The sequence below is a fragment of the Clarias gariepinus genome, chromosome 8, assembly GCF_024256425.1.
Source record: "Clarias gariepinus isolate MV-2021 ecotype Netherlands chromosome 8, CGAR_prim_01v2, whole genome shotgun sequence".
Classification (NCBI taxonomy): Eukaryota; Metazoa; Chordata; class Actinopteri; order Siluriformes; family Clariidae; genus Clarias; species Clarias gariepinus.
The window spans coordinates 28,149,660-28,293,838 of NC_071107.1; the positions used below are offsets into that span (position 1 = coordinate 28,149,660).

The 144,179-nt window shown below is 37.9% G+C and overlaps 4 protein-coding genes and 2 long non-coding RNA genes across 9 annotated transcripts in view; 3 read left to right on the forward strand and 3 right to left on the reverse strand.

The window, feature by feature from the left end:
• Positions 1-5,109, forward strand: part of tmem87b (transmembrane protein 87B) — a 20,324-nt gene extending 15,215 nt beyond the window's left edge. Inside the window, exons 16-20 of the mRNA XM_053502491.1 lie at positions 309-382; positions 464-534; positions 1,729-1,781; positions 3,603-3,633; positions 3,735-5,109. Coding sequence (XP_053358466.1) covers positions 309-382; positions 464-534; positions 1,729-1,781; positions 3,603-3,633; positions 3,735-3,776 — 271 coding nt within the window. The 3' untranslated portion in view covers positions 3,777-5,109. The remainder of the gene's footprint in view (positions 1-308; positions 383-463; positions 535-1,728; positions 1,782-3,602; positions 3,634-3,734) is intronic.
• A 2,253-nt stretch (positions 5,110-7,362) lies between these two features.
• mertka (c-mer proto-oncogene tyrosine kinase a) lies at positions 7,363-31,660 on the reverse strand. Its single transcript, XM_053502203.1, has 19 exons — positions 30,541-31,660; positions 28,832-29,111; positions 28,503-28,603; positions 28,248-28,418; positions 23,799-23,885; positions 23,588-23,703; positions 23,168-23,351; positions 21,469-21,614; positions 18,477-18,612; positions 16,885-17,032; positions 15,709-15,797; positions 13,187-13,282; positions 12,973-13,053; positions 12,500-12,592; positions 11,725-11,843; positions 11,237-11,346; positions 9,403-9,562; positions 9,111-9,247; positions 7,363-8,926 (listed from the first exon to the last, which is right to left on the reverse strand). The coding sequence occupies exons 1-19, from the start codon at positions 30,605-30,607 to the stop codon at positions 8,476-8,478; spliced, it is 2,772 nt and encodes a 923-aa protein (XP_053358178.1). The 5' UTR covers positions 30,608-31,660; the 3' UTR covers positions 7,363-8,475.
• A 4,289-nt stretch (positions 31,661-35,949) lies between these two features.
• On the reverse strand, positions 35,950-54,345 carry lhcgr (luteinizing hormone/choriogonadotropin receptor). Its single transcript, XM_053502179.1, has 11 exons — positions 54,003-54,345; positions 46,720-46,791; positions 45,154-45,228; positions 44,802-44,876; positions 42,785-42,859; positions 41,293-41,370; positions 40,204-40,272; positions 40,032-40,106; positions 39,672-39,857; positions 39,187-39,252; positions 35,950-38,496 (listed from the first exon to the last, which is right to left on the reverse strand). Exons 1-11 carry the CDS (start codon positions 54,290-54,292, stop codon positions 37,290-37,292), a joined length of 2,268 nt encoding a protein of 755 aa, XP_053358154.1. The 5' UTR covers positions 54,293-54,345; the 3' UTR covers positions 35,950-37,289.
• Positions 54,346-102,569: 48,224 nt separating this feature from the next.
• Positions 102,570-117,051, forward strand: bcl2l11 (BCL2 like 11). Of its 2 annotated transcripts, XM_053502229.1 has the most exons (5): positions 102,570-102,913; positions 104,403-104,746; positions 106,550-106,683; positions 107,556-107,583; positions 113,930-114,027. In XM_053502229.1, exons 1-4 carry the CDS (start codon positions 102,906-102,908, stop codon positions 107,562-107,564), a joined length of 495 nt encoding a protein of 164 aa, XP_053358204.1. In that variant the 5' UTR covers positions 102,570-102,905; the 3' UTR covers positions 107,565-107,583; positions 113,930-114,027. The 2 variants fall into 2 exon arrangements, with proteins under 2 accessions (XP_053358204.1, XP_053358203.1); XM_053502228.1 differs by lacking the exon at positions 107,556-107,583 and having other exon boundaries at positions 113,930-117,051.
• Positions 117,052-119,882: 2,831 nt separating this feature from the next.
• On the reverse strand, positions 119,883-126,929 carry LOC128529263 (uncharacterized). Of its 3 annotated transcripts, none has more exons than XR_008361036.1 (3): positions 125,616-126,929; positions 122,731-122,831; positions 119,883-120,511 (listed from the first exon to the last, which is right to left on the reverse strand). It is a non-coding gene; the product is annotated as an uncharacterized LOC128529263 (long non-coding RNA). The 3 variants fall into 3 exon arrangements; XR_008361037.1 differs by lacking the exon at positions 122,731-122,831 and adding an exon at positions 124,339-124,402; XR_008361035.1 differs by having other exon boundaries at positions 119,883-122,831.
• Positions 122,845-127,107, forward strand: LOC128529264 (uncharacterized). Its single transcript, XR_008361038.1, has 2 exons — positions 122,845-124,062; positions 126,929-127,107. It is a non-coding gene; the product is annotated as an uncharacterized LOC128529264 (long non-coding RNA).
• The last annotated feature ends 17,072 nt before the right edge of the window (positions 127,108-144,179 follow it).

Below are 144,179 nucleotides of genomic sequence, written 5' to 3' on the forward strand. Positions count from 1 at the left end.
AATTCCCAAAAACTTTAATAGACTGGAGCCATGTTGTGAAGAAAAGTGGGCCAAAATTACTCCACAATAATGTGAGGGACCAATTTAAAAAAGTAAAGACAGTGAAAAAATTATATGTTGCTGTTCGTCTGAGGTTGTATTTGTATGATACTGAGACCTGCTACAATCAGATGAATAATATGTTTTTACACAAAAAAGATACAGAAATAAAAAAAGGGGTACTAAATTTTACACATGACTGCAGAACTTAACCTTTTTTTTTTTAATCTTGAAAGTAAATCTGTTTCCTCGCCTATCCAATGCTATAGATATGCCTTCACACCTTTAATTGATGATTCAGATGATGAAGAGATTGAAGAGTTCTTGGTTTCTGCAAATATTGGTGAGCAATATTCTGCCCTTAAATATATCCATCAAGACTTCCACTATGTGAATATTCATCCGTGTCTTTCTTTTTTTCTAGCTGATGGGATAAAACTGAGAGCTGCTAAGCCTGAGACTAATGGAACAACAAAACCTCCTGCTTCCAGTGTGGTTAGTGTTAGCTTAAAATAAATCATCATGCAAAATGATTGGCAGCCATGGTAAAAATGGATTTGTAAAGAACTTGTATACAGTGAAACCTCAGATTGCAAGTAACACGGTTTGCGAATGTTTCGCAAAAAAAATAACGATTTTTAAAAAGTTTTGACTGGGAAAACGAACAAGTCTTGGTTTACGAGTACCGAATATTATTTATCACGCATGAGCTTCTTGTTTTGACGCCGAGCGTCACGGGATCACAACTAAGCCAACGGTTTTTCTCTCTCTTGCACTGCGGAATTGTGGGTAGTCATCTTCCCTGATGGGTCTTAGTGCGCGTCTCTTACTGGTATAATCAACATCCGTGCACGCGTGTACTGTTTACTATAACACTGTGACTACAGCGTGTGTGTGCATCATTGGACACCGTTCCACACACAGACCCCTCCTACTTTCGCGTTTTTATTGTTTTATTTTTACTTTACAGCAGTGATTCCGTTAGTTTGTCGCTCAATCTAGTCTGTTATTAGAGAGACTTCTTGTTTATTTTTCTGATAAAACAGTGTTTTCGTGGTGTGTGTAAAGAGCGTAGGAAGGGTAACAGTGTAAGACAAGAAGGGGAGCTTATTTTAGATTCACACACACGCCTGCGAGCACAAACAAAAACACTAATCTGTCAGGAGTCATTTTTACTTTTTTTTTAAGGTAATGTGCAGGTCAATTTGTTTTATTTTTACTTAATATTTTATGTTAATTATTTTTATTTTTGTATTTTTTTGGGGGGCTGTGGAACAAATAATTTGAGTTTCCATTATTTTTTATGGGAAAATTAAATTTGGTTTACGAGTGTTTTATATGAGTCCGCTTCTGGAATGAATTATGCTCGTAATCCAAGGTTCCACTCTATTTAGAAACGGTCTCCAATTCTTTACCTTGCATCTTATTAAGGAAATATAATAGAAACCTCAGCACTGTTATTTTAGGCAAAGGGAAGATGTACAACATAGTAAATGCAGAAGTCCTAATTATTCTGACACAGGCATGTTTAGTTTTTTTTTTAAATTAAATTCTAGAATTAATTTAATGCAATAATTTTTTTTTAGTTTATTAAGTACATCTACTTCATTGGAGTGCTAGTAATTTTGTACTGTATTTTAAAATGAGTAGCATGCAAGCTGACTAGGCATTTGTTTATTTTTGTATTAGGATGAAGACTTGAAGTGGGTAGAAGACAACATTCCTTCCTCCTTAACAGATGTGTAAGTATCTTATTTAAAAATGCTTCTTTATTAAAATCTGTGCTTATTACACAATAGTGAGTAAAACTTTGTTTTATTTTGCATTACTCTAGCTTACAAGGTGTCCAGATTTATTGGTTGCTGTTTAAGGTTTCACTTTTAAGGTTTTCATTAGATTCCTATATAATATAATATGATATGATATGATATGATATGATATGATATAATATAAATTACCCTCATTATTATACAAATCATTTATTTAAATGTTTTATTAGATTTTTTTCCCCATATGTTTATAATATACCATAAACTTTCTCATTATGAATTTACAGTCTCTCTTGCTGTGTAGAAACAGGAGCTAAGGAACATAAGGAAGATGTTAGACATCATACATTTTTTAGAACACAAAATATTTTTGCTGATGGGAATACACTGATCAGCCATAGCATTAAAATACATGCCAGGTGCTATATTGTTTATGCCCCATTGTGCTGCTAAAACAGCTCTGAGAACATTGCTTAAAGCATCACACTGTCTGTGCCAGTTTGCCTCCTTTTCATAGTGCATCCTGGTGCCATCACTTTCCCCAGGTATGCAACACAGGCAGATATTCTCATGATGTAAAGGAAAACACGATTTAACAGACCAGGCCACTTTCTTATTGGTCTTTGGCCCAGTTCTGATGCCCATTGTTGGTGCTTTCAGCAGTAGACAAATGCAAACATTGGCACTCCAACTGGTCTGTGGCTAAACAGCCTCGTACACGGTAAACTGCATTGTGTGTTCTGACTTCTTTCTGCCATAGCCAGCATTAACTCTTTCAGCAGTAATTTCAGAATTTTTTTCCCCCCGATTTTCTTCATAATTTAGTCATTTCCAATTCCCACCGTCCCAGTAGCCACATTAATGCTACTATTATGAGTCAGGAAGGGTCAAAGACTCTCACGTATTTCCTCTGTGTTTGACTGCATCTTTTTCGAATGCTCGCTTATGCACTGTTGGGGGCGGCGTATCTCACTCTGAGGACAGTACTATCCACTACTTCCATTTGCGTAAGCTAACAGAAGTCCATGATTGGCAGTAGAGCCGTGATTGATGTGAGAGCGCTAGGTGCCTCCTATCTCACCTCGCTGAGAGAGCTTCGGCCAGTCATCGTTTTCTTTCCCTCTCTCTCTCTTTCTCTCCGGCTGCGAAAGGCTATAGCATCATCCGGAAATCGAACTCTGGATGAGGTAATCATTACTCCTCATGCCAGTTCACCAGTTGTGCACCAGTTGTGCCAGGGCCGTCTTCATGGAACTGTTCCCAGTCGCATACCAAGCAGACAACACGCTGCATCCATGCAATGATATTTGATTTGGAATAGATTTTTTTTAAATCGACCTATGTTTACAGGCTCAAAAGTAATTGAGATAGTTGACCAATAAGCAGTTTCATAGTGAGGTGTAAAGTTATTTCATGCCAAATTATGTTTATATAATTATAACATAATTATATATCATTATATAATATGCAATTGTACATTATATAACATATTTAATTATGATTATAATTATAGTTAATTCCTAGTGTTGAATGTGCATTTGGTATCTGTTCATGAAAACTTCAGTGGTTTACGGTACAGATGGATACCCAGATCACCTAAATCTAGACCTAGAGCCAATCCAGTACATTTTCTAAACCCCTTAAAGTAAAGTGGAAAGGCTACACTCACATCTTGTTTGCTTCAATTAAAAAAATCGATTGAGATGGTGTACAGAGGTAAAAAGGTAAATTATTGGTCCAATTACTTATGGAGCCCTGCATGCTTTCATCATATATATTTTTCTTGTGTTTCAGTGCTCTGCCTGTGCTTCTCGACTCGGATGAGGTTTGTTAAATCAAACATAAAATGTTCATTTTATTTAGGTATTTTAAAATGATTTATTCAACGACAATTGAACATTCTGTTCAATATGGTTCACTTTTCAGGAAATCATGACTACAAAATATGAGATGTCAAAAATGCAGTGAAAGCACAAAATAAAGCCCACCTTCCGAGGCCAGAAGTGGCGCTGGTACCGATACTAGATCCTTACCTGTAAGACAAGGACGAAAAACAGACAAGAGACAGAGACTGGTGAAGAGTTGGATGGTAGATCTGAAGAGAAGTGGAACTATAATTTTAGTCACAGGAATGTCCTGGCCCACCTAACAACAGTCCAACAACAGTTCTGTATTCATGACATTTATTTCCAGGATGAAAGATTATGGCATCCCCAACACACACACACACACACAAAGTACAAAAAATGATTTACACATTTTTAAAAATCATTCCATTCACCAGATAAGTCACCCAACCCATGAATTAAATAAGAAATATATTTAAGGGATTGAATGTTGCTTTTGGTGTTTGTTTTTTTTCCTCCCCACTCTTTCTTTTTCGTAAAAAAAAAAATATATATATATATCTTAAATACATGATGTTGAATGACCAAAGACAGTTTGTTTAGTCTTAATTAGAGGAAAACAATTCTGGAATTCTCGTCAGGCATCATCTTGATATTCTTGGTATTTATATTTCATGGTGTTGAATCATTTTGCTTCTGAAAATGCAGTGTGGGAGCAGAATATTCTGCTTTGTGAGTAAGTACAGTATACCAATGTTTTACTAAATGGCTGGATAATGATCAAAATAAAATGCAAATATATAAACCCCAATTGGGGTTAACTACTGAACACTAAGCTGGACTACTTTAGCAGGAAGCAAAATGTGCATCTGGCATTAAAGAGCAATATGTCATTAATATTCCTCCATTACTTTTTGCACTTTAAAAAAAAAAAAATACATTTGGGGATTTATTTTTCCCTCTCCGTTATTTCTCCGTTTCTTTTTTAATCACATGTTTAAGAAATATTATTAATGAACAGTTGATTTAGTCATAGAAATAGTTGGTCTCGAAGAATCGCAATTTTTCCCATTTTCTTAAAACTTTTTTTTCCTGAGAAAAGCACAGCAGTGATACCAAGACAACAGTTATGCATTAAAAAAAATTTTGAATCTATTGTAGCCGAACTGTTATTGTCAATCCTGTTTAATTTTGCATTTAAGTGATTTTTATTTGACACGAATGCAGTGGTTAGACTGATTCTGTGCAATATTTTGGTCTTTTCTACTACTTTTTCCTAGAGAGTGTCCTTTTTTTTCCTTCATTTTTTTTCAACCTTGCAGTGGAATATTGTACAAGATCCTTTCTTTTCAGATTTGTTTAATTTTGTCCGTTATGTAAATTTTTTATCATGCATGTTTTCTAGTTTATGATGTTTGCTTCAAATGTAAATAAAGAGTCTTTATTTATGGGTCTTCTTTTGTACTGTTACTTGTTCTAAATGTACCAGTATAGGGTCAACACATTTGTCATCATGAATAGATTTTATATTATTTATTTAAATAATTATGCAGTTTACATATTAGATTAGAGTTTTAGATTATTTAAATTTTTATCATATGTATCTATGGTATACTAAAGTATAATAACAAGCATTTCATAAGTGAAACAAGCATTTTAAAGGCTTTTATTCACAATTACATTAAGTTTCTGCAAAGAGTCAATGTTTGCAGTGTTGCCCCTATTTTTTTAAGACCTCTGCAATTTACCCTGGCATGCTGTCAATCAACTTCTGGGCCACATCCTGACTGATGGCAGCCCAAGCTTGCATAATCAATGCTAGGTATCAGAATTTGTGTTTTTATTTGTCCACCCGCATCTTGAGAATTGACCACAAATTTTTAATAGGATAAAGGTCTGGGGAGTTTCCTGGCCATGGACCCAAAATTTCAATGTATTGTTCCCTAAACCACTTAGTTGTGACTTTTCCCCATCATGCTAAAAAAGGCATTGTTTGTCATCAAACTGTTGGATGGTTGGCAGAAGTTGTTCTCGGGGGATGTTTTTGTACCATTTTTTATTCATAGCTTTGTTCTTATGTAAAATTGGGATTTTCTTGGGCACCCTGAGTCCTTCTTTACAATCGAACATCTTTCCTTCAGATTCTTGATGATTTGCTAAAGAATTAGGTGCAATTTGAGTGGAAGCTTCAAAAGGAGGATGGAGCTTAAAGTCATCACTCCTTCTGTGTTAACCATGTGTGATGACTTTAAGCTATATCAACCATGGTTAACACAGGAGGAGTGATGACTTTAAGCTCCATCCTCCTTTTGAAGCTTCCACTCTATTATTCTAGCTCACAACACCCCAGGGGCTACGACCCTAAGGCACCATATTCTATATCCTCACACAATTTGGCACCTTTCTCATGCCACCCTAGCATTTTATCCAGGCTTGGGACCGGCACTGTATCCTGCAGCTGGGGTTTGTGCATTGGGTGGGAATTGACTTCAGGCCTTTCGCATGACAGGGGAGAACCCTACCACTGAGCCACCAGTGTCCAATTATTATAGTATATACAGTAGCAATAGTAATATTATAGTATAACTATACAGTAAATATTGTGTTACATGTAAACTTACCTATTTATTGCCATTTAGGAACTTACAGACATACTGGAGTTATTGGCTTTGCAACATTGATACTGTGCAACATAGGCTATACTGCTTTTTATACAGGGTCGTGGGGGGGCCTTGACCCTATCCCAGGAGACTTAGGGCACATACCGGGGTACACCCTAGATGGGAAACCAATCCATCGCAGGGCACAAACACAGCAATTTGGGATTACAAATAAGCCTAATCTGCATTTGGGATGTGAGAGGAGAACATGCAAGAACATACAAACCTGAGGCAGAAATCAAACCTGTACCTGGTGGTGCAAGATCAGTAAAATAACATGCCATGGTCATGTGTGACATTTCACAAAATGTTTTTATCCCCCCCCCCCCAATTTTCTCCCTAATTTAGTCGTGGCCAATATCTCCCCGTCACTAGGGGGCCCCCTATGGCAAGCTGTGTTAACATTTAATGGCAAGTCTGGATATTTATTACAGATATCCGTAATTCAGTTCTTCCTAGGCAAAATGAAAATTTCAGATATCCACAATGGCATTCCTCCTATCAACAACGACCTTTCCAGATATCCACAACGTCGTTCTTCCTAGGACGAATGATGTCACTTTTCCCATTTATGTCTATGGAGCTTCCCTTTACAGATATCTTTAACTCAGTTGTAGATATCCACATGGTAAAATGTGGATATCTACAGTACAAGTAAATTATGACTATCCATAATTCCTGTTAGAGATATCTACAATTTAATTCTGACTAGTCACAATTCCAATTCAAGTTATCATCAACTCATGGCTACAAGACCCAAAAAAATCTTACTTTGTGTCCATGAATAAAATGAGTACTTCGCTTTAAATGAGTCTTCCTCCCAAATACAGTATATACAATATATACCATCCTCATCCACTAGCTTGCTGAGAAGCATGAACTAAAAGCTTTTAACAATACTTACACTTGTGTTTATAAAATTAAGAGTTTTATTAAAACAAAGGACTTGACCCAGTAAAAGAAGTCTATTTAGTTATTTTCATGTCATGAGCACAGGAAATTTTGATAAAATTAAATATTTGATTCTGTTGGGGGAGTGAGTTGGACAAACTAAACGTTTTTTTTTTCTTCTAAATGTTTAATAACAAGCAAAAATATTTATATTTACAATTAATTTCATAAACACCTGTTATACATAAAACATATATTTTTTTTAAACTTCTGGACTATTCACATTCATCACATTTTAAAATGTTTGTACATAGATTCTGCTAAAAGTACACTGTTGGAAAACATTGCATTATCTATGCATTTGAAATCACAGTGAATCATTCAAACCCTTTAATATCAGGCTGATAGACCTGCTCTGTGCAAAAATATAAAAAGATATAGAAAGTCACTTTTTTGAGTTTTGTTTTCCTTTTGCTGGGTAGAATGTTGATTATTGTCTACATTAGCTTGATGTACACATGGATTTCTGTTAATCAGCTCTGGCCCCTTCGGGCATGACTGCAAGACCCAGAGTGTGCTGTTGGTTCTGGCACTGGGATGTTAGCGGCAGATCCTTTGAGTGCTGTGGGTTGCAGGGTGGGGAATCCATGATTTGTTTGTCTGGTGCATTCCATGGGTTCTCAATTGGGTTGAGATCTGGCGAATTCAGAAGCTCAATCAACAACCCAGGATTTTTGGCTGCTAAGCCCCATATGCTGCAGGCTGTGACGCCACATACGCGGCAGGGAGTGTTTAGATGCCTTTCTCTTATAGTCACTTTGACTTTTTCAGCAGTTCATGCTACATTAGCTTTATGTGATCAGACTGGACAGGCTGGTCTTCGTCCAAACATGGGATAGATGAGCTCTGGGTGCCCATGATCCTGTCACCAGCTTGCTGGCATATCACTGATAATCAATATTATTCAATTAATTAAAAAAGGGTAGCTTAGTGGTTAAAGTTTTGGACTACTAATCGGGAGGTCTCAGGTTCATACCCCAGCACCACCAAGTTGTCATTGTTGGGGCCTTGGACAAGGCCCTTAACCCTCAACTGTTCGGAGGTATAATGAAACAAAAATGTAACTCTCTCTGGATAATGGCTTCTGCCAAAAATTTATATTTCAACACTTGGAAAGTTTGTAGGGGAATATATCACAAGAGAAAAACCTTTTTTTTTTTTTTTTTCACAGACAAAATAAAAGCAGCTGTTAAATTTGTAGTTTGCAGTTTATAGTAAATGTGTTGTCTCACTAGACACTTGATGTAGTTCTGTCACATCACCCGTGGAGTCAATAGTGTCCTGTTCCAAGTTCACTGCATCCAAAAGTGGAGCGTCCACAGCGCTGCTCTGTCCCACTGCACTAGAGTTCTCTGAGGGAACCACTATAACGTAACGTTCATCCTCATCTGCGGCTGAGCTCTCATGGACGTCCACGGTCACTATGGATGTGTCAATGGTCTGGCGGCTGCAGGACGGTGAGGAGGTGAGGACAGGGCCCTCTGATGGCATCTGTGCCAGCTGTTCCTCGTCTTCCTCCTCGGACACAGTGGTATTAATGTAAATGATGCCCCTCCTATCAGAAAGCTTGTCTACCAGCTTCTCCAGCATCTCCTTCACCTTAGTGAAATCAGGCCGCTCCACAGGGTCGGCATGCCAGCAGCTTAACATGATGCTATACCTGCAAAACACAGAAAGTGCCAATTATATTGTAGTGACGTGTAATGTTCTTTATTCTTTACATGGATATGATTGCAATACAATGCCAATGCATCTAAATATAATTCATACATTTTGACAAAAAAAGATGATGTTCCTGTTAACAACTTACTGGTATATTTTTATAAAGAAACGAAAACACTCACAGTTCATCCAAGCATTCATTTGGCTGCTTCAACCTGTGGCCTTCCAACAGGTAGTCATAAATCTCGTGATTCTGTACACCAGGGTATGGATTCATGCCTCGAGTAGCTATTTCCCACATGGTTACACCAAATGCCCACTAAGAGAAATACAGAAATGATTTTAAATAACAGATATGTAATTACTATCAGTATTCCTGATGTGCTTTAAATGTCAGTGTGTTATTTATTCTGAGACACTAAGGTAACTAGCAATTCCTTCTTAAACTAAAGCCAATGTGCAGCCTCTTCTTACCACATCACTTTTTACAGTGAAGACCCGGTCTGCCAGACTCTCCACAGCAATCCACTTCACTGGCATCTTGGCTATCCTGCCCTGCCTGTAATAATCTCCACTGTAAATCTTCTTTGAGAGGCCAAAGTCTGCCACACACACGGTCATGTCATCTCGTAACCTAGGAAGACATACAGGAATGAGAGAACAAAACAATACATAAGGCTTTAAAGTGAGCTAAAAGTAATTATAGTTAATGATAAAACAGTTGCTCAAACAACTTAAATTAATAGCAAACACTAAGTACAGATGGTACTTGGTAATAACAGACAGTGGGATTCAACACGTATACATTATATTCTATTCAATAAATTAATTATTAGCTTTATTACAAACAATTTTACACATGCACATCTATGCAGTTACCCCAATAAGTCAATCATGTGGCAGCAATGCAATGCAAAAAGTTGACTTTTTGCAAAAAACAGAAAGTGTAGGGCTTGGATTGTGGCACAGATGTTGTACCAGAAAAGCCCTAGGACCCTAAACTATGATGGTTAGACCCCTGAACAAGGCCCTAAACCCTCTCTGCTCCAGGAGTGCCATATGATGGCAAACCCTTTGCCCTGACCCAAGAGCTGGGAAATGCAAAGAATTTCATTGTCCTGTAATGCAGATGTGACAAACACAGGCTTCTTCTAGAGCTTACACTGAATGGAATGAAGGATAAAAAACACAGAGTAAATATCAATGCTATGGTGATCAGCAGCAAATAGCCAGATTTAGTCAAGCTGCAAGGACGTAACTCAAATCACCTCCTACAATCACGGTGAGCAGAAAAGTATATAAACATTCGGGTAGAACAGCAGAGTTCTGTCAGTCAAAAACAACAATCAAGAGCTGTGACGGTCAAAAAAACTAGTCTTGTTCTTGTCTTCACTTGAATTCTCACGAAAACCTCAGAATCCCGTTCTTGGCTGAAAGTGGAATGTAATGTAGTCTTCTACCACTGTAGCTAATCCACCTCAAGGTTCAGTGTGTTCTACAGTAGGTGCTTTTCTGTTCACCATGACTGTAAAGAGTGACTATATATAATTATCTATATAGTTACTATAAACTTTCTGTCAGCTTAGACCAGTCTAGTTATTTTCCTCTAATCTCTCTGTAATTCACCCTGCAGACCCTTTACTAACATGATGGTTTTTGTTAATCATGCCATTATGTGTAAACTCTACACATTATGTGTGAAAATCCCATGAGATCAAGCAGTTTCTCAAGGACCTAAACCAGCCTATCTGCCACCACCAACCATGCCACGACAGTTGTGATGTGAAAAGGTCATAAAAATGACACATTTTTTTTCCCATTTCGATGTACAATATCAAATATATGAAATAAACCTAAAGCTCTTTAACCTGTGTCTACATGATTATATGCATTGTGCTGCTGCCACATTATTTGTTCACTAGATAACTACAGGTGTGCAGGTATTCCTAATAAAGTGTACAATTAGTGTAGGTTAAGTTTGAGTTAAGTCTTTATTTGTGACATATGCATTACTGTACAGTTCTTTCTTCTCATATCCCAGCGTAACTGGGGTCAGAGGTCATGGTCAGCCATGATACAGCGCCCCTGGACCAGACAGGCTTAAGGGCCTTGCTCAAGGGCCCAACAACGGCAACCAGGAGCTGGGGCTGAGGTACCGCTGCCCATTTATGTTTTAATGTCATTTAAAGGTTACCATGAAAAGCTAATATTAAAGCATAATTTATAATCTTCTTTTTTTGCACTTTCCCCAGAGTAAATACAAGATAAGATACATCTCTATAAAAATAAACAAATAAAAAATATTTACATGCAATTCCGTGCTGCAAGGTCTCTATGGAGGAAATTTCTGCTGCTGAGGTATTCCATTCCCGAAGCAATGTCAATCATAAACCTCAGAAGTGTTTGCGTTGGAAGATACTAGGATAGAAACAGTGTGCAAATTATATCATATAATACATATGTACATTTGTCTGCATCACACGTTTTTGTTACTATTTTCCACCGTCATAATTATTAATGAGAATTCCTGTAATGTCAGCACCCATAAGTAAGCTTTGCCTCTTTCTATTTATTCATTTATTTATTTATTTACTTAAATCCAGCCTAATATCACCTAAAAGAGTGGGGGAAAATATAGTCCTATCCTTTTAGGGTCAGTTAGACACAGAATCTGCCCCCCTCCACCCATTAATTAGTTTTTATTTAAAAATAAACATTTTATGATTAAGGCCTGAACCTCCAAAAAACAAAATTGAATTGAAATGCAGAAAAAAAGAAAAACTAATGGCAGCTTACCGAGGTACTTTCCTCAAACCGGGAACGTAGAAGGAAGCTATGCAGGTCTCCATACCTCATGAAGGGGAGGATGACCATCGGCCTGGGAAAGACCCCTGGTCCAACATCCAGACATACACCTGCATGAATAGTTTAAAAAGAAAGCTGGAATGAGTATGTTCTAAGCATGATGCCCGTTCTAAACTGTTGCACAGAGCCCTGACCTTAACCTCCCCGAAGACGCAAAGTGCAGCTGCGTTTGTTTGCTTGCATGCTGAGGCAAAGTTCTTGCAAAATTTCAGTTCTTAAGGCAAAAACTCATATGCTGAGGTACCAGTGTAATTTCAATCTCCTTAGTTGTTTTCTTTTCTTGATGCAAAAACATAATATCATCCTTTTAAACACATTAACATTTCATTCACAACCAGGGGATACGCCTTCTGACGTGGCTGTTTAGGACAAAACGTTACTCACTCCATCAGTTAGGGGTAACTAACTATCAGCTGAAACATATTAATCACTGCAGTAATTATCCAGTGAAAGGCTCTTAGTTACTTTTTTATTTAAACATACACTACTGCTTTTTTGACCAGGCCAAAAATATATGTATATATATATATTTATTTATTCATTTAAAAGTTTAACACTGCTAAAAAAGGTTTAGTTCACAGGTAAATACAAACACTGAACACAGTTAAAGAAAGCTAATAATAAAAAGTATTGTTTTTTTTTTATTGTTTTTTAAAGTTTTTCAGATGTAAAAAATATTATATTATATATAAACTAGGCATCTTACCTAGTAGCCGAATTACATTTGGGTGGTTGAAGTCCTTCATACAGGCAGCTTCGTTCAGAAACTCCTCTATCTCCCTCTGAGAGAAATTATCCACTAGGAAAAAAGTGGATAAAAGAAAAAATATTCTCTTACATATTTCTACCTTTAATCCAACACACTATTGGCAATAGTGAGATTCCTGTATTATTAAAAAAAAATTCTCACATACACAGTCATACACAATACAGTACGATATGTGTAGAGAAGCAAAGTCCATGTATACCAACAGACCAACAATAGTGATCTCTGAGTAAGTGATACACCCTGGACACTCATTTACACATAGGGGCAATTTATCTTAACCAATTCTCTAACTGGTATGTTTTAGGAAACCTCATGTAAATGGGCAAGAACAAGCAGTAACAAGCTTAGGATCGAGTCTGGGGGCCCTGAAGATATAAGATGGCAAATGGGTGGCACTATGGTGCACTTACATTTCATTGTCTTTACAGCAACTTTTTCTTTCGTTCCATCAGGCCATTTCAAGTGGCCCTCCATTACGGAACCAAACTCTCCTAAGAAAAGAAACAGGTCGGTGTTAGAGCTTTAAAAGCGGGACATCTGGACACCATGTAAACACATTTATGAAGAACGTGCTTCCATTATCTATGAAACACTGCTTGAAATTAGCAGTGGACTGGTTCTAACCTTCTCCGAGAACTTTTCCAATGGTGAGGAGGTTTCTCAAAATCATCACGTCCTGAAGTTTGGTCTGAAGTTCTTCACAGACTCCCAAGTTGGTGACTAGATGGGCAAAGCATATCGAGGTTAAAACTAAAATGGCAATGCAGCATTATAAGCACCTGTATTAATCACATTGTTGATTATTGTAAATAGGCCACTTTTGCACTCCTGGTTAGGTGCTAATGCTGCATTTCGTTGGCTTTGTACATGTACTTTCCACAACTATAATAAATTTTAATCATTTTTAAAAGTGTGTCTAACAAAACTAGCTCACATACAGTGGTTACTCACGCGGAATGTCTATGACTGCCACGCACTCTGTCGCGGCAAACGGCAACAGCCAAAATAAATCAGTCGCAATTCAAAGTAATTTGTGAAATGACCGCCAGGTGGCGCAAAGGGACATTTTGCAAACGGCTGCAATTAATTTTGTTTAGACAGACTCTATGTTTCTATCTGTCTATTGTTATTGTTATTATTAAAGAAAACAGCACAAACAACAGCTCAAGGGCTTGTAAAAACTTTCACTTAAAAAATGCAGTGTTTAATCAAGTATATGTCGCCTCTCTTTATGAAACGATATGAGCTCGTGTCGGCTCATATCTGGAGCATTTTAATCAAAGGGGAAAAGTAAAAGTGTTTACAAACAACATAGCACAATGCATGTGTGTGAATGGCCGAAATGTGGTTGGGAATAAGGCTTTTAGTGAATGTAAAATGTTCGCGTGAACCAGCGGCGCGTGCGTGCGCTCTTTCCCTTTGCCGAGTTTGGTCAGATGAAGTCACCCGCGCGCCGATATGAGAGATTTATAAGAGATTTCTCTTTCCCAGAAATACAACAAACACACATTTATACGTGTTAAATAAGCGCTGTCTTTGCGGCGCTGTGCGAAACGCACGCCGATGTGAGCCGCCTTCCTATCTCAGTCATAATATACAAATATGTTTTAGCTGTGTAGTGGACCGCGCGCGCACAACCTCTCGCGGGCGAGCCTCTGAATACACCGTTTTAACGGGGGTGGGGATTAGAAACACCGCACCGGCAGAACTAGACTGCTAGAATGCGTCGAAGAAAACAGCAAGGAAACTGACTGGCCATTTTAATAATTCATTGATAAGTTGGTGTCTTTTCGTTTCGGCTGCAAGTGGATGCGCTGTAGTAATCCACGTTTCATACGAATTACATAAGCTGATATTTTTCCATTAGTTTATATAAAAGCAGACATTTTGCTTTCTGTAAGTATATATTTTTCACGTCTGTGAGGCGAGTATACACGGAGTTTCGGTTTATTTTCTGATGCGCTCAAGTTCACAGAAACTGATGCAGAATAGCGCTGAATCCGTGTTTGCTTTCATTATTTTACAACATCATAAGGATTTGTCGTCACTGTGCGTGCACTTAAATAAAAGTAAAGTCTTATAAAGGCTATGTAACTTATATAGGTTTATTATATAGTTTTTGCCTATTAATCTGACAACACCTGTGACTCACCCTTGTTTTCTGATACACACAGCCAGAGTTTTTTTGCTACGCGATTGTTACACATGATAAAATATAAAGGCTCACTGTTTAATGTGTTAAATATAGGGGTTTCTTAGTTCCATCTAATTTAAGCAAAGTAAATGATAAGTTCTAAATTTGTACTGTAATTTTAGTACAGTACAGAATAAATTCGTTTAATGTTTCACTTGTATTTTATAAGGTTTTTGCCGGCGGTGATACAGCGCAACGGGGGTGCTGGGATGTGAAAATGTAAATAATAAATTTATTTTTTTTAATTATTAAAGAAATTTATGATGATCATAACAGCCTACTGCATTTAATTCTTATAATACCGCAAAAACACATCGACATCTGCTGACGCAGTAGCACGGCCTGACAATGTTTTAATTTTTATGGTAATTTATTTTCGTTTATTTCAGTTAATACATCTACTACAAATTTAAAGAACACAAAATATAAGATGACGAAAAACATACATGCGTAGCTTTTATAATTACACATGATAAAATCTAAAGGCTCACTGTGTTAACGTTTACTTTGCTTAAATTCGATCCTAATAAGATTTAATTTAATTTAATTCTACATTTGTACTGTAATTTTAATACTGTGATTATGAATTCATGTAACAACGTTTCACTTGATTTTATCCGCTACTATGTGCAGCTCTAACGGCGCGCGGCTCATTAATCCTTGAGAGAATGAACTGATGCCCGAGGCGCCAGGCTATAGTTGTATAGCGCCACTCAGCGGTAGAAGCCAGCAAACGCACAAACCCAAATGTCGCCACCGCGGGTCGTGGCGGTAAAAGCAGAATACCGCGTGAGTAACATCATCATACCATGTGAGTAACAGTATATACTGACTATATTTTCTTTTTTGATTGCACTGCACACTCTGAGACTACTGAATCTAAGACAATCTCCCCAAATAATTTCACACTTATTAACCATTAGGGAAACAGAACTGATACTGTTTAACTTACGCGTTACTTCTATTGCAGATCGATTGTACGACCTCTGAGCTTTGTATTCAACGATTGGCGAAAGTTTCCCTCCGGATCCAAGCAACATCCTATAGGGAGAGCCAAATGCACACATGGGACTTGGTTAGAAAGCAACGACAACTAAAAAGAAAAACATTTGAATAAATGTCATGAACGTCCTGGCTTTTTAAATGTAAAGCATAATTAATCAGGTGGCAAAATAATAAAATCATTGTCGCTATAAGTATGACACACATTCTTATAAGAATCTGGTAGTGAGTCAGATGGTCCAAAGAGCCTGCCAGAGAATGATGGGGGGAGTGTGTGTTTTCATGCTTGCTCTTGACACACAGGGGACTGGAGATCCTCAGTACGCACATACTACAGAGCTTTTATAACTTGTATTTCAGGGGAGAAAATAAAAAGACTAATGGGGACTACAGGATAGTATAATGAGCAAACAAGCTCTGAAAATGAAAACAGATGCATAGTTTTCAAAAACTATGACTTGAACAATATGATCTTTGCAAAAGCCACAAGACCCTCATTTCTTCATATTTCTATTCCAAAGAGCCAAACAGGTACTTTTTTGTACTTTTAGTCTTAGTGAATAGTTATCCAGACTTCATGAAGGACTTTCTGGCTCTCGTTTTTAGTCCAGTCACTATACCTGAGCAATTTCATACTTTTTTTTTTTTTTTTTTACATTTAAGCCACACAAGAACCTATAAATTATTTAAAAACAAAACAAAAACTGAAGGCTTGATCCAGTAAGAAACAGGTGCAGACGATCAGGCTGGTGATTAGTATACTGCTGATGCCGAATGCTTAATGGTTAAATTTGAACCTCTAGGAACTTTGCAGCCTGTCACAGTAAAACATTCGTTCCATCTAATTAAATTTAATACGATAAAATGAGGGGTGGTTTAAGACTTTTGCACAGTACTGTACCTACCAGAATAGCAGTTATGGAGAAAAATAAAAGTATGTATATTTATTTTGTGCATATCCAAAACTTCCCACCAGGGGATTATGAAAGACCCCTAGGATTATAGTAGGATTTAGACAGCCATCAAAAAAAGTATGCACATTGATAAAATTGATACACAGTGCATGAACTTATAATTTTTTTAAAATGAGATAAGACCAAAGATAAAAGTGTGCATCTGAACTCACCCTAGACGAGTCTCAAATATCCGGTTACGGAGGCATACAGCTAAAAACATCAGCAGCAGAACAAGACAGATGGCACAAGTCACTCCCAACACAATGTACACAGAGTCTGAACCATGTGTTGCTGGACTGAGAGATGGGGAGGGCATATCTGACACACACACACACACACACACACACACACACACACACACACACACACACACATTCTTCATGTGAGTAAAAGAAAGTCACACAATAATATGACATGATATTTAATGCTCACAAAATTAAATAGAGTTTAAAAAAGCAATCATTTGTGTCTAAATCGACAGCTTATTAGGAGCTCACTGTGCTTCAGCAAAATCAAACTGAGCAAATTTCCTTCGCATATCTGTGATCCTGTAGTAATGTCTTTTAGAGCACATTAAAAAAAGGAGATTTCTTCAGTAAAGTCAGTAAAGTCAATTATAAATTTGTAAATGAATTATGACTAATAGAATGTATCAACCTGAAATTGATTTAAGGAAAAAAAGTAAAAAAAAAGAGTATCAAATCCTAGCAGGCCAAAGCATATGTACTTGCAGCCAGACTAATGACTAGTATACTTAAGCTTGCTATTTTGGAATAACTAATTTTGTACCAGATGTATTTATGCTGTAATTAAATTATTTAAACTAACATTAGTCAAATTTTCTCACTATTAATAAAACACCGGTAATTAAAAAGTCAACAGTGTAGTCAGATATTCTCACTGATTACTTTAATGAGGACTCCTCACTCCAACACTTAAATGCAGATCATTTACTGCTTTCTGTTTCACCCAAATGAGGATGAGTTCCCTGTTGAGTCTGGTTCCTCTCAAGGTTTCTTCCTTTTACCATCTCAGGGAGTTTTTCCTTGCCACTTTCGCACGTGGCGACAATGACAATTGTTAAAAGCGCTATACAAATAAAATTTAATTAAATTGAATTTAACCATGACAACTTCATGGTGTTTTCTGGTTTTTATTTCTTTCTAAATTGTAAAACAATCCTGAAGGTATCGAAGAATACGCCATAATCTCCTCTGAACAATTGATATTGAGATGTGCTTGCTATTTATGCTCTGTTAAGTGTTTATAACGGCTCTAATCTGAGGTGCTGTTTATTGGTGATTTCTGAGGCTGGTAACTCTAAATGAACCTGCAGCAGAGGTTTTGGTCTTGCCCGTGTAGGATGGTCTTTATGAGAGCCACTTTCATCATGGTGCTTGATGGGTTCTTGCACGAACTGTTCCAGAAAAAAACTGACCTTCATGTCTTAAAATAACAACAGACTGTTGTTGTTGCTTAATTATTTAATTCCATGTGTTATTACACTCCAGTAAAATGTAGAAAAATAAATCCAAACTTCTGTCCAACATTTAACTGCTACCATATCATTGAATCGAGGTTGGCGCATGCCACCGTGAGTATTTACTTTTGTTATTACTTGTGAAATAGGAAGTTAATCTATTATATGACAAAAAATAGGTAATTTCTTAAATAATGTAGAAAATATGTATTAAATAACGTAAAAAATGTATTAAATAAGTACCATCAGTGACCAAGCAATGCTATTAACCAGGGTTCTCACCAATCTCTGGGACAAAGAACCAGTGACGAGAGCTTTTAACACCACAGCCAGCCTTTGTGCAAGCCATCACTTGAACAGTATATGTAGTGTTAAACTCCTGCATGTCCACTGCTGCTTCGGTGGAGATACTCCGGATCTGAGGCACACAAACAATCAGCTCAAAGTTAGATAACACATAGAAGTTTACTTTTGGCAAATTATAGGGCAAAGTCAAATTGAATTGTAATAACTAATCACTGTTCATACATCTAAATTGTTGCTACAACTGCACTTGATGTGTTTCAGTTGATTTGGTTGGTCTGATGTTCTGTGTACATTTTATTATTTCTTATATTGCTTTTAGTTTTTAATTTTACCAAAAAGTGGCCAATTTACTGACCTCAGCCTACTTTAAAAAGCCTCTTTTAAGAAAATCACATACACAAAAATTACAGCCAATAAAAAAAATCCAGGCATATATTCATTAAAAAACTAATTATAAAAATAAACAGAACTGAATTAAGCAACTGAGCAGTAAGCAGTCAGATCAATTGATCATTTGAAGGTCTAAAGGTCATCTACTATAAAAACTGCGGAATGGAAAAAAAACTGAAGTAGGCCCAGTCACAAGATGAATCATGCACACTTAAGTGACAAACTTTGAGGAAAGAGGAAGTAACACTACATCTACTGTAAAAGCACACTGGCAAAACAAGCAGGCATGTGACAGAGAGACAGCTCAGCTAGACAACAATCACGCCTGTTCCTTCTGCTCCAAAAAACATTACAACACAACAGCTAAAGCAGAGGACAATTAAAAACTGCATTTGCTACCAAACAGCTGGATCCTTGCTTAAACTTACAGTAAATGACTGTCATATTAATGATCATTCCAATCCACAACCCGTGTTTAAATATGCATGTAAGAAAGATGATACCCGAGCTGATTTCCAGCTGTGTGACAGGTGTTAGAGGGTGCAATTACACACTTCCAGTAACAAATGTTGACCAACAGTAATATAGGTGAATCACTACCCAAGAAAAGAGCCTCACAATTCGCTTTTCACTTCCACTCTAAACTTCCATTCAGTCAAGGATGACTCATGGTCCAGAGACAAAAACTACTCCATTATTTTCACACCATTCTATCCCCTTCCTTAAGAAAGACTGATGTTATGTACTGTATAGAAAAGACACTCACATAAGATGGGGGTCAAATAAATCACGCAACAGTTAATGAGAATATGTTGTGAAAAATTCTTAGAAACATAATGGGTGAATATATACAGCCTATGCTGTTTGCTATGCGAAGAATAAAGACAACATTAACTGCACACAGTTTTATTGTTGTTGGTTCCTGATTTTTCAAATACTATGTATATTATATAAATCTATCAAACTATAATAAATATTTGTACCCTGTGTAGTAAATGATGATGATTATGATGATCTAAATGATACTGAAATTGAACTGCTATTAAACTGACATGATCTTTAAAAGCACAACATTTAATCTCTGGTTGCCCTGTTTAAAACTTAAAATTTATAAACAAACAGTCTTTACCTGACAATAGTTAAGCTAATTTATTTTAGTGCTACAAAGAAATTGTCCACAATGCTGGTAATAGTCCAGTAATGTTTACCTGTGCTTAGGTACAGTGACGTTTAATGATTAGGAAAATTACAGTCGACTTGCCATTTTTAATTTTATAATAACACCACAGTTAAAAGGTTATACATAATTGACATTTTGCGATATTAGCCCAATGTAACTGAATGACCTCTCATTTACTACACAAAAATACTCCAAACGTTTTGTGTGTAGCAACAATCTTCTCTAGTTTTTGCATCAATGGCATATGTGAGCAAAATACACACATGAAACATACAAGGCGCTTTATATTTCCATTGGATGTGGACGTTTGTTCTCATTTGTATGCATAAAGAATTCCAACACAAGAGCAGCAAGGTATCTCCTCTTACATGACAGCAGAGAGGGTGAGGGCTAACATGTGCTTCCTCTGATACGCATGAAGCTAAGGCATCTTTTCAATCTGCTGCTTATGCGATTTCACAGGGGAGATTATGTCATTGTCCGCACCCAGACAGCCAATTATTAACAGATGGCATCATCAGGATTCAAACCCACAAACACCTCGTTTTTGTTGATAAAAGTTTTGGTCTTGCCCGTGTAGGATCGTCTTTATGAGAGCCACTTTCATCATGGTGCTTGGTGGTTCTTGCACAAACTGTTCCAGATAAAAACTGACCTTCATGTCTTAAAATAACAACAGACTGTTGTTGTTGCTTAATTATCTAATTCCATGTGTTATTACACTCCAGTAAAATGTAGAAAAATAAATCCAAACACAGTCAAGAAAGAAAAAAATCCATTAAATTGGCACAAACAGCTAAAAGACCTAAAACTTTAAAACAAACTTTAAATGTTCCGTTGTGCAATTTGAAAGTCATTCTAAATGTGTAACAATCATATCAGCATTGGAGCTGACTATTTTGTCTTTCTACTTTAGGATATTCTGCCTTTTTCTTCAGAAAGGCAACTCATGAGGTTTGTTGTCAGAGAATATCAATGTTTTCCTAGGAAATCAAGTTTCTCCTATAAATCAGTGGATGCCTGAATATTTTAATCAGACAGACAAAATAGATAATTATGTATTTTTCAACAATTGAGTCAAAGGGACACAACAGAAAATTATTCTTCTTGTCATTAAGTGATCACAGGCTTGAATCCTGACAATACAAACTTGACTGGGTGTAAAAAAAAAGCAAACGTGGCTGTTACACTGCCTGGTGATGCAGCAAGAGCAGCAGTTCTAAAAGATGCTTTAGATAGATAGATAGATAGATAGATAGATAGATAGATAGATAGATAACTATGATACACTGATCGTAGTTTATGAACTTATTAAGAGAGAGAACAGAGAAAACTTCAAATATAAACCAAAATGTCTCTAAAACTTTATTCACTTATACATAACAGGAAATGACTAACCTTTTTGACAGATTTCCCAACATCAACCCATACATCATATCCTTGTAGGATGCCATTTATTTTGTCGGGAGGAGGAGCTTTCCATCGCACCAGCAGCATGGACCCGTTCACACGAACTGTCACATTCTGAGGGGCCACTGAAGGAACTGAAAGCAAAAAGTCTTTCTTTTAATCATTCATTGCAATAAAACCAACTTAAAATCACACACATAGCTAACATGGAGCTGACATGACGTCAACTGGAGAATATTTCCAACATCGTCATTTTGCAATCATATCTGCCCGACATCACCACATAACTGCGAGAAGGAGAATGGTCTTAAAATACTCAAAATAACTCAGTGCCATTCCTTTAGGTATACACAGGAAACATTGTGGGAACAGCCCTAAGGAAACGCATATTTCCTCTCCAAAACCACTCCTACTCCCAAAAGGTTTTTTAGAACTAAATCCTAGACAGAATAAAACTCAAATATAATTAAAATATATTATAATTAAAAATTTAATTTTATCCAAATTCACCAAAAAAATCTCTTATTAAATACACTAAGGACTTACATGAATTGGAGCTCTTTGTCACCTGTTGATGACTTTATGTGTCACAGGCAGTTGAAAGCTAGCTTTTGTTTCCAACCAGTAATGATTACTGGATGATACCTCGTTGCTGATTCAATTTATACTGTGATTCATTTAGTATATTAATTTTAAATTCCTCATTCAATATTAAACTTTTTTTTATTTTGTTACAATTTTAATATGTTGAACCTTTTAAAAAAGTTGAGTCATAGCTCAGAAGGATTACACCCTCATTTAGCACCCTTACGACTGAATTAAGCATTAGTAATTAATTGTAGCCCATTACTTATAATATAAGTTTATCCTTATATTTAGTTTAAAACCAAAAACAGCATTTAAACAATACAAAAAAGCTATATTTGACTTAATCTGTTACATCATCTGAAATAATTTAGCAAATAATTAATCCCTATCACACAGGATGCCCGAATTTGTATAGTTTAGAGTGTCCTACACCTATAGGATTATAAAGAAACGGTGATGTTTTACTATCTCAAATGCTTAAAACTCAATTTATGAACGATTGTGAAGTAAAAGGCTGATCGGAGAAGTTTTAATATGCAGGACTTCTGATAATGTATTTCTGTTGTGCAACTTGGAAGCTCGCGCAGTCAGCAGAGAATCAGTTATATCTGAGGTTAATCGGTCATAGCTGATTAATCTGAATACCAGCCAATTCGGATCACTGACTGAACGACCAGGGCATCTCGGTTATAAATAAAAAATTATATTTAAAAAAATCTATTCTGGAGTAAATGTGGCTATTGCAACACACACACAAACAAACACACACACAAACAAACACAAACACACAGACACACACACAGACACACAAACACACAGTCACACTGCCACTAAGGCCTAGGCATGTGTGTGCTATAAGAGTGGCAAATCCCTTGTGGTTACAGAAAAGCCACCTTCACAAAGAATCTCAAGGCTAAAAAAAGAAGTCTCACACAATGACACAACTATTGTATTTGATTCCACTCTAGATTATTCCCCTGAAACAAAAATGTGTGTACCAAATGACAAGTCATTATAACACAACATATTAGTTTAATCATCTTAATCCTAACTCAAGTGGCCTTAAAATTCTTATTTTTATTTTGAACAGAACACACACCTCCTTCTGTAGTGTTGCTTTGGACCCAGGAGCTCTGAAGCGACTTGCCAATCTCATTTGCGCACGACACACTCATGTTATACCAGGTCATGGCTTTAAGGTCAGTGATCTCGTATGAAAATGGAGGGACTGACACACTGTGCACCTTAGTAGGACTGCCCAACTCTCTGCCCAGCTCTCTCACCTAGAACAGAGTCAAAACAACATTTATCACCTAGAAATAATCAAAAAATATATTTATGTTATGTGAGCACCATATATTTGCCCAACTTTTCAAATTCATTTAGGCTTAAAATGTTCCATGGTAGCATATGTTTTATGAAAATAATAAAAAAAATAAAAACCCATATAAAGAGCTACTGTACAATGTGACCACTAATAAAAACCCATTCACAACTCGTATCGAAATAAATTATTTACTGTGATGTAGCAGACAGTAAGTGCGGAAAAGCCATCGTGTCCAGGAATCCAGCTTATGTTGAGTTTGTTTGCTTCACGTTTTTTCACAGTGATTTTGGAGACCTTGGCTGGAATTTCTGAAATAAGTATACAAGACAACTTAGCTTAGGCTTTAGCAAAACGTAAAAAAATTTTGTTTTAATGCAAGTGCATTCCCGCCTTGCTGTTTTACCTTTAATGTTGACATGAGCCTCTCTGGAAACAGTTAGTCCTTTGTCATTGTGAGCCTCACAGCTGTACTGAGTGGGAGAGTCCACACCTATAGACATGAGAAATTATATCAGCATATCAGAATTCTATTAATGAGGAAAATAGTTTAATAATAATGTGTCATTGTGATATACACGGTGTTATCAAAGACTAACTTTTGATAATATATATAAAAAAAGTGGAACTAGGTGTTCATGTGGAAGTGGAAACTGCTCACACTAAGCAATTCAAGATCCTCTTTTGCATTTATGTACGTATGTTGCACTGTGTGTGTCCAAACCTTCTCAGCCCTCCTTTTTCCTTTTGGTCCTCAAGGACACAAGAAAGGTCAATGGCATTGTTTTTCACTAAAGAGGTGTGCGATTCTCATTCTAAACATGAAACACAGTACCAGGCTTTCAAAGCCCCATCTTCCCCGTCAACCCATCACCATCCACTCAGACGACGGCCTGCCAAACCCAGTGACAGCATAGCCATAATATCCCTTTTGTCCTCGTTTGTCACTTTTTTGCTGTGCTTGCTTAGAAAAGCTGTAACAATGGGTCTACTATTGCTCTCGTTCTTATAATTCACAGGAAGCTGTTTGTTTAATTGTTTCCATGGGTCAAAATATCAAATCATGTCTATCTCAGAGTAACTTCAACTATGGCCATTCTGCCCCTTATTAAGAAAAGAAACTGGAACAAATGTTTTACTGTAATACTGAAAGTAATTGTTGCTGCGTTTGTTACATAAACCATCTCATTTGACCTCTCTTCTGTTCCCACTACTCAGCCTGTAGCATCACAAGCATAATAATCCCCGGCCTGATCACCCATCATCATCTGCACCTGTTCCTCACTAAGATTCATGCTTTACTATAGGTTAAATGTTTTTATGGTCGAATGACTTATAGATCATTGTGCGGCTTAAAAAGCATTCCTCTTAAAACTGGTCATTCAGACCCATCATTAAAAAATAAGAGCCATAAAAATTTTTAATGACCCATCATTAAAAAATGAGAGCCAGAGGCAAAAAGCTTTAGGAAGCCTGGAGGACTATTCCTCAGGACAACATTAAAAATAAAAGAAAGTCTGGCTTTTTTTTTTTTTTTTTAAATGTAAGTTTCTCTGGATAAGAGCGTCTGCCAAATGCCTAAATGTAAATGTAGAAACGAGGGGCTCGTAACTTTTGAACAGTACTGTATATGTGCATTTTTGCACCAATTTCTAATAAGAAAATACTTTTCAATGATCTCTTTTCAGCAAGATGTGGTTACTAGCTTGGAAACACAGTAGTTTTTGGAATCACAAGTTTAAAAGTTATTATAGTTTTGGTTCTTGACCAAACGTATTCGATCTGGAACATAATTTCAGACTAATTACAGAGTAATATCACCATTTTCAGACAAGTAGGAGTGGATCTAGTACCTATAAATAGGTAGTGCATAAGTCAAACCTAAAAAACCTACAGGGGTTGGACCATGAAACTGAAACACTGGGTAGTTTAGTGCTGGAGGTTTCCTGGCTAATGGCCCGATACACACAGCAAGACCGGTGACAGAGTGGTTTGATGAACATGAAAGTGAAGTTGAACGTCTTCTATGGCCTGCACAGTCACCAGATCTAAATATTATTGAGCTACTAATAATATTTATGCATTTCCTCCACCAGCATCACATGGTGACCTGGCCACTAATCTGCAAGAGAATGGCCATTGTGCAGGACTTGTATCTGTCATTTCCAAGACCGATTGATGCTGTATTGGCTGCATAAGGAGGCCCTACACCATACTAATGAATTATTGTGGTCTCAAACCAGGCGTTTCAGTTGTATTCTCCAACACCTGTAGATCTTTGATTAAACCTATTAAACAGACCTGAACTTGCGGTGGCTCTCTGATATTTAATCTGGCAAAGCAGATAAGAGTCCCAGTGACTTTTTTAATGGTATGTAAATAAATGTAAAAAACTGCAAGCATGTCTTGAGCCATGCAAAAGAGACAGCTATTTTCTGGTTAAAAACTTTGTGAGAGTCAGGAGCAAAAAGCTGTTTAGCTGCCAGGAGTTATGCTGTACTGTATCTGAGGATCTGTAATTACAGGCTTTAGTGTTTCTCCACTGCACTAGTCGCTTGACATGACCTTACACATTCTTGTGCAATGCCTACCGCTTTTATCGAAACTACAGAATTGTACAAATAGACACGGAGAAGTTGAAAATGACATAGTTTGATTAACAACAATGTTTCCATCATTGCATACAAAGTTCCTGGCAAGTATTTACTGGAAGCATCTCGTGTTATTTGCTGGTCAGCAGGTTACAAAAACAACTCTCAGTTTCACTTCTAGCCTTTTAAATGTAAAGACCACACCATGTGTATGTCATGTGGGAGACCTATAGTAGAAGAAAACTGCATGTTTAAGGCATACATGTGTAGTGTACTTAAACAACAGTAAATTATATTTTCCTCTGTTGCTCCATTTCATCTCATAAATATATTAAGTCTTATATACTCGGGCTCATGTAGTCAACTCTCAGTGAATATCTCCTCAAGAAATTGTATGTAGAATGTATAAAAGTGAATGTCACTGCTTCATACACTGCCCTGAGGACACTGGCATTATCATGGCATTATACCTCATGGTCCATTTTAGTGTGTTTTGTGAATTGCCCCACATTTCTGTAGCCCGGGCCTCAATGAGCTCTTTTGTGTGGCTAATCTGTTTCTCTTGTGCACGCTCGCTCCCCCATTCCTCTCACTCTCTGTCCCCTCCCCCGTTTCCATCTTCCCCCTTGTCTCTCAACACACACACTGAACAAAGCAAAAAATGTGACCTTTCACTTCTTTGGTCCCGCATTCACAACATTGCAGCCTTTATTGTTTCTAGCTCAGTGTGGTGTTGTTGTGGTTGTTGTCCAACACCTGTAGATCTTGTGTTGTGGTTGGTAAATAGAGATAAACAAGATCAAATAAAAAAATATAGAGCATTGATTTAATAACTCCATAATAAATAGCATTGATTTAATAACTCCATCATTACTAAATCGCCAGTAATCAGTGTGACTCAGATTCCAGTGCAGTCGATGAACCATCGTATACACACACTATAAGAACGAATAACTGCAATTATCACAGTGCAGACACAGCAGGCATAAAAAAGACAACAAACGTCTTCCTTCTGTTCTCGCCTAAAAAGTGCTTTGCTTACAATGTAGTCTTTCACTGCCTGTATCAGATTCCACTAGTGCCTACACAGAGTCCAGTACACTACCAGTACTGCCTACACAGAGTCCAGTACACTACCAGTACTGCCTACACAGAGTCCAGTACACTACCATCATGGCTCATCATGACATTTTTGATGAATCAACTCTAACCAAACTCAGGGCTTGTAAACAGTGAGTGAAAACGAGTTCCTGAGTGTTTTCCTACAGCACGAGCTTTGTGGAAATGCCTTCAAACCAATGTTATTGTGGTATTGTGGTACAGCCAGCAATAAAAAGTCCACCACCTAACCCAGGCAGAATAGCATGCTGTCAAAACAACGCCAGAACTCATGATCATTGTGAGGTCAGGAAATGTTGCAATTATATTATATAATATATATAATATCTGCTAGAACATTTCAGATCTGGTAAAGTCCTTATTTTTCTCAAAGCAAGGGTCCAAATGAAAAAGGTAATTTGTTAGTACTTAATAAATCCAAGCAAATGTGTGTGTCTCATTGACAACTTCCAAACATTCACAGAAAGAATTTCATCTCTTTAAATATGATAGCCATATTATTATTTTATTATTTTAAGATTTTTGTGATGCGGCTCTGGATCGGTTATGTGACTCATTGCTTTTTCATCCTTCAGACCCCTGAAGACTCTGGTTATACCACATCATTTCCCTTTGAATACTTGCCGGGTCTCACGTGTTTCCTGTTGTTTTAACCAGTTTGGTAGGCAGTGGCATATGAATGGCATGAATAATCAGAACAGCAGGATATTACAATGCTTTGACAATACTTGATACCGGATTATTACCTATAGAACATACCAAGACTGACATGTGTACTGTATTACTTTATTACTATATTACTTAAAGACATTTGCGCATTCAGGAAAAGAAAAAAATACCCTAGTTACATCTTTGTTTCATTTGTCGGAATGACCGAATGTTTAGGCCAATTCAGATCAAGACTGAGCAGTATACCCATGTTCTGTAATATACAGTAAATATATGAAATAAATCTCACTCTCCCATAATTCAGAGATCTAATCCAACTGATCAAAGTATATTTGAATTAAAACCCTATACAAATTGTTCAAATAAGTTAACAAAAGTCTAGAACTAATGGAAAAAGCAAACAGATAAAACCAAAGTTAACACCCACTGCTCGATAAATAAACGAGCAAGACAGAAGTCAGGAGCAAAACACTTACCTTGGATAGTTTTGTTGCTTGGAGAGAGACTGGGTTGGCTTATCTTCTGGCCTTTGTGAAGCCACACGATTGTGACGGGATTCGGAGGACCCACAGCCTCGCAGGTCAAAGTGAAAGAGGTGTTTTTTCTTACATTCACATCACTTGGCTGTTTAGTGAATGTTGGTAAACCTGCAATAAGAAAGCCAGATACCATGAGCCGTTACTCATAAATTCAGTAACATAAGAATTTGTTTCTCGAAGAATAAAACTTACCATCAACCTCAACAATGATGGGATTTGACTCAATGACTTTGTTACTGACGCTCAGTCTGCACTGGTACGCTCCAGAGTCTGCTCGCTGAATGTTCTGAATACTGTGAGAAACAAAGATCATTCAGAAAATCTCATCAACAGCGCAGTACTTTTTAAGACAGCTTTGATTATGCTTTGACATAAGGCATAAAGCAAAACATAAAAAGCATTTAGCTTACCATGCTTATGAAATTTTTATGTGAAACCAAAACAGTTTAGACAAATATGTTTGAATACAAAATGGTACATTTAATAGTTATTTAATAGTTTTTCTTAATGGTTTTTCTAACCTGATGATGGACAGCAGAATTAATGTTCCATGGCTGTACACAGTGGTCTGTGTGCCAACAGATATCTCTCTTTCATCTTTGAACCATAGGATACTCAGCTCCTGTCCCATGTCAGTAAGGTCGATCGAGCAGTTGAACTTGATGTCAGAACCCTCTGAACAATTAATGGTGCCCACAGTGGGTTTGAAGCGTAGCCTCTGGATCTCCTCCTGAGACAAGTGCACACTGGGCACTCGGCCAGGCACCACCAAGGGTTCCAAACCCCCAGATGGCGTCCCATCTGAATGTGACCAGACATAGGAGTAAGCGTGACTCATAGATAGCTAGCAGCTGCAGGACAATACTTTGTGGTAATATGTTTATAATGAAAAATTTAGAGCACACATTTATAGCTGGTGTACGTTTTGGTTTATACTGTATCTCACAAAAGCACCGATACACATTAACATAGAGCTTTGCTCTCATGATAAAAAATATTTTCTTGGTCTGTAGCAAGGCACCTTATAATAATAATAATAATAATTAGGCTACTATTATTATCATTATTATACTTTGGAATTAATTCAATGAATTGTTGTTGTTTGCCAGAATTGTCTGTCCTATAGCAGAAACTTTCCTTAGTGTTAACAGTAAGTGTTTTCCATCAGGACGTGTACAGATAAACATTCAACTTACTGTAATACTTTTTAATAATTTTTTTGCATTTTGAATTTCTGTTCTGATTTTTGTTACACATAAAATAGATCACCCAATCTTGCTGTCTTTCTGTTGTGCCAGACAGTACATCAATTATAAAAGCTTCAGTATCTATCTGAAGATCTGTTATCAGAGGAAGCATATTGTGTTGACTGGAAGCACTTACAGTATGAGTGAACCGAACTAATAATCTATAAATGACTGTAGGGCGGATATCTACTCAGTGGACAAACTTTTGAAAAACTTCAAATTTCCTACCATGCTGTCTAGAATAGTAAAGTGTGTAGTAGTAAAGTGTGGATGAATAATACATGCCTGGGAGCAGAAATGTCTGAAAACACTTACTTTTACCCAGAATCCCATGCCGTATATTCTTATGTAACAGCTGGGTCTTGATAAAAGTGAAAGGAGTATCCTTTGATGATATGGGCAAGTTTTTTTTTTGTTGTTGTTTTTACATTCTTTAAACAAATTAATAATAAAATGAACATATGCATGACAATTGCTACAGATTATATTTTACATCTAACAGATTGATTGGAATCATCTGATCTCTCTCTCTCTTGTTCAGGTATTCATGTATTATTCAAATATTTAACAATAATTTAACAATATTATGTTTTATAATATTTAGAATCCAATATTTTTACTCATTGTTAAATATGTTGAATATTTTGCTCATACTTGTATAATATAAAGTATAAGAATTCAGGTAATTTAAAGTATTCAGGACAGAACTGGTGGCATTTCACTACAAACCTAGTTTATGACAGAGGACACTAAAGATTATACTCAGGTCATTAGCTTTCCTTCATCAATCACAGCTTTTCTCTTTTTTTTGTCTTTCTTTTTTCCACTACAACCATTAAATAGAAAGTTTAAATAAGTTAATAAAGTTTATCGGCACACATCTTTTTTTTTTTTTTTTACCTACTCGAGCTATTTGATGCCATGTTCGGTCTAAAAACCATGAAGTTTACAGTGCATACAGATTACTGATGCGGAGAACTTACCAACACTCAAACTGACCGAACACAAAATAAATCCAAGCAGGAGCAATTTTACAACTTCTGAAGTCATTATTAAATCCCTGATCGAGCTCACAATCCTCCTGTAGAGTTCCAGGTTGGAGCGAAAAAAAACGAGCTAGGGCACGCGCGGCCCCTCGCGCATGTTTACATGAAACGTGGACTAACTTTCTCCCAGCGGGCGCGCGCTGCTCTCGGTCAGGTCCAGCGGATCAACACGCTTTAATCTCAAAGCAACAAAAAACAGCTGTTCACGTGCGCCACCTCGCGTTAAATTCACCATGACGTCACCTGCCACGGTCTTTTACTGACGCTCGACTTTCGATGGTCGACTTCTGTAGGCGTCTCCTTCCGCAGTAACAAGCAAACTGAACATAATATATACGTAATAAATGTAAATGAAAAAGCTATTAGAAAAAAATTTCCTCAATTTTTATTTTGAATGATTATACACTGCATTAGTCAGGACTGAAATAAGTCAATAATTAAGACCATTTGACTGGATAATTACTGCAATGATTAATATGTCAAAGTCAAGTTTATTGTCGATTCTGCTACATGTACAGTGCATACACTTACTCTCAATCCCCTTACAAACAACAATAAGTACTAGTAAAAATAAATAAATAAAAAACACAAACTAAGATTAAAACAGTGATAAGACAACTGAGTAACTGTCCTGCAAAAAGGGACAGATAACGACACAGAAGGCCAATATGGTGCAAAGTGGAACAGTGCAATAAAAGTAGTGCAAATGAGCTTATTTTGGTCTGTTTAAAGTGTCATACAGTACGTTTTATAGTTCTATAATTGCTGGGCTGAGAGTTTTGAACAGTCCAATTATGCACCGGTGACAGGTGCACATGAGTGTGTAAAAACAGTCCAACACTGCACCTTGACCGGTGCAGGCGAAATGTATGTGAAATGGGGTAGACAGTGTTCAAGAGTAACCTGTGTGTTGAGGTGTTTAATCTGACAACAATTTTTAATCCTACCTGATGCAGTGAGAAGCTCCACTCACTTGCTTACCGTATATACCGCTTTATCCTGTATAGAAGGTGGCAGGGGCCCTATCCCAGGAGATTTAGGGCCCAAGACACAGTGAGAAGCTTCTCATCTCTTAAACAACCGTAATACGTTTTCCATGTTCGTGGAAAAGTTACAGAAGGTGTGTTTCAGAAGGGCCTGCATCAAGCAAAAAGAACTAAGGAGATTGCTGGAACTACTGGAATTGGATTAAGAATTGTCCGGGGCATTATTAAAACCTGGACGGATAGTTGTGAACCACGAATTTTGCAGAAAATATTCAGTCCAAAAAAATCACAAATGACCATGACCGAAGATTGCTTAAATGCTTGATCTATAAGTTACATCTTAAAAGTGACAGCATAACTCACACTTATGCTCAACATTGAAAGTAAAAGCATTTCTATGCAATGAGAACTAAAAGAATTAAGACTGAACAGATGCAACGATAAGAAAACTACTTGTTATTAAGGCTAATCAGATTATAGATTGTGATTATAGAGTCCAGCCTTTCATTTGAAGCACATGTAGATAATATTACCAGGATAGCATTCTTTCACCTCAGAAATATTGCCAAGATAAGAAATATACTGTCGCTAAACTATGCAAAAAAACTAGTTCATGCTTTTATCACCTTTAGGTTGGACTATTGTAATGCCCTACTGTCTGGCTGTTCAACTAGATGCATAAACAAGCTTCAGCTAGTCCAGAATGCAGCAGCGAAAGTCCTCACTAGAACCAGAAGATACGAGCACATCACACCTATCTTATTTTCACTTTATTGGCTCCCCGTGAAATTTCGCATTGATTTTAAAATACTACTCTTGACATATAAAGCATTAAATGGTCTCACGCCGCAGTATCTGAGTGAACGTCTAGTGTATTACGATCCGCCACGCCTACTTCGATCAAAGGATGCAGGCTGCTTATCAGTACCGCTTATTATGAAAACTACAGCTAGGGGCAGAGCTTTTTCTGAGGATTTGACTTGGCTGCGGTTGTTCAACAGTTCAAGATTGCGATTGTCTCCAATAACTACCTGGACTCCATATTTACCCCACTAACATCAACTGTTATGCTGAACTGCCTGCCATCTAACACACTGTATAAATGCAGATCAATTCCTGCTTTCTGTTTCACCCAAATGAGGATGAGTTCCCTGTTGAGTCCGGTTCCTATCAAGGTTTCTTCCTTTTACCATCTCAGGGAGTTTGTCCTTGCCACTGTCACCCTCATCTTGATTCATATACACTTACATTCCATACAGACTTAAATAATTATTTTGATTGTGTAAAGCTGCTTTGGGACAATGCCAATTGTTAAAAGCGCTATACAAATAAAATTGAATTGAATTGAATCAGAAAGAAGCCTTCAATTTGCTGATGAGCATAAACATAAGACTTCGAAAGAACTGAAACGGTCATCTGGTCTGAATATTCTTCAGTCTGAATGTTCCTGAGAGGTTCCAGAGGAATCTGTGTATCAAGGTAAGAAGGGAAGCACATGAAGCGATGCACCCATCATGCATAGTGCCCACTGTACAAGCCTTTGGACGCAAGTGTTATGATCTGAGGTTGGACAGGTCCAAAATCAGAAATGTTATGTGGCAATAAAATGAAGTCAGTTGACTACCAGAATGAGTGATCTTAAAGGGATCATCCATATATTTATATTGACACGCATTTATAAAGCAGTCTGGTGAAAAATGATTAGTGCAAACATGAACGCATTTAGGTACATCGGCGGGGACGTTAGCTTCAAAAACTAAATTCAGCCACTGTGTCCTCAGCGGCTCAGATGTTGGTAGTGAATGACGACTGCTGTGTTCGCTATTACACCCAACAACTGTACACCACACTCGCTTAGGCGACATTTTGCTCCAGCGGCGAAAAACAATAGCCGACAGCTTCTTCTCACTCTGGGCGGGTCTTTGCTAAAACACCAGTGTCAATCAACTGGTAGGAGCGGCCTCTTGTGGTGTGGCGTCACAGTGACAGGCATTTGCGATTGGCCTGATTTCAGAAGGGGCATGTTATTGTAATAAATGAAAAGAAAACCGCTGGGCGGCTCTTTATCATGGTAGAGTGGTTGTGTACGAACTCTCCTAACACACAGTTCAGTCCAAACAGCTTAAAAAAGTGCATGTAGGCCCGTATGACCCCTTTAATCCATTAACAGATTTTGGGATGAGCTACACAGAGTGTTTTGACACTCCTGTCATCTATACAAGATCCAAAGCGGTGGCCAAAAGTTTTGAGAAACACAAATATTAATTTTCACAAAGTCTCCTGCTTTAGCATTTTTTAGATCTTTTTGACAGATGTTATTATGGTATTCTTAAGTATAATTACCAGCATTTCATAAGTTGCAATGGCTGTTATTGACAATTACATTAAGTGACCCTCCTTTTTTAAGACTTCTGTGTTACTATCAGTCCTGTGTCATGTCAGCAGTAAGGTATTATATAAGGTGGCTTATTTTCTAAGAACACAGCCATGAATAAAGAATGGTACAAAAACATACTTAGACGGCAACTTCTCCCAACCACCCAAGAACAGTTTGGTTGAAAAACAATACCTTTTCCAGCATGATGGAGCAAAAGGCATTGTTTTGGCAAAAGTGATAACTAATTAGTTCAATTTGGGTCCATGGCCAGGAAACACCCTAGATCTTAATCCTTAAGGACTTGTGATCAATCCTCAAAGCAGAATAGCTTTTATTCTGTGAATTAAATATCTTTCAAGCTAATAAACTCTTCAGGGTCTTAGATTCATCAAGTTTATTATTATTTTTTTTTTCTTTTTACCAGTAATAATGTTCACAATATAATCGAAACATGTTAGGTTTTTGAGAAATATTTCCATATACAGTATAACAATATTTCAAACTAACAATTTTAGTGGACCAGTGGTCAAGACTCTATGCTGCATAACAAACTACATTAATATGTCATTGATATCCATGCTGCCCGTATCATCACCACTCGGGAGTAACTGAGAGTCAGCCAACATTCAGTTTATAAAACAAACTTTGTGTTTACCATGGCTCTGCTCTCTTTTGTTTTCTTAGATCTTGCTTTTGTGACCTAGTAAAGCCTATTCTCTGTTAATTGTTTAATTTCCACATGGGTTTGATTATAGATACTGAACAAATTACAGGAAAAAAATACATAATGACGTCAAAAGTGAAATAGCCTGTATGCATCCTGGTGTCTGTCCTATATGATATGATAAAACAGTTCTATGACTCTACTGTACATTGTGGCATATATCAGAATAATGACCAGGTCACTCTGACATTGATTTCAGTACAAAACAACAAATATAAAATACCTAAAAATATGAATAGACTATCAGGCAAAACAGTCAACAAACATAAGATTTTTTTATTTATTTGTCTGATCTAACCCAATACGGTGGGGCATAGTTATACCTCAACTATGAGAGACAAAATAAGAGAAAAATCACATTATTTCATCTCAATACTTTGTTGTATACACTTTGTTGTCAATGACAGAGGTCAAAGATTTTTTATGTAAGTCTTCACAAGGTTTTCACACACTGTTTGTGTGTGTATTTTGGCCCATTCCTCCATGCAGATCTCCTCTAGAGCAGTGATTTCTTTGGGCTGTCGCTGGGCAACACAGACCTTTAACTCCCTCCAAAGATTTTCTATGGGGTTGAGATCTGAAGACTGGCTAGGCCACTCCAGGACCTTGAAATGCTTCTTACAAAGCCACTTCTTCGTTGACCCGACGGTGTGTTTGAGATCATTGTCATGCTAAAAGATCCAGCCACGTTTCATCTTCAATGCCCTTGCTGATGGAAGGAAGTTTTTCACTGAAAATCTCACGATACATGGCCCCATTCATTCTTTCCTTTACACGAGTCAGTCGTCCTGGTCCCTTTGCAGAAAAACAGCCCCAAAGTATGATGTTTCCACCCTCATGTTTCACAGTAGGGATGGTGTTCTTTGGATGCAACTCAGCATTCTTTCTCCTTGCGTGGAGCCCCAGATTGAGGGAGATTATCAGTGGTCTTGTATGTCTTCCATTTTCTAATAATTGCTCCCACAGTTTCTTCACACCAAGCTGCTTGTGCAGTGCAGGTGCAGGTCTACAATTTTGTTTCTGGTGTCCTTTGACAGCTCTTTGGTCTTGGCAAAAGTGGAGTTTGGACTGTGACTGTTTGAGGTTGTGGACAGGTGTCTTTTATACAATCAGATGCCATTAATACATGTAACGAGTGGGGGACAGAGGAGCCTCTTAAAGAAGAAGTTACAGCTTTGTGAGAGCCAAATACTTATTTTACTAAGGAATTTACCAATTAATTCATAAAAAATTCTACAATGTAATTTTCTGGATTTTTTTTCTTATTTTGTCTCTCATAGTTGAGGTATACCTATGATGGAAATTACAGGCCTTTCTTTAAAGTTTAATCAAATAGACAATATGTCTTGGCAGGAGCACACTGTTAATTATAAAGGTTGTTGGAAAATCCAGGGACGAGTCAGCAACTTTCGAGCAAGTATGTCAACCTGAATAAGCAAAACAACTAACATAACATTACTTTAAGACAAAATATTTAGGACAACAAAAGATCAGTTATTCTTAAGATCAGTTAGATCAGTTAAATCTTAAGCTGTAAATTTGATTCAACTGATTTACCTTTGTTCTGCAAATAAGTAAATTAATGTGAAATGAAAGTGAAAAAAGTTTACTTACTAATAGCAACAAAATCTTAGTCTGACCAGCTACTGTAACAGCTGCCAGGAAACGATGATGGGATGTTCAAGCTGGTAGACCTGGTAGAATGTATTTTAAATAAAAAAAGTAACATAAAAGTCAACTTAAAAAAAGTGAGAAATAACTTAACTTACCAGATGGATCAGCTTGGTCTGCGTTTTGGTAGCTGCTCAGACAACGTAAATTTTTTTATTAGTATGACTTACTGTCCTGCCCAAAATCTGGAGTTCGTTTATCATCCGTAGTATGTCGCCATTTCTCCTAGAAAACTATTAAACCATTAAACAGTACTCACTTAAATAGTAAAGCTGTCTGATGTGTTATATTATGTTCATAAAGCAAGGTTAACGGCAGAACGCACAGTCATTACCCTCTGACCTCTTTGACGACCGACGTAGGCTATGTACTGTCAGAGATAAGATGAGATCCTTGAAATGGTCAAAACCATGAAAATGATACAAAACCTAATTTATTGGACAAAAATAACAACAACAAATGTATAAAACATATTTAACATGAATCTTCCATCACCAGCTGTGATGTTCCCACATCAGGCACTAGAACTAGGCGAGGATAAAGGTAAAAATTGAAGAAAAAAAATGGAAAGGACAAATTGTAATGCGAGGATAAATCAATTTCCTCATTTGTTTGACGCCCCAACTACGACCACAGATCAGGATGTCCGTGTCTATAAGACACTATTGTTTCCTCCTGTCAAAAATATGAAAAACTCAGAATCAGAAAGCTGTTTCTTGTGGACTAAATGATTAAGTTTCAGAAAAAATCTCTTTATGCCATTTAAAATCACTGGCACAAATTCTGCCCCTTCAAACCCTCTGAAAGAGTTCTTCTCCTCTCTGAGTGAGAATCAAATTTTAAAATACTTTGAAAAGACACAGCTAACACAATACACCATGCAACATTGCACAATGACGGAAAAAGACGAAAGCTCTCAGACAAGCAGTCAGAATGTGTTATGTTCTCTACAGCAGTCTTTCTGTAGCCCCTCTATCTGCAGCTGGCACTTTTGGTGAGGATAGCTGGACAACCACATGGCAGTGTGAGGGGGCTTGCTGACTGAAGAACTTGTAATTTTTGCTGTGTTTTCTGAGCAGTAGGTCTTCATGCGGTACATGTTTGCTTTGCTCTCACAGCACCCCATGGAGCTTAGCAGAATGCAGGTGTCTTTCCTGAAGGCCTTGGTGAAGATGGCATAGAGGAAAGGGTTGGCACAGGAGTTGATAGGATAGAAGAGCACTAGCAGGATCTTGGAGTTGGTGACTGTGATTAGGGGCACCTTAAAGGCAGCTGAGATTGCAAAGAAAGAGATTGGTGCCATGCAAAGAAAGTCGGTGAAGATGAGCACTGCCATGCGCTTGGCGATTTTGGCATCAGCAGCACGACCAGGCACTTCAGGGTGGTGGACAACCACGTAGATCCGCACATAACAACCACAAATCACCAAAAAAGCCCCCACGTTGAAAAGCAGTAAAAGAATGACATAAGCCTGAGCCAAAGGTGTTTCAATGTCCATGGGCAGACACATGCTGACTTTGCTGTAACTACTTATGCCAACTAGTGGAAGTAGTGCCATGCCCAGGCAGAGCAACCAGCCAGCAGCCATTATTGCAGCAGCCTGGGGCAAAGTTAGACGGCGCTCTAGCTGCATAGCATGAGTGATGGTGTACCAACGTTCTATTGTAATCGTAGACAGTGTGTAGATGGACAGCTCTCCCCCAAACACAGAAAGAAAGCCTGCGATGTTGCATCCCACTCCTGTCTGCCATTCGATCGCATGCTGGCTATAGTATCCGCGTGTCCTTAGATCTACAATTGCGATCATGAGGAGGTATACGCCGATGCAGAAGTCAGCGAAGGCCAGATGACACATGAGGAAGCGTGGCACAGTGAGTTTGCAGCGGCTGGCAAATAACACAAGAAGTACAGTCAGGTTGCCAGCAATAGCCAGGATGTTGATGAACCAGATAGCCACGCGGAGAAACCCAAACCCAGCAATATCTTCACAGGGGTTAAAAGCATCTGCCTCTGGGCTGCACTGGAGGGCTGGCTTGATTTGACAGAAGTCTGGGTATTCAAAGTCCACGTTGCCAAAGCTGGCCTCGGATAGCTGATCCAGCAGGTCAGAATAAGAAGCCTCTTTTTTGGAATCCCTAAATATTATGTCATAAAAAGAGAAAATGCTCAGTATTACATAATGTATAAAATAGTTAAGAATAGGTAGAAGAATAGTTCGGAGAATTTAACTCTGGACATGTAATGAATTATAGGGAAAGTATGACAACCAGTTGAGAAACCAAGATGTACTAAGGCTGATGAGCATGATACAACCAAACAATTCTAATATGTATATTTTTTTAACAAGACAACAAGAGAAAAACATCTGTGAATACAGATGTGATCATATTGTCAGGAAAAACAGCTTGTCAACAACCTATATTGGTTTTTCTTTTATTTGCTTCTTGTAATCTTGTATCATACCGTAATAACATATCAGCATGGCATAGTGTGTTAACACTGGTAAACATATTGAGCATATATAAATATTCAATAAAAAATTAGACATATATAGCTTTACTGTTATTAGACATGCTGTAAAATATAAGTAGTACAGTATCAAATTACAGTATAAGAGTACTGTATGTTTATTGTCATTATATACTGTAAGTATTATGAAATTTGGTGTGCACTTCTCAGTAGTATAGTAAAAGCTCTTGATGTACACAAAACTAGTGATAAAATACAGGGATTTATAGACAACACTAGATTTGTGGAGGCAAATGTGAATTTATTAGATCCTGTCTAAATGTAAAACTAATTTAGTTGTAAATGTTAATCCTTACTTATCTAATGCACTTTGGTGTTCACAGTATGAAGATCCATTTCTCTGTGCTGAAGATGACGATTCCCTATTGAAGGAGACACATAACAATGTTTGCTAAATAAATCTCTTGTTCTGTCAAGATACATCAAACTAGATGCTTTAGTAATATTTTATCAGGTGAGGTATATTAAAGGTAAACTATTCACCATTAAACCTTTAACTATAACTATATTCTATAGAGGGTCTTCTGCACTTCTGACAGACCTGAATAAGGACTTGATAAAGAACTAATTAGCTCATGGTGCTGTGTGATTTATTTATTAGTCAGAGACTTAAAGACCATGATTTTTTAACTGTGTAACAATCATTAATAAACTGATACAATAAATCTGAAACAACAATCACTAAACACTGATACTGTAGTTAACAGTGTAATCACTGAAATGGAGGTTCTAATATATAGGTCAGGAGACCCAAGCATAAGTACAGAAAAACAGCGAAGACCTGTTAGTGTCCCAGCTGAGGAGAGCACAACAATGGCTCGGGTAGGTGAGATGAGCCTCTCTCAGGCTCTCCAAACTGTTTAGAGGAGGCAATCTTTTTAGCAAAAATGCTGAACGAGCCACCAGCATCAGCACAGACTGTAGGCCTTGAGGTGGCAACGTTTCGAGGGCAGTGGAGGACACATCTCTAAAAAAAAATTGTTGAATCATTTACAGCATGCAAAAGAAAGGGCACAGCATAATTAAACAATATATCATATAGTCATTACATACTTTTTATTCATATCTAGTGAAAAATAAATACTAAAACAGGAGAAATAATTATTTATCTGGTGAAGACAGAACCAAGAATATGACTTACAATACAGCTGGGCCATGAGCTCCCATAAAAGCATCCTTGTGGATTATTTGCAGCTTTCGGTTGTTCTTTAAGGTTCTTTAAAACAAACAGGAAATGCTTTTAAGTGTTCATGCTGATTTACTAAGGGTAACAAGAAAAGTGAATGTAAAGGTCAAAATGTGTCAGTACTTACAGTTTATCTATTTTTGTTCCATTGAAGGCATATTTGTGTATTTCCTTGAAGCCATTGTTATATAGATTCCTTGGAAAGAGTAAAGAGAATATATGTTATATAGCAAAATGCAATAAAAGCCAATTTCTGTCTTTCTGTCCAAGAAACAGAATGTGTACACTATTATTGCCATTGCCTTTACTTTTCTTTTGCCTCATTGGTTTTGCGGCATTTGAAAGCCATGACACACAGGACATATTTTTGAAAGGAAATTAAGTAGAGACATAACATTTAAAACAATTTCTTTATTGGGATTTCTGAAATTGGTAAAAATCGTATGGGACTATGGACATACAGTATATGCAACTGGATGATGCGAATATGGACCATAAATGGTGTATGCCTGTACTATAATAATGCACTTATTATAGTCTTCAACTGCTGCAGTGAAACTAATGGTGATACTGTAAACTGTACTTCTTGTATTGTTTTCAATGTTTCTCATGATCTTCAACAATCTTTGTAACTAAAATGTTTCGTGTGAAACAAAACTTAAAACCTTTTTTTTTTATTATTATTATTGTTCTAATTCGCAAATTTTTTATACTACACTTCTTATATAAATTACTACTAACACAACCACAGGCTGATTTATCCATCATGTCCAAACCAGGGGGAGTTATAACTTTTTGCAAAATTATAAAAAATTCACATTGATATTAGTAAAACTAAAATTTTGGCATTTGTCCATCTATTTTGGCATCAGCTTGCAGTACCTTCTTGCCTCATTTGAAAATAAAAAAAATATTTTCGAACCTGCAAAACTGGAGTTTTCTCATTTTGCTGTCAAACTTGAGTTGTAATGCTTTTGGATTTTACCAGCATATTATGTTATTTTTAAATATATACATACAGTATATTCCACCATCTAGGAAACATTGAACCTCCGGTGTAACTGCTAACATTTATTTAAAAGTGAAATACAAAATATACAATGAAGTGTCCTTCAAGGCTTTAATAGTCAGGGAACAAATAAGCAACTACAAAGTGACCATCTAGGGACACTGACTAATTTGTTGATTGAATGACGGAGAACATAAGATAACTTACATTGTTGTGTCTTCAGTTGTCATTCCAGTGAAGGCATTTGGTGGGATTGATTGCAAGTGGAGATTGTCACAGATATCGCTAAAATGAAAAAAACAAAAACAAAAAAAAAACAATTGAAACAGCGATCTCATTTAAATCTGTTTCACTATGTGTATTTAATCATCCCTTTACCATACAATACAAAGAAGGATTGACCTGGGCTCTCCTTTTTATTCCCTTTCTCCCTTTCTCTTCCACTTTAAACCATATTACTGTTATTAGACTAAACTTCCCAAACTGTTATTATATATATATATATATATATATATATATATATATATATATATATATATATATATATGTGTGTGTGTGTGTGTGTGTAGATATGTAGATATATAAAAGACACCTGTCCACAACCTCAAACAGTCACACTCCAAACTCCACTATGGCCAAGACCAAAAAGCTGTCAAAGGACACCAGAAACAAAATTGTTTTATTGTTAATAAAAAGACTGAATCTACAATAGGTAAGCAGCTTGGTGTGAAGAAATCAACTGTGGAAGCAATTATTAGAAAATGGAAGACATACAAGACCACTGATAATCTCACTTAATCTGGAGCTCCACACAAGATCTCACCCCGTGGGGTCAAAAAGATCACAAGAACTGTGAGCAAAAATCCCAAAATCACACAGGGGACCTAGTGAATGACCTGCAGAGAGCTGGGACAAAAGCTACCATCAGTAACACACTGCGCCGCCAGGGACTCAAATCCTGCAGTGCCAGACGTGTCCTCCTGCTTAAGCCAATACATGTCCAGGCCCGTCTGAAGTTTACTAGAGAGCATTTGGATGATCCAGAAAAGGATTAGGAGAATGTCATATGGTCAGATGAAACCAAAATACTGTAGAACTTTGTGTTTGGAGGAGAAAGAATGCTGAGTTGCATCAAAGAACACCATCTCTACTGTGAAGCATGGGGGTGGAAACATCATACTTTGGGGCTGTTTTTCTGCCAGGGACCAGGACGACTGATCCGTGTAAAGGAAAGAATAAATGGGGCCATGTATTGTGAGATTTTGAGTGAAAATCTCCGTCCATTAGCAAGGGCATTGAAGATGAAACGTGGCTGGGTCTTTCAGCATGACAATGTTGCCCAGCGACAGCCCCAACACATTACTGCTCTAGAGGAGATCTGCATGGAGGAATGGGCCAAAATACCAGCAACAGTGTGTGAAAACCTTGTGAAGACTTACAGAAAACAGCTGACCTCTGTCATTGCCAACAAAGAGTATATAACAACGTATTGAGATGAAATTTTGTTATTGACCAAATACTTATTTTCCATAATTTGCAAATAAATTCTTTAAAAATCCTACAATGTGATTTTCTGGATTTTTTTCTTCTTATTTTGTCTCTCATAGTTGAGGTATACCTATAATATAGAGCCCACTAATAATTTCCATTACTCTCTACTGTTTATCTTTTAAATTCTCATGACAGCTGTAAAACTCACAGTATGAAATCAGCTTCAAGAGATCCAATGGATGTCAAGTCAGGAAACACAACTATCCCAGTGTTGGAGATGCTCCTGTAGAAGTAAAAAGCGATCAGCATTGCTATCAAACCATAGCTAACCAACTTAACCTCAACACAGTCCTCACTGGCCTTCATAATGATGGTTTCGGACCTCTTTATATTTTAAAGGCACTGTAAGCAGTGTTGATGTTGCTCACTTTGGCCAAACGTAGCTGTGGCAGCCTGGCAGTGCCAGTGCTTCAACTCACTTCTAAAGAGTAGCTTAGAAACATAAACAAGTGTTTCAAAGAAATATTTATACAGTATGTAGTGACACAGTAAAAATACAGCAGTAGAAGGCCAATAGCGTAATCTAAATTATAAATAGAGATGTCCCTTGAGAGGCATGGCCTGCTATAACTGAAGCTTGTTTTTTTTTTTAGTTAGTCAGAATTAATTGTTATCTTTTAAACAATTTGATAGTTCCAATCAAACCAAATTGTTTTTGTGTGACTAGCTATCACCATAATTGTTAAAGAATTAACAATAAAGCTGTTGATTAACCATCATGGTAGTGTCTAAATAAAACATTGTAAATTGTGTTGTGTGTATTTTTTATAATCTATTTTAATAACAGTAAATAGAACAGGAAGCAATATTCCCACTGACAGTTAATTCTCAGGTTACGCTGCAGGTTTCCTCTAGTTTCCTCCCGACTCCCAAAAACATGCAGTTGATGTTTTGGTGATGGTAAATACACTTTATGTGAAATTGAGGGTGTAAATACACTCACTGGCTACTTTATTAATTATTAATCCTGGGTTGGACCATTTTGCCTTCGGAAATGTCGAATTCTTAACAGCATAGATTCAACACTCAATGGATGACACTTAACTCATTCTTTCAGACACTCAGATTTCCACTCGGATCGCAGCATCCCTGGCAGACAACTTATCCTAGATGGCTGCTCACCAAGTGAAACTTAATGTCAGTAAAAACAAGCTGCTGTTCATTCCTGGTAATTAATTCTCCTGGTAATAAGATCTTATGATCTCCCTGGACAACACTCAGATCACTCCTTCACCCACTGCCTGGAACATTGGGGACCTGTGTACAACCAACTGTTCTTTTCCCCCTAAATTGCTAACCTTACTGGCTCTTGTCGATTTCTTCTTTATAACATTAAAAAAATTTTTCCATTTCTCTTCATTCAGGTGCTTGTTCAGTTCCATGTTATTCTAAGAATGGACTACTGCAACTCACTCCTGGCAGGTCTGCCTCTATGCACCATTCGTCCTCTGCAGATGATCCAGAATGTGGCTGCACTACTCATTTTTTACCTTTTTTTATTTTTCCGTGGCACCCCACTTCACTGCTCTCTCCAATGTCTTCCTGTAGCTCTCTGCATCAAATTTAAAACATTGATGTTTGCCTATAAAACTAAAAATAGCCCAGCATCCACTTACCTCAAAACACTTATCACATGTTTCCTCCGATTCTCCAGCATTGCTCAACTGGTCCAACAATCTCTCAGGGATCGAGGAAGACATGCATGAAGACTGTTTTCTCTCCATACAACCAAGTCACTGGCAATCATTAAGCGACGACTACAGACCTATCTGGTATTTGGGTAAAAAAAGTAGTTTCTAATTGTCTTTTCTAATGCAAATGAAAGCAACCATGCCACTGTTAAAGTTACCTTAATCACATGTCTTCCCCATTCTGATGCTTAGTTTGAACTTAGTTTGAAGCAGATATACATACAGGACCATACATATAGTACTTGCATTTGATCATGTGTCCAAATCCATGTGATTGGCTGATCAGTTGTACCTAATAAAGTGACTTGTGAGTGTTCATGATGCCCTGAGATAGATGCAATCATCCGTTTAATATTTTTTCAAATTTTTTGCCTGTGTCTTCTCATCTACTCATTATGATGGCCATTACTCAGGACAGGTTACAGCAGATAAACTGCAGATGTCGGATATATAAAAAAAACCCAAAGTGCTCACAGATATCTCAGCTTGGGTAAACGGTTGAAGGCCCGCTGGTGGATATGGACCAGGCTTCGTGTGTTTTGAATTGATCTGTGAATGAATCAACCATAGATGACAGTCCAGCAAGGAATTTCATAAAAAAAGGATGAAGAACAGACTGTACCCATCAAACAATGAAACTTTTGGTACATCCTAAGACAATCTTTAAGCACTACTGTCTTAAACATCCTATGTTAAACATATTGATTTTACATGTTTAATTAAATGGAATGGAAATTAAGGAAATAAAAAATAGACAATATAAATAAAAAATTATTATTTCTGCTAATGTGAAAATACATTATCACAGGTATTTAGGTACTCGTACATCTCTGAGAGGTTGAGGAGGTTGTTGAAGGCCTGGGTCTCTATGGTTTCCAATGTCACACTTTGAGCAATTTCTCTAAAATCACAAAGCACATAATAAACAAACAAACAAACAAACAGATGTTACATGGGATATTTATTGGATTTTACTAACAGCTAGAAATATTTCTCTGCTGACCCTGTTCTAGATCCTCATCATCTTCCACAGCCCCACACTGTCCAAACCCTGCCCTAGCTTTTATGTGTGCGGTGAAGTGACCATCCTGAACTCTTAGTTTAGGTTTGGAGTTGGATTCTCTTCTTTGCACAATCTTCAGGAAACAATCCAGCAGGATGGATTGACGTAGAGATACCAGAAAACTACAGACTACGGACTCTTTTTGACTCTGTCCCCATCCGGATCCAGCACGTTTTAAAGAATAAATTGCGTCATCCTAAATATTGGCCATTTTATGGCAATTTCATTACATGAAATATCAAACTATTCTTATTATCCTGGTTTGTCATTAGTTGAATTTTTTTTTTACAATGTTTAATACAATAGAACATTGAATTTCACTTTTTTTCCCTCAATAATTTATTTATCATATAATTTATAAACTATATACACTCAACAAAAATATAAACGCAACACCTTTGTTTCTGCTCCGATTTTTTCATGAGATGGACTTAAAGATCTTAAATTCAAACTGCACATTCCAGGGTGGCCTTTTATTGTAGGCAGTATAAGGTACACCTGTGCACTACTCATGATGTCAGATCAGCATCTTGATGTGGCACACCTGTGAGGTGGGATGGATTATCTCAGCAAAGCAGAAGTGCTCACTATCACACATTTAGACTGATTTGTGAACAATGTTTGAGAGAAATGGTAATATTGTGTATCTGGAATGAATTTTAGATCTTTAAGTCCATCTCATGAAAAATCGGAGCAGAAACAAAGGTGTTGCGTTTATATTTTTGTTGAGCGTAAATTCCATAAATTGAATCCATCACTCTACAAAAGACACACACAGATTTTTAGTCCTAATCCTGGGCATTCTCATCACATTGTGTATAAAAATGCTCTTACTTTCAGTAATAATCATAGTTATTGTTTTCACTGTTTATTTTTTTTTTGCAACCTTACCAAGTCTTTAAATGATCTCAGATCATATTTTTTTCTGACCACATTTCTTCAGCACTATCCATCCAGGTTTTGATAATGTGTTAAAGGATTCTTAATCCTGTTCCAGTAATTTCAAATCTACTTTTTGGTTTTCTTTGCTGCCCCCCCACCCTATGTGCGCAACCCTATCATGGACACATTTACTCAAAAACATCTGACAATATCATATGGTGACCCAGAAAATCTACGTAAGCAGGTGTGTAAACCATCCCCGATGATGAAAAGTGACAGAATATTTTAAAGTGGCTGACATTCTGTAAACACAAGAGCAGACATATCAGACATATTTACTTACAGGGGCAGGTAGATTTAACTTTGAATGCAAACTCCCCAAAAGGGTGGAAATAGAAATGTTTTTCAGATGACCACTGTGGTACAGTATAAGTAAAAGATACTCACATTCTTTTGACACCTTTCAGTCCATCAAAGCTGAAACTGGGAATTGTTCTTAAGTGGATATAGTTCAGAACCCTGAGAAAAAATGACATCAATTGGTAATTACTGTTTGCTAATAAAATATTTAAAGTGATGCAAATGCAATCAAATATTGATTTTGGCAGGTCTGGCAAAGCAACACCAGTAAACATATCCAGTGACCAGTGATGTTTATGAACTGAGGAAGTTATCAGCTTAAAATGTTTCTAATCAAATGCAAAACATGACCATTTTATTTAAAATGTTTTTTTTTTCAGGTACATCTGCATATGTGAAACTTTACAATTAAAGAACAGAGTCAAAAAAACTAACAACTGCTATGTTCTATACTGATCTTAGAGCATCAGTTGTACAATCAAGTGACCAATAGTCCCTTTAAGCTTTACTACAACAAGATACTGATGATGCTGACATGACTAAGTTTATTTTGACACACTTTTCTTTTGCAGCAAGCCTGCAATCTGTGTACTTAATGATTTAATTCAATTCAATTACATTTTATTAGGACCCAAGCACTAGTAGTGCTAAGGACCCACTTGATCCCTAAGGATTATTCTTAATTTTTTTAATTATTTTTTTTCTCCTGACTAACTGAGGCTGTTTTGTGGTCTTAACATGCTAAAAAAATCAGCACATAGGTTGGAATCTGCAGTCAATAGGATGCCACAGTGGCTGGGCCCTTGAAGTTGCACATGCCCATTACAGCGGCTTCTGGAAAATCTTGTTGCATAGCTCATACAAACATGCGCGTATACATGTTAAACATGTTTTAAGTCTCATGTTTTAAGTCTCATTGAGCTGCATGTAATGGCCTCTACTATTACTTTTGTCCTTTTGGTATTTTCCCCTTTAATGCCCATTTCTGGTGCGCCGGAGTGGCGATTGAACAAGTACTTGGGCCCAATCACTGTTGTTTGTAACTAGGTATATTTTATATAGCACTTTTAACAAAGAATATTGTCACTAGGCAGCTGTACAAAAATAAAAATGCTGCATGTAAACTGAAGTGCTGAAGTGCTTTTTATGCCTACCACTAAAGTCACTGAAATACTGGCATTGAAAACCTCCCCGTCCAACCTGAAAAAGGTAAGTTATATTAATATTAATTTAGGTAAGTTATATTAATATTAATTTAGGTAAGTTATATTAATATTAATTTAGGTAAGTTATATTAATATTAATTTAGATAAGTTATATTAATATTAATTTAGTGTCGGCACAACATTAATATTATTTAACATTAGCAAGTACTAGCTAGAGACATGTGCGTGGAAAGTCATAGGAAAGTCTGATTATGTTTATGAAGGTGTGGGATATATTAAACTTAAATAATTCTTTAAGTTTAATATAAAAAAATAATTTTTAAATAATTCTTTAAGTTTAATATAAAAAAAAAATTGTGTGAAGCTGCTTTGCGACCATGACAATTGTTCAAAGTGCTATACTAATAAAATTTAATTTGAAATTAAATATATTATGCTTTACTATAAGCAAGCAACAATTAAAGTTCATAATCAAAATTCTAACTACTCATTTTTTTTTACTTTTACTTCCAATATTTAAGCACATTTAAATAAAAAGAAAAATAGGATACAATAAATATTAGATACATTAGATACAACTTTTCTTCAAATAATATTCTAAAAGCTGACATTAACTTTCTTTTTCAATCAAATAACACTTTAAAGTGCATACAAGACTGTACTGTATACAGTATAACCTTAAGTTATACAGTAAAAAAGTGCAATTATGTAACAGGGACTGTGTTTTACGTGAATATGGAGCGCATTTTGTTGAGGTTCCTTACCAGTCATGTGTATTTTTTGTCTATTCTATAAAGTTACTTGAACATCGTATGTACTATTAGCTGTTTAATGATTAAAGCCTTAAATGACACCTTTTTTTATTTGTAGCCTGACTAAACTATTCTACACTGTAGCTACAACAACTAGGATGCTACAGTACCAACAATTTATTTTCTCACATGTATGAAAGTGCTTGAACAGCATTGTCGAGAAACTAAAGAATTTTACCAAGTTCCTGTCAAACAGTATTATATAAACTAACCTTAAGGAAGTCTGAGTCAGCAAAGGATTAGCCAAAATGATAAGAGCTAATTCTAATTCAAGGTCTTCAGTCTCACTAGCACTGATAGTCCTGTGGATGTTTCTTTGCAATCTGAGATAGACTTGACTGTGTCAGAGATTTGTATATCTGCCAACTTAGACACACATAGCCCAAACAACATTGCAAAATTTTTCAAACGCGAAAAAAAAAAACATGGTCAGACAATGCATTTACAGTAAACAGCAAGTAAAGATTAAACCCTTTATGTGTATGTTTACAAAAAAATTTACAATCAAACTACCTTAAAGAATCTCCACAGCACTTGAGTGTTTAAGGTCGTTTTTTATAATGATAAAATTCTTTATTTTTTGCATGTCGCCTTTTTTTAGTAGGCTGCCCCCCTTTAGCAGACAGGGTTAAGGCCCCTACGGCAACTTGGCGTAGCCGAGGCTCGAACTGCAAACCTTCCGATCAGTGACTTAGAGCCTTAAAATACTGAACCAACACTGCCCACCACCTAAATGTCACATGAGCTCACCTGCTTCCCATATTAGAATAGAGGCAGACGATCAGCCACCCTCGCCTCATTTCTTCATATTAAGTTAAATGAAATTATTCAGATAAAATGAAAGAAATAAGGACAAATGTTTTGTGACAGGGTGCATAGTGCCAAAAAGATGTTTGTGAAGGCTTGTAAAAATGGAGTTACTGTCAGATTAGCACTGTGAAAGGAAAAGAACATGTGATTAATGGTTACATGCAGTTGTTGATTGTATATGACATCACCAGGTAAGAGGTAACAGTAACAGGTCATCTACGCCATGCTCTTGCAAATAAATCCCAGATTTTAAGTAACATCATAGAGCTATTAAAGCAGATCACAATATCCTGACTGATTCTTCTCTTTAGCTAGGATTAAATTGCAGGCGTGGAGGTGGATGGACAGATAGAGCAGTGTGTGTATGTGTGTTTGTGTTTGTGCATGTGTATGTGTGAAGGCGTGAGGAGGAAAGAGGGGGCTACTTTGTAAGACAACTTTCACACACACTCACACACACACACACACAATGGAAACACTGCTCTCATCGGGAAACATCGGGAAACTTCTTTACATACATAAACTTCTTTCAGAACATACACGCATGTACAACAGTACACATGTTGACTATATGAGTGACGCACACACACTGACACCAAGCATGGGAGATGATTACCCATAATCGCGTAGTGTGCGAGAGAATGCCAAATGCCTAAATGTATATGTAAGAACTATTGGCTCAGTTGTGATTACGTCTTGCAAAAATGCTCCCAGGCCGAGTTACTCCAAGGTTCCACTGGAGAAGGGAGAAGCTGAAATAAGATAGACCCCATCACCAGGTGAGAGTAAATCATGTATTCATTTTTGCTAATTGTGTCTAACCATGTTAGTCCAACACAGCACACTATATACACTCACCCACTCTGGGCAATTTGAAGTAGCCAAACCACCTACCAGCATGTGGATAGTTGAAGGAAACTGGGCAGCCTGGATGAAAAGATGCGAACCATAACATATGTCGTGAAATCATAATCAAACCAGGGACCATGGAGCTGTAAGGCAGGAACACAAAACAGCTCAAACTCTATGAGTAGTCTAGTAGTCTTTGTAAGGTTGTTAGAAACTACCTTTGTGTTACTTTTGCTTTGGGCCATAGGAAATGATTATTTTATGTTACACTTACATTTGAACCATTAACTGTATATAAAGAACTGGAAAACCCTCTGTGGCGTCACAGCTCTGGCCATCAGGGTAATCTCTTGGCAAGAGCTAACTCCTCCTAAATCCCAGTTAATCCATAAATGAGCAAATAGGCAGAATGTATGGAGTCTGGTTGTTTGTTGGAACATGCCTATTTACCACAGCTACCACAAGCCTGCTGGCTTAGCTTTAGCATAGCTAAAATGCTAGGGTGGCTAACAATACTTTATATGCTAACGTTACTTTGCATTTGATTGAACTCCATCATCCACGTCTACACAGTTAAAAAATTAGGTTCACCGACTGCAGTAAGATGACTAGCTACAATGAAGCATAGAAGACATTTAGCGGTTTGACACCCGCAATGCCATTGTCACTCCAATCGGCCAAGCCCATGATTATGATTATTATTTTATCGCTTAATGAAATTTTAACTGATGAGTTAAATAAAAATTTACCCTTTACAGTTGTGACATTATAACATGAGTCATACAGGGATTGACTTACTTTTGGATTTACATTCGAGGAACTGTACACTTTGGTACTTCCACGTTGGATTCATTTTTCAGACCCGGAGACTGCTCCCTAATTTTACCCCATCATGCCATGCATATTTACTGTGCTATATGAACATTCACACAAGACAAATGTGTGTACTCAAAAGTGACAATGCTTCTTTGCATTCACCAAGCTCACTGTGCCACTGTGCCACTCCACAGGTTGTCATAAAATTAATTCATGTCTTTTATTGTGACAGAGCTGTCTTCAGATTCTATATTAACTGCTAATTTTGCATGAGCTTTGTGACCAATGACATTATATACTGTATGCAGTAGGACTGCCACTAGGGAGAGAATCACAAGGGTGTGAAAAGGCAACATGACAAAATGAGTCAGAGATGTTTGATAAATTCCTCTATTAAAAACTTTGCATGTTGTACCCATATGACATTGATTTGTCTGATGTCCTTGACTGACTCTTATCAAGGATCAAGGCTTTGGCGTTTCAGAGAGAGGAGATGATTTAAAGTCATCAAGGACACGAATCACAAACATTCCTCACTCTCACCAGGCACTACCTTTCTTACATCCCTAACAAGCTAAATCCTTAGGACAGCCAGAGATATATTCAGTTTTGGCAAAACAACTTGACCTCTCTCCTCCAGGTACTTTTTTTTTTTAACACATGTCCACAACTCCCTTACTGGTCCTTTACAAAAAGCAAGTAAAACATAAAAAACACACATTTTCTAAAAGCAGACAGTGGATGGAAATAGAATTTCAGAGCTAACAAGACCTAAAATTTTGCCTTTCACTTTAAAAGGGTAAAAAAAAAATCAAACCACTGTAAGGGCAGTATGGTAGATGGAAGAGTTAAGCATATTATGCTTTCTTTTAACCACTGATTAAAAGAAATGCCAGTTTTCCAGCCTAAAATATGAGGTCCATCTTGTATAACACCATAGTTTTCTGATACTTCGGCCATTGCAACAGGCGTATTGTGCAAGAAACCCACGCTAAAGAAGCCTTGTCAAAATAGCTAAGATATACTCCAGTGATACACAGCTTATTTAAAAAAGTGTTGATGGGAGTATTATGTTCTTACACCACTAGCTCAAACATGAAGGACTGTTCAATTCCCACGAGGTTTCACTGTGTTCCTCCTATCTTTTTACTACACACATATGTATTCTATTTCTCCCTCACTCTTTAAGGCATATTTATTCTATAAAAAATAATTTAAAATGTCTTTACATTTTCTTTCACCATCTAACAAGCAAACATGTACATTTGCATGTTAATATTTTGAAGAGGATATTAACCTCTTGAAGTAGGAGAGGATGGGTCATAGAAAAGGTATGACAAAAAATAGCATATAGGAATAAAAATGTATTTTGGGCAATTTTGGGGCAATAAAACATTCATTTTATTGGTTATTCTATGGTAGAAGTGAACATGTGGATAATGTATCATAATATTTATTTATGTTAAAGTACAGTATGTGTTTTTATAGGAGAAGTTGCAACTAGCATTCTGACCCAATTAGAAGTAGGAATGTAGAATTCCAGTACTGTTTATCATAAATCTGACACGCTGTATCACATTCAGGTCAAACATATATTTTTTTCTTAATTACTGATGATTTTATGGTATTAACATGTGATAATGACAAGTGGAAAAATTGTGATATAATCTATCTATCTATCTATCTATCTATATTATAATATAACTACAACGAATATAAGATTATGCTAGATTATGCAATTTTTAGGCATCTAAACCCATTTGAATTAGAAATAGCCCTAATTAACTTAATTTTGGAGTTTTTTTATTATTATTTTGAAAGAAACAATTCTCTTCCAAAAGTTAATAAATGATAATGCAATAAGTAAATAATAACAATAATAATCATAATCATAATGATAGTAAGTTTGGATAAGTAATCCAATTATTTCTTTACTGTAATCTTTGACCAAAAATTTGAAAAAAAAATCAAGATTTTTTTTGCCATGCAAAGCATATATATAAATATTATCAATAAGTTTAAAAGTCAGATATACAGTATATTAGTATATTTTCTATATTAGATAATTGCAATTTATTTAATGCCTTTATAAATGCACTGGGAAGCCTGAGAAGAATTAACATGAGATAATTGTTTCGTAAAGTCAAAATAATGACATGGGTCAAGTTGAGTCTCTGAAGATTGAAGTTTGAAGCAACCTATTCATTTAAGGCTGTTTATTTATTTTGTAGAATTTTCTACATAATATAAAAACGTATATGAAACAAAAACATATGTGCTTAACAAAAAAAAGCGATAAAATTTGCTTCATATTTTAGATTTGTCAGCATAGCCACTGCTGACAGCTTTGCACACTACTGACAGATAAGTGTTTATCATAGATGGTTGAGAGAATACCAAGAGCGCACACAGGCGTCATGAAGGCAGAAGGTGACTGCTTTAAAGAGTCTAAAACAATAAATCATTTGGTTATTCTTTTTTGATGCCTTTCTGTTTAAAGTGGTTTGGTTTGGAATGTAGAAAATATAATAAATAAAGACAAACCCCTTGAATAAGTAGGTATATGTCCATACTCCACACTGACTTTGCACTGATTTTGTCACGGTTTTTGTTTACAGATTACAGTTAAAGATTTACTGATTTATTAATTTAGAGTTGCATGCAACAAAATTTTGTTTCAAAGTATTTTATCTCAATTTATTAACCAAATCATGACTTGTCATAACTGTAAGGTCAGTGCTGTATAAAAGACTGGACGTTTAAGGTAATGGCACCTCCAACATCTAGATTACAGCATTCTTCATTTTGAAAGGATCTCTGAGCTCTCTCACGTCTCTGAGATGACAGTTTTGCTCACTGAGGAGACACCCTGCATACTTTAGGTCTCCACGATATTCCTGTCGCGGATTTCACTTACAGTCTGCTGACTTGCTGCCGTTTCTGTGCCGCGGCTTCAGTCGCGCTGTTGCAGCTGATGGTCTTGATGGAGCACCGACACACCTCCGGACACACAAAGCGCAAACAATCACACTGACACATCATTACGATCAGGATGAAAAGTGATGTCCTCATTCTGAATGCTTGTCTTCCGTTCGTTGTCTTCAGCGAGTTCCCTTTCTTGTTCGTATAATCCGCAAAGGCGCGCACTGGACAGGTTACAGTAAATAACCTCTTTTCCAAATCGAATTTACGAACAAAGCGGATCATTAGCAGGGAAACAGGCGTATAGGTGCTGTCAGGTGCTGTGTGCGGTTAGAATAGTGTTTGAAAAGTGGTGTGTGTGTGAGAGAGAGAGAAAGAGAGAGAGAGAGAGGCGATGGGATGTGCACTTGGCCAGAGTGTGGACATTAAACACTCCCCCTAGTGTGACAAACTGAACAGATTCAAACTGTTCACTCAGTAATCCGTAGAGACAATGTACTGTATATCAGGTGACTGTCACTAAAGCTCATCAGTACTGTTCTTTCATTTTATTACATTGGGAATGCTACTATATACCACGTGAAGGAGTCAGTACTGTATTTGGTGTGTAATTTTCTTCATGTATGATTTTGTAATATTTACACTTTATTTGATATTTTTCGTTCCAATAGAATACTTACAGTATAAGGGCGGTACAGTGGTAAGCACTAAGCGGTTAGCACAGTCGTCTGTCACCTTTAGGTTCCGGGTTCGATTCTCGCCTCAGGTCTGTGTGCTTGGAGTTGGCATGTTCTCCTCCCACAGGTAGGTTTTCTCCCACAGTCCAAAGATATGCATGATTATGCATATGCATATGCATGATTATGTTAATTGGTGTTCCCAAATTCCCACCTTCAACATGGCCTACTTCCCAATCTCATCAGAAAGACCCAACAGGAGATCAAAATGACAAGCCTAAGAAACTGTTTTTCCCCCTGCAGGCTTGTCAGTAACTCTTAACCTTGACTTATTTGTCTGCAAACACAAAATAAGCTAAAACAGACTACAATGCCAGTATCAGACATGTGCATTGATTGCCAGACCCCTGTGAAGTAAAAACTGGCCAAAATCATAAAAAATGCATAGTTCCTACAGGATTACAGTGGTTAGTATGTGGATTCTGATTCTGAAACAAAATTCACTCTCTAGCCACTATATATATATATATATATATATATATATATATATATATATATGTATATATATATACTGTATATATATAGTATAGTAAAATAGTATATATAATAAAAAGAAAAACCCATAAAGAATGTATCTGTTGTAGTGATTTTCTCAAGCATGTGTAATACAGGACTCTGCAAAAGTCTTGAGCCACCATTCATTTCTTCATATAAAACTAAATGAAATTATGTAGGTTAAATTAAAGAAATTGAAACAAATGTGGACTGGGACAAGCTTCAAATGCCTAAAGATACAATTTAAAACTTTAGCAGCAACCTTATTTCCCCTCTCGTCTGTGCCAATATTTGACCAGCATGATTATCTGTCTTCATCTGCAACTGTTTCTGATTGGTCAATGCCTTAATATAAATTGTTTTTAATGCTTGAATGATTCATAGGTCACTGTGGGGCTTTTTTTTTTTTTTTACTTTTTTCAGTAAAAAAATATATTTTACTGAGACTACTCAGGTACAGCCAGACAGCCTTTCATGAAGCATGAACATTAGTCCTCACTACATTACAAAATACAAATACGTCTGTGGTTTTGTATAATAACATACGAAAAACTCAGAGGTGGCTCAAGACTAAGACTGCAGTGTTGACTTTATACGCTTTGTTTATTTGTCTGTATTCTGTATTATTTGCCTAAAGCCAGGTTAGACTTGAATTAAGTTCACAAGCTAACATGTTAGTCAGCAAAGTCAAATTCTAGCCAGTGGTAATTTATGTTAATATATTTGTCTTCTCATTGATTTATTATCAAATTATATGGTCTCTTAATCAGTACACCATCCAGTACAGATTAATTTTGCACATCCACACATATGTTTCGTGCACTCACTCTGGACATTCTGGACATTCATTGACACTAGTGGCCACTGCACACCTGCACATTCGTGGACGTTAGTTACTTACTCTAACATAAGTCACTTTAAATATGTCACCTTCATGCATATTTGCACACCCCCTGGACATTCTGTTTCCCTGATGCACATAGTCAATTTAAATATGTGAATTATGACACTTTCAGGCATATTTGCACACCCCCTGGGCATTTCTATTTATATTCAACCTTATTCCCACACAAAAAGTATATTTTCTTATATTTTCTTATATTTTTCTTATATTGTATATTTTGTACTGTACAGATATTTTAGTTCTTCTTAGTTAAATTCTATTCTATTTTCTATTTTTTTCTATTTTATTCTTATTTCTACTTTCTATTTTTCTTTTTCATATTTATTTCCTATTAATAGTCTTTTAAGGTGACGAGCAGTCGTCTAAGCGTTTCACTGCATATCGTACTGTGTATGACTTTGTATATTTCACATGAAACTGACAAATAAAATTTTAATTTGATTTTGAATTTTAAAATATCTATGTAAACCAATTAATCAAATGATGTTTTCAAACAAAAATGGTTTAGTTGTTTCAAAATGAAAATCATCTAAATGTTTTACTTGAGTGTTATGTTTCTTTTCACATGAAACTGAAATTTCATTTCATCAGTTAAAACTTTAATTTTCCTGTTTATTATTTTATATTTAGCTTTCACTTAAATACATTTTGGCAAAATACTTACTTTCTCTTTTCATGTAGACTCCCTATCTATTCTTCCTTACATATAATTATAGACCAATCAGCCATAACATTAACACCATCACCAGATGACCTTCAGTATGCAAAGCAACTCTAGCCCAGGCCGTGGGGAACAAAGACCAGCCCGTTTAGTTGATTTCACAGAAAAAACAGTGTAGCACAAATGACCAAAAAAGTCAATGCTGGCCACGATAGAAAGGCCCAGTGCACCACAGTCTGGCAGGCAAAGTTTGATAATCAGATGAGCCAGACAAAACGCTTTACCCCGAAACCCACAGTACCCAAAGGCTCTGCTGTCCTGGTGCCAGATACCACAGCAAACCCCCAAAAGCCTTGTGGAGCCACATCCTATGGGACTAGATCTGCCCCGAGGAACCCCAAACCTAGGTGGTTTTAGTGTTAATAATTTAAATGTTATGTCTCATTTGTGTTATATTTCTTAATACTTTTTCTAGCCGTAACTGCAGATAACTAATGCAGTCAGATCATTTAATTGAGAGTCAGATCAGACGGAATGTACTTAAATGTACTATTTAGATGGAAGAAATTTCCAGGGATGTAGTTCCCCACTATTATGTCAACATAAATTATTTAAATTGATTTTTTCTATCAGCTGAATGTAAGAAATCAATGTAGAAGACAAGGCATCTTTGGGGATTGAGCCAAATGGCTGTGCACATCTGCTTAGGCCATGATGACCTAGACTAAACACCATTTGATTTCACTCCACCGTGTGGTTTGTGACAGATATGCAAGGAGGTGCAATATAACCATGGTAGAAACGAAGTAAGAATTTTCAGCCGATTCACAATCACTTGTACAGTAACTGTCCTTTGTTGAAATTTACAGTAAAGGCTCCAACTATTCCCTGTCTTACACACATGTACACAGACACACACACACACACACACACACACACACACACACACACACACACACACACACACACACACGCATACATAATGGCAGAAAGTCAACAAATGGACTGTTTGGAACTTTGAATTCAAGTTTTTGGACTAAAAGAAATTTTCCATTTCATATACCATCTGAATTTTCATATCTATATTTCGATATTAGTGTGAATACAAATATAGTCTTTGTTTAAAAAGAATTACTGAAAACAATACACATATCATTTTAAATATGAGTATGTAGCAGTGAGATCGTTGATAGACTGACATACTATTCAGTAAAGCATTACACAGTTTGAAATGCACCAAAATTGTCAGCATCCATTATTGTTTCCTGTAGTTATTGTACACTTCAGTATATGTCAGTTATTAATATTTTTGGAATATTTTAATTTCAGTGATTCAGGATCCAAGATGTATTCAGAAAGAGGGATCCCTCAGCCTAATTTGACACAGGACTCTCTACTGCCCAAAAAATATAGATTTTTAAAACTGAAAGCAGTACTGTTACTGCTGGAGTAACACACTTGGATAGTGTTCATTTATGTTATTTAAAACAATGTTTAGGACTAAAGCTTTTTTAATTGTGTTGAAGAATTTGGATTTTTATCAACAAATTATTGCTGAAACTCAGCAGCGAGTTAAGCAAAATACAATGAAAAAAATATACCTTTAAGTACTTATCTGGATGAAAAATAAGTACTTAACTAGTAAGGTGACTGAATTTATGTTTGTGCTGTTCCCTCACACATTTTGACAGTTTTCTTGTGCATTTGCTAAATCATTTGGCCAGCCAAAAGAAATGTCTAGCACAAAAGCCTGTTTCTTGGCAAGTTGCACAAACTGCTTAGCAACAAATCCAGTTCTCACTCAGAACCATATTTTTAAAAGAAGATCAGAGACAGGTTTGAGTAGTTTATGCACCCAAAGAGGCAATCTATCAACATGCACTCACAAGAATGTATCCAACCTCTTATAAATGTACCAATGTAGGCTGGAGTTACTTCCAGGGGGCAAATCAATAAAATCAAGGTCTATGGTTTTCTCTCCCACTGTTTGCCAACGCAAGTCCAGTTTGTAGGGTAGCAGCCGCAGATGGGTCACCAGTATCAATTGTAGCTAGAACAATGGCCTTTTTGGCCATAATGAGGCTGCAGCTGGTTGCATGCGTATCAAATGTGCTGTAGTGTGAACCATAACAGTGACAGCAGTTGAAAAACATCCTTTCGCATTCTGGAGCAAAGCCTTGGTCTCTGTCTGTAAACCATATTGGGCAATGAGTCGTCTGTCTTTATGCAAACTGTTTGACGCATTGCATAAGAATGTCAAATTAGCTGAACCTTGTTGTAAATTCGTCCTGGGCACAGGCTGTGCATAGCTTATCTGCCATCTGAGCAGGTAGGCAGCTATTAGGTCTCTTCTCAGTACAATTGCAATGTAGTCATAAATGACCTGAGAAATCAGATCAAGTGCTGGCTCTTGCATTTCGGATCTATTAATTTTTAAGCTCTACTTTCGGTACAGCCCTCATATTGAATTTTTTAGCTGCTGATTCTTTATATTTCACTGTCGGGCTTTTGGGGCAGCACAGTGGTGTAGTGGTTAGCACTGTTGCCTTGCACCTCCAGGGTCTGGGTTCGATTTCTGGCCAGGCTTGATTCCCGTCTCTGGAGTTTGCATGTTCTTCCCGTGCTTGGTGGGTTTCCTCCCACAGTCCAAAGACTGCAGATTAAGCTAATTGGTGTTCCTAAAATGCCTGTAGTGTGTGTATGTGCCCTGCAGTAGCACAGTATTCACCAAATCATGCAATTTTAATGAAGATGGTTTCCTGACTGATATGTTCTTTTTCACCATTTTCCAACAGGAGATAAACCAGGTCACATCTTATGTAGCCAGATAGGCTAGAACTAATTCATGAAATCACGTGTTTTGTGCTTAGGGAGAACTGATGCATGGGTTGTGTTGTATTAAACCTGTTGTTTAATACAACACAATGTAACATGTAAACCATTGTAACATGTACATCATTAGCCCAAAGATTTGGGACATCTAATGCTTTTGACCATATGTAGGCCTACCCCAAACCTTTGCCACAAACCTCAAAGCACACAATTGTCTGTAATGTCTTTGTTTGCTGTAGCATTACAGTTTCCATTCACCAAAACTAAAGTGTTTAATTTGGTCCAGCATAACAATGTGTATGATGAAATTAACGTATAATTAAAGCTTGCTAAACATATGGTTTGTCTAAACAGTCCTCAGCCACATTCAACACCTTTAGGATGACACGAACACAGGCTGTGTACCAGATCACCTCACCCAATGTTAGTGGACTTCACTTTTTTTGGTCTCCATTTAATAGATGAATGGAGACAAATTTCTACACCCACGCTTTAAAATCTAGTGGAAAGCCTTTGTAAATGAGTACAGGTTGTTAGGACCACTGTCCTGCACATTTTAGTGCTTTCTTAGCCCCCAAAACACCTGAGTTACCCATTTTACACTAAATGCTCCACAGTGACAAAGTAAAGACTAGTGATTGGAGTGTTTTTTAATTGAGTACCTTTGGAGTACCTTTGGAAGCAGTGACAGCATGTGAATGCAACCTGTCTGTTTTTGGATGCTGTAGCGTAGAAGCTTGGTACAGTGTCCTGGAAGTTCCTTCCCTTCTTCTTAGCAGAATAGTTCAAGCTCATCCAAGTTGAATGGGCAGCATGGGTGCACAGCCATTTTAAGGTCTCTCCAGAGACACTTATTAATTTCTGGAGAACTACTTTTTAAAAATGACAAACCATTCTGATTGGGAATCAGTGCTCTATTGGGTTCAGGTCCAGACTCCGCTGGGGTCACTACAGAACTTTCATGAAGTGTTTTTTCTTGGTGGTATGCTTCTGGTCGTAGTCTTGTAGAAATATATATATATATATATATATATATATATATTGTGGCGTGGGCGGGGCGGCGGCTGACGACCAGCATGCTTTGCGGGAATGTCGGTGTGTTCACCATGATGGGGAAAGGTGTTTGGGTTAGTGACTTCGGCCCTGTTGTGTGTGTGTTGGGTGTGACGTGTGAAATGTGCTCTAGTTCAGGCTGACGCTGAATTAGAGGTAGGCTCCTGAGTGAAGGTGCTGCTCATGCCATACCGGCTGTATGCTAAATAAAGTACTCCCAGCCATTGCATTGGGCAGCAATTAAGCTCGCTCGTCTCTCCAGCATTTCTTCAGGCGTAAAAACGCCACATTGGTGTCAGAAGTGGGATGGAGAGTAACGGGTTCGAGCGCACAACGGAAGACCTACTGAAAATCCAAGCGGGCCGCCGAGTAGCGGAGCGACTACTCGCGAAGAAGAAGCGCTTTCCCGACGGCGCTAAAGCGAGCACACCACGGCAACCAACGCGGAGCGGCGAGGTGAAAATCCCGGCGCTGGATCTCGGGGCGGAGGCTGGCGCAGCGCAAGCGCCGGAGCAAGAGACAGCTCCGCGCGCCGTTAGCCGGCAAAGCGACCTGCCGCTGCGCGAGGCCGAGCGCGAGGCCGAGCGCGCTGAGCCCATATCGGCGGTACATCACGGCGGAAGAGCCGAGCGACCGCCTGCAGCTCAGTGGCGCTCTGTTCGTGAACCTAGCCGGGGACAGGGCTACCCGTCGCGGCTAAGCAACGAGCAGCTCTCTGACGTTTCGCGGCGAGGCCAAGGCACGGGACAGCGTACACCAGCAGCCGCTAGACTAGCGCCGGGAGGACGCGTGGTAAGCCGCGCTGGGCTTTACATCGACTGTGTGCTGGATGGCGTCTTACTGCGGGCGCTCGTGGACACCGGCTCCACTGTTTCGCTGCTGCGCTCTGGATTACTGGGGCAAAGCAAGCGTGTTTGCGGACGGCCTGATCCTGCCTTCAGCATCTGCACCGTTGCTGGGGGCTACGTGAAGGTAAGGGCGTGTCGCACAGTGCGAGTCCAGGTGGGTGGACGGACTTATTCCCACGGGTTCGTTGTGGGGGACGTCGAGGAGGACTGCGTTTTAGGGTTGGATATTTTGGAGAGATGGGGTGCGGTGCTGAACTTGTCCAGCGGAACTCTTCGTGGTAACTTCGGGGTAGCCAGGTTGCTTGGACCCAAACCACAGCCGGACAGGTTAGCAGCACTCACCCGGGGGGCGGAACTTCCAGTAGCAGACCGAGCGGGAAACCCTCGGTGCTGCGAGCGAGTGGAGCGCCGTGACGACGTAGAGCCCTCGTCGCCGAACATTGTCCCCGTGCAGTCTTTCAGGCTCTCCAGTGGTGATCAGCCGTCCAAGCCAGCATGCAGCCGTCTTTCTGCGTCACCCAGAGCGTCACCCGCAGTCGCTCCGCCAGTTTCACAGAACTGTGAACCGCTCATCGCCAGGCAGAAGGGCCCCACCCAGCGCTCGCGGGCACCGCTGCAAGACTTTCGGGTGGGGGCACCCATGGAGCGAATGGGCGTGGACACTCACAGCCAGGGGCGAGATTTTGCTGCTGGCGAGCAGGTGTGGGTGTGTTCCTCCGGAAGGAGAAGGCGGGGGCTCTCGGCCGGGCGTGTGTCTCACTGGGTGGGCCCCTGTACGGTAATAGCTCGGCTCTCCGATGTCATCTACCGGGTGCGGTTGGCGGGGCGGGCACGAGTTTTGCTCCACCGGGACCGTCTTGCGCCTTGCCAGCCGCACGCCGGGGAAACATTGAACTCTGTGGAGGCCGGACCGCCTCAGGACTACGTTTGTGTTCATCCCTCACCTGCCAAAGGACGCCGGCGTTCCCACCGCCAGCGCCGACCGCCTCCACGCCTCCGAAATGGAGTTCTTCATGGTGACCAGGGACGGTCACAGCTCGGGTGGGGGCAGTGTGGCGTGGGCGGGGCGGCGGCTGACGACCAGCATGCTTTGCGGGAATGTCGGTGTGTTCACCATGATGGGGAAAGGTGTTTGGGTTAGTGACTTCGGCCCTGTTGTGTGTGTGTTGGGTGTGACGTGTGAAATGTGCTCTAGTTCAGGCTGACGCTGAATTAGAGGTAGGCTCCTGAGTGAAGGTGCTGCTCATGCCATACCGGCTGTATGCTAAATAAAGTACTCCCAGCCATTGCATTGGGCAGCAATTAAGCTCGCTCGTCTCTCCAGCATTTCTTCAGGCGTAAAAACGCCACAATATATATATATATATATATATATTTATAAAAAAAACTCTGAAGAAGGCTTTCACTCAGGATGGCTCTTTATTTTTCTGCATAAATTTTTGCCCCTAGTGTCCTAGTTCCAGTTGCAGAATAACCATAAGATGGTTTTAGTAAGGTAATACGTGGAACCTGATTTCATGTTTCAATAATTGAGAGAAGACAATCATCAGACAATATAGTTGTACCATTAAATCACTTACCTTTTTACTTGTACAACTTATCACTATGCATAACTGTATTTTTGTAGAATAAGCAACCAATATATTAAGCTAAATCCATGGAACATCTTTTAAGGGGGAGTAGTTCTGATTTTCTCTCAGGTCCTCACAGTTTTATTGTGCCGATTACACAGTCTTTGAAAGATTTTAATTTAATTATTTTAAATACTGACTTCTCAACCAACATTAATTTGACCTTACTTGTAGTTAAATGAAGTGGAGGTAAAACAGAAGTGTGGAGGCTGTTATAACAGTAGAGATAAACTAAATCAGTGTATACTCATATGTGTATTATTGGTCAGTTTATTCCCAACCTTTTGTGCTTGGCATTTTTCTTCAAGCAAAGTGTTCTCGTGATTATGCTTCTTGAGAATTATGAAACTGTTGTTAAGATAAATATTGTTGCTCAATCATTAAATCTTTCTTCCTTTTAAAATGATTTCTAGGCTGTTCGTACTCATTGTCTCATTGGCTTCTGCATTAATGCTCAGGAAGTTGACTTATTCGCTAATGATGAAGCAGTTTGATAGGGGCTTAGCAGAAAATACAGAACTGTTTCCTGTTTATCAAGAAGTCTTCGATCACATAAATCACTTACAGGAAGCAGTGTTCAAATCCAGTCCTGGAGGACCGGTATCCAGAACAGTTTGGTTATTTCTCTGCTGAAACACAGCCAATTTAACAAATAATTGCCAGTTACTGCACCAATGGGTGTGTTTAAGGGTTGGTACTGTAAATTACAAATTGTGCTGGACACTGGACCTCCTGGACTGGACTTAAACACCCCAACTTACAGTAGAGAGAGGGGCTGTTTCTCTAGAACATTTGTCTCTATGGCTTTCCACCCAAATATTGGAATTTCAAGGTACAATAATGTCTATATTGGGAGTGATAGATGGTTGAGATAAAAGTCAAATAAAACATTTAGTAAAAGATTTCAATCCCTCCATCATATAGTCAGTGACTGGTTTGATCTATTTTTTTACAGATTTGATGTGACCAAATTATGTTTGTGCGATTATGTAATAATAAATATGTACATTTTTTGTGCAAGCTTTGCAATACTGTGTTGTAACCCTTAGTTGTCATGTCTAATGTGGAGAAAAAAAAAACAGTTTTTTTGTGGTAAGATGTATAAAATTTTGGTCCTTGTTGTCATCCAAATAAACTGTTAATGTCTCAGGTTTGGTTCAGTGTCAGCTGATGGGCAAGACTCTTTTGCCATGCAGAGTAAAGGCAGTCACTTCCCACCTTGGGTCTCACTGTGCAGGCAATGGCACCATACACTCAGTAGTATTATTATGCGCTGGTGGATCTACAAATAGCCTGTTTGTCTCATTCTGACCACAAGGGGGTAATCTAAAGCTAAACATTTGACATAGAGTATCACAAAAAATTTTATTCATAGTGCACCGATGTCTTATACTAAACTGCCTGTTCTGTGAGAGCAATGCAGCATGATTTGGCAGTGTTAAATAGAGCTGAATAAAACTTTCATCCTGAAATTTTTTTATTTGTCCATATGGTAAGCTGCATATTGTATAATAAGCTGCAGTTTATATGGTAAGCTGCATATATGAAGTTTGTCAAGCATGAAAGCGTAGATTTTTTATGCAGAGGATTGTTTCTTGGATATTAGCGTTCAGTCCCTGGCTCGACTGCACAGTGACACTGGTGTTCCAGAACCTTCCGTTTCATGTCAGGCCTGTACCTTAGAGGTTTTTGGGTAGTTTCAGTAGGATGACAATTTGGGTTTTCTTACAGACCTTGGCAACAAAACTACACCTTCCAATAACTTGTTTATGTAAAGTTGTTTGGACTCTGTAGTTGTTTAGAACTGGCTCCAAGCTATGTTACTGACTTGGATAAATACTGTATATATAAAAAAAATCACTGTTTGGATTTAAATAAGCAAAACCTTAAGAGCCTTTCACTGGTTAATTACTTCAGTGATTAATATTTTTAAACTGGCAACAATTATTTTAACCAATGACCATGATCGAAAATTATTTAAATGCTTAAATGCAACATTGAAAGTAAAAGCCTTTCCATGCACACAGTGTAATGAGAACTAACAGGATCGGGACTGAACAACTGTTTGACAATAATAAAACTAAAACTAAAGTGAAGGATTATTGTGAACTGTCAACTTTAAGAGAGAGATGTAATCAGAAAAAAATATAAATAATCGTGATTTAAAGTTTAAGTTGCATCTTAAATTTTAAGTAGAAAGTAGACGTCACATATATGTACATAGAGACCAGGTTAGTCAATTTATTTGTTCTTCCCTGGTTCCAATCAAAGTTAAAAGTGGTCCATTTGTGCAATGTGGCCAATGTTTCATCATTTTTTTCAAATCTCCATTGATCTTTCCCATCCTAATAATTTAAAATAAGATGAGTTTGTTAATCCAATGACTGCTCATTAAATTTTCTTTTAGTCTTTTAAGACCTCATTTACTATACATGAAAGAGAATGATTGTAAATTGCTTTGTTTAAATTTTATACAATGAAATAATAAGAAAAGACTGAACAGCATAATTGTTTCCAGCTCTAACAGTAACCTTCATAATTGCTGTAATTATTCCAATTTTTATTCAGTTTATTAGCATTTGACTTGCTACGCTCATTGTGACTTATGTGTACATTAAAGGCCTGATACGCATACATTCAGCTCAGTAAATATTAATACTTATTAATTTTTTACACTTACCTTGGTTTAAAGGGTCAGTTTTACATTCTCCATTGTACAGTGCTGTTACTCTTTTGCCTGCACCTGGGACTCATCATAGCAGTGCGCTACAGTCACAGATAAGATATGAACTTTGAGTGTGAGAACTGAATGACTCAACTTCTGTAATAATCTCATAATCCCAGACAACAGACGGTTACTGGGTAATTATTCGTAAGTCAGCGTCAGCTCATGACCATAGATTTTGGTGGGGCAGGATGACATTTATAGTAGGATAGCTTTAAATACAATTACAGTATGTAAATAATAATAATAATAATAATAATAATAATAAAAATTTATATATGCTATGGTGCGTTTGAGACCTGATGTTAAATCAAACCAGTCTTCATTTTGTCTGGGAATCTGTCTGTGGTTTTACAAAGGTGGAAAATTGTTGTGCATGGGGAATGCCAAAACATACGAGGTCAAAAACCTTATGGAGAGTTTTATCTGTTTCTCTTTCCAAAAAGAAAAGAGATTTGTGTTTATCATTCAGAGATGAGGGAGATAAGAATAATCCTGGTCAGACTGTTTGCCAAATTGAACACAATAAATATTCAATACTGTATATGGCTTCAAAGTGGTTCACTGGAAATGGGTGATGGTACAACCAACCGTACACACAGGAGCATAGAGGGAGCATATGTGCCTCAACAAGATGGGTGGGAAATGGATACAAATAAATTTAAAATATATATAAGTGGTATGGTGGCTTAGTAGTTAGCACTGTCACCTTGCACCTCCAGGGTCTGGGTTCGATTCCCACCTAGGGTTTGTGTGCATGGAGTTCATGTTTGTGTGCATGGTTTCCCCATGCTTGGTGGGTTTCCTCCCCTAGTCAAAATATGTGCAAATTAGGATAATTGGTGTTCACAAATTGCCTGTATGTATATATGTGTTTGTGTGTGTGAATAGAGATTAATTATCTATGATCTTCTTGTGTAATAGAATGAATGCAGGGGACCAGTTAGTCAGTCACTAGTCAGGCAGCAAATACAGTATGGCAGATTGATGGATGGATGGATGGCAAGTCATGGAGAAACATAGGTCAGAAATTAATGCATTTAATAACAGTATTTAATCTATGCTAATATTTTGCTCAAACAGTGTTTCAGTTTTACTGCAGTTATACTTTATAATAAATCTTGCCAAATAAGCTGTAAATATCACTATATTGTAACTCAATAGCTAGTGTACTGTACTTGGACGTTTTGTTAAGAAGAGCTTAATCTTGATTTAAGTTTTTTAATATACACTGTCATCTCGTCTTTCATCATGTTTTTAGTGAACTGCATTGTGGTAAATTTAACCAGCGACTCATTATTATTTGGCTTAGCAGTATTATCTGTGGCTGGCATCACTGCCAGATAAAAGGGCAAATGTTTAGATTGTGGCTCATGTGACTGCAAGAGCTGTATAGGCTACTATCCATTGAATTTCAAGAGTAACCGTTAATGTTTACTCAAGAGCTGACAACATATAACATATATTCATCTAGTTGAGCAGTTTTTAAAAAATGGTTTCACATTTGTTCATCTGTGTTCAAGGTACTATTATTAACTAGGACTGACAAGTTTCAACAAAATGTACCCATCTGCATCTCAAAACCCACATTAAAAAAACTGAAACTGGCTTATTTTAGGCACTGGAATTTTTCTCCCCTCCCCTTAGACTTTGTGTGAAATATATATGATTTATGGGCCTGAGCTCCTCCATAATCTATTTTCCTCTTTCACAATAATTGAAATATATTTTACAATATAAATATTGCTGTACACATGATGATGCATGTCAGTTTTTTTTTTAGTTTTACCATCATACAGAAATGAATTGCATTTCATTCTGATTATGTGCTATACATTTAGATCTGTGTCTTGTGGATATTTATTAACTTATCCAATGTCGCGAACCTTTAATTACTCGTAATACCTCCTGCTTCTCCCTTAAGTATCCAACTTCGGAAGCTAAATGGGGCAGGGAGTATGCCACCCAAAGATTGCGAAAGGGGAGCACATCATTAGAACGTCATCGTATATATGTTAAATAGCAGGTCAACAGAAGTTAGAAACTATGAAGATGTGAATGAGGACTTAACGATCAACTGTCCCTATGAAAGAGCTGCCTCTGAAACAAGGACTCCTTAGTGCACTCATGTTCATTCTGTTTTGATATCTTTGTGCTGACACCAAAAACAGGATGCACATACTATAAAAGGCATTTAATGTGGTCATGGGGCAGAGAGAGAGCAGAAAACAAGAGAGTATAAACAACAGTGACGTGTAGAGAGTCTGCTCACCACAGAGAGCATCCCGTGCAGAGGGGGGACTCTCGGCCTCCCCACTACTGCTGCTGTGTCTCCTCCTTACATGTGGCTTTGTGCGTGCATGTGTGTTTCACATGTGCGTGGGTGGAAAAGTAGTAGGGTTGTCTCCAAAGATGGTATCCCCAGAGAGTGAGAAAGAGATGACAAAAATCTAAAATGTAAGCCTTCTGTACATATGCACATTAAAAAATCAGATGTACTGGATGAACATTTTTGCTGGCAGTGTGTTAATTTGTAAATGTATTACAGCCCACTGAGCCTTGCTATAAAAGTGAAAATGTTACTTAGTTTCCAGCACATTACACTTAATTATTTTGCTTGAAATTTACAAAACAAGTCAAAGTCAAATAGAAGTTAACCGTATATTGTAGGTGAATCTCCTTAGCCCGGTCCTGCCCGTTCCCATTGCCCGTTCTAAGATTAGGAATCACATTAAATGAGATACTAGACCAATGAAGACCAGTAATCTTTATACCAGTTCATTCTAACTTAAATTTTTTTAATTGATTTCGTGTGTTCTAAACATTTTCGGCGCTGCATTTAGAATAATTTGAGGATTGACATTTTAAGTAGTTTCTTTCCGTCAGGCATTTTCTTTTTTTTATGGTTGATGCAAATCAACTCCTGTTGGTTCAAACGTGAAATTTTCAGTACTGTATATGTTACAACACATTGGCTGCTGGTGCTCCTATTCTCTCACAGTGAAAGAGGTTTATCTCCTGAAGTCTTTTAGGCAGCAATCCTGATTGCTTTACTTAAATCCTTAAATATCTAGTGTGAAAGTAAAGGGACTTCACTTTTACCAAGGCTTTCATTGACATAAACTCATGCTGAGGATAAACAAAATGCATGTCTAATGGTCAACACAAGATTGCCCTGACAAGGTAGCAGAACCAGATAAAACTGGGTGTAAACCTTCATTTTCTGGACCAAAACTACAGACCTGAGAAACAGTTAAGTGCTTTGTATGAAAGTTATGTATCTTTACTTATTATGTATTATATACTTATTAAGACTTAAGCGCAGACCAATGTTTTGATGACATTCTTATCAGTAAAATAATGACAATCAAGATAATAAGAATAATTTGTTATTTTATGCCATGAAACTTATATACAACAATCAGCATTTACTGTAATATGAATCCCTTTATTCTTTAAATCCTGCTGGATCCGGGCCGAGCATAAGGTCTCAGTAACATGTCTGCAGTACTCTGGTGTCAATCCTCTTTCTCAATCCATGCCTTGCTTCCTGAAGTTTATGTACAGACATTTGCAGTAAAAGTCCATATATTAGTTCTATCTGATAACTAAACTAGTTGGCACAAATAAGCAAATCTCATCAGCCAGGTAGATGAGAGCTAATTAATAACATGACTGTTTTGTGCATAGGGAGAACTATAATACATGCCTTATGTTGTCTTAATACTTTTGGCCACGGTCATGTTACCAAATATATGTCAGAAAAACAAACTCTGCATTGTGTGTGTGTGTGTGTGTGTGTGGTAGGGGCTTTCTCTTAGAGGATTTCCCCTGATTATACCCACACACACTCGGTACAGGTGTCATCTCCTGTGTGGTCTAGCTAACGGTCAGAGCTGACATGGGTTTAAACCTCAGTCAGAAACTTAATGAACCTGTCTTGGCTCTGACTCTCTGATTTTAAGGAGCTCCATGAGTTTACGCACTGCTACTGGAGAACTTGCCATACATGTACTGGCTGCTATTTTTTTCTGAAAAGGTTTAAACCCATGTTTTTTTTTTGTTTTTTTTTTTAAAGCATATGACTACTTGGAAAAATCAGGCACAAAATTTAAAAATGATTATTCAGTGAGTGTTTCATGCTTATACAGTAAGTCATACACGAAAAAGGTCAAGACCCTGTCGCAGTGGAACCAGCCACACATTAACACACATCCACCACTTGGCCCTTCTTCACTCCTGTCTTGTGGGAAAGCCACCTGCAGTAAGTAGATTTAGAGATAGAGCCTGCGGTGGTTCAAAGGCAACAGGTGCACGCGTCTCAGTTTTGACACCATATCTTAGCGAAACACATCCTCACACACGTACATGTACACACATGAACACAAAGCTGACAGTCCACCACAGCAGAGCACACGTAGTCGCAAATTCACTTCTGTAACTTTTGTAAGGTTTGTTGCAACTAAGCAAATTGTTTGCAAAAGTTTGCAGGCCAATATTTACCCGATAAAAAAGGAAAATGTTTTTTTTTTGGTGCAATCTATATGTAAAAAAAAAAAAAAAAAAAAAAAATCAGTTTAAGAATGTAAAAAAATCGAAGTGTGTGTTTCCTGTGAGCAGACAGCCATCCTAAAGAAGGGGAAGAAACATTTGCCATGGGGTGATAATGTCTGACAGAGTTTAAAATTACATATAATAATGTTGTGAAGAAAAGCAGGGATGAAATTGCTGAATGGAGGAGAGGCAGAAGGACTATATTTGCTTATTTTTTACTTCAAGTAATAAAGAAATTTCTGTAAATTTGAACACTCTAAATAAATACCATTCCATGGGCCCACATGATCTAATGGTAAGGGTATTATTAGCAGGGTTAGCTCAAAATGTTGCTATTCCTCTATAATCCTACAGGTGGCAAAATCTAAACTACTCACACAGCACAAGCTGCCCATGTGGTAGGAGCAAATCCTTAAGTCTATTTATACATATAATAAAACTGCAACGTTGGCGTGTCTGTACATTGAAGATATTAGCAAAAACATAATTTGGGGGATGTAAAATGAGTAATAGAACACATCAGGATTTTTTGGAACTTTTATCTGTCTGTTTGTCTGCTTGTGTACACATCATGTAAACACGACTGAATGAATTTTAACAAATGTATTTGGCCGAGCTTGAGGTAACATATAGGTTTTCTTTCATGGCCATCGGCCCACTGGAAGAGAAGATATGCTACTTTGAAATTTAAATGAATAAAGCCCTTATATATATATATATATATATATATATATATATATATATATATATATATATATATAGCCCTTGAAAAAAATCATTACTTTATCTAAAAACAGATAGTGCTGTACATTTTTTAAATACGCACTTGTGTATGATTTGCACATGAGTGGGCAAAATGTGCAATCTCACAACTTCGTTCCACAGACTTCAGGGTAACAAGTAAAAATCTTAGTTCAACAGACGAAATTTAACAGTTCAACAAAATCCAACAGATGGCATTGGACATTTTTTAAAACGTGCTTATGCAATTAAGTTCCACGCAATTAAAGTTGCAGGCACACCTAGTTTTCTGGGAAAGAAATGGCAAAGAATGGCAATACAAAACGAATCGTCACTTACGTATTGTGATAATATTGAATCGGGTGATCCCTGGTGATTCCCATCCCTACTTCTTAGCAAAGCAACACAACAGGCTCTTTCTAAATCATTATATTCATCATTATTATATAATTTATATCTTCGAAAAAAGATGTTGCATATCCTTTTGTAATTTATTGGTTGTTTGGTTTGTAGAGTAAGGGGTTCTTCAGCTCCTGCAAGCATACCTCGATCTCAGTAGTCTTTCTGAGAAATACCACAGAACACAGATACAGTCAGAGCCAAAAGTTCAGCAGCATGTCATTGTAGCTTTAGGGAAAAAATAGTTCCATTATTGATAATATCTTAAACTGGTAAACACATTTTTTTGGCATTTTATTTTCAAATATTTTAATAACTAGCCTGTTTTATTAGTTAGTTTATTACTTTTGTTTGTTATAATTTTTTTTTTTTAACTGTGATTTACTGGTATGCTTTGAGCTGTGATGAGGTTCAGGAAGTTAGAGCACAGAGCATTTCCAGGTAACTCACTTAAAATTTCAAACATTTGCCCACTGGAACTCATTTTGCAGGAAATAACATTTTCAGTTTAACGTAAACATCATGACATCACTAATCCATTAGTACCAATTGTAATGACATCTAAACTTTATTACTATATCTAAATGTGTGGTGGAGTTATTAACAACACCAATCATACTCATCATCATCATCTTCATCATCACCTTCATTTTTCAAGCATCGTTATATGACATGTTTTTTGTGTGTAGACGAATCCCCCAGGTGATAGATGAGGCTTTGTGTCAGAGGCAGGATCTACAGACTCTAGTGACTGGCCCCAAAGAGTACAGCATTTGGGTCAAAGTGACCTGTCTACAGGAATGCTGCAAGTGTACCAAAGGCATGATGAGTGCAGCTGAGCCCCTGTACACACAATACAGTCTCAGACCTTTGTTGCTGCAATCATTTAAAATGAATTGCCATTAGCAATTTAGCATATGATTTCTTCTAGTTAAAATGATGCTATCCTATCATTTTTATCAACACCCTTCTCTGATAAAGCACTCACATCATATTATTAAAGACAAACTGAAGAGTCCCGCTATTTAGGATGTATCTAAGGCATCCCTAACTATCTGGAAGTTACAGTTATAGTACACAGTACAGTAGAAGAAACCTTGAGAGGAACCAGACTTACAGGGAACCCATCCTCATTTGGGTGATAAAAGAGAGCAACAGCCAAAATCCTAAAGAAAAAGAAGAAGGGATTGTTTTGTAGACATACTGTATTAGAGGGCTGAAAGTTCTGTATAACAGAAGAAGTATTCTTTGTTTTTCAGCTCAGGTAGCAAACTATTGAGTGACTGCAGTCATTAGTGCTCAGAGAACAGCTGTCTGCATCAGTCGAGGGCAGAGCCGGTCTTCATGGTAAAATCCTCAGTCACCACATGCATCCCAAGCTGACCACATGGGGCCTCCAGCCAGAAGTGGGGCAACAGGGTGAGTCAGACAGGTCCAGAGGGACCTAAGAACCACTAGAGGGCAGCTCTGACATATGTATTCATGGATGAACCAAAACTCTTGTTTTTGGATTTCGTGTATAATTTAATGTTAATGTATATTACAGTTACACCTAAAAACAGACATCTTTATGGCTTTGTAAGTATTTGCACCATGCAGTGTGAAAAGCAGGGGAAAACCACAAAACTGCACCCCACGTAGTGAATTGAACAGTGCACTGCAATGTGCTTCTTAACTCTTACCATTTGACATTTAAGCTTTCTGAGCTCCCACCACACAAGACGTGAAATAAAAAGGTAAGAAAACCGCAGTACAATAATCTGCGTCTGTGTGTGTTTGCACATAGCAAATATATTAATATAACTGTAATATTAAGAGTATATAGCAATACACAATACCACATCCTCATTTTTGCCAATATATTGCACTAGTGCTCCATGATAGAGAACAGGATCCCCTCTCTCATGTGTAACTCGAATGTCTTTGCAACTTCTAAAGGAGACATTATGGTCATGCTCCAGATACATTTATATCAAACGAAGCAGATGATTAACTTAATTTCCAAATAAACCTTCAAAATGTTAAAAACCACATGCTGTTTCTTATCAACCACTGATTGAGAGGCAAAAAAGGAGAGAAGCTTAAATCACAAGGCTTTCTTTGCAAATAGACTTTGCTTAGGGTTATTTTTTGTTTTCTGTTTTATTTTAGTGATAGTACAGCAGCACACTGTGGTTGCTCATGATCTTAGCGAATGAAATCTCCAAAACAGAAAACACAGAAAATTGTGGTTTGTTAAAGAAACCCTTCCAGGGAGAATTGAGCTAATGATAGTTACTGGTGCTGACGATCCAAGAGGGAAAGTTCGACGTTTTGGTGTGTTATTGAATACACTGCGGCATGTGCTGATATAACAGGAGTGATCTTGTATAACTGCTGAGCTTATCAGGTCTGGGGGTTTTATGTGTTTTTTTTTTTTAGACTGGTAAAACAGAACAAAGTAATGAAATGCCCACACACACATAAGTGTTCGAGTATAAGATCTCTTTTCACATCCTTCCTGAAGACACACTAAATATTTTTGCTGCAATTAGATTTTGGACACTTTCCCATCACTAAAATAGCTATTGTCACCAAGCTGTGGAAAAGTAGTTTATTGCAGGATGGCATTAGGAAGAAAAATTTTTTGATTTTTTTTTTAGAATTTGATAGAAAAAGGAAAAAGGAAAGAACAAAACATTAGTGCAGATGTTTCAAGAAGGAAATGGTGGAACACCAGTCATCATGAGGGGGCGTTTTCAGTGAAATATAGGGTTCAAATGAGACACCTTCATGGGAAGCCCCTTGAATGGAAAATTCATGTGCACTTGTATGCTATAATATACCACACTGTAGCAACGTTGACACTAATTTCTGTGCTTGCAACATGCTTAGTTTGTGTCTTTTAAGAGTGTACTTATATTTGAAAGCACCTTAATGGAATTGCAGGTTGTGTGCCAAAACATTGCAAGAAAAAGTGTTAGAGGTGCTTATTATTATTATTATTATTATTATTATTGTTATTATTATTAATTTGGTAACCCCACAGTTGCTCCTTTGCTCTTTCTCACTCTTGCTATTGTAACTGTGTGGGACTGGAGTTTAGTTATACAATTTTATGGACTTTGGGTTTTACACAATTTTTACTGCTGTATAAATGTTGGAGTATTTGTTCCCATTCTCATTTACAGATTTTGAGCCCAGGTCAGTTCAGGTCAATAGTCTCATCAGATTTAACAGAACAAAGTTTTAATGTGTGTGTGAGTGTTAGGTATGTTTTGGTGGTCTTGGAAAAATGTATAATGAATAACAGTTGTAATGAGTAATACTTGCATGGAGAAATTCTCCTTTGCCATTGTACTGGAATTTTAGTCTCATAACACAACACATCATGACAAGCAATCTCTGCTATATCTATCTGATATCACCCAAATGAGGATGGGTTCGCTGTTGAGTCTGGTTCCTCTCAAGGTTTCTTCCTATTGTCATCTCAGAGAGTTTTTCCTTGCCATCGTTGCCTCTAGCTTGCTTATCATTGACAATCTGATCATTATAATTTGTATTGTTATTTGTACTTTTTAACTTATATAGGATCTAATTTATATCCATTTTTATTTTTTATAAAGCTACTTTGCAACAGTATTAATTTATAAAAGCACTAATTAAATTGAGTTGAATAGTTAAAGTTTAACATAATCTTTTGCTTTGTTGTGCATTTCCCCTAAATGCTTGTTTTAAAGGTAGTTATTAAAGATAGAAGTAATTAAATAGAAGTAATTTAAAGCATATATATATATATATATTCCCCCCATAATTGACATATCCTTTCGCATGCAGGAATCACAAACATTTCTTCCCTAGCCACAAGGCAAGGGAGCAAAACTGGCTAAACTCTCTGGGTGTGAGATGACGTACTATATTAAGCGTGTTAATCATAGAGACGCTAGCCAGTCTTGGGGGTCGGTCATCTTATGTACACTGTAAACCCTAATGCTTAAAGTAATTAAACATATTGAGTACTTTTAACTTAAATAATTATAATTAGTTTAAAGTAGTTGACCTTGATGAGTATTTAGAACTTTATGGTATTTATAAGTTAGCTGAACAAATTTGATATTTTAAGTATTTGTAAGTATTTGTTTTGCCTGCCATGCAAAAGGCCCAAGTTTGGCCTGTCCCAAGTCCAGATAAAATGGGATGGTTGCGTCAGGAAGGGCATCTGGCGTAAAACCTGTGCCTAACTTGTGTGCGGACCGGATTGTCTGCTGTAGCGACCCATTGCCGGGAGCAGCCGAAGGACCAACAACAATTTATTTGATTAGTAAGAACTAAAAAAAATTCATAATTGCTATTAAATAGTATGAGTTTGGCTACTCAATAATGCAAGTAAAGAACGATTAATATGAATAAGTACAACAAACTCAAAAACTCATAGTTCCGTTTATGATGTAACTGATTACTGTACCTCAAGTTTTGCCAACTTATTCGGGTTTACGGTGTATGTGTAAGAGGGCGAATAGTTATTTCCTCCGAGTGCCCTGTGATGCAAGATGATTAGCAGATTGAAACGATGTGTAATTTTAGAGTTTATTTCCATGGTGTGTTTTGATAGGTCATCAAATTGGGGGAAAAGAAGAGCGTGGTGTCCAGACTGATCCACGATGGGTTTATTGACGCTTTTAACAGACTCAGAACCCGATTTAGAACGATCAGGTCCGATTTTGTCATTACAGGCTACAACATTATTTGCAAAGGACTTCAATTGACACTAAGTTTACTATTGTTTGAAAATGGTGGTAATATCAGGGTACTCGGTTAGAGGTTGGAAGGTCGTGAGGTTAAGTTTCAGGTGCACCTAGACACCATACTTGTTTAGTTTTTTTTTTAAACAAGGCCCTAATTTGCTCAAAGAAACTGCTAACTTGCTTAATCTAATTTAAAAGCAAATGGACTAAATATAAATCACATAGATTACAAGTTTTGTAGTCTATGAAAAACCCTACATAACAAATGTATGTTAACAAATGTGTCTGTTTTAGCTAGGCACAACTCACATATTATTCACAAAGGTTAGAAAGGCTAACAGTAGTTATTAATGAATAGAAATATATAGTAGTGTTGCATAAATTCTAGTAGCGTTGCATAAAACAGGCTGGAAGCAAGCGGTTTTAAGAAACAATAAAAAATAAAATGATTGTGTTTATGATGGTTACTGAATAATATTAAAACGTATTAAAAGATACAGAAGGAAACCTGAACCTCCTGCTGAAAGCCTTGAGCAACAGAGGAGAGGGTCTTACAGCGTAGTCTCACTGCATGTCTTTACACTAAGGTCAGTGTCACTGGGCCCCTCAAAGTGGAAAAAAACACTGTTTCCTGTACATGTTTTCAGCTGTTATTTATTTTGTGGTGGCGGTGGAGGGGTGACTGTTGGCGGGTGGTTATTCACTGAACTTAGAGGGTATATCCACTATAACAACAGCATCTACTTGCATTAGTAAAAAAAAAAAAAAAAAAAAAAAAAAAGAATACCCATTAATTAGCCTTTGTTTTAAGAACAAAGAAGAGTTTTTTAGTGCCCGGAACTCGTGCCTGCATCATGTGACTAGACTCGCCCTGGCACACATACACAGAGGTAACACTTCACACCATGTTTTTGTTGTGGGGCTTTGAGGAGGTGATATTAGTCATGTTCATGCTTGTGTGTTACCCCCTCCTAAAACCAGATCCTAGCACTGATGCAGGTATAAAACTGTCTTTTCCGTACTTTGTAAGTTCTGTCCTATTTCTTAACACCCAGCGTATGTTCAAGATTTATATCAGCACACTACTTAACCACTTACTAAGTACACACAAGCCTAATAATTTTAGCTTTAGCAAAAAAAGATAGAACAGCTCAGTTATAGTTAGTAAAGGCCAGCTCATAACTAAAGCTTTTGTAAAGTGTCTTTTAGTAGCACGTCTATTTTTAACCACTGTTTAAATCCACACCAGCTGCAAGACACTGTACAAACGCATGCACATCCAGACAGCTACGTTTTTTTAGGTGCATGCAAATAAAGCATAATATCTGTAGAGACCCAATTAAATCTTTATTAAAAAAAACACTGAAGAATATATTTACATATATTTACATATTTGTCAGTTTAACTAATAGTAATGAGACTCTCCTTACACAAGGTCAGATGCTGTACTTTCATTTTCCTTCTCTCGTGACGTTTCATTTATGCTTTTTGTTCCTTCCTGCTCTACAAAGATAAACTACTAATACTAGTACTAATATAATACTGTATGCAATTTTTACTCTGTTTGTTCATATAGGCTGTGCTTGCATGGCTGTATGCATAAAATGCTTTTCAGTATGTTGTTAACCAAAGAGCTATACAAAGCTGATATCCCCCCATACCAAATTTCCATTCTCTCATCTTCCTCCCACACAAACACACAAATGCATACACAAGAATATGAATCTCATCTCAAACAGATGTTGCAGAGAGAAGGCATATTCTAAAGCAACACTGCTATCTAATTTTGTAGTCTTTATTGAAACCAGTTGCCACACAGATCATATAATTGTTCAACAAAGCATGTTATAGTTAAATACACATTATTATTCATATAGACTATACAGACATTTTAATTGATTTACATAATAAATGCCAATTCAGAGTTTCTCTGTTGGAAATAAATGGTTCATCCTGACAGGAGTGAGTTTATTAAGTGCTGCACTACAATAAATAAGTCCTGCTTTGGTTGGTTTTTGGTCACTTGCATTTATTCAGTTTAATTCCCATTTAGTGACTTTGGAGCAGTTTGCGCTTGGAGTGCAAGACTGTCAAGACCGAATGAAGACCAAGCCTTGTTAAAGAAGGTATGTGTGAAAAAAAAAAACAGGTTTCCATTTATCTGCTCACGGCATCTAACGCCACTCTGCTCTTCTTCCGACTCATTACACAGAGTCTATGGAAAGTTCTCAGAAGCGCCACAAACAACTTCTTGTGCCCACAATTGACAGCTCGGGGTTTTGTCATTGAGTTTTTGGGTAGTGGAAAATGTTTTTTTTTAGAGAAGCAGTGTTGACCAGACAAAATTTTGGATGTGTGTCTGTGTATGTTTTAGGAGACAAAGGTCTTGATTATTTTCTTCTTCATTTTCATCACAACTTTCATTTCTTTACACTCTGTCTCCAATGTTTGCTACAGTATTAGAACTATATGTTTATACACTTTATTTACCAACACTGTTATGAAATATACACACAGAACTAATGTGCAATCCTCATTTACTGTCATGAATATTTTGTATTCGGAACTAATTAAAGCAACATTACATACTACACGTAATTCAATGCAAAGTTAATTTTTTGATCATATGTCATATTGAACAAAATGCTGTTTTGATATAAATAAAAAAATACTTAAGAGCCGTTGACTGGATAATTGCAGTGATGGACTCGTGGTTTTGGAAAATATCTTACTGTGTTTCAGGAAGGTGAAATTAGTGATCTGCATCAAGCAAAGAAAACAGCAAATGAGATTTCTGAAATTCCTGAAATTCTAACTGTTTAGAACTCTTTAGCCCATTATTTAAACCTGGAAAGATAAAACATCCACTTTGTAAAAGGAATGTAGTCGGAGGAAAAATCATGATTGACAATGATCGGAAAGCATTGCATGATTTAAGTGACTGTGACCTAACTGTTTTTTTCTTTCCTTCTCTCTCCTTCTTCTTGTGACTGCAGTGACTCAGTAGTTCAAGACCGAAATTACCTGAGCCTCCGATAACAAACTGGACTCCATATTAACTTAAAGACATTATCTGTTATACTAAACTTCCAGCCTCTAACACATAGTATGACTGTAAAAAAAATCCTGCTATCCTTTATCACCAAAATGAGGATGGGTTGAACTGTTGTTTCTTGTTCCTCTTAAGGTTTCTTCCTATTGTCATTTCACTGATTTTCTCCTTGCCACTATCACCCTCAGCTTGCTTATCAGGGACAACCTGATCATTTTAATTCATACACATTTTCTCACATTTCATACACATTTCCATAATTTTCCTTTGAATCTGTAAAGCTGCTTTGCAACAATGACCATTCTTAAATTAAATTAAACTGAACTATGTGAAGCGGCATTGTAAAATATCAACAGTAGGAATCATTGCTGTGTTTAACAGTTAATGTAAGAGCATTTCTACTCACCCACTGCAATAAGAACTCAGAACAGCATTTTGACCAAACAGCTGTGTGGACATAAGAAAACCATTTGTTAGTCAGACTAATCATAGAAAAGGGTGCAAATTGTAGTAAGCATAAAAAATTTACTTGAAAAATAAAAAAATGGAAACGGTCATGTGATCTGATGAGTCCAAGTTGACTTTATGCCAGTCAGCATTAGAAAGAAAATCCATGAAGCGATGCACCCATAATGCATAGTGGTCACTGTACAAGCCTCTGGAGGCACATTCAGGGATGACAAAGCCAAGATCCATTTTGCTCAAATTGTAAAAGTGTGGTTCTTGTTATATATATTAATTAATATAATATATTATAATATTCTTTCTAATACAAGATACAATGCCATGGTGAATGTGTGCCATAATCAAGCTCAAGGCAGAGAAATATACTAGAGTTTAGGCCTTTTTTGACCATGCAGTGTATTATGGGATAACAAAAAATAAGGATGCTTTGCAAATGTATTGAACCCACATTTTGAAGAGTCATTTGCACAGAAGTTAAGTTTAATTTTTTTTTTCAAGATCAGCAGATTTAGCTTGTGCATCATAATGGTTAGCTAATGGTAGTTAGCTTCTGTTGAACTGGCACAGATTAAAATATGTTGCTAAAATTCAGTACAGTATGTGTAATACTGCTTTTGAATGATCTCATACATGGAAATTCAGACCTTGTAATTATTTCTGTTTTTAGCTCCATGCGTTCAACCTACAAAGTGTGGAAAACATGGGTGTCCTTAAGTTCATCTTTTAATAACAATGTATCCAAAGTTAGTGATATGAATGATACATGTACAGTACTTCCCCATAACAGTACATTGTGTAGTCGGTGTTTGAGATGTAACAAACAAATATATTTGTATGTTGATTAAGCTAAAGCAAATATAAATGTACTACAGTGTAATTCATCTAAGAGGTAAGAAGTGCATTTTTGTTTACTGTTGCTGCTATAAGTGTTCATGATGATATGATGTCATGTGGTGAAGCCTGGGTTAAAATGACCTGACTTTCTGAATAAGAATTCATAATTGAGGGATCTTTCTTTCTTTTTTTCTTTTTTGATTGATTGATTAATTGGGGTTGGGGGGATCCATAGTAATAGGTTGAACATTTTGCAAGTTATAAGCATAGGTTCAACACTCCATGTCCCTGAATTTTGCAGGAGTAACACTATTACATCAAACATTAAATCAATAATTAGGAGACATATGAACGGTATCTGACAAGCAAAAAAGAAACTTTTGCATTAAAGGTAAAGAATATCAGGAGTCCATAACAACAGGGTTTGACAAGCTTGGAGCAATAGAATTCAAGTAGCCTTTCTCACCTTACATCGGTGCTTGATCTCACTAATCCTCTTGCTGCTGAATGGGCAAATTCGCAAATCCCCACAGTCATGCTCCAAAAGCTTGTGGAAAGCCTTTTCAGAAGGGTGGAGAAGTGGGCTTTAAATAGCATGTTCAAGAAGCAAATATAGTAAGGTGTCCACAAACATTTGGCCATATAGTGTAAGTCCATAAGATGTATTGAGCGGTTTATTTCTTTATTTATGAAAGATGTATAGGGATGATAGGAAGACTATTACCATGGATCAGCTGGGTGATAGTGTGTAGGGGTGACAGGCTAGGACAGCAGGTACTGCAGATGCCTCACTGTTCCATCATTCTGACTAAAGCTGAATATCTGTTAGTCTTTTGAGTAAGGCAGGTGAGTTCAGTTTATTTACCTAATTCTTTTTTTTCTACTACAATATTTGGTTAATTTGTGTGATTTGCCTGATCCTGCTGCTGGATATTTGTACTAATTTATAATATACAAGCATGTGTTTAAAAAAAGTTTTTTTTTTTTTTTTTAACAATTCCTCTAATTGCTGCATTGAAATGCTGGAAATCCCCAGTTATAACAAAACATGCATAAACAGGACACTTTGAGTTCACATAACCTGCAGAGGAAAGATCAACCTCAAGGATTCACTGAGTCAAGAGGCATGACTTAGATTCTGTATACATGCAGTTGCAAGAAGGATTTGCACAACTAACAGATTATGTATTTGCAAAATTCAAACATGAAAGAGAATCCAATCCAAGTCACTACCAGAAGATTTCAGTGTTAGACAGTAGCAAATCCTTTAAAATCACATACAGATAAACAGGTAATAATAATAATAATAATAATAATAATAATAATAATAATGAATTCCATTAAGGCTAAATATGGAAGAGTAAAAATTTTCTACATTATAGTTTTGTGGTTTGCAGTGCCAAAGCATGTCAGCAGGAACTGAACAAAACTAATGATTCAGTGCACAGCTGTGATGAATACTAACTAGTGCACAGTCAAAGATGGTTGCTGCCTTTGTGGAATTTTGCATGTATTTATGTAGGTTTTCCCCAGAACTCCCTGGTTTCTCCCTAATTCCCCCAAACGCTGGTTTGTGGATATTATAAACACACACACCACTGTACTTTTTTTGGGATACACTGCCCAAAAAAAGAGAGAAAAAGAAGTCACCAACTAGATTTAACTGAGCAAATAGATAAGAACCTTTGATTGAATAATTACCCCAATGATTGATCAGCTTCAGCTGGCTACATTATTTAACCCTAACTGATGCAATTCAATTTAATTCAATTTTATTTGTATATCACTTTTAACAATTGACATTGCCACAAAGCAGATTTATACAATCAAAATAACTATTTAAGTTTGGACAAAATGTGAATGTGTATGATTCAAAATGATAAGATGAGCAAGCTGAGGCATGGAAAACTTAAAGGGGTCATACAGGCCTACATGCACTTTTTTAAGCCGTTTGGACTGAACTGTGTGTTAGGAGAGTGCGTACACAACCACTCTACGATGATAAAGATCCGCCCAGTGGTTTTCTTTTCATTTATTACAATAACATGCCCCTTCTGAAATCAGGCCAATCGCAAATGCCTTGCCGCGTGACGCCACACCACAAGAGGCCGCTCCTACACTAGTTGATTGACACTGGTGTTTTAGTAAAGAACCGCCCCGAGTGAGAAGAAGCTGTCTACACCTAAGCGAGTGTTGTGTACAGTTGTTGGGTGTAATAGCGAACACAGCAGACGTCATTCACTACCTAGGGTTAGTGACCTAGGGTACCTACCTAGGGTTAGGTATCTGAGCCGCTGAGGACGCAGTGGCTGAATTTAGTTTTTGAAGCTAACGTCCCCGCCGATTTACCTAAATGCGTTCATGTTTGCGATAATAATTTTTCACCAGACTGCTTTATAAACGCGGGTCAATATAAAGCAGGTTTTACTAGGTAGCTGCTCCTGAAAATCGGATCTGTACTAACGCTTCGTGTTCCTGCTTCATCTTCACCAGGCTCAGTGAGTAATTTATTTTTCTATGACTCTTTGCAGAATCGCCTTTTCTAATAATCACGATGAATGCGGAGTGTAAGTTAACTTATACTCTCATAGAACATGGTTATGGCTTTTTCTCTGTGTACATCCGTCTCTATATAATCCCTAATCGCCCGTTTATAATAAACAATGCATTAAGGTGATTGTCTAGTTGCAAACTGTGTACGTAGTCGGAAAACTATATTATGCTTACCTTTGTAACATTAGATGGTTTATAACGATGTCTGTCGAAGATTAAGAAGTCATGTAAACACATCAGTAAACACATCGCGTTCATATTTCTCTCAGTAAGCTTCTCCGCTTTTTGTTGTTGTTGCTCGTGGCAGCGTAACAGCCCGTTAATTCATGCCCATGCAGTGATGAGAAAGACAAATCGAGTCGATGCATGTCCATTCTTTTAATTTCTGTGTTGTCAGGCGATATTACAAACTTCCGTGTAGGTTCCGTACTTAAATCAAACCAAAAACGACTGAAGAAAACAGACTCGGGCTCCATAATCCAGCGTTTTCCAGTTTGGACTGCATTACCCACAAAGCACTGCGTTGTGGGCAATGCTTTGTGGGTAATGCAGTCCAAAGCATTGCCCGCACTGGACTACACTTCCGTGGCTATACCTGACGTGTGTTGTGAAGACACGCCCCACAGAACTGGGGGGGGGGGGGGCTCAGCAGAGGTCATGAGCATTTAAATTAGCATTTACTGAAACAGGTTGCTGAGAACAGAGCTAGTTTTTACCAGGTAAAAGTAGTGTTTTTTTTACACAATCCTTTTGAATTTTTAATTAATGTATAATACAAACTTTTCATTAGGACCCTAAAGATCATATTAACATTTAATGAAAAATGGGATGTGTAGGACCTTTAAGAGGAACCAAATTCAACAAAGAACCCATCCACAATTGTATGATAACGGATAGCAGGAATTGATCTGCACCATACTGTGTATTAGGAGGCTGGAACTTAATAGGGGTGGTATAGTAGCAGTATAGCAGAAGATGTGTTCAAGTTAATAGTGTGGCGTGGGCGGGGCGGCGGCTGATGACCAGCATGCTTTGCGGGAATGTCGGTGTGTTCACCATGATGGGGAAAGGTGTTTGGGTTAGTGACTTCGGCCCTGTTGTGTGTGTGTTGGGTGTAACGTGTGAAATGTGCTCTAGTTCAGGCTGACGCTGAATTAGAAGTAGGCTCCTGAGTGAAGGTGCTGCTCATGCCATACCGGCTGTATGCTAAATAAAGTACTCCCAGCCATTGCATTGGGCAGCAATTAAGCTCGCTCGTCTCTCCAGCATTTCTTCAGGCGTAAAAACGCTACATTGGTGTCAGAAGTGGGATGGAGAGTCACGGGTTTGAGCGCACAACGGAGGACCTTCAGAAAATCCAAGCGGGCCGCCGAGTAGCGGAGCGACTACTCGCACGGAAGAAGCGCTTTCCTGACGGAGCTAGCGCGAGCACACCACGGCAACCAACGCGGAGCGGCGAGGTGAAAATCCCGGCGCTGGATCTCGGGGCGGAGGCTGGCGCAGCGCAAGCGCCGGAGCAAGAGACAGCTCCGCGCGCCGTTAGCTGGCAAAGCGACCTGCCGCTGCGCGAGGCCGAGCGCGAGGCCGAGCGCGAGGCCGAGCGCGCTGAGCCCATATCGGCGGTACATCACGGCGGAAGAGCCGAGCGACCGCCTGCAGCTCAGTGGCGCTCTGTTCGTGAACCTAGCCGGGGACAGGGCTACCCGTCGCGGCTAAGCAACGAGCAGCTCTCTGACGTTTCGCGGCGAGGCCAAGGCACGGGACAGCGTACACCAGCAGCCGCTAGACTAGCGCCGGGAGGACGCGTGGTAAGCCGCGCTGGGCTTTACATCGACTGTGTGCTGGATGGCGTCTTACTGCGGGCGCTCGTGGACACTGGCTCCACTGTTTCGCTGCTGCGCTCTGGATTACTGGGGCAAAGCAAGCGTGTTTGCGGACGGCCTGATCCTGCCTTCAGCATCTGCACCGTTGCTGGGGGCTACGTGAAGGTAAGGGCGTGTCGCACAGTGCGAGTCCAGGTGGGTGGACGGACTTATTCCCACGGGTTCGTTGTGGGGGACGTCGAGGAGGACTGCGTTTTAGGGTTGGATATTTTGGAGAGATGGGGTGCGGTGCTGAACTTGTCCAGCGGAACTCTTCGTGGTAACTTCGGGGTAGCCAGGTTGCTTGGACCCAAACCACAGCCGGACAGGTTAGCAGCACTCACCCGGGGGGCGGAACTTCCAGTAGCAGACCGAGCGGGAAACCCTCGGTGCTGCGAGCGAGTGGAGCGCCGTGACGACGTAGAGCCCTCGTCGCCGAACATTGTCCCCGTGCAGTCCTTCAGGCTCTCCAGTGGTGATCAGCTGTCCAAGCCAGCATGCAGCCGTCTTTCTGCGTCACCCAGAGCGTCACCCGCAGTCGCTCCGCCAGTTTCACAGAACTGTGAACCGCTCATCGCCAGGCAGAAGGGCCCCACCCAGCGCTCGCGGGCACCGCTGCAAGACTTTCGGGTGGGGGCACCCATGGAGCGAATGGGCGTGGACACTCACAGCCAGGGGCGAGATTTTGCTGCTGGCGAGCAGGTGTGGGTGTGTTCCTCCGGAAGGAGAAGGCGGGGGCTCTCGGCCGGGCGTGTGTCTCACTGGGTGGGCCCCTGTACGGTAATAGCTCGGCTCTCCGATGTCATCTACCGGGTGCGGTTGGCGGGGCGGGCACGAGTTTTGCTCCACCGGGACCGTCTTGCGCCTTGCCAGCCGCACGCCGGGGAAACATTGAACTCTGTGGAGGCCGGACCGCCTCAGGACTACGTTTGTGTTCATCCCTCACCTGCCAAAGGACGCCGGCGTTCCCACCGCCAGCGCCGACCGCCTCCACGCCTCCGAAATGGAGTTCTTCATGGTGACCAGGGACGGTCACAGCTCGGGTGGGGGCAGTGTGGCGTGGGCGGGGCGGCGGCTGATGACCAGCATGCTTTGCGGGAATGTCGGTGTGTTCACCATGATGGGGAAAGGTGTTTGGGTTAGTGACTTCGGCCCTGTTGTGTGTGTGTTGGGTGTAACGTGTGAAATGTGCTCCAGTTCAGGCTGACGCTGAATTAGAAGTAGGCTCCTGAGTGAAGGTGCTGCTCATGCCATACCGGCTGTATGCTAAATAAAGTACTCCCAGCCATTGCATTGGGCAGCAATTAAGCTCGCTCGTCTCTCCAGCATTTCTTCAGGCGTAAAAACGCTACAATATAGAGTCCAGTTTGTTATTGGAGGCTCAAGTAGACTGAAACTCCAGTCCTGAACTATCGATCCAGTGACTGCAGTCACAAGTCCTCAGAGAACAGCTGTCAGCTTCAGTCGAGGCCAGGCCCATCTTCATGGAAAAGTGGAACCGTCCCCAGTCACCACACGCATCCCAGACAGACCATACGAGGCATCCATGCGACAAGATCTCCATCCATAACCAGAACACAAGGACGAGTCAGACAGGTTCAGAGGGCAGAGGGGGTCTTCTCATTTCTTAATCAACCAGAAGACATATCCTGTGGTTGTGGCAAAGATGTTACTCTGATACAGAAGGGTCAAATTATTGTTCTGCCTCACTAAAAGAAAAAACTAAGGAATTTGCTAAAACTCTGAAAAATGCATTGTTAGGATATCCTTTCAATATGAAAGGATAGTGGCAAACCATTATCTTCAAGGAAGAAATGTGGTTGGAAAAAGATCCTGAATGAGCGTGATAGGGGGATCACTTAGTGAAAATCATTTAGTGAAATCAAATTTCAGAGCTCAGAACTATGTTTAATGGTGAATGTAAGAGCATTTCCACACACACAATGCAAAGAGAACTTGTGGGATTGGGACTTACTGTAACAGCTGTGTAGCTGGTCATAGAGTTTGATGAGTCAATATTTGCCCTGTTCCAGAGTGATGGGTGCATCAATGTAAGAAGAGAGGAAGATGAAGTGATGCACCCATCATGACTAGTGCCCACTGTACAAGCCTGTGGGGGGATTGTTATGATTGTGGGTTACTTCTGTTGGTCAGGTGGTAAATTATGTTAAATGTGACCTGAAAATAAGATCATCTAACCATATGAATATACTAATTACCAGGTTTTTCTATCAATGGAATTTTTTCTTCCCTGATGGCATGGCCCTATTCCAAGATGCAAATTCCAGGATTCCTTATATTAAAATTGTGAAAGAGTGATTCAGGGAGCATGAGACATGATTTTCACATATGGCCACCACAAGGCTCTAAAGGCTCTTCATGCCTCAAGTCCTGTACAATGGCCAGAGGGATTTTAAGCCATTTTTTTTTTTGCAGAATAGTGGCCAGGTCACTACATGATGCTAGTGAAGGAAAACGTTTCCTTACTCGCCTCTCCAAAACACCCCAAAGTAGCCCAATAATATTTAGAGATGGGAGATGTTCAACTTTACTTTCATGCTCATTAAACCACTCTGTCACCAGTCTTGCTGTGTGTACTGGTGCATTATCATCCTGATGGACAGCATTGTCTTCAGGATACAATGTTTGAACCATTGGGTGCACATGGTCCTCCAGAATGGTTTGGTATTTCTTGGAAGTGACATGCCCATGTAGCACAAGTATTGGGCCTCGGGAATGCCATAATATTGCACCTCAAACCATCACTGATCCATCACTGTGGTACGCTTCTTTGGGGCCTCTCCACTTGGTAACTCTCCCGGATGTGGGAAAGACAGTGAAGGTGGACTCATCAGAGAACAATACATGTTTCACATTGTCCACAGCCCAAGATTTTCACTGCTGGCACCACTGAAACCAATGTTTAGCATTGGCACAAATGAACAAAGGTTTGGCTATAGCAGCCTAGCCATGTACTTTCACCCTGTGGAGCTCCTGACCAACAGGATTGGTGGAAACGAGAGTTAAGGTGCACATTTAATTCTGCATTAGTTGGGCAGCTGTGGTTTTATGTTTTTTTGGATACAATCCGGGTTAGCACCTGGACATCCCTTTCAGACAGCTTCCTCTTGCGTCCACAGTTACTCCTGTTGGATGTGGTTCGTTCTTCTTGGTGGTATGCTGACATTATTTTGTATACCGTGGCTCTTGATACATCATGGTCTTGTTCACAGATGTGCCAGTGAGATGCGCACCAACAATTTGTCCTCTTTTGAACTCTGATACGTCTGATCCATAATGTTGTGTGCATTGCAATATTTTAAGCAAAACTGTTATTACTCTGTTAATTAAACCTTCACACTTTGCTCTTACTGGTGAAATGTGCAATCATTGAAAATTGGCCACCAGTCTGGTCAAATTAATCCATGAAACCTCTAAATTTGCCAGTGTTTCAGTTTCATTGTCCAACCCCTGGATGTGGTTTAACTGGTAATATATTTTAATGTTATGGCTGATCGTTGTATATGATGCTGCTATCAAATCACCATGTAACCCCTGTACATATTGTATAAGCCTTTTCCCCTACTCTTAATAACTACATTTTGTTTATCATTTTTTGACTGCTTAGCATGACAGTTACTTGACAAGTGCATTTCAGCTGTATGCTCCTTTTTTAGTTTTCTAAGCTAATCAATTTTGTTACTTTTTCTGTGTTTACATGTAATTCCTTTTAACAATGCATTTAACCAAAACAGTTATGAAACTTTCTGACTAGATGTGGAAAAAGGGTGGGTGTAGGGTGGTCCTTTTCAGTCCAGTGTTGTGAAAAATATTCTTGTGGTTCAAACCCTGTAGAATTGGTTTCTGACACTCTCAGTTTCTTTTTATCGTGTCTTGCTCTGTATTTACTCAAACCCAGAAAGAGGTTAATGCATTTGATAAGCAATTCTGTTCATGCTTTTAACTGTATCATTTTCTGGTTTAGTGCACGAAGAAGAGCAGTATAGTCTGAGAAAGGAACAGACATTTGTAAATAACTTATTATACACAATAGTATAATAAATTCTCACTAAGTAACAAATGTTTGCCTTTTAGCAAAATTTAAGTACTACTTACTGTATCTACTGTAACTACATCTACTAAGAAGAATGTGAAGCATATAATAAAAAAAACTTTGCTTTTCAAACTTCTCATTGTCTCAGTTTATGTATGTTCATGTATGTTTATATATTATCCAAGAAGAATTAATAATTCCAAGAAAAAATACGGCAATCCCAGTGTTTTATGTTGATATTTATGTGCCTTTTCTTTGTTGCCATTATATTATTGTACATTTATCGGTTAAAGTGTTTAATATCTTCATCTGTATGCTGTTCTAACGTTTCTGCTGTTTGCAGCATTATTAGCTAGTCATCATTTTGGAATATTAATCTCATTTTTCATTACAGAGATGAGTGAAGATAATGTACATATGGCTTTAGGTTGAGAAACTCTGTGACAAATAAATATGAAGTCTCTGGTGTTCAGTTTGACACAAGTAATCACCAAGGATTTATGCACACTTTAAACAAGCTGTCCCAGGCCCACACATATGGCAGGTCCTACACAGCTGTGTCAGATTAAAGAGAAAGTTCCCAGATCCCAGAAAGTTTGCTCAGTTGCTCAGTTACTCAGAATAGTCAGCAGTTAGCTGAGCTACAGGGACACAGGTTACGCTATTCCTCTATGTCCACTCAGAAAACACCAAACACCATACTCAGTGTTGCTGCTGCTGTTGTTGTTTTGTTTCCGACCAGCCCTTTGATGCTATGCAGTGGTTAGTTCTCACTTGTCTAAGTCAAGTGGAGATATTAACCTGCGATATTTTTTTCCATTCTCTTTTGTCTTTTGCACAGCATCCTGCTGTCACTGACCTTAAACCACTAGAAACATGTTCCATTCGATCACAGTCCTGTATAAAGTACTCTCCTTCATAGCAAATAAATATTAGCTAGGCTGCTTGTTACAGGTAATTCTGAATAATGTAGTTAAACACCAAATAAATTTTTTTTTAATTTACTTTATTTTTTAAAGGATAAAGTCTTTTATCGAAGTAAAATACAATATTAAACCATTTTCTGTGTTTTGTATATCACTTTTTTGATGCCTTTAGCCTGCAATTATCATGATGGTTGTTTTATATATTTGTACCATTTATGCTTTAAGGAAAAAATCATGCTTCAAATGTGTAACAAAATACTGTGTCTTTAGCCAAGCCTTAATTTTTACATTAAATTAAACTACCTTGGGCTACACCAAGCAAAAAAAAAAAAAAAAAAAAACAACTAGGGAGATTACTGGAACTGGGTTAAGAACCCTTTAACACACTATCAAAACCTAGAACGATAGTGCTGAAAATGGAGGAATAGTGGAACCTGGAATGAACCGGGGCTGAACCGTCAACTCTTTGGAAGAAATGTGGTCAGAAAAAAAATCATGAATGGAGATCACTTAAACACTTGGTGAAGTTGCATGGGGAAAAAATCAACAGTAAAAACCATGCCCACTGTATAGTCTCTAGGGGTAGTGATATAATCTGTGGTTGCTTCAGTTAGTTAGGTATAGACTCAGAAACATTATGGGGCAATAAATGAAATCAGCTGACGATCTGAATGTACTGAATGACCAGGTTATTACATCAGTGGAGTTTTTCTTCTATGATGACACAGGACTATATTCCAGGACTCAAATGATGAACCAGTGGTACTGGGAGCATAAGGAATCATTTTCACACATTCATAGCTCATTTGTGGGTTTAGGAAACAAAAAACATTCCTCTGAAACTGGGCACGTACAGGAGATGGACTAAAAATTTCAGCTTAAAAAGTCATTTGGGACGTCTGAATAACTACTACTCAATATTCAATTAAATGAAAGTCTGGCTGTTTAGAAGCAATCTCTGAAGAATTGAGGGGCGACTCAAGACTTTTTCAGAGTTCTGTAGATTTAATGTTGCTTGCAAATATGTGAAGAATAATGACATACTGACCATACAAACCAATATCACCACTTTCTTTTGTTAGCAATAACCATGCCACAATCAAAGTCACTTTACAGTTTATTTCAGACTAGCAAGTAGAGAAACAACTCATTATTACTTAGACCACACCTTCAATTGTAATGACAATAACCATCACACAGAAAATGATTGCAGCTACACTTCTGATTAAACTACTTCCTAGCCAGTCCTTACCACTTTATGGCTCTTCACAAACAAGTAGACAACACAGAGGGCTCGTGACAGAATGTGAGTGCCAATAACGGGTATTGATTACAGTTCCTATAACCCACAGCACACATACACATAGCGTGTGGTTTGTGGTTTGACCAGTTGTTCACAATTAGTTGTTACTAAATACGGCAGCAGACTTATCAGCACACTCCCGCGTACAGAATCAGTCCAAAGCTGAGAGGACAGGGGCTTTGACACTAGCCTGTCAGTATGCAATCAGAGGTGTGTTTGCCATTCTTCTAAAGCTAACATGGCCTCTCTGTGCACAAACAAACATTTCTTTGGTCTTAAAAATAGTTAGGACAACACGCTTTTTCATTTTCTCTTAACCTTAAGGGTTTGTTCCAGTGATCACCAGGGTGGCATATACATTTTTATGGGTCGGTTTCATGTCCTAGCCAGAGACTTTAGTTGGTGACGAAAATATTTCCTATGGGTTAAGTATAGTTCAATGCTTGTAGAGTGTGTGTGTATTGCGTAATGATGTGAGTGTTATATGGCAATTTGTTGGAGAATTGCATTTACTAGAACTAAAGTAAAGTCTGTTCAGCAATATAACATACAAAAGAGAAGTAGTGCGGATCAGGAGGGTGTGAGTCACTGACACAGCCAGACCAAAGGTAAGTGTTACAAGGTCTGACTTTCTCTGCACACATACAGTACTGTGAAATAGTCATCACATCTACAGAAAATCAGTGGAGCACAGATTCTATATTCAGTTCATTACCATTAATTATAAGTTATTAGTTCAGCCTTTAGTCATCACATATACATTACTGCAGAGTAAATGTTTTTATTCTTTGCGTATCCCAGCTTCATGTTAGTACAGTAGGTTGGGGTCAGAGCACAGGGTCGGCCATTATACAGTATGACGCTCCTGGAGCAGAGGCGGGCGGTCTCTGATTTTCTGGTCAGCTAGGATAGGTCATGGCAGTTTACCTTCGTTATTACAAGAGACTTTTATTCGAATTCAATGTGGACGGGTCCGTTCTTTGAAATAGCATGTATGTGCACATACAGTAGATACATCTTTGCTTGCTTGTCTGGGTTTCTTCTTCTTCTTTGTCTTTCGGCTGTTCCATTTCGGGGGTCACCACAGCGAATCATTTGCCTCCATCTAACCCTATCCTCTGCATCCTGACTTACACAAACTAACTTCATGTCCTCTCTCACTGCATCCATAAATCTCCTCTTTGGTCTTCCTCTAGACCTCCTGCCTGGCAGTTCCAACCTCAGCATCCTTCTACCAATATATTCACAATCTCTCCTCTGAACATGCCCAAACCACCTCAATCTGGCCTCTCTGACTTTATCTCCAAAACATCTAACGTGGGTTGGCCCTCTGATGAACTTATTCTTGATCCTATCCATCCTTGTCACTCCCAAAGAGAACCTCAACATCTTCAGCTCTGCCTTCTGTCTTTTCTTCAGTGCCACTGTCTGTAAGCCGTAGAGCATCGCTGGTCTCACCACTGTCCTGTACACCTTTCCTTTCATTATCGCTGATACTCTTTTATCGCACAACACACCTGACACCTGACCGTTGACCCTAAACGTTGGACGTTGGGTTTAAACGTCATATTTGAGTGAAGTAGAAAATAAGCCACACGCCTTGCTTTTGCTGATTCAGCAGTTATTGCTAGCACTGATAGGTAATCCCAGAGCTGCCAGTGCTGACTAATGACATCAAGTGCCCTACACATGAACCGAGGCAAAAAGTCACGTAAATACCAATCTGCCTGTCCTCATTCAACTCGCATGACTGCGTATCGTATTTATAGCCCTATCATGGATATATCAGCGTATATAATCTGATCTAATCATTAGGGTAAAAAAAAAAATCAGATTTGAGTCACTTCAGGCTTGTAATGTGAATATAGTCATATCTGTATCTCTCTTTCAGTGTCTGAATATTAAATGGCAAAGGATTGTTCAGAAATGTACTCTTTTCTACTGCCATGCAAATGTAGGTGACAAACATTCAAGACAAATCTTAAAGGAGAATTTAGGATGCATACCTTGAGACCTGGAGGCATTGTGGCATAGTGGTTAACACTGTGGCCTTGACACCTCCAGGGTTGAGTATTCGATTCCCACATCTGGTCTTTGTAAATGGAGTTTGCATGTTTTTCCCGTGCTTGGGGGGATTCCTCTGGGTATTCCAGTTTCCTCCCTGTCTAAAGAAATGCAGATTGAATTAATGGGCGTTCCCAAATTGTCCATATAGTGTGTGTGTGTGTGTGTGTGTGTGTGTGTCCTGCAATGGATTGGCATCACATTCATGGTGTACCCTGCCTCTAAGTCTCCTGGAATAGACCCAAGACCCCAAGACTCAGGATATAAGGTTTAGAAGATGAATGAATAAGGAAAAAATCAATCAACTTATGTATGTACCTATACTTTATGTCTATGTAGTTTGCCTGACAAAAAATAAAATCATATGATAAAAGTTTTGATTACTATACAGTATGAATTAGCCATGACATTGTTTCGATAATCTTTGCTTCCCTATTTTATGCACTTCTCTACTTACCCTGACACTCATCACTAGAACTAGGTTAATCTCTTCTGTCACTTCAAGCATGTGGAAATGTTCTACTGTGTGTTATTCTTTTATTATTAAATATAGCTCTGATTTCTTTTGTTAATTTTTTATAATGCAACTTAATCATTAACATTTAACATTGACATTTATTCCATTTTGGTGGACGGCCTTATCCAAAGCAACTTACATAATTGTCTCATAATACATCTGAGGGCGGCATGTTGCCTTAGTTCGAGTTTGATTCCCACCTCTGGTCTGTGTGCACTCCATCCAGGATGTACCCTGCCTCGTGCCCTAAGTCTCCTGGAATAGACTTCAGGCCCTCCATACACTGTATACAGGATAAAGAGGTATAGACAATGTGTGAATAAGTGAGAATACATCTGAGCAGATGAGGGTTAAGGCACTTGTTCAAATGCTCAACAGTGGCAACTTGGTGGAGGTGGGATTTGGACCTGGGACCTTCCGATCAGTAGTCCAGTGCCTTGACCACTAAGCTACTCCTCAATTAATTAACCCTATTAATCATGAATTCAGATTGACCCTATTCCAGTGCAATGAGTGCATCAGGGTAGGAAGGGGAGCACATAAAAGCGATGCCCCCATCATGCATAGTGCCCACTGTATAGTCTCAAGAGGTGGTGATATAATATATGGTTGCCGTTTAATCAAATTAAACACTGTAGTAGTTTTCCAGTCAAAGGATTTCAGATATTTGCTTGTTTGAAATCAACTGGAATTTTTTTTTTTTTTGACCCGGCAGTCTACACACTAGTGTCAGAGGTGCAACATTATTCATGACCACATGTGTTTGTGGCTCTTGGTCCTTGGTGAGCCTGTGTTGTGTTGTGACAGCAATTGTAACAGGAGTGTGTGAGTTTTCTAAGGTGGCCCATGGGCTTTAAGAATGCCAGTGCTATTGTAGTCTGAGTGCTCTCATTACACTTGTCAATATTAGAGACAGCCTCAGTAACTGAACAGCATCGGTGAAAAGACTATCTGTCAGGGGTCACTATTCCCGGGAGCATTTACTTCTAATTATAAATCCAATAAATGCACACCATTTTTTTCCCACCAAGCTTTATGCAAATTATTAGACTGTTCGGTTTATTTTAGGAGTTATTCGTTTTTACAGAATGATTACTTTTGCCCCAGAAAAAAGGCTCCAGTAAGCATTTTGCTAGTTTTGTTTTATATGTACAGTAATTAGTAAAAAGACTGGTGAATCTCTTTACCACTGCGTTTAAATTAAGTAATCATGTAGGCTTTTCCACATACGGTGACTTCTTTCCTCTTAAGAGACGTGAAGATAGTGTGTGATGAGCGGTGAAAGTGGTCAAATATGCCTCATGCTTTTAAAACTCAATATGTCTTGTGAGTCGGCTTTCATTACAAATCATTTCAAATGGTTGAACAAATGCCAAGGTGGTAGAATCCTAAATTAGCTCTTTGTCAAGCAGCGTTGTGGGAAGACCTTAGTAACCCAAGTGACTCATTCAGGACTTACAGAGGAACAAACAGAAGGTGAATGAGTGTGAGTTGAGTAATGCATAATAAGTAAAATGTAACTCTTTCCATTTTAATCAGAGGAGTTTTTTTCCCTTTTATTTGAAGGGAACAAAGCTGTATTATGAATTTAAGGGTTTTCACAGCAGAGAATTTGGGGTTAGCTTTTTTTTATTGGATTAGGTGTCGTTGATGATATTGGAGATTTTAACTTGAGCGATCTCTTACAAGTACTGATTAAACTTCATGAATAGTTCAACACTATTTCATTAAGAATAAAATCTTCAGACTATTGTGTTGTACCTGTATACAGGATAAAACATTATAGGAAATGATGATGATGATGAGTCTGCCCTATAGGAGAGAAGACGTTCTAACCATGTTAAAATAAGGGGTTTATAATAGTGTACAAATAAGTGCAACCACAAACTAGTTCATCTTTGTTGATTGAGTCCATTTTTATGTCACAAGGAACTGCAGGACCCTTAAACTCAGGGCAGACTATACAAAATAAGATTGCAGAGGTAAATTAATTTAAGTTTAAGTTTGCATAGTAGTTTGCATTGGTTAATGGCAGAAAACATGTGTTTTTAATAATCATACAATTTCTAATACAATTTCTTTTTATTCTTCTAAAGTTTAAATGTGGTTCTATGCTTGTACGTTTTTCATCCACTAGAGGGCATCGTAATCCCTGTAGCCCTCTGTATTTAAAGACATGGTCTGCTTGTAGATACTAAACTCTGGCTTTTCTCTCTACAGGAAAAAAGTTTTTTCTTTTTCTTTTGTAAAGTAAAACGAGGACCACAACTTATTCCACAGTTGTCCCAGTGTAATGAATTTGTGTGTACTGACAGTAATTTCTTTTCCATTGTCTATTCATTGTCTATCTATCTGTTGGAGTTGTGCAGGTCATAGAAGGACGATGCACTGGAAGCGGGTGAGACGTCAACATGCCTCCCTGTAGCCATCACTGGTGTACTCAAATCCAGGACACATTGGGGTTTCTACCCACAGGCCGCGTCCCTCATTCCCCACTCCCAGCCTGAAAACCAGCATAGAGTTCCATCAAAACTATGTTATATATAACACCTACATACAGTACTGTGAACACTAGGATTGAAAAATACTACTTCCTATTGGTAGTTTATCAATTTCTCCTACAATGAATAACATTAAGATGTGTGTAAGGATTAAAAAGAATGGCACGTATTTAATATCTTCTAAAAAATATATTCTTTTATATTTTTTAAATGTTGTCAGGGTTGTGTGATATAAATGTCTGTATTTTGTGATTTATTTGTTCTACCAACAGAATTGTTCCTTTATAAGTCACGTATTGTTATTGAAGGGCTGACATTATAGAAGGCTAATTATATCTGATCTTGTTTTTAATAAATAACAATGTTAGGAAAAAGGCACAAATGTTTTAAGCACTATAAAATTATTAGAGTGCTTTAAAGTGCAAGCTATTCGCCCACAACTTACAGTAACTTACAAAAAATAAGGCTAAAATGAAGCGATGCGGCATTTATGTGTCATGTTTTGGCCGGCACCAGAGAACATTTACATTGGAAATGTTTTTTTAATTAACTTCCATTATCTGTTTTGTAGTGTGTCAATAGTTTTATTCTCATTGTCATAAACTATGTAAAAAACTTTTAAATGCACACGGTGATAAAATTAATGTTACCACCTAAATCTATAGCTGGAAAATAAAGATATATAATTTATTTATTTGAGTGAAATTATTAAAGTTGCCATTATACATTTTATTTTTTTTTTTACAGAAATCACTGTTTTACATAAAATGAGAAAAATAGCTCTGCATTAATTCCTAATGTCGTTCTGGGGAGACGCTTGATGTCTCTAGGATGGTAGTGTCAATCAAAATTTCTGAGATTGTCTCCATTTGTCCCCAAATGTTTATCATTACGCTGATCATTTCTCTTGGTTGACAGCCATCTTCAGACCCCTTAAATTTCTCATAGTTGTAAATGAGTCATTGAGACTGATGATGTCCAGTGTGACATAGCATCAGAGGTTCACCCTGCAGGCAAACACCTGGCCATCCAGGCCTCTTTACAGTTGTGTTTTGGTACAAAACCAAATTGGTGTTTGGATCTCTTCCAGGTAGTCATCCTAGCGAACCGTGAGTTTAATGATGACCTACTTTACAGACTTCTGGAACAGGTCTGATCTTGCCAGTTTCTACCAAGAGCTGAGACAAATCGAGCTGGCAAGACGATTAACTGACAATTATGGGTGGTGGCAAGCAGACCAGTTGGGTGGAGGTACTTACACTAAACAGCCATAACATTAGAACGCAACACATAATTCTCAGTATTGTGTAGGGTGGGCAACTCTGGCCCTTCATGGCTTGACTCCTCAAGACCTCTGAGGTGTATGCTCTTGTGTCTGGGACCAGGACATTGGCACCAGGACCTTTAAGTGTTGTGGGCTGCAAGATGTGGCCCCAGTGGATTGGAATTATTTGTTCAGAGCATCCCATGAATGCTCGATCAGAGTAGGAGTCTCGATCCAGGGGAGTCTGGAGTCGGGTCCAAGTCCATATCAAGCTCAATTACAGTCCAATGGGCTGCATCATTGAAGAAAGCCCTAAGGGTGCCCAGTCTTATCTGCTGAGGACCTGTTTGGCTGCAGGTTCTTTTTCAAACAAGGCCACCACCTAATCTTGGTCTTTAACTAAGTTTGTTTCTGCTTGGCTACAGTGAAAACCAACTACTAATTAATCAGTTAGATAACTCAACATTTAAAAGTTCCTTAATGGTTAAGGACATTCCTTTCCCAGAACTGCTGCTCAGCAGCACAGTATAGAATGTAGAGCAATGTACTTTTACCAGACTCCGTACCATGGGGGACCGAGCCTTCTGCACAGTTGCACCACAGCTCTGGTATCCCTTTTTTGGGTTTTTGGAATGTGGCTGTGGGGATTTATGCCCAGTCATTCACCAGAGTTTTTAGTGAAGTTAGGGGCTAATGTTGTAGGCCTTGTGCACAATCGGGATTCCAAGTACATTCAGGTCAGGGTTCTCTGTCAAGCACTTCTCTCTGTCTCTGTCTTCCAAATCAACTTTGTGCACAGGGGCATTATCATTCTGCTTTAGATCCAGTTGCTGAGTACCAGTATAATAAAAAATACAAAGCATACAAGGAAGCATACAAAGACTTCCTAGATAATTGTATGCTTCCAAATTTGTGGCATTAATTTGGGGAGGGCAGATGTCAGGTGTCCGCATACTTTTGCCCATATAGTGTATGATAAGTATGGTAAACAAATAAATAAATGCAAAAATTACCTGTGACCTAGTTAGCAGTGGTTTGATCACCAGTACTTTCATGAGCTAGTTATTGTGGTTAATTGTGAATAATACACTATATGGCCAAAAGTTTGTGGACACTTGAGCATCACACTCATATATGGGCTTAAATTGTTGTTATAAAATTGGAAGCAGTCTGGATTTATTTGTATGATGTAGAAATGCAGTTTAAATGTTCCAGCATGATGGGAGTCATAGGAGGAGGAGCTTGGAAAACCAATCTTGATTTACCAAGATTGATGAAGAAGGTTGGTGTAGAGTGGGTTGCACCGAGCCCTGATTTCTACCCTAACTAAACCCCTCTGTGTTGGATGAATTAAAATTGAGAGACCCACTACACCAGGTCACCTCAGTCCCCAACTTCATTAATGCTTCCATGGCTGACTGAGCAAATCCCCATAGCCATGTTCCAACATCTGGTGGAATGTCTTCCCAGAAGGGTGGTGGCTGTTATAGCGGCAAAAAGGGGACAAGCTACAGTATCTTAGTGGACATGGTTTTGAAATAGGATGCTCAACAAACAAACATGGTTGTCACAGACAGAGGTCTACGTTTGGCCATATCCTGCATATATATTAAAAATGCCAGTTTTCACATTTCAATTCATTCATTCTCTCTCTCTCAACTTTTCTCTATACTTTACAGGGTCACAGGAAGCCTGGAGCCCATGCCAGATGACTTGGGGTGTCAATCCATTTCGAGGGCACACAAGCACACACTCACTCACACACTACCGGCAATTTGAAAACTTTAATTAGCCTAATCTAATTGATGTTCTTTAAATTGCCCGTAGTGTGTGAATAAGTGTGTAATAGTTTGGCACCCTGTCCAGGGGGTACCCGCCATTGTATACCCTGGTGTTGTGAGGCATCCAAGTTGAGGGTTCACACTGTGCTGACCACTAGACCGCCCTATCAGCTTCAGCTCCTGAATCATTCATTCAGGTTATTTTATGATTAATTGTGCATAGTTTTGCAATATGTTAGTTCTTGACAAGGTAGGTTTATAATGTGAATTTGTTTGCTTAACCTAAATGTATACTTTTACTAAAGTCTTTTATTGTCATATTAATTTATTGTGTTCACAGCTTTTTCAGCCTTCTCTTTGTTTTAAATAGTTGTGGTACTAAAGGTGGAAAATGTTAATGTAAGGCAGAATACAGAGGCCTGCTAAATTAGAATGCTTTTGCTGATATTTATGCTTTTGCTGAATGCATTATTTGCTGATAATGATGGTTGATATGTTGTAGATAGTTATCTTTACTCCAGTTACTTCACACCATAGGGAAAGTTATATGCTGCCATGATTGTTTATACTGTCCTCCTTCAAAAGGTTCATAATCTTTCCCTTATTAATGTTATTTGACAAGCAACTTTATGCACTCAGAACTTCCAATTTTCTTACAACACAGTACTGTATTATAAATAAAGAACAATTGCATGTTATTTGCTTGTTATTGTTCACAAAATCATGTCTATATGTAAAAACTCAGGGCACTCAGGGCTCTATGCAGGGTACGCCTGAATGGGATGCCAATCCATCAAAAAATTGATCCTTCAACGCTGGAGGTGCGAGGCTACAGTGCTAACCACTATACCACCTGCCGCCCAGATAGACCCTCGTACTTGGTAATTATTTATATTCTTTGTATTGCTTAGTTTATTAGATTAATTTAAGTACACATTTTACGATACAGTTAAACATTATCTATTGTATTGCTCAGTAGTGTATAATTGTATATAGTGCATTGTGCAGTAAATAGTTTGACGAAAAAAAGCTTCAAAGGAATGCAACCTGAGTAAAACAGATTTGTGCATTATATAATAAATTTTTACGTATCCAACAAAATGATTTATGTATACAAATACAGTGGGTGACCAAAAGTATTAATATGACATTTGTCAGCTATTAGTTCTTCATGTGCACAAAACAAGTTCTTACAAATTAGATCTAGCATATTTGGCTAAAAAGTTTTGCTAATAAGTGAAAAAAAAAATGCTGCCTATGTGATAATGGTATTTAGCACCATGAGACATGGCCTGGGTCATCTCCATACCTAAAGTCAATAGAAAACTGTTGGTGAAGAAGGCAGAAGCATCCAGAAGCATTCATTACTAAAGAAGGCAGAAGCATTCTTCTGTACAAGATCTTTAAAAAGCAAGCAAGCAGCCATAGATTATATGCACTTTACTGAAAGTCTCAGAAAGATCTAGAAGGATCTTTGAAGAATAAAGGACTCCTTACTAAATACTGATTGTTGGATATCAATTTCATTACATAAAATACATTATTCTTATTACATTGTAATTATTAATAAGAAATCTTTATAACAACTCTGACAATAGTGTCAGCTACAGTACCTGACACATCACTGTTGTATTTTAATTGTAAAGTATCCTTCCTATAGTAACAGCTAAGTCTAATAGTAAATTGATTATTTAACAAAAGATTTTGCAGATCAATATCAACATTGTCAATTTATTTATTTAACACTTATAGAAGGAGCCACGCAGTTTAAAAAGAGACAAAGCATAAAATGTAACTATAGTTAGTAAAAGGTACAAAAACACCCCTGTCTGTTACAAGGACACACGTCTTTAACCAGGCCTAAAATTTGTGTTTGCAATTAGGCATCTGTTGACAGGGCAGCCCATGTAACCTGGTCAGACTCCCCTCCTGCAAGAGAAAGGATGGGAAACAGGTGCAATGCATCTCAGGTGGCCAGCATATGATGAATAATCTTAGCTATACTTTGGAAACATAAAATTTCATTAGATGTAGACTAGATATAGTCAGTTTTATACCACACACATTAAAGGCTCTGGTACTAAACATTCTTGATCATGGTAGCCTCTCTCCTACTCTAGCTTCGGGATACTCACTAGTTCCTTGCAGGGTGATGGCCTTGCAGTTAGATTTTTTTTTCAGTATAAAATAAAGTTGATTTTAATGAGAATTTTAATCTCAGGAAGGAAAACTGTTGTTGTTTGTGGACCTGCACCAAATAGTCTGTAATGTGTACAGTGTTCAGCCTTCTGGAAGCGGGTGTTTAAGAGGGTAACCAATAACCCCATAGTGCTCATGGAGGAATTTGGAGGAATTCCTGATTGGAAGGAACAGCCTCACAATTCGGAGCAGTTTCATTTGCTATTGTTATTTGACTTTTGTGTCAATAGCAAACACAAGAACAGCCTTTCTCTACACATATTCTAGCCAGGTTCATTACAGACTGACTTGGGTTAATGTGTATGAGGCTTTAGAACACTGTGGCCAGTATCCTTTCACAGATGAGCCACTTCTTTTGATTTCCTGGGCTTTTTTCCTGTGTGGGGCAGAACACCTTACACCTTATCCCAAGATATGTTAGTCTTTCTAAATGTTCGGCTACAAAGAAAAAGATTATTAATTAATAAAAAATAAAGAATAAGAAAGTACACAACTAAAAATTGACCTCCATTGTCCCTTACTCCAGCAAAAGAAACTTAAAATATGGGTTTACCATGCAACAAGAGAAGGATTCTAAGCAGGAAAAATAGTTTACCGTCACAACAAAAGAGCAGCAGTTCTAAGAGAAAAGGGTTGCATGTTGTTGTAAGGGTGAGCTAAGTAATCAATTCAGCAAGGGGTGTGCAAACTTTTAGACACCTTATTATATTGATTGATCATGTACATACATGTATATATTTATAAGTGACTCAGAGCATCAGCAGAACACGACTACCTACTGTGCAGCAAGTTACATTCCCCTCCCTCTTGCAGTGGGCGGAGCTAAAGGGCGCTTTACTGCGTGACCGTAACGCGGAGCTGCCACACACCCGCGTGCGCGCACTCGGAGTCGCTCTGAGGAAGTGTATTGAGAAGAAGAGAAAGAGAGAGAGAGAGCGCTTCTCTCCGAGCGCCCGCAAACAAAAGAGTCGAAAACAAACCTCGCGACGCTACTTATCGAACAGCGCGAACTGGAAAAGCCCCTTTTCCCTCCCACTCACAGGACAACTCGGAACATTTAGTTTTACAGAGCTGCCTGCAGTCAGAGAAGATCTAAATGCAACTTATTTTCTTTTCGCCTCTGTCTTCTTTTCTAAGTGGATTTCTGTTGCATGGTCTCTACTCGTCGTCGTCGGCTTTTCGTCTCTCCCTGATCCCCTAAGCCGTATGCCCCAGGAACATGTCCAGGTGAGCATGACACACAAGAATGCTGATTTTTAAACTTCTCGGAATAATGATATTTTCTTTCTATTGGATAATCTTTTATTCTAACAGGTCCAAGAAGCTGAGCTTTTAAAAAATAAAGGAAGAACACTGTGTTCATTTGTTTTGAGCACAGTAACGAATTTATTTGGATTATTCTGGACTTTGTAATGCACTTAAATAATGTTAGTACTGCTTCTGATCAAAAGTGAAAAGTGATTACTCCGGTCTTTGATGAATACACATGCCGACAAAAGCTGCGCTTTTTTTTGCACCATACCGCTCCTCTGCAACACATCTTTCCTAGAGATAAAAGTCGAAAATGGAGTGATTAAAATAAAAACCTTGTTGGTTTGCCGCTTGAGCATGCTGAATTATTTAGCCGTGTTGTGAAAAGCCCTGGAGAGCACCTGTTTGTTGTTGTTTTGCTCTGCTTTGCTCTCCCACGCACGAGCGCTTGATCAGAGCAACCGGGATGGCAAATACTTCGGTTTTTAATAAACTGCACTTAACTGCAAACCTCTTTTTTTTAAACGGCTAAAAGAGCTATTCTTTGAAAAACACAGGCTACCATTTTTCTTATTTATGTATATCCAGATTACTTCGCGTTTTTTTTTTCTTTGCTTTGTTTGGATACTGAATATTTTTTCCGCTTATTCACAGGACCGACTGCGCAAGGTTTAAGCCACTAGGAGGAGCTCATATTTCCCGAAAACTTTATTTGTGGAAGATTTTTTTGTTTGGCTTCTTGACTGCCAGTCAGCTGCGCGGTGATCCAATCGCTTGTGATGCCGAGGACACGCGTTTCCGTCTCGCGCTTCGTGTCGCTCGTGCTCGCAGTTTTCGCTTTAATGCCGCAGGAATCCGTCGGCACGCGCAGCTCTCCCCGTGTCTGGGACAGTCCGTAGTGTGGAGACAGCCTGTGCACTACATTAGCAGTGAGTTACTGAGTGTCCTTAGAGTGTTTAGAATGCTGGCACACAACAAAATAAATAAAAAAAAACACACGCGCGCGGTTTAACACAGCTCGAGTCGCGCGACTGTCTGCTATACGCCAGTTTCCCCTGCGCACGAGACAAGGTTTCTAAACGCGTACACGTTCTCCGGTGTGACTTTTTAATCATCAAGCGCTCTTAAAGAACGCGTTTAACTTGAACACGGCGCGTTGCGGGCGATTCGCGTCGAAGAAAGAAAATAGGAAGTTAGACTTGGCTCGGAATGAAGTCGACTTGTGACGCAGTTTGACCGGAGCTTCTGCCTCGCGTGACCCGGCCATCACAGACCTGGCGTCGGTAGTAAACACCGCGGGGAACCAAAACGGAAAAACTGAGTGTCGCGTCGCATATTTAAGTCCCGGTGCCAGAACTCCGCTAGTCCGAATTTAAGACGTTGCGATAATTGAGATAGCTTGCAAAACTTTTTTTTACCCGCATGTCAGAAACGGTAATTACTGCTGTTTTATTTTATCCCGCAGACGGCAATACCGGGCCGATGGCCCAGCCTTCTTAAAGGAGCAGGGGGAATGCGGAGAGAGCGCTTCCCGGGCCGAGCCGTGCGAGAGCCCTCAGCCCAGAGATCTGGAACTGGTTTTTAGGGGCGGGATCGCGGTGCCCAGTAGCCTTGTGGCTTACCAGTCAAGGTCGCCAGTGTTCCGAACCCTCTCCAGGTCGTCGAGTGGATATTTTTCCTTCGACAGTGAGCCGAGCTCTCCGCTAATCACCCATAGCACGGCCACTCAGACCCCGAGCCCGTCTAGTCAAGTGATAACGCACGCCCTGCAGCGCATTTCCGAAGCGCGAGGCGACGCGCACAATCATGGTAAGGACCCCGACTCCTTCTACCCCCACCTCTTTTATTCCCAGCAGCGTGTTCTGTCAAAGTGCATGCTGGAATGTCTTTCCCCGCTTTAATGCACGTTAACGAGGCCGTCTTCTCACAACCATATCTCATTTATAACGACTTCTGCATGAGACGGCACGAGGTCTTTCCATGCGTTTCCATGCATGACTATGTCCCTGAAATGCGTTTAGAACTCTGACCCAGCTGTGCAGTAGTAAAATGTGCATGAGCATTTTTAACGAAGTTTACTTTTTTGTGTGTGTACATACAAAATAGAGTCGTGTTATTGTATATTGCAAGTTATATTAACATTAGTAAACACCTTCAATAATGGCCTGTTTATCCTCCTCTTGCACTCAACGCTGTTAAACAATCACAACTTGATAGGTGATGCCCAACAAAAGTTTCTTCACCCCTAAAGTCAACATTATTCCCATTTATTTCTTAAACCATGAATATTTGTTTACACATGTGACTGTACTACATGTGCATGAACATCCGTTTGAGTTAGGAGGTCCGTGTACCTTTTCACATACCCACAGGAAACATTTTTTTTTTGTCTTTGCACTGAGGGCAACCCCTATGTTTAGAGTGTGTAGGGAGTTAGCATGCACCTCTTCTCACAATGGAAGTGATGGAGTAACTTGATTTGCTTGTTGTCTCTTTATTTCTGTGTACTGTTGCTGAGGCTTTAGGTGACCAGCCAGAGCAGAAGTTTTTTACTCAGGCAGTCAAAATAGTGTGAAGCCCAGACATGAGAGCTAACCATTCCTATTCTCTTCTATAGAGAGGCAGGAGATGAGAGCCTGTGATAAATCATGTTCGTGGGTTGCCTTGCTAGTGTCCTGTCTCCAAGAGGCCACTCCTATTGGAGAAGGAACACAACACTAACTTATCAGGGCTCTCACCTGTCTCATATAAAGCAGGGTTACCTCTTCAGTATTTACTTGTTTTGTTTGCATTTATTGTGTCTTATTATGTCTTCAACATCAGCAGACAAACTTTTGTGTGTTTTATGAGATGTATATTATAGAGACGTATATTGTGATACTATTGACACAGTAAAATAGAGTGTATCATATTAGTGTGTCAGTCATAACAGAGCACTTCGCAAATCCATCCGACCACAGTGACAGCTGACATGTAAACAAACAAGCACTATATTATTACCCGTCAGTTTTGCTGTCATTGGCCTGTGGCCCAGCTCAGAAAAGTAGAGAACGTAATTGAGTAATATCATGAGTGAGTTTTTGGCTATTTTATAGTGAAAGTCTCAACCAGACTGATGTGTGGAAATGAGTAGCATATGGTCCTAATATGATTGGGCATGAGAAATAACAGTAAAACTAGTTCTCGCTTGAGTCATAGCTGGAGAATCAGTGCACCTTCAGCCAGATTGTGGTTGTATTATTAGCACTTAGTCTTAGTATTCTCTCCAGTGTTTTCTGACCACAACTCAGATTTACTGCAGGGCTTAGAGTTTCAGCGCTGAGTTATCTGACTTGTTCAAATTGTTTGTCCTAAACAGTTCCCGTGCCCTGATCATATACGCTTTGCAAAATCTTCAATGCATGGCAGCTAAAAAGCTTCATAGAGCTTGCGAGTGTTCGAGGAGATGAAATGGGATTCGCTAAGGAAAGACAGAAAAAAAGATAAAGACAACATTAACACTTAAGGACATATGATATCTCACAATAGAACTAAAGGGCCTTTTTTTGGTAAGTCATATAACTTGCACATAATTTATCTTCATTGTTTCTTTGTTTTGTTTTTTCTTCCTAGAATTATGGCCTTCTCTCCATAACCACTATCCACCCCACGGAGCATCATCTGCGGGGGACATGCAAGCAGAGGTGTACGTTGCGTTAGAGTTGCGGCGCATCGGCGATGAATTTAACCAGCTTTATTTTCAAGAGGTGAGAAACTTGTAGTATGTTTTTCATGTCTGTTCTCTTTATAGGGAACAAAAGTTGTGACCGCATTTAACATTTGTTACTTTGTGCAGTGTTTATTGTCTGTGTACAGAAGTTACATCACTTCATCATTTACAGTCAGAAATTATGGTCTTTTCCTAAGGAACTGCGTCTCATGAGTCATTCAGTACACTCTTAGAAATAGAAATGTGTCAAGGGTTCTTTGGGAGGTTAGTATTTCTTGTAAATAGGCTCTGTTTCAAATCATTGCTGAAAAGGAACCCCTTTTCTCATTTTGGATGTTTTTTGTTCAAGTATTTTTATTATGGCACCTGTTTATAGTATTCTAGTATGCCTTTTTTTTTAACTATATTTAGCACCAGATAAGCCGCTCATTATGCATTTTTTGTGTGTATATATGTGTGTGTGTGTGTGTTCATTGTGATATATATACACACACAGTGAACACACATACGCACGCACGCACACATACTGTATGCACACACACACTACCAGTGAAAAGTCTGAGCACAAGTTCAGAACAATATTGGATTTTTTGAAAATCTATGAAATAACACATATGGCATTAGGTAATTAACAACAAGAACAACAACAGTCAGTTGTTATTTAAAGACATGAAGGTCAGCTATTCAGGAATAATTCTTGCAAGAACAGTGTTGTCAGGTGCATTTGCAATACCCATCAAGCACATGATGAAACTGTCTCTCATGAAGACCATCCCAAGACTAAAACTTACCTCTGCCTCAGAGGAGAAGTTCATTAAGTGTTACCAGTATATGCATATAAGGTGAATTGAGATTTTTCTGGGTTGTATCAATATTTAATCCAGATATTTAATCTGTTTGTCCCCCCAGAAAACCTGAGACTCTACAGTATCTTCATGTACGTTTATTATCACCAGCACATAACTTCATGTCTGATGCTAGAAAATTATTGCACTCTTTGCATGCCTTCAAACTTGTGTCACATGCTTCATACATGTCACATGCTTACATGTAGCTCAGATCCTGAGCTCTTTATGCAAATTGAAACTTATCTTACATGAGTTGATCTCTCTCCTATTCATCATTGTCTCCCTGGTTTAGCTCTTTAAAATGTCTTAATTACTATTACAGGGTTTAGATCATTTTTTAGAGTGTCATTGAAAATGGCTTAGAACTAATTTTGTGTTTGTATTTCGGACCAGATCACAACAGTAGCATTGCTGTCAATGTCTATTACACACTTATACTCTGGAACGGAAGAGAAGCTGTGAAGTGATGGATTTAAACAGAGACTTCATTATATTATATGAAATGATATGAAATGCTAGCTACTAACAAGTTTAGATTTAGATATATGGACATATATTATCTTTGCTGTATTGTTAACTGTATTAGCATTCTAATACGTTCTTTTAGGTGTTACACAGAAATCCCGATGAGCAGGAAGCACCAGGTTGATTACAAAATTATGAAACAGTGACTAATCTTCTGACTCAGAGACGGTCTGTCACCTTTATGCGAGGTGTTTTGTTTTGGTTATGTTTTCCTTTACCTCCATGTAGAAGTGGCTAAGATGTCGGTAACAGAACCATGTCATATGCCAGAAAGCAGAACAGGTGCAGTGTCATGTGTCCCATGTACGATCTTCTCCAAAAAATACTGTTTTCTTTTGCTTTCCACCATCACTACCATGAAAGTTCGGTTTGTAGAACAGACAGTTCCCCTTTAGAAAATAGTCATCTAAAAGCAAGCTGGATTTTAGATACAACATTCAGATTTCCACATATTTTCTATCGTGCATGTACTGGCGATGTGATTCTCAGAGTTCTAGTAAAGATCATAGCTTTGGATTTGCTCTGTCCCCTATATTATATATTTTAAGTGTGGTGTTTTTTTTTTGCTTATTGCTACATAATAGACTAATATCTGCTGGAGATTAATAGTTTTTGCATCTATCTGTCATTTTTAAAATAGGCTTGCGTTGCTAGATGTAAAATGTATTAGCTGTGTTTTATAAAAAGTCGCCAAAGAATACAAGGAATATTTGTTTTATTTTATTGCTGTCTCAGGGAAAGGTTAGCACATTACCACTGCAGATGTACACTACAGAGGAGTAGGTAGTTGTATTAGTTGTAAGATGTTGAGGAGGCTGAGAGTGTTGCATGGCAGGGTTCACATGTGACCAGGACGAGTCAACTTCATAATGTTTACCCTGTGGTTAGACTCCAGGCTCTAATTACCCACTTGGTCATTCTCCTCAGCGCCATGCAGACGCACTCAAGGCTAAGCTAAGATCTGCTCTTAGTCAGGGTCAGAATTGAGCTGTCCAAAGACGTTTTAAATGGATGGGTTTGCGCTTTTTTTAACCTCCTGCTTAGTTTATTTTTCTTCTCGCATGTCTGTGATGTCACTGCTTTTCTTAGTTTTGCTTGATGGATACATGTCACCTGACCTAATTTCGGTGCTTTCTTTAGTGCCCTCATCCATGTGTTCTCATGATAAGCAAAGAAATGAGTAGAAGAGACGTGTACCGTGACGATAATAAATACATAAGTGCTAAAAGTCGATTTTTAGCGTATAATTCAAGATACATTACTGATCTAAATTCCCTGATAAGTCTTCTGTGAATTTACTGGATAATTAGAAAGTTGTTTATAACTGCTAACATTTTCTTCACCTCATTTTAATGGTCTCTACACACACATAAATGTTTCACATCCACAGCCATGAGACCATGTTGACTTTCATTATGACTCACCTGCTACACCAAGTGTCACTCTGATATTACTTTACAATTTACCAATTAGGAAATGAACAGAGAACATAGGAAGCACTTTTCCTGAGAGGCTATAAAATCTTACTGTATGTTGACATGACACTGAACTAATCATTGCTTTATCTCAGGATTCCTACTGGACATTTCATGAAGCTTAGTTGCGAGGTGGCTGGTGTGTCTTTAGTATAGTAAGCAAGCCACACGCTAATGCAGAGCAGATGACTGGCCTCAGAGTTGGTGGCACTGTTCCAGGCTACTCTGTTGTTTGCATCCCACCAGTGCACACTGTTGACTTTTGTCAGTGATGTGCATCAGTGCTCTTTTGTTGCACATCTCCTTGCCCCTGAGGAGCAAAACAGTGTCTTCCTTTGTGCCCCTGGAAGTTTCTTTATTCAGACAGCCACCACTCAGGGGATGTTGGGTGAAGGCATTTATGGTCGAACATGTTGTTTGGCAGTGCATAACTAGCACTCTGTCTCTTGCAAGATGATTTACAAATGAGAGATGTGCATTTATCAAGGTTAAAGAAAAGTATTAGACAAGACCAAGAAAAAGAATTTTAAAATATTAAGGGGTTTATGTATGTAATGTCATTACTGTGTTTCAGATGAGGGAAATTTATGAAACAGTAAATAGTTGAACATGAAATAGTTCAGACAGAGAAACCAGACATCACTCTGCATCACAGGTGTTCTAACAATTGTTAATTACACTAACTTCCAGTGGCCAGCATGGGTGAAAGTGTGTAGGTACGGTCTGCAGTACTGAAATGCCCAGAAAGAAAAGAAAATAAACCTGGTAGTGTTTGTCTCCTCAGTGATCTGCTTCTAAGTTGTTGTGAATTGTCTCTGAACTGTCCGGGTTGTTTTGTTCACAGGTAATGCAAGCTACAAAGCTAACTAGCTTCTAACACAAGGCTAAATTTCAAATGTCTCTGTAACCACTAATCAAGGGCACTACTTGGTGTGTGGAACAAGAAATTGTACACCTTGCATAATGCACTAGCATTTCATGAAACACAACTTGGGATTCAACTCCATAACTCCAGAAGTTAGCTAATAGTCTCAAGCCAAAAAAGTAGAAAGCGAGTCTGATAAGTTTCTCAGGGCTGTCCACCACCTCCATAGTTTATTCTCCTCACCTTTTGGCTACATAGAACCAGAGAGAATTGAACCCCTGTTAAAGCCACCAGTTTGGGTTAGTAATTTCCAGTCGCAGACGTATATGGGTTGGCGAAGCAAAATAACTGGTTAAAGCAACAAACAAATAATTATCTGTTGATAATATATGCCATTTGTGGAACCATGTAATAAAAGCAATATCACACACAAGGATGTGGTGTTGATGTGTTGTCTCTGCTGTTAGTGTCTTGAATTAACTCAGAGTTTGCAGATTTGATTTGGTTAGATTTGGTCATAAATTATTGCTGTGTACTGGTAAATAAACATTAATCATCCAACACCTGTAGACGAGGCAGTTGAGTCAAGTCAACAAATTTTTACAGATTTTACAGGTTTTTAGTATTTTAGAAGGAAGTATTTTAGATTACCTTCACTATTTATAACTATAATGGCAAACATTTTTAATAATCCATAGGAGTGGTCAAATACAATAAACTTAAAAAAAAGAATAATAAGCTGAAATTTTACAGGGATAAGGATCATTTACATTTCCTAACCTTCCCTCTAACAAAGGTAACTGTTTCTGATAAAATAACTTTAGTAAGTCCCTGAACATATTAGAAAAAGTCTGGCATCTCATCCATACTGCAGCATTGAGCCAGGCTGAGAAGTCTTTTAGTTCAGTTCTCTGGCTTATTGGCTCTAAATGCTTACCCACTCTATTTCTTATCACTCCCTTTCCTTTCTGCACCTTGTAAAAACGATCATATGCTATACGATACAATATTATTCGGTGTACGTATATTAATGCTTAAAAAAATAGGGCTTTCATTGTAGGTGTGATTCTTTGCCTGTTGAGTGGTGTGTAAGTTTGATTCCTATAAACTGGGACTGCATGCTGTTTCTGCACAGGAGCATGATAGAACATCGTTTAGATTGAATCGAAGTGTGACTTACTTTTGTGTATGCGTTTATGATGGTAAAGGAAAGCTCATATAGTTTTGCTTGACTACATATTGTTAATTGTATATTGGTGTTTTTGTTTTGTTACAAGAAAGAAGAGCACAAATAAAATACCAATATAAGTCATGTACAGTACTATGCAAAAGTCTTAAGCAACTCCCTCATTTCTGTTTATGTAGATTAAACTAAAGAATTGGGAACAAATGTTTTATTATGAGAGGCTGCAAAGTGCCTAAACATACAAGCCATTGACTTAAAATGATGTGTGACTTGGCACTGCATCCCAGTAATCCAGCATGCTCCAATTGACGTGTGAGTGACGTGTTAAAACTTAAATCATTCCTTTGGCATGAACCATCACTGGGTCGTGTTATTAGTGAAACTCGTTCTCTCTCACTATCTGCCTCTGTCTCTGTGCCACACCACAGGGTTAAAAGTCCCTCCATTTTACTCCACTTCCTCCTCACCTGTTTCCTCTGGCTGAGCACACAATCACTTCTTGGGCACGTTGTGGCTTTTGGCTGCACTTTTTTTCTGAATCAACCCCCCTACCCCTTCTTATTTGTCACCCGCTGTATTTGTTTATTAAAAATGCTTTTTTTTTCGCCAAGTGGTGTAACCAAGGCTAATTTAGACCACATGCTTCAACACAGTATCCTCTCGCTTTCCTGTTTTTTTTTCCTCTCCAAGTCTTTGCACCTGCCTTAATTCAGATTTAATTCTTTTTATAATTCATCCTTGATTGTTAGCTCTTATATCTGACCTCATTAGACTGAGGCACAAGATTATTATCCATGGAGGTGAAATTGCGGCAGACCCCTCGAGCCTGGTGTTTTTCCATCCTTCTTTTATGCCGTACAGGAAAGCCTTTTTTCTTTTCCTTTTTTCATTCTGGAGTGTGTTTCCTCACTGGTTCCTGCCAAGAGTCCCCAGGGGGAAATGCCCTGTTCTTATCGGGGTCACTGTGTGTGCTTGGTGTGAAAGTATGCCAAAGGCAAGGGCTTGAAGAGGCCACCTGATTAAGCCTGCCTGCTGCCAGATCGCACAAAACCAAGCTGCGGAGACTCCGTTTTATTAGCTGCAGCTCTGCTAGATGATTGCGATGCCAAGAGGCCCTGGTGGGAGAATGACATGAAACTAAAAGCTAGTGCTAAATTTAATTCAATCTTATTTTATTTATATAGCATGTTTATCTGTGGCCATCATCTCAAAGTAGCTTTACAGAAATATGGATATAAAATTGAAATGAAAACTTTGATTTATCCGTAATACCCCTAAACTCCCTGAGACAACAAACCTTGAGAGGCACCAGACTCAGAAGTGGAGCCTCTTTTGGTTGACACTATATAATTGGATTATTTAATTAATTTCAATTATTAGTTGCTCAATGATGCAGATTTTTGTGTGAAGTGTTCTTAGGAATAGCAGTCTATAGACTTTTCAGAAAATCCAGAGCATTCCTTAAGGTCCCTGTGTGGTATCATTAACTGCTATCACAATGAGCTCTTTGGGAAATCTTTTGTTGGACCAGTTTCAGCAAGATTAAGTGAGTTTTAGATGGTGAAAGTTAGAAAAAAGTCAGGCATTGGGCTGCAGCAGATAGGTCGAGAGAGCTGTCAGGATCTACTAATACTGACAGATTTACTGCAGTATAAGTCTTGAGATGTTAAATAATGTGTGTGCGGCATCTGTTACTAAGGGTTTAACAGATGTGCGCATGTGAGACTCTGAGAGGGTGATCTTTAGTATTGTGATTTGTCATGGTTTGATAGTTGGTTTAAAACTGTATGAATGTTGGAAAAAGCTGTTCAGTTTGTATTTCATAATATATCAGTTTGTATTATTCATCATCATCACTGCCACAACATTGGCCTAGACCTGGGCGAGATAATGATAACGGCATAAACTGCTATAGACACTTCTTGAATAACAATAAAAAAGTATTCAAAAGGATGGCTGTTTAAAAGCAGTACATTAGGAGAGCTCCTGTGTCTCCATTTGAGAGGAACATCTTTCAAAGGAAGGCTGATGAGGTCATAGCTTCGCAACTAAGAATTTTGAAGCCTCCTTCAATTCAATTCGATAAAAAAAAATAAGAATAATGATCAATATCAACTGATATAAGAAAAACCATGATCATATTTTTATAAAAAAGTAGAAAAACCCTCAGAAAAATCCCAGAACTGTTTACTATGCACATTTTCATGCATGACAAAAGAATTTTTGTAATTTAATAAATAACACTAACACTATTTACATTTAAGTCAATTCAGTTTTATTTATTTAGCGCTTTTAACAACGATCATTGTCAGCTTTACAGCATCTTAAAAATAAAATAAAAAATCACATGCACACACCAACGTTTTCCTCTTTCCTCTCAACAGGCAGAAAGAAATGGTGTCGTAGCCCATCAGCAGGCCCAGAACGAGCCTGCCATCATGCTGTGGGTGGGCCTCCTGATTGGACGGCTTTTACAGTTTCTCCTGAGACAAAGATGATGGACACAGAGAACCCAGCAGACAAGTAGTAGCACCCAATTGTAGATATGTAAATATGACTCTCCAGAAACTCTGCTCTCTCTCTCTCTCTCTCTCTGTCTCTCTCTCTCTCTCTGTCTCACAATTCGTGTGTGTATGCGGACTTCGACATTCCCTATCCAGAGGAGAATTTTGACCTGGAATGTGCTGGAATTCTGGGATGTATTCTGGAGTCATAGACAGCTGTGTTTCCTGCATAAACATGGAAAGCTGAGCCAATAAAACACTGGGTCGAGAAGATGGCGAGGCCTCTCTCTATCTCTGGAGTTTTTCCGTTTTTCACCAAGTGAGGACGTGTTAGAAACATGCCTTAATTGCCTCAGTGCTCTAATCTTTCCCTTTCAGCATTTGTTTTCTTATTGTTTGTCATTTTTTTATTTTACCTATGTATATCTTTTAAAAACCTGCCTTTGTTCTGTATTTATTTGCCACTGTTGTATTTAAGTTGTGTTTTGTTTTGTTTATAATTGAAGTGGATTAGTTAGAGGTAATGTTGCAGTTCTGCCTGCCCTTCGTTAGTAACTTAAAATTTGCACTTCTGTTTGAATAGTATAGTCTGTACATGACGATCCACAAAATGCTTTAATAATCATGTATTTACCTGAGGATCTTGATGGAAACGAGGAAATCTACAACAGATTATCGACAGATTATGAACGTTAAAGAAATGCACCCTGTCAGACATTCAGCAAGTTGTTAATTTCACCTTTTGGCTTTTCAAAAACCTGAGGGACAGCCATCCCACAATGTTATTGTCAGAGAAACATTAACTTTGGCTTAGTGCCCTTGCACTGTTCAGGCCAAGTGATTTAATACTGACAAAGTACAACACAGCCTCACAGGGCAGCCTTTTTCACGTTTTTTGAAAATGAATGAAAGTGGGTGACAGAAATTCGTAAAAACAGGAGAGACAGCCTTCCATTGTAAAGGGATTCTAATGTGCTTCTTATTTTTAACTAACTGTTTTAAATTTGGCACATGGTATAAGGTAATAAGTGAAAGGTTTAGGGCTACTTCATGAAAACTGCAGCCAACCTGGATAAAATACCCCCCCAATAATAAAAAGAAGAATTTTGAAGAACACTCCCACCCATAGTCTGACATTTCTCCAGTTTTTAAATGAATAAATTGTGCTTGACTGACTGCCATAGAAATTGTTGTTATGAATGGAAATGAAAACTAAATTTCATGCACATTATAATCCGATACAATTCTATCCTTACTGGTGAGTGAGGCTGATTCTTGTCTGAGCGATAGCTAACGGCTCACTTCAACCACCCAGGAAGCGGGAAAGTTTCACGTTTACTGAAGAAAACACATTAAAACTGAAATATATACACCAACTACCAATTGTTCCCCTTTTCATCAACATAAATATGGTCTTAAAGTACATAAATATTATAGACATAACTAAAAAATAGAAAGTAACAAGTGCATTTAACATTCCCTAGCAGCTTACCCAGTGTTTAACTAGTGTTTAGCACATTTGCCCAGAGATTAGCATTATATTAATATTGCGTTACAAATTTACGGTTTATGGCACCACAGCAACAACATGTGGCTGCCCAAAGAATCGGTTTAATGTGCGGAGACATCGGCTGATGGCGATTGTTTAAAAATATTAGTCAGTCAACCTTTAATACATACATTAGAATGGTTACATTATCAATGATTTATAATGAAGACCTTGCATCCAAAAAACTGGGTCTAGATAACTATTAAGTAAACTGGGTACTAAAGACGGTTATTACAGAAAAGGCTAAGATTAAAACGAAATTAATTACTTTTGGGTAAGAATTTAACAATGTTTAACCCAAATTAAGGAGGTTTTAGAAACGCGTTATGTTTTAGCAGTAGTAAAGACCAGGGAGATGATGAACTTGTTTTTATGTAAATCTCATTGTTAGCAGGGCATTAATTGTGATATTTAACAATTATGTTTGCAATTTTATCATGAGATCGTGTCATTTGTAAGACTGCAGTTTTCGTGGCGTGACCCTTTAGTAATACACATGTGGTTGGTCCACTGTGGTTGTATTGGACGTGTCATCGTGGCCGGTGCGTCCACTTTTAATTGTGTGTATGAGAGAGATTAAAGCCATTCAGGGGATTTTTAAGTGAGGTTTTTTTCTTGCTGACTTTTGACCAAGAACAGCCTTAATGACTGAGAGGAGATGTAATGATGTTATAAAAAATATCCTCAGTGACTCAGGGGATTTATACCTGTGGAGTTTTAAACAAAATGGGCTTCGGACGTGATCCAGTCCATGGCTCAAACCTGCATCTACCTATTTTTAGGCTTTCCCGTTTTCTGAGAATTACATTAAGCATTGCAAAAGATGGGTGATTTTCTATACCTACATTTTGGCTCTTAACTGCTGGTATGTTCTGTTGGTTAGATTTGTTAAATGAGGGCAATAGACAGTTAGAAAAATTGAGAAATATTACAGACACCCACAATTCCTTTATTCCGTCATGTTTTAATCATTTATTCAATCACAACTGAATTTCTTGTCAACATGACAAGCCGTTTTCAGCTTTCAGGTTAACTGGCCAAACCAAAGAACTTTCTCAATGTACTGTATGTTAATGTAATGGTTTGAGTTGAGTGTTCTTTAATATTTACGCATTATTTATGCATAACCATATAAAAATTGGAATAGAATTAAACTTCTGGTATTGGAAATATCAAATATATACAATATTTGTGCACCCTTTTTTCTTCCTGTACAAACAGTTTCACAGAAGATAAATTTTAAGCTGATCTGCATTCCAGTTCACTGAATTTTTGAGTAGATTCAGTATCATTACCTGCAAATTAACTGATCCACCTCGCAGACCCAGTACATTTGTAGCAAAAGATTTTCTTTGTTTCTTTTTTGACATTTTGTGTTTGCACTGAAACTATGCTGTGCTAAACTTGTGCAATACTGCTGTAAATAAAAGCTTCTTTTTCATCTTTCTAAAAATGCCTACCTCGTGTCTTAATTTAAAGAAGAACTTTGACACATAATCCTGAATGTAAAACACATAGCATTTTTATTGTTGAACAGATTAATATATTTCTTTTTCACATACACGCACAAACACATATTTTCATCAATACAATAAGGCACTATCACTTCCATGCTGAAACTTGTAAACCCATGCTGACAGTGAAGCAGTGAACACTGACGAGAGCTCTGTGTGTAAGAAAAGCCAAGGCATCTGGATGTTGAAAAATTGGTCATACGACCTCAACAGTACACACAAATCCCTAAAATTGCAAATGAAATCCACGCAAAGAAGATAATGTCCAAGCAGTTAAGACGAGTAGAGATAAGAAGTAAAAAAAAAAATTAGGCTGCATTCTCCCGAGACAGACTCTTAACTGATAAAAATCAACCATCTGATCCAACACCTATCAGAATAACCACAAAGCTCAAACGTGTGAGGCAAATTAATGCACGTGTGGCCATTTAGTTTCAGTGTTATGTGTCTCACATGATCGGATCACAAGTTGAGAAAGAAATCCGTAAACCTGGTCCTTTCATTGATCACTGGTCAAAAAACAACACAACAATCTAACCCCTGGGCTCTAAAAATTATTTCCAAACTAAAATGGTAAACCTATGCAAAAGTTAATTTCAATGCGGAATGAGGAAACATACTAAAGAAAATCACCAGGTGATCTGTACAGGTACAGTGATTAAGTTTTATGTGCTCGTATACTGTGTAGTAAAAGGAGTGATCACACTAATTTGTTATTTAATCATTTAAGACATCTACAATTAAACCCTAATTAATAAATCTTATTAGATTTAACATAACCATAAAAATGCATGATTCAGATAAATGAATAATATTTCTTGGCATAGAAATTGGTAGGAAATAAAGCATAATAAAGGAATTTAGGGGATTCGCTCTTATGATGTTGGTTACCCTTGGTTATGATGAAGAATTTTAATTAAAAAAAAAGGTAAAGCACAAGTGATAATATTAGATATTGCACTGTGCAGGTATTATTTCACAGTGACTGGCGGTGACTTGCAAACTGACTGATACTGTGCAAGGAGTGCATGGTGTTAAAGTACAAAAACTTGGCACTATAATATGACTTATAGTGCAAAGACTTTTGATATCATTGTGCCCTGATTGATTTGTAAGCAATATCACACTTGAGGTTGTGCTGGATATCAAGACGTTTGTGATGCAGTTGCACAGGAGCACAAGTGTGATATTGCTTTTATACAATGGTTACAATCACTTGTTCCACGCACAAAGTAGAACCCTGATTTGGGGTTACAGAAGGATTTGGGTTTCAGAAGCTAGATAGCTTTGTAGTTCGCCTTAGGCAGTCACAAAACAACACAGATCGATTCAGTGATGATTTGGAACAATTAAGAAGCAATGGCTAAGAGGACAAACTCTAACAGGTGTATTGTCTTGCTGAAAGTGCTTCTGTGACTGGGTTTGACCGCTTTTAGCAGGCGGCTGCTCTCCCCTTTTTCCAGTATTGTTGACTGTACCGACCTACTTTCACAAAAGTTAGTTTTATTAACAATTATTAGAACACCTGTGACACAGAGTGATGCATATAATGCAAGCACAGTGTTGTTATCTCATCCACTCAGATTACTCACTTTTACCTATAATGTGTAATGTCCACACTATTGTGTAACAATATTGTTGCACAATGACTGCTTGGTGTTATGCAATGACTGCAATAGTATTGCACAATGAATGTGCAATATTGCACATATACAGTGCCTTGCAAAAGTATTTATACCCCTTGAACTTTTTCAAAAGTCACCTAATTGGTAAATAAAGTCCACCTATGTGTAATTTAATCTTAGTATAAATACAAATGTTGTGTGAAGCCTTCAGAGGTTTGTTAGAGAACATTAGTGAACAAACAGCATCATGAGGCCCAAGTAACACACTAGACCGGACATGAAAGTTATGGAGCAGGGTTAGGTTATAAATAAATTACCCAGGCTTTGATTGTCTCACTGTACTCTGTTCAATCCATCATCTGAAAATATAACTACTAACATTCAAGACATGGCTGTCCACCTAAATTGACAGGCCGAGCAAGGAGAGTATTAATTGACAGAGCTGCCAAGAGGCCCTTGGTAAGTCTGGATGAGCAGCAGAAATCCACAGCTCAGGACTAACTGTTCACAGGACAACTATTAGTCGTGCACTTGTACACAAATCTGGCCTGGAAGAGAAGAAAACCATTATTGAATGAAAGCTATAAGAACCCCAGAGCTATGATGAAATGGTTTATATCAAAGCATATTCATGTGTTAGAATGGCCCAGTCCAAAATCTTGACTTTTAAGTCCAATTGAGAATCTGTGACAAGACCTGAAAATTGTGGTTCACAGATACTCTCCCTCCAATCTGACTGAGCTTGAGCTATTTTGCCAAGAAGAATAGGCAAACATTTCAACATCTAGATGTGCAAAGCTAGGAGCGACATATCCAAAAAGACTTGCAACTGTAATTGCAGTGAAAGGTAGTTCTACAAAGTATTGAATCCATGGGGTTGAATACACATTTACGCCTCAGGTTTTAGGTATTTAATATATATATATTTTTTTTACCCATTTAACATTTTCCCTTTCTGACTAAAAGGGAAGGGAGGAGGTATGTAAATATGTGGAGAGGAGATTGGAGTAACTGTAGGCCTGCAGGTCTCTCACACACACACACACACACACACACCTGCACGCACACACACACACACACACACACACACCTCTAATGAAATACACTGCACAGAAACGACACAAAACAGACACATTTCAATTAAATTCAATTAAATTAAATTTTATTAGTATTAAATTAAAATTTATTTGTTTTAACAATTGTCAAAGCAGCTTTAACCAATCAAAAGAATTATGGAACTTTGTTTGAAATGTAAATGTAGGAATCAAAATGATAAGATTGTCCCTGATGAGTGAGCCGAAGGCGACGGCAACATTGCCAAGGAAAAACTCCCTGAGATGGCACTAGGGAGAAACCTTGAGAGGAACCAGACTGACCAGGGAACCCATCCTCATCTGGATGAAACGGATTGCAGGGATTGATCTGCGTTCATACTGTGTGGAAGTTCAGTATTCAGTATAACATTTGATATCTTTAAGGTTAATATGGAGTCCAGTTTTGTTATTGGAGGCTCAGGTAGACTTGTATGAAATTCCAGTACTGAACTATCGCAATCATAAGCCCTCCGAGAACAGCTGTTTGCATCAGCCGAAGACAGGACCTTCTTAATGGTAAAGTATAATCGTCGCCAGTCACCACACACATCCCAGGCAGACCACACGGGGCATCCATGTGACGAGTTCTCCAACCAGAAGTGGAGCACCAGGGCGGGTCAAACAGGTCCAGAGGGCAGAGCGGGTCTGGATCACTGGCAGCTCAGGAGCGATATGTGTAACTTGACAGGGAGAGAGACAGGAAGAGGGAAAGAGAGAGAAGAGGAGAGAGCAGAAGAGAAGGAGAGATAACAGTTATAGAAACGTCACACAATGTATAAGGTAAATGAATATTTAGTGCAGAGTGCAGGGAAGGACTCCGGCAGGACTAACTATGGCATCATAACTAAAAGGGAGAGCCAGAAGGAAACAGACGTGAGTGATCAATGAGAGTGGGAACGACAGCATCTAAACTTTAAGTCTTCCAGATCTGTTCCTTTATCTAAGAAATCTCTATTTACCAAAAAAAACTTGGCTAAATAAATAGGTCGTTAGCCAAGACTTAAAAACTGTCCCGAATATTATTTGGAAGGCTATTCCATACTTCTGGGGCTTTGTAAGAAAAAACATTAAGCTGTAGATAATAAATCACTTTAAATAGCCCGTAGCTGTAACAAAATCCAACACAGTTTTTTCTCTGCCAATGAAATACAACATTGTAATAACATTTCATGGGCAAAGGTATTAAGACGACATGTCATGTGCTAGATCTCCCTGTGCACTAAATGGGTGATTTCACAACTCAGTTGTAGCTGAGTTGCTCGAGTTGTGTTAATTACTTGATAAACTAGTAAGAAACTGCCTATGTGACAGAGGTATTCAGCTTCTAGAGCATGGCCTGGGTCATCTCCAGACCTAAACCCAATAGAAAACTTTTGGACAATAGTGAATAAGGCTGTAGCAGTCAAAAAACTGTCTTCTGTACATTATCTTCAGGAAGTAATCAATCAGATGTGGACTGAGCAAGTAACACCAGAGTACTACTTTTTGACTCAATGTCCAGCCGGATTCAGCAAAAATCCAAGTTTTGAGGAATAAAGAACTTACATACTTTATATTGAACAAGAAATGATTCTTCTTGTCCTGTCATTTAATAAAACTGAAAATGTCAAACCATTTTTACTTTTGGCCACCGATGTAAACTAACAAACTAAAATATACCCAATTACTAACTCTTTTTTTAATGAAATTTTCTGTAATTAGTTAAAATTGTTTTAAAAAAAAAGCTAACTTCATACTAAGAACCATAATCTAGACCTGAATCCTACAGAATAAAAAAAAATATATTTTTCCAACACAGCACATGAACAAGAATGGATCAATAAAAGCCTTTTGCGTTATAACAAACAACACAACGCTGCTTGGCTTTTTAACCACCACTATTTTGCGTGACAACCAGGTAACACTGGTGACTAGGAGGTCCTTTAATGGAGTGACATATTAGTGTATTCCTGATCACTTCCCTATCTATGTGGTTTCACCACATGGCTTAGAGACACATAGGACTCCATGTGCTCTTGTACTCAGAGCTGACCGTTTGTGGTCTGACCACGTGAGATGCATGTTAATACTGTACCAGTTGTCAAAAAAAGGGTCTTTAGGGGCAGCAAAAAGGACAGAAGGTAAAGTGATTTTAAAGAGGGACAAGCTGCTGAGGGGTACTGCATGAACCTGTTCAGAAGTTTTTCTGTATTTCATAAAAAAATATAGTCCTAAATGTTTAAAAAATATATATTTAAGAGGTTAGATACACCTGTACAAATAAAAAATAAAATGGAAATACACAAAAGATTCATTATTCCAGGCTGGCCCAAAATCCCATCTGCAACCATCAGAATTTTATCTCTAACTGATTAAAAATATTTGAAATGGGAATTATCAGATCTTCTGAAAAAAAATATTTAACTCTATTTCACTATATGTACAGAAAGGAACAGAGGCTCTGTTTTGAAATGAACACAATACAATACACCTGAAACTTTGCCCTGTATGTCATGCACGCACAGAATACCGAACTCAGACACTCCCCCTAATTTGAGTGTTACCATGAAAAAGAGAACTCTCTCTTCCTCCAATTGGGCAGCCTATCAGAGCTAATCTACAAGACATGGAAAGTACGGTACCTTCCACATAACTTGGCATAAACATGTAGATATAATTATATAGCTTATGCTGAGCAATTCTCTGCTTTGGGCAAGTCATTGTCTCTCTCTCTCTCTCTCTTTCTCACACATACATACGCACACACACACACACACACACACACACACACACACACTCAGACACACACTCATAGAGAGAAATACAGAAACACGTGAGTGGAGATGAGTAGGTTTTGTGGTTCATCCCTCCAGAGTGTGTCTATTAGTATTACAGTTCATCTGAAGACTCACTCACTCACCTTCTATACCACTTTATCCTGTATTCAGGTCGTGGGGATCTGGAGCCTATCCCAGGAGACTTAGGGTACAAGGCAGGGTACAACCTGGACAGGGTGCCAATCTATCGCAGGGCACACACACATACACACTCAATCACACAAACAAATAAGCACAAACTACCTGCTGTCAGTTCAAGGTGGACAATTAATGTGGGAGGTTATGACTTTTTATAATCTTAAACTTTAATACATTTTGTTTTATTTTATTAACCACTCACATTTAAAACTAAAAATGGATCAGTGACCAATTCAACTGTTTGAAGCAAACACAGAGAGAAAAGGGAAAGTATCTGTGAAAGTTTCTTGTCTGTAGAGTATTTCCTTGAACAACTTTCATTGGAATCCTTTACTGTAAAATGATAACCACTGAGGAAGTGTCAACTATTTTTTTTGACTTGTAGTTATCAATCTTCCAGTTTTCAGTTCAGTGACTGAGTAATATACGCTAGTGACTGTTCTTGAGAATTTGTTGATGGTTTAAATTCCAACAATCACCTCTAATAGGCACAGAGTCCATGCAAAGCCTTATTTTCCCAAAGTATCTCACTTTTTTTGTTTTTTAACTATATATGTATACACCTGTTTGAATAAAAAAAATTAACAAAATACATTATAGGCACAGTACATTTTGAAGAAAATGTTAGGTTTAAATATAAAGTAGTTAATGGTGTACTTATCTCAGACAAGTCAGTGGTAAGAGGTGTGGAGTGACTGGTCATGGAAATGATTTAATTCATTTAGGGAACATGAATGATACAGAAAATTGTTTTTCTTGTATACATTTTTCTGATTAGAAATATTTCTGATCATTTGTTCAATCCCTGTGCAGTGGAATGTGCTTGATACAGCACTGAGCTGACTGTAGACATTCTTTCAGGGTGCCTGAACCAGCTTAACTGGGTTCTTTCAATTTAGCAGAGCAATGAATCTACTCTGAGGCTCGGATGAATTGTTGAGCTCATTCTCCTATCACTGAGTAAACCCAGCATGTCTGCGGAGGAAGCTTATTTCCATCACCCTATATTTCACTACTTATAACCCCTGACTATAGGTGAGGATCAGAGATGGGTAGTAGCGAGTTACATTTACTTGAGTAACTTTTTGGGTAAAATGTACTTCTATGAGTATTTTTACTGCATCATACTTTTTACTTTTACTTAAAGCTTTGTGAAGAATAAATGCTACTCTTAATCTTTTTTTGTTTATTTTTTTGCAACTTTCTCAAATTTTGCGGAACGCCCATAAATCAATGCTGCTAATAGTGGGATCTTGCGGTTAGTGTATCATCATGCGGTGAGTATAGAATTCTTTTCTTCAATTTGTGTGATTATATGTTAACTTTAATTGTACATATAATGTTACTTTAACATTCTATAAATATATGAGTATATTTCAGTACAGAGTTAATCACCAACACATGTGTTGCAAATGATTTTTTTTGCATTTTAAAAAGTATGATGCATCTCTGGCATCATATATCACATACATATGTTTACATTTATATATATATATATATATAGTGAGGTCAATAAGTATTTGATCACTCTGTAATTTTGCAAGTTCTCTTACTTAGAAATCATGGAGGGGTCTACAATTTTCAGCATAGGTGCATTTCCACTGTGAGAGACAGAAACTAAAAAGAAAAATCTGGAAATCACATTGTATGATTTTTTAACAGTTTATTTGTAAATTACTGTGTCAAATAAGTATTGATCACTTGCTTATCCGCCAGATTTTTGACCCTCAAAGACCTGTTATATTGCTTTTAAATAGTCCAGCTACACTCTGCTCATGATTCTAAATTAGTAGCACCTGTTTGAGGTCGTTAGCTGTCATAAAGACACCTGTGCACCCAACAGTCAGCCAAAGTCTAAGTAGATACATGGGGTATCAATGATGCTAAGAATGGTGAAGAATTAGCCCAGAACTACACCGGAGGAGCTGGTCAATGCCGTAAAGAGAGCTGGGACCATCGTTTCCAAGGCTACCATCAGTAATACACTAAGACGTCATGGTTTAAAAACTTGCACCGCACAGAAGGTTCCCCTGCTTAAGTTAGCCCATGTCCAGGTTTGTCTGAAGTTTGCTAGGGTTTGCAAAGAGTCCTGTAGTCATATGAGACCAAAGTAGGACATTTTGGTCTTAACTCTATTTGCCGTGTTTGGAGGAAGAAGAACGATGAGTATCATCCCAATAATATTATACCTACAGTGAAGCATGGGGCTGGAAGCATTTTTTTCTGCACAGGGGACAGGACGACTGCACTGTATTAAGGAGAGGATGAACGAGGCCATGTATTGTGACATATTGGGCAAAAACCTCCTTCCCTCAGTCAGAGCATTAAAGATGGGTTGTGGCTGGATCTTCCAACATGACCATGACCCAAAGCACACAGCCAGGAAAACCAAGGAGTGGCTCCATAAGAAGCATATAGACTATTTCAAAGCAATATAACAAGTCTTTGAGGGTCAGAAATCAGGCTGATAAGCAAGTAAAACTTGCAAAATCACAGGGTGATTAAATACTTATTGACCTCACTGTATATAAATGTATATATATGGCTAGGCCACAGTGTTTAAATCTAAAGACTTAGGAAGACATTGCTAAGCACTCGTTTTCTTGCTCTGCTTTACACTTTGTATTGATTTAGCTGTTTATCTTGGTAAACTTTTAACCAACTGTACATCCATCCTCATTTAGGTGATAAGAGATAGCAGGGATTAATCTGCAGTCATACTGTGTGTTAGGAGGCGGGAAGTTCAGTATAACAGCTGTTGACTTTTACATTAATATGTAGTCCAGTTCGTTACTTGAGGCTTAAGAATGCAGGAAATTCCAGTCCTTACCATCGAGCGACTCTAGTCACGAGTCCTTAGAGAACAGCTGTCTGCATCAGCCTCATGGTGCATCATGGTAAAGTGGAACCGTCCTCAGTCACCACACGCATCCCAAACAGACCACACGAGGCATCCATTTAATGAGATCTCCAACCAAAAGCGGGACGATTCAGACAGGTCTAGAGGGCAAAGGGGGGCTGGATCACTGGCAGCTCAGGAGCGACATGGGTAGCTCGACAGAGAGAGACACAAGGAGAGAGAGAGAGACAGGGAGAGAGAAGAGGAGATAAGAGAGAGCAAAGGAGAAAAAGTGGTATTTTTCTGCTACAGTTGCACACCTCATAGTAAACATAAAGTGTATTCAGCAAATAAACACAAATAACATATGAAAGGACAGAGGTTATGTCAATAAAAAAAGAAATCTTGCACAGGATAAGATTGCACATGGAAATACTGAAAAATTCTGCAATATAAAAGCATAAGGTATGACACAAGTAAAAAGGTATAATAATGACTGTAAAGATCAGTGAACTGTGTAATACGTAATATGTAATATAAGTATGAAATAATGCAAAATGTACATGTTTTTGAAAAAAAGGATGAAATGAAGATTGAAAGATTGGTGGTCTATTTTTCAACTTAAATATCTAATTAATGATTGGATTGATGAGCATTACTTTTCCTGAATCAGTTGCATAACATCCCCAAAACATTGCATCAGTGCAACAGTGATCCATTACTATATTTTACAGTGAATATACAGTTGGTTTTATCTGCCAATTAACTGCAATATCAATGATAATCAGTGAACGTGCTGTATTTTGTAAGTTGCTCTCAAGTCTTTTTTCATAAAGCCCTGCCACACTGGATGTTATTATGGGGCAGGCACCTGCAATTCTGAAATTGGTGAGGGTTTTTGTGGTGATTTTTTTTTATATTTTTTTACCTCCCTTAATAGGATAATGCATTTAAAATCTAGTAAATTCTCAATTGTTACAGACTCTTAATATGGTTTTATTAAATAAAAAAAGCCCTTATTGTTCTTATTACCAATTTTTTATGTGCATTTTTATTTCCAATACTGTTGCCTGCTCAACAACCATCTGTCTCATTTTGTTAGATATTTTTCAGTTGTCCCACAAAGGCACTTGAAGGTTTATACGTATTTAAGATACGTATAAACGTACATATTTTGGAGTAGTCATATATGGCATTAGTAATTTTTTTTAACGAAAGTCAAAAAGTTACTTCTTTAGCATGTAAAAAACTTCAATCAGTCTGTACTTTCTATTTTACAAAATAATTTTGCTCTAATTGTGCAGCTCCCTGTACTCACATTAAGGCCTTGTTTACGATGTTTATTGTAAACATCGAAACCCAAACGTCCATGTGGATCATCAGCACAAGCAATATTGAAGGTTGCATATTTTACTATTTCTCTAACAAGTTAGCATAAATCTCATTCCCTGTCTTTCAGTGCTCCAACTGAAAGAGAACGCAATTTTTTTAACTCTTTTTTAAATGTGCTGTTTCAGTGTCTGTGGAAGTGAGCTGCTGCTGAGCCACACCCTGCCAGAGAACAGCCGAACTGAGCAACAAGCCGGGGGAGGGTAACTTCTTACACACAGTAGTGGCCAAAAGTATTAATTCAACACGTCACGTGTTAGTTCTCCCTGTGCAAAAACAGGTCATACTAATCAGTTCTAGCCTATATGCTAGATACAGATAGATGATATTTAGCTTTTGGTATTCAGAGCCATGACCTGGGTCATCTCTAGACCTACACCCAATAGAAATCTGTTGGACTATAGTAAATATGGGTGTTGCAGTAAAGAAACTGTTTTTTGTACATGACCTTCAGGAAGCAATCAATCAACATGGACTGCGCAAGTAACATCAGAGTACTGCAGACATCTTTTTTGACTCTATGAGCAAAATCCAGGTTGTGAAGAATAAAGGACTTCATACTTAATATTGATTAATTAATGTATAGCAATGTCATTGCATAAAGTAACAAGTATTCTTATTGTTTTGATTGTCATTATTAATTTTTTTTACTGAAAATGTCAAACATTTTACACGTCACTTTTTTTCTCAATACTTTTGACCACCACTGTAAAGCCACAACAGGGGGAAATCGAATTGGTTTGTTCAAACCCTAGCCAATACATAAATGGAAAAAGGACATAAAGCACATTATCACTCACATTATTTTGTTTTTGTTTTGTTTTTGTTTGTTCGACCCATGTAAATTCATAAAAATGATGCATTGCATGAAAGACACTGTACCATTTAACATGCCTGAATTATGCTGATAAAGTCACTGATATGGGTTTATGGATAACAACACTGGTTTGTTTAGCCATATGTCATAAGTCTTAGCGATGTTTATTTCTCAACTAAACTTGTGGTTCAATTAGATCAGAACATGCTCCTCACTGAGCAAGATGCCATATGCTGATTACTAAGTGACTCTGTAACTCCTGAGGGCACATAAACATTGGAAGAAACACTCAGATCCCCCTGTGGTGTACAACAATCTGTATATACACTTTCAACAAGTGCCACTGTCATTACTTATTGCTGTGGGCCAACCAAACCTCTTTGCCGTGTTTCAATGTTTTGACCACATTATTCAGGAAATCTGCATTCTTTGCCTAGAAAGACACACAGATGCATTAACCCCCTCTTTCAACAAGCAGAGAAAGTCGAACCCTGAGCTGTAGACAAGAGGCAGTCTGCTCAGGATGCTGTGGTTAAAGACCCCAGACAAATGTCTTCCTCTATTGAGTTCATTCACACAAAACTTTCCATAGTACTACCCACCTTCTGATATTTTATCACACACAAATAAATTTCCTCTCATTCTCAAAGTGTAAAATAGGCCCTGGACCTTAAAAGAACTAATTCACCCTTCTGTTAAGGCTGTTCATGCTATTACCCAAATATAAAGACAAGGAGTTTTCTAACAACTACCAAATGTTAATTAATTTTTTTCTTTTATTGAACTTTTTACTTTTTACAATACAGAATATAATACAAACATGAATTTAGCATTTGAATTAATTCATTCGTCCTGGCTCAAATTAGTAATTTTATTAGTTATTAATTACATTTAGGATAAACCAGGATAAAGAATCTGTTTTATATTAAATATTTTTAGAAAATTTCTTCTCGTTTATACCCATTAATGCTGCATTTGCTTTCCAGAATCAAAATAGTGGTAATAATAATAATAATAATAATAATAATAATAATACATTTAATTGCTTGTTACATGAATAATGCATTTAAATATTGTTATATTAAATAATACTAATTATAATATTATTATTACTATTATTATAAAATGCATTATGTAATAATAATAATAATAATAATAATTATTATTATTATTATTATTATTATTATTATTATTATTATTATTGTTGTTGGGGCAGTGGTGGCTCAAGCAGTTCAGGCTCTTAGTTGCTGACCAGGGGTTTAAGTACTGTCACTGTCAGGTCACCACTGTTATGTCCTTGAGCAAGACGTTTAACCATACACTCCAGCCACTGAATGCAGAGCCTGTCCCAAGCCTAGAAAATGTGATGGTTGGGACAGTGTAAAACCCGTGCCATGCAGATTGGTGCAGATAAAATAGTCCCATGAGATGACTCCTAGGGACAAATCACAATTAAAATTATTATTATAAAATTTTATTGTTGTTGTTGTTGATTTTGATTATGTTAATATTGGTATTAATAGTGGCAGTAGTAGTAGTAAGTTAGTAGTAATGATCTCTGATGATCTCTTACTTTTTATGTGAATGAGCCATACGGAAAAGGTGGAAAAGCTACACCTCAGCACCGGATCGTTTGTCTTATGTGGACAATGAATGACATTCCTGTTAGTTACAAGCTGGGAAAAATTTTGTAGTGTGAGTCACAAAGCAAGAAAGCTCTTACATCGAACATTTGACAAATGAAAATTGGACAAAAAAATCACTTGGTTCTTTGTAAAGAGCTTCTTGTTGTCTCTGCAGTGCAGGTACACACACACACACACACACACACACACACACACACACACACACACACACTTACTCAATCACTTTGCTTCATCCTGGTGAGGGTTATGTCACCGTGCCGTTATTTGAACATGTATACCATAAGCAACAATAAACTATGCAAGTACAATATTGCTGTATTATATTATTCAGTCAATCAATTGTGTGGCAGCAACATAATGCAGATACAGGTCAAGTGGTTCAGTTTATGTTCACATCAAACATTAGAATAGGGGAAATATGATCTCATGGGATTTTTGCACACAAGAGTCACAAACTGTAATTTAAATGGGACCAAGGAAAAAAGTTTTTACTGTTCATAAAAGTGCTACATGGATGTTTCTGTGGTCTTCTTATGGAATGCTTCAAGGTTATTAGTGTTGATGGTGGCTGATTTATTCAGCAATATAATTTCCACTGTACCAGTGTACTGATTTATATGTGTTTTTACATGAGTAGTTGGTTCTTTATGGCTGTAAACTTTCTAAACAGCTGATTTAAGCGCAGAACTTTTTGTAATGCTGTTCTATTTATTGTACCCCTGGAGGTACATTTGGTTTTGGTAAGAATTGATTCAGTTGTGGATTCCATGGAGACAAATACTTCTGTAAGTACAGTAGGTATGTAATACAGTAATGAAATAAGTCAAATGAATAATCCTAAGCTACTAACATTTAATATACACAGACATTTATATACACAATGTAAGAGAATTATAGACAGTAAGAGTTATAGGATTGAGGATACTGAATAGGATTTACATTAGATGATATTTATTATATTTTGTTTGCAGTTTAGTCAAAGCCCAGGCCGTTTCTGTCTAAGGAATCAGACTGATATTAAAATCACTATCTGTCTTTTGAACGACTAAGTCTAAAGGACCATTGAACACAATTTTGTTCAGTACTTGGGAAGTGAGCGCGGCAGCATGAATTAAGTAAACAGTCAGGAATATTCATTTTTTTAAATGTATAACGATAAAAGTGGAGTCCTGACGTACAAGTGTGAATAATTACAAATTTTAAAATCTTAAATCTTAAAATGTTGATCTCAGGAGTCTGGCTTTTAGAACACAAATTATGATCCACTCATTTCCCACAGTTACTGTGAGTTAGTATACGCATTTAAAAACAGTTGGCGAGAGGTGAAAGGAAGGTCCAAAAGTGAAAGAGAAACCCAGGGAACTAGGAAGTGAGAAATTGTTTGTGTATTGTATTTGGCTTAAGCACTCCTGACTTCATTTCCAGTAGTGTGCAGGAGAAGTATGAAGGTCACAGCATTACAGAGGATACTGCTTCATGCTCCTGATTCAACCGATCATCATCATCATCATCATCATCATCATTATCATTGTCTGCTTTCTAGGTCGTCATGATATTTAAAATGAAAACCTTCAGCAGAGATTCTTTTTACTGCTTCCACTGGTAGTACCAAGTGGAAACACACACAAAAAAAGAAACAACAAGAACCAAAGATTTTGTTGAAATGTGTATAATCTTCCTTTATTCCGTTTCCAGCCTACTGTAACTAATCTACATTAAAGTCTCGAGAATTTGGATTTGATCAGAATTTTTAAATTCTTATTCTAAAAAAAAGAAATACATAGGTTTATTTTAAAAAAAAAAAACAATAAACACTTTTTTCATACAGGTTAAATCATTCAATCAATCTTCAGTAAGAGGTTTATTCCTTTATCAATTCAAACCTAAGGCAAATTACATAACACACACACACACACACCCACACACACATACACACACACACGTTGAGAGATCCACAAACTAAACCCTAATTTATTAATGTTTAAAATGTGCATTAAAGGAAAAATAATCTAAAGCTATTGACAAACAACAAAAACAAATTTCTCTCTCTCTCTCTCTCTCTCTCTCTCTCACACACACACACACACACACACACACACACACACACACAGATGTTTCCAGGAAGAACAGGGACTGCAGAAGTGGTTTGAGCCTAGCTGTGCTGGTCTCATTAAACTCCAACTCGGACAGGCAGAAGAAGGCCCCTCCCTGGAGTCATGGAAAAAGTGTGTCACTCACCCCTTTACAAGAGTAAATATATGGTCTTAATTTTTGCCATTGTTTGGCCAAATTGACATACGCTATCTTTTCTGTTTTTCTTTGCATCTGACAAAAATACTAATCAAATGAAGACTGACGGGAATGCTTTTTATCTTCATATTCTTTGAGGAACCCTGTGGAATCTCACAATAAAAAAGTGATTTCAGTTTCAGTATCAAAGCACTCATGTGCAAAGGGACAATAAAAACTTCCAAACCTCTTCAAAAAAAAAAAAAACCTCCTTTAGCAGAAAAGCACTTATAATCACTTATAATCAGAGAAATAAAAAGCAATAGGGAGCAAATGCAGGTCAAGATCTACTGTAAATTCTGCTAACTCACCCTCATTTGCTTCATCCATCATTATTCACTGTCAGCATTTCTGTGTGAATTACACCTTCAAGAGAAAAAAAAATAATTCACTCTGGTTTGCCAGAGACTCCTTGAGGGCAACGACCCTGCTCACCTGTGGGCTGTTTGCCCCCTGTGTCACCTTTGGGCAGTGGCTTGCTGATGGGAACGTCATGTACTTTCCAGGGGTGTTAGTCATTCCACAGGCTCTTTCATTCTGTCACCTAAGGACTCCTCCTGAAAAATCCCCACCAGGAAGTGTCAACAAGTACACCACCAGGGCCTGAGGGTTTCTCCTGTAACACTGCTCACGTAACACTTATCTTTTACTGATGTTAGGAGAACAATTTTTATTATAGTCATAAATTACCATAAATTGTGTAATTACCTTTTTTAATTATTTTTTTATTTGATTACTGAATTTATTATTTATGTATAAAATCTCATTTGTGTGTGTGTGTGTGTGTGTGTGTGTGTATAAATATATATGAAAGGAAATGTCCTTAAGTGATATAATAATCCTGTAAGTACATTTTCTTCTTTCTTTTGAACATCACCCTGTGACCAACCCAGGCTTGTGTGCTTTGTGTACATCAGCACAACTCAGGGAACTGTCGGACAACGTGAGTGCGTGCGGGTATACCAGAGCTGTGAGTCACTGTGTACTGCAGTCTGCTAATTGGCTGATCTAGGCAGGGTTATTTTAAGCAGGTATAAAGTTCAGGTGGCTTCAGCTTGTCAACATAAGCGTTTGTACCTAGATGGATTTCTTGCTGAGTGAAATGGATATACAATGCAGGATTTTAGAAAAGATGATGTGAATTAACTCTAAGTGCTATGTAAACAAGGTCAAAAGATCAGAAAATACAAGGAAATTTATTCATAGACTTTATTTATTTATTTATTTTTTAAAGTAAAATTAAAGTACTAGATAGTATCAGTTACACCTTTTTATAACGTGGCAGTAAAAAACAAATAGCATGTGCAAACCAATATGTCAATATCTACTGCTGAACATGCCGGAGACTATATAAAACAATACGCCATTGAAGGGAATTAATTAGAAATGTGTGTGTGTTGTGTAGATTGGTAAGAGGGTCAAAAAGAGGACTGTCTGAGTGAGTGAGTGAGTGAGTGAGTGAGCAAATGAGAGAGTGTGTAGACATTAGTCTGTATGACGTGAGTCATCCCATTTCGTTGTCAGACTGAAAACACAGCATCCGCCATATTTTGACACCATGTCATTGCGTTCTACTTCTTCTTTAACCCTTGCATGCATGACATGAAGTCTAGTTTATTTCTGTAGAATTACATGTATACACATTTCTGTAAATGGATTTCCCAAAAGTGAAAAAGAACATGTTTAAAAAGTATGTCTGAAATAATAATAATAATAATAATAATAATAATAATAATAATTATTATTATTATTATTATTATTATTATTATTATTAGCGTTTTAAATGCTCCAGTGCCTAAATGTTTTAACATTGCAGGTAAAAGCTAAATTTTATAGAATATGCTTTCCAGAAAGAATTCAAAAAGTTTAAGACTCTTCAGTCCTACACAAATGTAAGAAAAAAAAAATGCAACAAACAAACACTTTTTCTTAATCTTATTTATTTATTTATTTTTATCAGTGGAGTCTGGCACAAAACAAACATCACAACAAACCAGAGTTCTCTGGATGAAATGACTTGTAACATTCTTACTTAAAATGACCAAAGCCCTAACTTAATGAGGCAGAGGATGACAGGGAGGATCTGCTGCCCTGCCCACACCCTGTGTATTAGGGTAGTCCTAATAGTTTGTTAATGAGTATGCATAAAAGGGTTTAAAGAATATTGGAACACCGAGGCTGAAGAAGCCCTTTTGTTGAGCTTGAGAGATGAGTCAGACACCCAGAGCAACACTTTAAGCTGTGTAAGGCATTGTTTCATTTTGTGCAATGCAAAGTCAAAACACCTACTGTAGTTTTGTAGCCTTTGTGTATTAAAAATGCTGATTTATACTGTAGCTATCTAGCTAGATTGGAGGAATAAAGCATTTTTAAAAGTGTTTCACTAGTGGTCTATAGCAAGTTTCCAGCGAAACAGGACATTTCAAGAAAAGTCCTTAATCAGTTGAGCAAACAAAGTACTTCTGATGAATATCAACTCGTTTCACCTCCTAGAGCTTCAAAGCCACTTTGCTTACACAGCTGACGAAAGACTTTTTATCCAAAATATTCCTGGAAACTAACTACAGTATATTGCAATACTTTTTTCTTAAATGTAGTAAAATCTGTCCACAGTTCAGTCTTCTTGTAGATAACTAAGCTACGAATAAATCATTTTGAAATAAGGCGTGTCAGAAGCGTATGTTCCTCCTGCTGGACGTCAATCTCTTTCACGCTGTCTAATTCCTCCACTGAACTGCTTATCTCAGATTCCCTTGTTTGCTTCTCTTTGCCTGGCCATAAAACTCATAATGTGAACACCTGAAACCAATTTTCCATGAAAATTAGAAGAATATTAACAGAATAAGAGAATAATGTTTGACTTCAGACTCCCAGGAAACAACTAACCAAAATCATGAAGGAACAGTTTAATTTTATTGTTTATTGTTTAATCACAGCTAGGTGATAAGTTCTGTAAGAATTCGTAATTGTGAGACTTGTGCTGAGATGCAGTTTATCATCCTTACATACTGTCTGTGCTCGCTTGTCTCAGGCTAATCAAACTTTTGTTACAGTGAATAGTTTGGGATGTTAATCAGGGGCGACCATATGGCCCTGCAAGAAGTCAAGACAAACAGTTTAGTGGAGAACAATAGGCATAATGGGGAATGCTTAGGTGCTTCCAGTGCGGCGACTGTCTAATCCTTGTTTCACGCTTGAGGCAGAGGGTAAAGAAAAGGAGGAAGAAAGCGTGGTGGGGTCAGGGGTGTTTCTGAGTTTCAGACAAAGCTGAGTAAAGTTTATTCTCAGCGCGGCAGCACCTGATGCACGGTGCACCTTTTGTTTACACAGCGCTGGACAAAGCCACAAGGAGGGCGAGCAAAGGCAGCTGAACATGTCAGGGCGTGTAAGTGTCGCCCCGGGCAATCCGCACTCTCACTGGCACTGAGACAGTTTCTCTCTCTCTTCTTCTCTCTCGCTTGTTCCTGACTTCCTCTGCCCCCACTCTTTTTCTCTCTCACTCTCTCTCACTCTCACTCCCACCACTTCTGTAGATGAATAAACAAAAGTCAGACTACTGTCTCAAGATAATGACCTTAATAAGCCCAATAAAAAGCAGCAGGCAGGACAGGAGGACACTGAATCACTCGTCATGGAGTGGTTGGCGAGTATCATCTTATAAGTGAAGGTGAATATGATTGGTCCCGTTCAGCTCATGACAAAAACAAATTGTACCAAATCATACCGGTATATGGTAAAGCAGAAACTCTTCCTTACTGCACAGAAACTCAAATAAAGTTATGCACAAACCATTAGCATGCAGGTGAAAGCCCACGTCATGCTCGAGTAATATTTGTTTGCCACAGAGGTATTAGCACATCTTTGTTTTCCCCACAGTGTAAACTGCAGCAGAATAAAATTAGGCAAATCCTTGACAATGTACACCTTAAAGGCAGAATGACTGCACTTCAAATCATTTTGATAATCTGTCAAATGGCGCCTTAAGTCAACGCACACAACATTGCCGTTGTGTAAGGACGGGGTTAATTTGTCAGGATGTGTCTCAATGCCATGAGTCACCTCAGTTTTTTTTTTTTTCTTTTTTTTTGAGGTGGGTTTCAGCAGCCTGTAAACAGATAGTCATCATATCTGTATCACACGTGCGTTGGCTCCTAGATGTCTGTCTGACATTTTTACCTGTGTTCGCTTATACTCTTATACACAAAGGGATCACAATGACACATTTCCACTCAGAACCATTGAGATAACATCCCGGTTATAATTTAAAATGGCGTTTTCCTGTCATCATAATATGCCAATTTAGATGAAGAGGTCATCAGGTTGGCCTGAGTGGATTGCTAATGCACAACACAATATATAGTGTCATACTGCTTGGAAGTCACACGACTTCCTGTGAGTATGTTTTTTTTTTTTTTTTTTTTTTTTTTTGCCGAGTCATGGGAAAGGGAGCGGTCAGGAAGAGATGTGGTGTACAGGTTCTTCCTTATTGTTTCAGTGGTATATAATAATAATGAGATTAAATTGGTCCAAATCATTGTCAGTGTTACATGACAGACTTGTCTCAGAGAGTTTCATGTAGTAATAATAATAATACTAATCAGAAATGCTTGAGCAGAACACTCAGTTTACTTGCATATGCCTAATCATGCGTTTTTATCTTTCTGATGCTCACAGCCGCTTCACTACTCATCTGTTAATCAACGTTGTTGTTTTTTTTTTGACCAACATCTTTACAATTCTGCGGGACACTTCAAATGAAAGCCTTTGAGTCTTGTTCAGAAATGATTCACCTGAAACCAAACTATATTCAGTAGTCTTTCCACACAGTCTTTAAATTGCCCATGTTAGTTTTGTAGGCTGCTTTTACTTCTACGTGAAACTGTAAAATAAGAATACTTTCACTCGATTGTGGTTTTCAGACTACGCTTCCCACCCAGTGCTTAATATAAAGCCAAAACAAAAATTCCATCTGTATATGAATTCAAATCTTTTACAACCTTAACCTTCTGTGACATTAGCTCTGTGCTTTCCCTGACATGACGGATATTACCAAGATATTGCCAAGTTGTTAACCTAAAGCCACTTCCTAATTTTTATTTTAGATTTTTGCGTCAAACGCAGTGAGGAGAATTAGTCAAGCAGAAGGCCTCATGAAGCCCGTGGTGCAACACAGGTGACCATTTCATCATATTTCAGTGGGGGTTTTTTTCCTGTGCAAAATGTCAATTATCATTTTTTTCCCATGCAAGTGAATCCAAATCCAAATTCCCATTATACAAATTATTCTAAAAAAGTGAGTGAGGACAAAAAACAAAACAAAAAAAACAATCAACAGAAAACACAATAGGATTGTCCAGTGAAGGAAATCGTAAGTACGACAGGAAGAGAGAGAGGGAGAGAGAGAGAGAGAGAGAGAGAGATTTGTACTGTAAGTGAAAACCTGGTGTTTGAAAATAACTCTTTTCTAGCAAATGGTATGAATTTACAGATACCAAATAGGAAGATGAAATGACAATTAAAACAGGAACTGCAAAATCCACATTTGTTAAGCATGTAAGTTTTAAAAACAAAAACTGATTAGGTTTCCATAAATTGTCTCATTGTAATTCTAACAGTCAGTCGCACGAACCTTCCCCAGGTGATGATGGCTATTTTTGGCTATTAGCGTCATTAAGCGTGTATAAAGCATGTGTCACTGTATATTTAAATGAATCATGATGATTATCGTAATGACATTATTTATCAGCCTCATAACCCTATAAATCAAGACCTTCTGTGGAATAAATACACTTACATGTCACATTGTTTTGTTAACTTTCCACTCAGTATATATACATACCTTATATGTATGTCTTTATGACTGAATAGTCTGTCTAATTGTAATTGTTCTTCACTATTGAATTATGTGTTCTTTGCATTTATTCTGTCAATTCCCTAATCTCACAAAAAAAAAAAAAATCATCATCATAATAGGCAGGACAGATTTTTAGCATGCCCAGGAACTATTGCTCCAACTCCGTACTCACATGCTGGCCAGAATTTACATTGTTTTTGTTCTCCATTCTCTGGTTCACGTGCAAAGTGTACACTCTCTGATACAGCAGATGGCAATATGCATTTATTTGGTTTGTGAGCCACCACACAAGAGAAGAAGAGAACAAGTGAACTTTCATGCAATGCCTAATATTATTGTTATTTCAGGAAAAATGTAAAGAGAAATGTTCTGGGTGCCGTTCTATTTTATCAGCTCTGTCCTTGTAAGTCAAAGGATAACATATGATGATAAAAATAATGTCTCGTCTAAACAGAAATCTACTTCCTTCATTGTCTTTCATGGCTAATTCAATTTGTACATGATTAAGTTACACTGTGGCCGAGACCACTCCTTTAAGCGGACATGGGTCCCGAGCCTGAAACCAAAATGAACCAGACTTTCGGGTCAACAGTTTTCACAAATAATACTGGGGCCCTAATGTGAAAAATGCCCTTAATATTAGTGATGGATCAAAATGTTCAACACCACTGCCAATGTTCTGCCGCACCCCAAGGGGAATCACAAGGGGAACCCAAAACTTAGGTGGTTTTAATGTTCATATTATTCAAAGATATGGAATCAAGTCAAACTCCACACACAGTCACCTGTGCTCACAATCAAAACCAGGACCCTTTAGCTGGGAGGCAGCAACACAACCCACTGTGCCACTGTGATTAGACAATACAAAGTCACTGGTTGATGTTAATACTTGATCAACAGATCAAACTTTACAGTTCAAGAAATACATAAATCTATTGTTATAATGTAGTGAAAGCAATGAAATAATGTTTTAATGAGAAACAAACTATTTTTATATTCTCTGTGCATAAGAATTTCTGTTTAATCCAGGCAACCAAATGTTCCCTTTTTTATGTATAATAATAATAATAAGAAGCAGAAGACGAAGAAAAAGAAATTAGTTTTAGCTCTGACAGTTATATATGTGTTATATTTCCGATTAATCTGTCATATCTACAGACTTGTGGATGATTTTGCAGCTTGCTTCTTCAATGATGTTATTTTAAAAAAAACAATGAAATGAAAAAGCCACAGAATAACAGTAAATGTCTTAAACATCCATATCACTGCAAGTGTTTCAATAACATGCAGATGGAAGGTTAATGGAACCACCACTGATCATTCCTTATCGGGTGAACCACAGGGGATTTCACATTGCACTCTCAGACTAATGATAAGGGAGAAATAGGAGAATCCAGTAGTCACTGGAAAAGAACTGCAGGATGATCTGAAAAGCAGCAGGAGCAATAATTACACAGAGAAGCATAAGCAATAAAGTGCACCACAAACATCTCAGTTCCTACAGCTCATACAGCCCCTCTGCTACAAAACCAAACATAGCAACATGCATCTAAATGCATTTAGATGGAAAATATAAGTACATTTTAGAATAAAGAAGGAGGGGTTGTACAATTGAGTCCAAGAACACCACAGACCCATAGTGAAATCTGAAAATAAGAGCATCATAATACAGAGGTGCTTCCCTCCAAACAGGTCTGGAGCCTAACATGACATCAATGCAACATGAATGCAGTGCTGTACCAGCACACTATAGAGGAAAATGTAACCTCATGGGTCCAGATACTGAATTGTGGGGAGATGTTGGACACTTTAGCACACATCCAAACACACATCCAAAATAACGCAAGAAAGGCCTTGCATGGCCTAACTCAACTCCTGACTTGAAGTCCAATGCAAGTTCATCACAGGGACCAAAACCTCTTCCAGACATTAGCTTTATTTGCAAACAGTGTTTCAAAAACAAACAAACAAAAAATGCTTGGTATGTTTGGTAATTTGTGGTGTCTGAAAAACATTTTTACTTATTAAGATATATTTTTTTTCTAATCAACACTTTTCCAACTCCTATTGTTAGTATGCACAGTTATGGACATGTAGTTCTAATATCATAGGCGAATCACTTAAGAGCATAACTGTAGTATAACAAAATAAAAAATATTTATATTTTAAGACTTGAAGACAAATTGTGTTGTTAAATTGTTAAATACTGTACATTAAAGAAAACCCTGTAATTTCTTTTCTTAATTCAGTCACACTGGACAGTCCTTTAATATAAGTAAAATGTAGAGCAAATCATAATTAATACAAGATGTAATTGTAAGCTATGTATATTTGAAAATATAAATATCTGTATAAATAATTTATGCATGAAAGAGTTATGACTGCTCATATTTATAAGCACAAAGTAAGCAGTGTGTCTGAAGCTGACACTAAGCACACGGTAATACCTTGCTCTTGATGATCAGTAATACCGGTGTGCTGAGGAAGAGGAATCTGTTTCTCATTAGATTCAGAAATTTCTCTCGAGGCAAAGACCTATTTGTTAAAATGTGCACACATGGTCTCTGAAAACCTGAAGAGTCCCAGAGCATTCGGTACAACAAATAAAACCCTGATGATCTGTGTAAAGAATATAAGCTGCAGAAATCTAAAATGTGAAGCTGCTTTCTACTTAAACAGCAGTTCGTGACCATGATGAGCTCTGTGATAATATCCTGACCTTTAATCATCCATCTTGAGGCTGGTTTAGTCTTAAATACTCCGGCAATGATACTCCTGACTATCTGCTAATTTCCACAATCCCTCTCTATGTTTAAGAGCATGAACAATTTATACATGGTAAAATGAATACATTATGTAATAAATGATAAAATATGATCATGTATATTTCACATGTAGAAGCTGTGACTGTTTACAGTGTGCATGACTGTTTAATATAGTTCATGAAACTGGGACTTGCACATTTATATTACATAATGTGCATAAAGTAGTTTATTACTGTTCAGAAAATATTTTGATTAGTTTCAAGGTTACCCTGTGATTGCAGAGGAATAATATGACAGCACCTATTGCACAGTACAGAACTGTACAAAAGTCATAGATGCCATAAATTAAAAAAAAGAAAATCATTTGGCCTTAGATGTTTTTTATTTTTACCCTGCATTACTTTGTCAATAGGAAAGAGCACATTTTTAATGCTATGGAGAGTAAGGTCAATATCTTAAAAAATGACATTAAATAAATGACTTTTTCAGAGGCAATAAAACAGTTAAGGGATTGTAAAGACAAAAGTACTTCTTTGCTTTGCAAAACATACTTCTATCAATATTTAAAAAAAAACTTGCAGCTTTTAGCTAAGCATGTGCCTGATAATGTGGGTGTAGTTGTGTGTGCGTGTGAGTGAGTGAGAGAGAGAGAGAGAGAGAGAGAGAGAGAAAGAGTGACATTTGAAAACGTTACACGCGTCCCCATAGAGTCTGGGAATGCATAGTCTTCTTCTAAACCACAGCTCAACCACTCTGCTCTAAACTGGTAGACAAGTAGGAGGACACATCAAATGTAAACACACCGTTAAAACAAACACTTATTTGACGCCAACCACAGAAAGAAACAAATGTCACGCTGAGGATGTTTCATCTTTTTTTTTTCAGGGTAATATTTATTATAACCAATTAGCTTCTTACAATCAGCTTCGGTTATCAGTAGTATCGGGGTTTCACATCGACTCATTATGTTCACCATCTTGATTATTTGTTGATCGTATATACACAGGCATACAGTTAGAGATAGGTAGCTATAGATATATGAAAAAATAGAGATAAAAAAATAAGAATAAATGCAGCAATCCAAAACATGGATACCTGACTTGAACTTGTCCTCAGGTTTGTTAAAACACTTGTGGCTGATCAGGACTTTCTCTGGCGACCTGTGCAAAAGAAACACACCGGGTTACCATCAGCACCTATTCACTACAGCAGTCATTATTCTAGGAAATATCAGGAACAGCTGGCCCCGAGCTGTAGCACCTGTCTAGAGTCATTTCCCCCCGTGCTATAGACACGGCTGTAATCGCAGGGCTGAGGTTTCACAGCCATAGGTGCTACTATCAAATGCCCAAGTTTCCTTTTCTTTTTTCCTTTCGCTTTTTCTTTCTTCTCCTTACCAACCAAAATAAAAAGCATTTTAAATGTCCTAGCCTAAACTGTAATGCACTATACAAATACGATGAAGGATAAGTAGCCTTATGTGGCAGGTTACTCTGTGAAAACAGATTTTCCATTACATACAAAATTCAAGCCTGCAAAACACGTCATGTAGAAAGTCATAATCCCACATCAAGGATTAGCTCCCCGCTTTAAGCTTCAAACACGACTGCACATAACTCACACCTTGTTCAATTTGCATTATTCAGTTTTCTAGACCCCTCGACACGCTTGTTCTCGTTTGTGATTTTAGCCACATCTTTTTTTGCTGTTTCCCCTTTCCTACTAACTCATTAACACGAGACACATTTTCGGTTTATCGGCAACAATTAGTCTCAAAGCCCACATCCTGAAAGCAGAACGTGATAAACACTTAAAAAATTAAGAGGAAAAGCATTTAGAAATGGAAAGGTTTAAATATACGCATTCTGGTTTAGTGCTTGCAAGAATATTACAAATGAATATATGATCTATATCATATTAGCCTCCAAATATGAAAGCAGATGAAAATATACAGCAGTATATAAAAGGAGCTTTTTTTCAGTACATGGTATGAAACTTGACACTGCAATCAAGAGTGTCCTGGATACTTTAACACGAACAAAGACACAGGCGTGCCCACACACACACACACACACACACTCACACGGCTTATTTTCCTTGTAAGGACATTTCATTGACATAATTATGAGCTAAGCAGTCGTCCTCATAGAGGCCAGCCAAATGTCCCTGCAAGGTCAAAACTGTCACATTTAGTCCACACCAAAATCTAAAAACATACATCAAAATAAACACATGCAACAGATATCCTCTTGTTCATCCAGAACCACACACATTCAATGTGTATCATTCTACATATGAAGCTTTAATGATCACAATAATTTACACTTGTGAGCTGTTCTCATGCATTTCAGGTTTTTTAAGGCTACAAGGTTGTGTATAATTAGACAAGACTGAGAAATATGGCAGCGATGAGCATTTCATTCTCTTCTGGCTCATGAAACATATCAAAGGCTTTGGTAATGTTCAGGATCAGCCATGACATTAACATCATGTAACATTAAATGCATGAACACTAACCATTGACCAAAGGCCAGCCCTTGGTTCGATCCCACAGAAAAGCTAAAATAGCACAAATTGCTATAAAAAAATCAAAGCTGGCTATGATAGAAAGGCATCAAAACACCCAGTGCATCACAGTGCACTGAGCACATGGAAAAGCAGGCAACGAGCCCAAGACTAGCCTTCAAACTCCAAACTTCCCAGATCCCAATCCAATTCAACAGCTATGGGATTCACCAAACAAACAAGCACAAGTCTTGTGTAGTCATGCCCCAGTGGCATAAGTGATCTTATAAGTGATAATTTCATCTACAGCAGAGCTGACAAGAGGAACTTGTGCCATATGGAGCTTATACAGTATGTTATATATGTTTAAATTAATGACTCAAATATATGCTATTTAAATGTGTATGACTATATTCTGCCTATTTATTAAAGCCACAGTAGTCTTTATTCCTGAACCTTCCACTAACAGAACACATTAGCTTAGGAGGTTTTGTTTTAAACCTACCGAGTTTAAGTGACCAGTCAAACTCAGGTTAAATATGCAAAAATATGAAAGAAAAAAAAAAAAAGCAGTTTAACAACATTTAAAAACCCCAGGTGTACAGCTCCACAAAGTCCTGTTTTGCACAGTTCTCCTTGAAAACATTACACTGGTGTCTTGCACATCACCTGTTCGGGTATGATGATAAGCATATGACAAAGGTGCAAAAAAGCCGGTGCTTCATAGGCACTAACTAGCAAATCAGTTCAAAAAGCACACATCCAGTACGTGAGTCAGCGTCAGATCTTGGTGATTAGTAATACCTCTTCCATGGTGGTAGCTACAAGCAGGTCAACGAAGGAAAAAAATGATCTGGTTTATGAGTGGGTGGAAGAGGTGTGATTGATGTATGTGTGTGTGAAAACTACCAGAAAGTAATTAATCAGTTACTTGAATTAATGAGAGTGAGTGCAGGAAAGACAGAGCGAGAAAGAGAGAGAAAATGAAACATACAAGTAATGGTTAAAAAAAACGAACAGAAAATGTGAAGAGATTTATTTCATTGAAGTTTTATTTCATGTCACAAGTATAAATCAAATCTGTACTCCACTATTGCATTAAGTTATTCAGAGACACATAATACTGTTTCCTAATGACTACGACTTCTTTCATTACTGTAAGATCACCGTCTACTTCTGAAATTCTGACTGACAAACAGACTGCACTCCCTCTTTAATCATCGTCATCTCTAAACATCATCAGATTCAATTAGCTGCATGCTTATATTGTGGCCAAATCAAAGAATTTCT

Coding starts and splice junctions, on each gene's coding strand:
- lhcgr (XM_053502179.1), bottom strand. CDS start 54,292: ATGATCCGCTTTGTTCGTAAATTCGATTTGGAAAAGAGGTTATTTACT. Junction 42,860..44,801: donor TTACCCAAGCTGAGATATCT/GTGAGCACTTTG, acceptor TTACTTCTACAG/GAGCATCTCCAACACTGGGA. Junction 40,273..41,292: donor ACAACTGAAGACACAACAAT/GTAAGTTATCTT, acceptor ACTCTTTCCAAG/GAATCTATATAACAATGGCT.
- mertka (XM_053502203.1), bottom strand. CDS start 30,607: ATGACTTCAGAAGTTGTAAAATTGCTCCTGCTTGGATTTATTTTGTGT. Junction 29,112..30,540: donor TTCGGTCAGTTTGAGTGTTG/GTAAGTTCTCCG, acceptor GGTCACATTCAG/ATGGGACGCCATCTGGGGGT. Junction 23,886..28,247: donor AAGCAACAAAACTATCCAAG/GTAAGTGTTTTG, acceptor TCATGTCTATAG/GTGTGGACTCTCCCACTCAG.
- bcl2l11 (XM_053502228.1), top strand. Junction 104,747..106,549: donor AGGCGACGCGCACAATCATG/GTAAGGACCCCG, acceptor TTTTCTTCCTAG/AATTATGGCCTTCTCTCCAT. Junction 106,684..113,929: donor ACCAGCTTTATTTTCAAGAG/GTGAGAAACTTG, acceptor TCCTCTCAACAG/GCAGAAAGAAATGGTGTCGT.